This window comes from Amblyomma mixtum, chromosome 2 (genome assembly GCF_055824585.1).
Source record: "Amblyomma mixtum isolate Tamu chromosome 2, ASM5582458v1, whole genome shotgun sequence".
In the NCBI taxonomy this organism is placed as follows: Eukaryota; Metazoa; Arthropoda; class Arachnida; order Ixodida; family Ixodidae; genus Amblyomma; species Amblyomma mixtum.
The window spans coordinates 236535240-236679418 of record NC_143013.1 but is presented as its reverse complement, the minus strand read 5'-3'; the positions used below and the strand labels follow the sequence as shown (position 1 = coordinate 236679418).

At 46.9% G+C, this 144179-nt stretch overlaps 4 protein-coding genes and 1 pseudogene across 4 annotated transcripts; 3 read left to right on the top strand and 2 right to left on the bottom strand.

The window, feature by feature from the left end:
- The first annotated feature begins 13363 nt into the window (after positions 1 to 13363).
- LOC149363030 (techylectin-5A-like) lies at positions 13364 to 34242 on the top strand. Its single transcript, XM_089568418.1, has 6 exons — positions 13364 to 13466; positions 17533 to 17675; positions 18598 to 18703; positions 26170 to 26337; positions 29992 to 30264; positions 34043 to 34242. Exons 1-6 carry the CDS (start codon positions 13364 to 13366, stop codon positions 34240 to 34242), a joined length of 993 nt encoding a protein of 330 aa, XP_089424544.1.
- A 32830-nt stretch (positions 34243 to 67072) lies between these two features.
- On the top strand, positions 67073 to 68349 carry LOC149363029 (uncharacterized; annotated as a pseudogene).
- Positions 68350 to 73285: 4936 nt separating this feature from the next.
- On the top strand, positions 73286 to 75943 carry LOC149363028 (uncharacterized). The gene has a single exon (XM_089568417.1). The coding sequence runs from the start codon at positions 73286 to 73288 to the stop codon at positions 75941 to 75943; it is 2658 nt and encodes an 885-aa protein (XP_089424543.1).
- Positions 75944 to 79738: 3795 nt separating this feature from the next.
- Positions 79739 to 87384, bottom strand: LOC149363027 (techylectin-5A-like). The gene is made up of 5 exons (XM_089569865.1): positions 87231 to 87384; positions 85885 to 86027; positions 84940 to 85045; positions 83464 to 83631; positions 79739 to 80055 (listed from the first exon to the last, which is right to left on the bottom strand). Exons 1-5 carry the CDS (start codon positions 87382 to 87384, stop codon positions 79751 to 79753), a joined length of 876 nt encoding a protein of 291 aa, XP_089425991.1. The 3' UTR covers positions 79739 to 79750.
- A 12371-nt stretch (positions 87385 to 99755) lies between these two features.
- Positions 99756 to 127046, bottom strand: LOC149363026 (techylectin-5A-like). The gene is made up of 5 exons (XM_089568416.1): positions 126912 to 127046; positions 124909 to 125014; positions 121781 to 121948; positions 115051 to 115200; positions 99756 to 99844 (listed from the first exon to the last, which is right to left on the bottom strand). Exons 1-5 carry the CDS (start codon positions 126936 to 126938, stop codon positions 99756 to 99758), a joined length of 540 nt encoding a protein of 179 aa, XP_089424542.1. The 5' UTR covers positions 126939 to 127046.
- Between the last annotated feature and the right edge of the window lie 17133 nt (positions 127047 to 144179).

Genomic DNA, 144179 nt, shown 5'->3' with positions numbered 1-144179 from the left:
GTCTGTCACCAGTTCAGGACGCGATGTAACGCACGTAGTGACTTGATTTATATAGGCAGCGTAGGGAGACATGAGCTGCAGACGCCAGCAAGAGCCGTTGCCCTGTGTTGATATATTCAACAACAGTATAAAAATGCACTTGCCAAGTGACACTCTTGGTCCTTCTTCTTATCGTTGGACTTACTTAACAAACGCTCCCCGTGCATTTGATACCCAAGATGTCACTGGTGGTTGCATTCGGCTATGTAACAGCTCTTTTTCCCTTCGGGCATACGCAGGAAGCCGAGAAGGCTGATAACATAGCACCGCTGATACCAGACACCCACACGCTCTCGGAGGGCTTTGCGGTTTCGAGCGCACACACGTACTCCGACGTTCTCGACGCGCGCAAGCGCGGCGGTTGTCGGACACGTCACGTTGGCGACGCTGCGCCCGGCTGAAATTCGCCCCCATATGCTCCTTCCGCGTTGACGCGATACAGCGCTGAGCGACAAGCGGCGCGCATGCGCAGAAATCCATTCGACCGGCCTGCTGCCTCCGAGTAGCGGCTACGCGCTCCGCAGCCAACGCGCGCGGTGCATTCTGGGTTCGCGGCTTCGACGCGCCCGGCGCAGAATAGGCAAGTCGGATGTAGAATGGTGGCGAAGGCTGGGCCCAAACACAGTTTAGCGCGACTGCAGCACAGCCTCTTTGAGAGCAAAACACTCATGTAAAGAAATACATAAGTGCATATAAAATGCCATACAACAACCGAAAAATTAAATATTTGAATGCCACACCTCATTAAATAGGTAAATTATTTTAGCAAAATATTACGCCGAATTTTGGAATTTTTTGCAACGCTCTTTTTGCGCTGCCTGTTTATGAGTGTGCGGTGCATTTGCAGCGCGACTTTTGTAGGCATTGTTTCGGTACACGGCCAGTAGCGGAGCTTACGAAGCGATTCCTTATCGCCGGCGCTCTGCAACGGCGCGTCTGGGAAAGCGTGTAAATTCAGCTCGCCGGTCTCAAAATGGCCCCTTTGAGAAGTTTTTGTCGTCCTTGCTCGTCGCTTCTCTATCACCGTCAGGTCAGATTTAAAGCCGTAGCGAGGGGGAGGGAGAGGGGGGGCGGGGGCGGACTTATCAGCCCCCACCTGAAATTTTCTCGAACTGTCACGCACCGCTGACCACACCAACCACCGGCGCCCGAAGTCATTCTACATTCTACATTCTACATTCTACAGGTGCCCATGCACCTGGAGTTACGTAACGCAAGTATCAATTAGCATCATGATTAAAATTTCCATGCGAATACGAAAATTTTGAGGACATCTAAAACCGTCTCTTGATTGACCTTGCTTATTGAAAGCCCTGTCCACACGGAGTTTTCCAACATACAGTCTCGGATACTGGTTATTTCAACTTGTGGCATCATTCGTGGCTTTCGTTTCTCCTTCTCCTTCTTTTTGGCTAACTGCTTTTACTTTTTCTTTGAACGAAAAGAATACCCTTCTGTAATTACGGGTGCAGAATAATTGTCGTCGGGCAGGTAGTTATAAATTACATACTTTCGTATTTATTTCTGTATTGTTTATTCCTCTATTATCCTAACCATATGGTGCTGTCGCGACCGCAGCATATCCCAAGTACATATCGCGGCTTCTGCTCTCATAGTTTTGCTCTTGCATGGATCGCCTGTCTTTCCGTGTGCAAATTTTACTATCTGTAATTGTGCAAGATGTTTATTTGCCTTGTTTGACGCATTATATAGAGTGACTTTCGCTTAGATACGTAGATTTAATGGAGACATACGTGTATTTCAATATCTTGTTGTAAGGTTTTGTGTATACATACAGTGACATTGTTTCCACTGACACTTTTAAATTCTTTATCAAATTGTATCTTTGCATTTCTAATACCCTATTTTATCTTCGCACTTCTAATGCATATTTTGCAGGACTCATTTATACATGTGCTCGCTGTTGCCTCTAAAATTTTGGTGCAATTACTTGCAATACATGACCGGTGACAGCTGCCGCTGAGCAGTACACTGGAACGAAGGACTGCGTCGTTGTGATTTTTTGCTGGCCGTTGCATATGTACAAAAATGTAAAGGTTCTTGAACGACAAAGATACATTAAAATATTTGTTTTCTACTTGCTAATTTCATGGCCTTTAAGTTTTTCATATCAGCGGCATGGACTGCTTTGATGGTTTCGGACTGATATAGTTCTAGACTTCGTGTGATGTTTTCTTTACTTATTAAATACGCAAAAAATGGAAGCCTTGGTATCAGTTATGTCTGCCACGATTTTTAAGAAGTACGAATATTCTTTTATTAAAAAAAATAAATAGTTCACTTGCCTTGACCGTTAGTAGCTTTAACTGATACACAATGGCATTTTAATGGCAATGGAGTTATTGTTCTTACGTTTGATCCCTCTACAAATTCTATGAGGAAGTCACGCTGCAACATGAGCCACCCCCCGAACAAAGATTTGGCTACGTCACTGGTCAGATTTGCACCCCGCCGCACCGCTGCAGCGGTTTTATTGGTTCTGTCGTTTCCTTCGGTATACGGCTAGTGCGAAACCTTTTCGCGTCGTTGTGTCACGCCCGCGCAGTGTTGGTTTGAAGCCTCTAGCTCTTCATTTCAAGATGTGCTCTCAGCATGTGGAGAATTTTGCTCTGTGGCACACTGCGACAGCGTGGACTGTACCGTCGGTGTCTTACTACACCGCTTCCCACTGTACCTGGCTGCACTTTCAGAGGTGAGCTCTTGTCATTGTCGTCTGCTCTAGATGTGCTTCTGTCGGACTTTTGGCGTCTGTTTCGTAGTTGTAACCGTTTCATGCGTACTTGGCTTCATGTTATCGGGGATATTTAAGTAAATCGCAGGGCACGCACTTGCCGTCCTAAGGTGTGCGAAAAGGCCCACCATTTGTTTTATTCATAGTTAGTTTTGTGCAGCCGACTGTCACAAACGTAAACTTGATACCGAGGTTTCAGAAGCAACCACGTGCCTTCTGGTGACCGCAGGGCCTATTTAAAACCAAATGTGCTGCCTAACAGCTCTTAGCATGACATTAATGGGTTTCCCAAAACCGTGAAGCCAGTTTGAGGATCCCCTCGAAACCTAAAGTATCGAAACTCAACCACGTGCATGTGCGCCGCCTTGACGGTGCCTTAAATGAATTCGTTCAGCAGTAGTTATTGCCTTTCTACATGTACATGACCGTCAATGTAGTTTTAAACTCATTTCGCTGCTTCGCCGCCGGCACTCTTTGAGCATAAAAGCAGCTAGCTGCGTGGTATCAGGCGAGCGTAACCGCACTCTGAGGCGCTGATGCTTGACGCGAGCATTTCTGCCATAGTTAATATATAATGTACTGCATTTAGGTGAGAGAGAGAGAAAAACTTTATTATGGCAAGTGTGTTTAGACCCCCCTTGGGTCCCTGGACCACCGCACGGTCCCACTCTACGTCGGAACGTTCATGTGGTGTTTGTTCATGACGTCGGCACCCCGAAGCACCGCAGCAAGCTGCGATGGCGGGTCCGGAGACGAGAGCACGACCTCCCAGTCCTCCCAACTTGATAACGCGGGCTGTCCCTGCGGGGGAGGATCAGCAGGGCAGCCGAAAAGGATGTGGGAGAGTGTGGCGTGAGGGTCGCCGCACAGGGTGCATGCAGGGGAGGTGTGCATGCAGGGGAGGTGCCACAGTAGAGAGATAGCACGCCCCTATTACAGATGCATTTAGGTGAAACGAATCATGGCGCATTGACGCTTGGAGTATATGATATTCATTTGGGTGCAGTTGTATAACATGCACGCTGCATTATGACCAGGTGCAGAACGCGGATGCAGTTCTGCCGCAACCTCAGCCTGGAAAACACGCAGTGGCAGCTGCGAGACCTGAGGGTTTGTTCCAAGCGCTACGAACCGTCAGCGTATTTGCGGCCAAGATGGCTGCGTCACAATGTTGTGCCTACTCGATGAAGGACTAGACTGGCTGTATTGAATGTCCTTGCACTTCATTGTAAAGTGCACTTCATGTATCTTTTAGTTTGATTAGAATTGCTTCCAATTACTCCGGTTAGCGACAAGAAGCAGGTCTCTGGGTTGTGCGCAGGCCCTATGTATGGTGTAGGGCTCTAGTGTTGAGCAGGTTTGTTGATGCTAAAACTTGGTTTTAATATTGTCATGCAGGTGTAGCCATTGCTGATATAATCTTTCAGTTGAAGAAATGAAATGTGAAGAGTAGTGTTAGTGCTCTATGCCCCATGTGTATCTTGATGCGCCTATTTGATGCCATTTTTACCTCCATCGAAGTTGTCATAGCATGTTTTTTGTACATTTAAGTCTTCGAACTGGCAACATTTGTAGCACCTTAGGGCTTTTTCCTGTGTGCACTATTACCACTGACATGATTACCAAACTTAAACAGTGCTGCCTGTGACATGCGTTTTTGTTGGTGTGCTTTATCACTGTATTTGTTTGGTTGATGTATAAACCATCAATATGAGAACGATACTTGCCGTACACTCTGTTCGGGACTGTGCACATGGGCCAGTGTTTTGGGGATCATACCTGGCTATACTCAGAGACCAATGACATGTACGGGCACTTGCACCAGTATTTGCGCTGCGAATCATGCATGCCTAGCCTTTGTCTGGAACGGTTGCTGCCTTTCTACGCTGCCTTCTTTGACAGAAACTTTTATTGGGTTTCCAATTGCTCACAAATAAGGATATGACTAGCAGGAACTCGAGCACATTTGACTGGCAAAGGTTGGCGTGCGTTGAAAGGCAACAACCTCCAAGGGACGCGGTCTCGAAAATGCGGATTCTACAAAAAGACTGATTTATAATTCGCGCGAAAAGCATACGTATCCGTGACGTCATTCGTGACGTCATTCGTCATACGTAGTTGCCCCCCAAAATCCAGGGGCGCTGGGATGCCCATGAGCAGCCACTTTTTGACCAATTGGCGTCTATGGAGCTTTCGCTACCATGGCATATCTGCCTTGGAAACGGCACATGTTGCATTCCGACGCCAGCACCGTCAGAGCGCGCCGAAGCCACCGAACACGTCGGTGGTTAAGCGGTGTCGGAGTATAGAGGTACAGTGCTATAGTATATTGGGCATATTCTAGAGCACTGTAATAGACGGTCTCGCTTTGGCCAACGTGACGTGGCAGTGTCGCGCGCGCGTGCGTGCGTGCGTGCGCGAGTTACGTCGGAGTATAACAGAGCCCTTGACTCCGCTCACGTACTATCGCGATGAAAAGAAAACGCGAACAGCGGGAAGCGTGGCCTTCCACACAATCAGCGCAACTAAGCGCCGGCCCTTCAGTACGAGGATCCGTATCCAACTGCGATATGCCTTGGCTGTCGCTAGGCGAATCGCCGTTTTCAGTCGGCGCCGCCGTAACGCTAGAATCTTGTTCCGGCTGGCACTATCGCACCGCGTGTGTTTTCCTTGTGCCAGGCATGACTGGCACTCGGCCCAGCAAGTAAAATGCGGCACGATTTCATGCCGCAAGGATGATTGCGTGCAGAAGAGAACTGAAGCGTGAATCTCTTCCAGTCCATATCAAATTTATTGTCCTAAGAAAGATATGAAGCAGAATTCAAACGAAAGCGCAAGATGACACAGAATTTGAACTTATCATAAAGAAGGGTTGCTCGAAAAAAAAATACTGCGCAGTAGTAACTGGTACAGTCATAGAGTAACATAAAAGTAAAGAGCGGACACTCGGGCCCTTTCGCGGCCGAGTTCGGCGCTTCCCTGTTTCCGCCAGATGGCACTGAACGTGCAAATAAAAAAAAGAAAAAGAGTATGGTCTTGGCATGTCTTGGCTTCCTTCTGTGGAGTGACTGATGCGCTCATTGTCACCCTGACAGAATGCACGTAGTAGGTTCACTGCCGCTTGCCAAGCGCATACGATGCGTGGCATAACGCCTTTGCGGCTTGTGGGTGACGTGTTCGCCGCGGCGTCCAGGCAAGCGATCAAAGCCAAACGCTTTTGACGAGCGTTGCACGTCGAAACCTGGATAATCGTTGCGTGCTCCGTAATCGTCACGCTGGTGGCCGGCTGCTCAGCTGGGCAATGTGACACCGCCTCCTCCGCGAGAGTGGAGAACGCACAAGACGCAATGAAAGTAGAGCCTCCAAGATTCCTGTTGTCGCCTATCATCTCTGAGGCCAGTGCGTTTCCCCGGGTCCGCTAGGTGCGCTGTGCACAAAAGTCGGCCGCTGGGGCCTACGGGAGTGTCCGCTCTTTACTTCTATATTACTCTATGCTACAGTCTCATTCGGCAAGAATCCGCCTTAACATGGACGCGCACTGCTCTGTGGCTATAGCTCAGTGCCGCGATGCCTGACCCGCTAGGCGTGAACAGCAGCCCAAGGCAGTCATTGATCTTTTTATTTAAGTACAGTCGTGACAACCGTGGTAATCCAATTGAAATTTTCGAGGGAATTATGCCTGCTCCTTTCGCTGGCCACGGAAGTTAACGGATGGCGAGGTTCTCTAGAAAGGCTTCCACGTAACGTGTAGTATGAATTCGAGAAAGGTCATGTTGATAATAGAACAGCTCATTCTGGAATGGTCCATCCAAAACATCAGGCAGGACAACCTGCTCAATTACATTACAGTATTCTGCTGCAGTGAACCGTTCACACATTGTATAAGGGTACCCAACCCATCGGCTGGGATGGCTCCCGACACATTCACGGAAGAGCGCCCGCTGAGCCTTGCTCGCTTGAAGCAGGTGGGATCAAAGCTGCATCAAGTAAAAGAAACGTTAACACTGTGTTTACGCGTTTAAAAGTTGTACAATGCGCTTAGCCCCATCGCTGCTGCACCTTAGCCCTTTTCTTGCATATTTCGGCTAAATAGGCACCTGGCACTGAAACAGGGACAACGCTGTCACTCTAGCCTGGTTTTGTTTTGTTCGTTCGCTTAGAATGCACCTTGATCCGTTAATGCACAGCATGCAGCAGCCAAAAAGCAGTCAAGATAGCCGAGAACACTGATTTCAAACGCTAATTTGGTATATTATGTTCTTTAAATCTAGGAGGTCGCATCGTCAGGTAACATTCGTCGTGGGGTTATGCCTGTTAAGTTTTGTTACTACTCTTACCACAGTACCACTGTCGCGAATCGGGGTGACGCGTCTCCGACTGCTGGAGGGGAACGCTTTCGCGTGCAGGTTAGAAGAATAGAACAAACAAATCAAACAAAACAAAACGAAGCCGTGTTTATATTTTAAAGCAAAGTAGCCAATAAAAGAAGCGAAACGCCAAGGAAAACACACACTAGGCACGCGTAAAACACAACAGATTAAAAGGAGAGAGTTCACCGAGTACAAAGCGTCCCACGTGAAGCGGGAATGCCTTGCAGGTTGCGAGACGCGGGTTGTCGACTTGCGATGCGTCGCTGGCGTTGCGTCCAGAGAAGCGGTGGTAGAGCACGAGGAGGTGAGGAACGGAGACGGACACGGGAGACGCTGACGAACTTCTGTCAGTCGCCCCCAAGAACTGGGCAGCTGCAGCAGGAAAACCGTAGCCAGGCCCCGTCGACGGCGTCCCGATACACCGTAGGCCTATGCAGCCCATCCAAGGAAGCCGTGGCAGCAAAGTGGCGACCGCAGTAGGCCTGCATCGTTGATTTAAGGGAAGTTCACGGCAGCACAGACCCGAAGTCTGACGGCTGCCACCTCCACGCTTGAAAGTCAATGGCAGCTCAGATCCAGCGTCCGACAGCCGCCACTTCCACGCTTGAATGACTAGACTTGTGGTGCAGTCTCTTCCTCAACAGCTCGGTTTTCTGACACGTAGCTCTACGCTCCTCGTGCCTGCCTCGCGCACACCACTCGCACGCGTACACGCGCAACGCGGGTCTGGCACGCACGGCGCTCCGCTGTCCAACGCACCACTGCCGACACGCCGCGTTCCAAAAATCCGTCCACAGTGTGGTGTGCACATCACAACCACTAACTGAATAAATGCAGGGCCACATCTTATTAAAGAGCATGGAAATTTTAGAAAACTGGGGTGCAAACGTTTTCCACTGGTTGCCTTGACGCCACACTTTCAATCTATGGTGACCCGTCCTGGTGCTCTCATCTGTGAACATCACTGATGTCCAATAGGGGAGCTGGATGCCGCATCGGGCGCCCGAAAGTGAAGCCACCGGAAGTAAGCGGCCTTGTCCCGGAAGTCAGCCTTTGGCAGTGCATGAAATCTGACCTCAGCACGGTTTTTCAGTTCCAGTTTTGTTTTCCGACTTAGCATTTCATCTTTCCGTCGTTCTCGTCTTTTTACATGACAATGCCTACCTGTTGCGCCGTGAACTGAGCGAGGAGACCAGCGAAGTCTTCGGGAAGGACGTTTCAAAATTAAGGGTCCATTTCATCGCAATGGGACGACACTAGCAGACGACAGGACGTCGCTACACGCAGCAAGTATGGAGCCTCGTCTACTCGGCTCGGTGTCGTCTCGTTTGCCTAGATTCGCCAACTCTGCTCTTTACTGTGATGCTTGTTCACACGCTCAAGCCCAAGTTATGCTATCAATGGGGGATAAATATAAGAAAGAATAGGTTGAAACATTCCCCAGGCAGCGACCATTCTACCGAATTACGTTTAGACCGAACCGGAGCGAGGGCTAGGCTACTATCCTGTGAGGTGTCGACGGTGTTCGGTTGGTTCACATTAGCGCCTCCAAAAGGTATGGTACTGCTTTTTCGACGGAGCGTGTCATGTACTGTTTCGTATCAGAGCAAGTTGAGCCTGCATGGGCTTTAATCCGTGGTGCTTGGTGCAGTTGACTTCTAACAGCGCTTCTCACGCGCACTGCAGCATTCGTCTTTCTGGTCAGTCGTTCCTCTCGCACTGTGCTTTTTCTTTGCTGCACGAAAATTCGGCTTTAAGATGACCTAGCCTCATCGTCATTCCACTCGTTCTCCTTTACGCTCGGAAGACAAGAACCAGGCAAGAATATCGCGTTTAATGCACGTACCCCTTTGCCGAGGCAGGGTGATACCTGGCCTGCATGCCCGTTTTCTTCGCTTTCGCAGAAATTACAGGGTTCTGCACACAATGCTCACATTTCTCGCGTTCAGCTTGCCTGTTCCTTTAATATAACAGCAGACGTTACACGAGAACAACGCAAAAAACTGAGAACGAAAGTACGAAAGACGCGACTTTTTGCATTGAAATACACTGCAGACACCCGACTTCCGGGACAAGCCGTCCAACTTCCAGTGGCTTCACTCGCGCTCGTCTCGGAAAGCGGGAATGCGGCATCCAGCCACCTAGTGGAGATCAGTGGTGAACATCCCCTGGCCCCAATCCTCCACAGTGCAATCTTATGCGATTCTCCGAAATGAAGACAGGCGGCTTTGTGGTGATTCGAAAGCAAAGGGTTTCGATGGCTGTCTTGCGTTGAAGACCCGCTTTGTGGAGGTGCTGTCGAAAAACCTGAACATCAATGTTGAGCCCGTGCTTTTGATCAGATCGGCTGTTAAAAAAGGTTTGTCTACGGCGGCTGCAATAATCACAAAAACACGTGTTCTCGTCAAATCTTTGCGCCCGCCTTTCCAAGTTTCCTAGCTGCGACTGTCGTCGCCCTGTGGGTTTCGGTATGGCGTGTACTGATAAGGCTCGAAGCCCATCTCAGCGGTGGCTGCACGCAGCTGCGCTTCGGGCTCCGGATCAATGCCGTTTGAGCAGAAAGCAGGGGACACATGCGCGAAAACTTGGCCGGCGCGCCGCACCGATTGTTGCTTGCGAACTGCCGCCCCAGAGCAAGCAGGGACACACGGAGCGGTAAGCATCGCTGCGCCGCTCTACCCGAGCTCCGCCCACAAAAGGTGTCGCACTTCGCTAAAGTGCAGCGGTGACTGAGCGCTGCTTGGGATGGTGTACAAATATCACAAGAAAAGACAAGATCACCGTGCTAACAGAAAGCCTGCCAGCTATACTCGAGCAGCGACAAAGCATGCCTGCTTATGTTGGGAGCTTGCGGCAACGGCACCGCTCGCGGGCTCTCGGAGCGACGAGCTCTGCTGCTGCCTGGCTGCCGTGGTCGTCGTTAAGTTTATAGCTTGTTTCGCGTCGAAGCCGCAGCGGCCGGCGCTTCAGAAGTCGCCTGCGCTATTATAAAAGGCCTACTCTACACATTGCTTTACTGTCAGCAGCATCATCTCACAATAAAATAATAGTATGGTCAATTTTCGGGCGCCAGGTGAGCCGGACACCAACATCGGACCAGAGGCAGCTGCAAGGCGGTTTTGGCAAGAAATTTGCTCCTATCACAGTTGTTACTTTTTCCAGCAGCTCAGTATCGGTCAGCGATCCTCAAAAATGACACATTTTTCACATTTCTTGTCCCAATGGTTTATTATTTACGTCAAGAACACTCTTTAGCTCTTTTTTTTATGACGCCGCCAGACGTGATTCAGGCTGGCCGGCCGGCCTGCATGCTCGGCGTACTAGACGTTCGCACAAGGAAATAAAAAGCAGCCATTGTACGAGAGATAATGCTTCCTAGATTCGAGCAACGACAACATGCCTGTTCAAAAGTGGATCTTTCGGCAACGAAACCGCCTGCGGCAACGCCAGGCGACGAACTGCGCTCAGGTACCAGGCTGCCATAGTCGTCGCTAGGCCTAACTGATTTCGCATCGAAGCCACGGCTGACGGCGCTTCGGAAATCGCTTGCGCTATAAAAAAAGGCCTACTCTTCACATCGCTTTACTGCGAACTCGTCCCATAATAGAAGACATGTTCGATACTCCCAACGCCTCCAGCAACGGAGCTAGCAGGCGGCAGGCGAAGAGCACCAAATAGCAGCAGCATCAAAGCGGCTATGGGATGAAATTTGCTTTTATCGCATGCATCACTTTTACGAGCAACTCGGTAGTGGTCAATGATCGTCAGAAATGATGCATTTTTGACATGCATCTAGGGCTTGCTATGAACGTGAACAAATAATACCAGCGCGTTTTTCAGTCGCCGGCGGCCAGCATCAAGGCTGGCAGGCCGGCCCGGCGTGGCTCGGGCCCGAGCGCCCTGAGGAGAGCCCTGTACGTCATCACGAGGCTGCCGCTCTCCGCGCTCGCTTTGGCACCCGCTTCCCTTCGTTGCGTTTGCCGCGCGCGGCTCGTCGTTGACATCTAGCAAGTTGGACGCAGGCGACGAGCTGCGATCGGACGTTGCGACGGCGTTCGCAACGGCGCGCTGCAGTGAATGTCTCGACCACCGGAAGTAAACAAGCCGAGCGCCATGCTTGACGTATTCATGGGCGGAGCATCGCCCCGTCTTTTCTTTTTTTTTTCGGCGCCAGCACCGCGTGTATGAGTTGAGGGTAGTAGGTTTGGGAGAGGAGGAACATCATTTTTAATCGGCGATATCTTCGGTATTGATGAAGTTCGCTTAACTATTTTTGCGGTGCGGTGACAAGTGGTGGAATACCGATCTCTCGTGCGCTTTTGCTAACCTTGGCAAAGAGCTTTTCAGGGTCCCTTTGAGGCTCGTCAATAAATATGACGATTGGCTGTATAAAGTCTTAAATGTGTTCGCAGTGCAGGGTAAATCCTCCATAGTGCTAGTACTTCTACAGAGTAGTGCATGAAGGAGCGGAGAGAGGAAAAAATGGCAGCGTTTGTACTTAGTTGAACCACCATGCAAACCGGCGAAAGCACATTCAGCCTGATTCGCTCGTCGTCTGACCGTCTGGCGACGATATTAGTCTCAGGTTAAGGTCTGCTCATGGTTAAGGTGATGTAATTTTACCGTGTCGCAGGTGGAAGATGATGAAGACGACGATCTGTAATGCACAGCTCAAGGGCGTGTTGCCGTTTAGCACGAGGCGTGATCAGCTGCGGCGAGAGCATAGTGCTCTCGTGCTGTTGCCAGCGGAGCTTATTGGTGCGTGCAGCCGCGGGTTCCAAACCCAGTTGCGGCAATATTTTGTTTTTTTTTTTCATTTCATGAATGTCAATGTCAAGTCGAGGCTTCAGCGGTACATAGGCTTTTGGTGCGTTTGTTTTAAATATCTTTCGCTCTAAATGGGTAAAGTTCTTAACAAGGACGGGCTTGCATATCAAACGGGTGTATGCTATCAGGGGGCCTGCATTATCAGGCTTCTCATTTTCCGCTTAGACCCGAAGGATAAAATGCTTCCTCCTTGCAGCGAAGTGCAATCAACCAGTTGCGTCAAGGGTATGCAATGTAGCTAAAGCGTTTTTGGTTACTTGGCGCCATAGATCCAGGCGGAATATATGAAGCTGAAGATAGAGTTCCACTGAGGATGATGGTTATGACGCTCCTCTTGAATGTAGCTGCACAGGCGGCCGGCTCTTGCCGCGTACACGCTTCATGTTTCCTCGCGCTGCCTATTTAAACCCTTGCCATCACATGTGCCGGCTGAGGTGAACGTTTTCATGTCAGCTGCTAAGTGCGAGCAAAGTACAATACCGAGTCACCCCGGCGTCCTGCTTAAAAGGCGAGTGTCACGAATTTTATTCGTAATGATGTGCTCACAGACTTTGGAAGTGAAAGCGCCACTGAGTCAATTGCTCAGAAGTCGCAAACCATTTATATTTTAAAATTCTAAACGACTCTTAAGCTTTGGCCGATAGAATATTTCGCAGGATGACGACGAATTTGTTTTTGTTTTTTCTTCAGTTTAACGGCGAACATATTTAGCTGCTATACAACTTGCTTCCCTGTTTAAGTATTTACTAACCGTTAAAGCAGACTAACTTAAACAACATTATAGCCAAACAACTTTATTCAACAGATTTGCAACTGTGCGCACTAATACGGAATTGTTGCTTCCTTGTATAAGCTCCGCGGTGGCTTAGGGGCTATGGCATTCGAGTTCTAAGCCTCAGGCGAATGCGTCCGATCCCGCCACACGGAAGTCGCACGTCGACGGAGGTGAAGTGGGAAAGCCCTCGCGTGCTGCGCGAAGTCAGCGCACTTTGAATATCCGCGAGGGGACGAAATCAATTCGGAGCCCTCTTCTGCGGCTTCTTCCAACACACTGTGGTACTTTGGGAATGCCCTACTTAGCATTAAGGTGCTGCGTTTTCTTGCTTCCCTGGTATGTCTTTGAGATGCATGATCGCAAATAAGGTGAATACGGAAGATTTACTAGTAATATCGTTGTGCGTATACCAAAGCCTCTTCAGTCATCTAATCGAAAACTGGTCGAAAAGACAGGAGAACAAGAAAGCAAGGCGTTTAGGTAGAACTGAGGTCCCGCTTTATAGAGTTAGGCACGAGGTGCCGGACGAGACATGGCGACCATTTTCACTGTTCTCAACATTTCTCCACTTTCCTTGTCTTTACCAGGCACCGCCATATTATGTTCGGCAAGCTTCTCTGCGTAACATTCCTGGCCGGGTTCGCCTGCGCAACAAGCGCCGGCCCACCGCCGTTTGGTTTAGTTCGGTTGCTTATCGACAAATGTAAGTGTTTCTGTCCCGGGGTTCAGCAGATCTGTAAGGACGGACTATTGCCGATATCGCTTGAACAATGTTGCTGTGAATCTAGCCTCCATGTACTTATCTACGTTAAAATTAGGACTTCTGCAATACCTCTGACATATAGTGTTTATGACATATAATGTCTGTACTAAAAGATGTAAAAGTGACAAATACCAGGCATTTTATGTTTATTCTGAAAACGGGAAATGGGGTGGGCGCTTCATCAAGTCGAAAACTCATCCAGTGTGATGCAGGTGACTCTTCCCCTCTACCTCTGTATGCGTTCGGAGAGTGGGCGGGATGAGAACGGTCGTGGCAGCTGCCACGACGGAGAGAGTTCGAGAGGGTGCTAGGTGTCTAGGGCGAGCAAGAGAAAAGCACAATCTTACACAACTTCATTCTTTCCCACTCAACAATGGTTTGCTGAAGCGTAGATATTTTGACAATGAAGGCAGCATCTACAATGAGGCTCACAGAATTTCGTCCTCTCCTACTCGATGTACAAAGATCTATGAACGGAGAGAGACATATTCTCAAGAAGCGACAAGTTCCCTAGAAAAGAGACATTCACTCATATGGTGGACCATTAATAATGCACTCTCACCGGCACCGCTTACCTGAAGGCCGATTCATTGTGCTCAATTATATGTCTTTCTAAGAACGACAGCAAAACGTTCAAGAACGACAGCAAAATGATATTTTGCTATCAATCAGTTGATAGAGAAATGCGCAGAATATAACCAGCCCCTATATATAGCGTTTATTGATTACGAGAAAGCATTCGACTCAGTAGAAACCTCAGAAGTCATGTAGGCATAGCGAAATCAGGGTGTAAAGAGAGTTATGTGAAAATATTGGAAGATATTTATAACTATTGTAGAGCTGCCATAGTTCTCCATAAAGTCTGCACTAAAATTCCAACAAGGAAAGGTGTCAGGCAGGGAGACATGATCTCGCCTATGCTATTCACCGCCTGTTTACAGGAGGTATTAGGGGGCGTAAATGGGAACAGTTCGGGATAAGAGTTAATGGAAAATACCTAAGTAATATGCGATTCGCGGATGACATTGCCTTGCAATGTCACTCATGACATGAACTGCGGAGCATGATCAATGAATTAGACAGGCAGAGCAGAAACGTTGGGCTAAAATTAACATGGAGAAAACCAAAGTAATATTCAACAGTCTAGCAAGAGAGCAACAGTTCGCAATTACTGGCGCGGTGCTAGAAGTAGTATGGGAATATGTCTATTTAGGGCACGTAGGGACAGCTGATCCGGATCATGAGAGGGAAATAACTAGAAGAATAAGAATGGGGTGGAGCGCATATGGCAGGTTCTCTCAGATAATCAATAGCAGTTTACCAATATCCCTGAACAGAAAAGTACACAACAGCTTTATCTTCCCGGTACTCACCTATGGGGCAGAAAAGTTAAGGCCAACAAAGAGGGTTCAGCTTAAGTTGACAACGCAGCGATCTATGGAAAGAAAAATGCTAGGTGTAACGTTAAGAGATCGGAAGCGGGCGGAGTGAGTGAGAGAACAAAAACGGGTTAATGACATCCTAGTTTGAAGTTTGAAGTTTATTTCAGGTAGACGTGATACAAATGTACAGGTCTGTCTAAGAGGCTGACAAAAAGGCACAGATGCCTGACGAGTGTCAGCCTCTCAATACACACAGCACCTCAGCATACGGTGAAGGAAAAGAAAGGAAAATGTGGACATGAAAACGGTTGCAGGCACGGAATTATAGGTGCAAAACGAAAAAAAAAGTATGCAGCGATACAAAACGTGATGCAAAGGTAAGAAACTAGCACTCAAAAAGCAAGAAATCTACGAAGTCAAGTCTTTTCTACTATGACATTAAGTAGGCATTCAACTTCTTTTTGAATACCCCTATGGACGCTGATTGATTTACAATTGTCATGATGGCTGGCTGACGATTTAACAAATCGGGTATAACAAAGGATTGCTTTTGCATGCCATAATTTGTGCGTATTTTACATATGTTGTAAGCTGTGCACCTTGTGTTGTAGCTGTGAAATGAAATGAAGAGGAAGAAGTGGGCTTGGGCAGGGCATGTAATGCGAAGGCAAGATAACCGCTGGTCCTTAAGGGTAACGGAGGGTATACCAAGAGAAGGCAAGCGTAGCAGGGGGCGGCAGAAAGTTAGGTGGGTGGATGCGATTAAGAAATTTGCGGGAATATGGTGGCCGCGGCTGGCGAAGGACAGGATTAATTGGAGAGACATGGGAGAGGCCTTTGCCCTCCAGTGGGCGTAGTCAGGCTGATGATGATGATGATAAAGTAGTTTTCGTATTTTTCAACCGTTAAGACCTATATTTACCAAAATTAGATGAAACAAACCGGCACATATTTCTCTTGCTGCTAAGAAGCTTCCGTTTTATTTCATTTATTTTGGCGGCCCACTCCGAGCCTCCAAAAACTCGCAAAAGCTTCAACTGCATTGACCAACGTTCCTTCGAATACGCCGATGAATGGAGTGAAGCTTCAACCTGCACAGTCTCTGAATCGACACACGTAGCGCTTATGTGTAATAAAAGATTTAATCGAAATTCCGAAGAGCAAACCTCGCCTCTCGAGGAGTCCCAGAAAATAAGCCTTCTTACTGCAGACGCGTTGCATTCTTGGATGGGTCCCTTTCATCTGCGATTAGGTGAAGGACAAGATCGAGTACCTCATTCTCTTGGTATTATATGAATGAAAAACGAAAACAGGCGATCGTCACGACCTGTGAAAAGTTGATAGTGCACATGCGGCGTCCCTCCGTTTGTGACTGAATATCAATAATCAGAGGAATATACGAGGGGGTACCCAAAAGAAACCGGACTTATTTTTGTTTGAACTTATTTGTTCACATTTTAAGCACTGACCTTCAATCTCCTGCGAAGTATTCCCCACTTGCAATGATACGCTTGTCGAATCTTTCATTCCATTTTTCAAAACATTGTTTAAATTCATCTTTTGTGATGCTTGACAGTGCCTCCGTCGTTTTTTCCTTCACCTCAGTAACAACAGCGAAACGCTTTCCATTCACCTATTTTTTCATTCTAGGAAACAAAGAAAGTAGCACGGGGCAAGGTCGGGAGAGTATGAGGGTTGAGGAATAGGGGTCATGCCATTTTTGGTCCAAAATTGTCGTAGAGACAGGGCTGTGTGAGCAGGGGCATTGCCATGATGGAAAAACCAGTCACCCGACCGCCCCAAATCTGGCCGCTTCCACCGCACACTGTTGACCAATCTTTTCAAAACATCCAAGTAGAAAGCCTGGCTAACTGTCCGACCCTGCGGAACAAATTCTCAATGGACGACTCTTCTCACGTCGAAAAAACAAATCAGCATTGTTTTGAGGTTTGGTTTCACCTGACAAGCTTTCTTGAGGCGAGGTTAATTTGAAGTTTTCCATTGACATGATTGTTGCTTTGATTCAGGATTCGATTCAGGAACACTTGAGTTGTCCCCATAGCATCGTCCTTGTACGCCTTTCTTAATATTTCAAGAGTTTCCATTCAACTTTTTCCGAGCAAAAATCAGAATTCCACCGGCGCACGCTGTTCACGAAATTCAGCCATTGCAAAAACGACATTCACACAAAACAGTCGTCACTCTAAAACTCTGCCTAAACTAGTGTGACCTCCTTCAACGACGGCACTCGGCTTACTGACTCTGGAATGTTCATTCTATGGTCTCCTAGTGGCAAAACGTGGTACCACAGGAGCTTTGCCGACCAAAAAATTTAGTCCGGTTTCTTTTGGGTACCCTGTCGTATAGCTGCCCATCCCATCTGTGACGCACAAGAGTGCCGGAAATATTGTTTTAAATATAGGGCTGTTGATTGATGATATCTTTCCCTCTCCCCTAATAGTAATGGTTCTATCACTGACACAGCCTCTTCAGCTTGATGGGATATAAAACAAATTTAAAGCAAATCGGCCGAGAAGACAGCGAAACCAGTCGCAGACGGTGTTTCATGCGCCTCTCAGGTACTATAGAACAAAAAGAGAATTATGGTGGTTTCATTTTTGCAGTTGAGTTTAAGCCTCAGCATTGTGGCGACATCCTGCGAGCCGGAGGCGCCACGAGCGGAGTGTACACTTTGTTCCATCGTGCAGCTGGGCCCTGGGGACAGAGAGTGTACTGTGACATGGACACAGACGGAGGAGGCTGGACGGTGAGGATAGACGTTATGAGGAAGTTCTTTGGAGTCACGCAGTCCGCAGGCATCCTGTGTCTTGGAGCTTGCTGAAGCGAAGACGCTAAGTGAGAGCCTATAAATGATGGGCTGTTATGTCACTCTAACGTGTCCTCACATGCTACTCTGCTATTCAAGCTTACAGTGCTTACGCAACAGCTGTACCACTGCGGCTTATCTTAGAAAACCAAGTTTTAGCTTATTATGATGTAATGCATTTTATTTTGCCCGGTAGGCAATGGTAATAGCAAATATATATTGTACTAGTGCAGCGAGGAGAAACGACTTGGCTAAGATAATATTTTTCTAATAGACTTGGCGGAAAAAGGCTCCGGGGATCGAAGCATCGACACAGACTCAATGCGGACAACGATAACATGAGTTTGAACGGGACGCGATTTTGACGTTTAGTGTCTTCTTTACATGTAGCTGGTTCGTACACTGCCTTCTCAGCCACAGTGTTGGCACGCAGTCCGCACTGATAGAGCAAGGAAATCTGAGTTGCTATAAGGATACAGCGTCCTTAAGCGGCTCCGACTGTTCCGGCATAGAAGCAGTGTCTGAATGCAGGGCAAACAGAGCAGTGTGACAGTGCATGAGGGGCAACTCCCCGCAGGAATATTAAAGAGATTCAAGGGCTGCTGGCTACTCATGATAACAGGCAAATCTGTACATCGATGTGGGAAGACTTATCTGAGGCACAGAAGAAAAGCTACATACGGGAGGCAAATTTTTAATCCCCAAGAGTCTCGAGCAATGCATTGACGCTCGACCATATAGCTCCTCCGTTCAATCTTATCCCGGCGGTGCCAGAGGAAAGATGCTAACCCAAGAGCGTGAGCCGTTCTTACTTCTATTTCCAGTATGTGCCTAATAATAATCCCGCCCTCTTGTTTTTCAGGTCATCCAAAGAAGAGGGCAGTATGGAAACAACGTGTATTACTTTTACAGGAACTGGACCGAATACGCTCGAGGTTTCGGCGATCCGGCTCACGAATACTGGATTGGTAATCTCGTTTTGTAAATACGACGTTGCAGCATGCATAAAAAGGGAAAGGTAGTTGTGAGCTGCCGATCGCACCGCCATCACAAGACAGCGATGAGCAGTCGAGTTGCCGAGGCAGCTGAACTGGTACTGCGCTTGATAATCATACCCTTGGACAAGCGGAACCGGAAAGCCGGCAAAAAATCACAATAACGCAAAACTTTTTGCCTTTAAAACTACTTTTTCTTATTAAGGCCAAAAGTATCGCGGAAAAGGGGCGCGTATACAGGTCTAGCCATGTCTACGCTTCATGTTTACTTCGGGTGTGAGCTCCCTGAGCCGATCGATTTATTTTCATTTCATGCTTGGCCCGGCAGTTTCAGTGCGCGCCATGATGAAAGACACTCCTGGTAAAATGATGAAAAAACGTTGTTGGATTACAGCCTGTAGGTTTATGTCTAACCTAGTGCGCCTATAGCCTTTTTCCGTATTTTGAATTGCCACCGATTCGTGAATCCACCGTGCATTGAGTATGAATGATGTGCACTCAAGTCTGTGCCAACAAAATAATGAAATAAGGCACTGCATTTAATTTTCTACTCCAGAGCTCGCAGTTATAAATGACTTTATCTCTGCAGTCGGCTAGAGCAGATTGTATGGAAGAATACTGAGGTTATAAACAAGGCAATAGAGACATAAGGGCCACTTTATTCACGTGTGTAATGATATTCAGGGTGCACTATCTCAATTCTTTCAATTCAGAATTTTTAATGATGTAAAAACACGGCAGATTTGAGACTACAATCAACGTTTTTGCAAAAAGCTAAGCTTAAGAAGAAAACCATTTCTTTTTGGCATTCTGGCATAGGCTTTCCTCCAGTCCTGTCTCGATTTCTCTTTGCAACAACTTATTTCTGAACCTACGAGTCGTTGCGCCACTACAGCCAATATTCTCGATCTTATCCTGACAAATAATCCTTACCTCTGCTCCAAGACTGCGCACTTAGAAGGCTTTCCGACCATTCCATAATCATGGGAAACCTGAATATTGTGCCCCATAAAAAAGTAACTCGTACTAAACAAATAAGGTGCTACAACCGAGCAAACTTCGGTGAAATAAACGCTCAGGTGTCAGTGTTTGCTGATCATTTTTTTCATGATTTTTAGTCACGCTCTCTGGAATCGAACTGGAACCTGTTCAGCGTGAAACTTGCTACTCTCATTGACAGATTCATACCCGTCAGCAGTATCCCATGCACTAACACAGCGCCTTGGTTTAATAGGCATCTACGTCGCCTTAATAACAAAAAAAAGCGCCTTTACAGACAGGCCAACAAAAACAGACACTCCGAATCATGGCAACGGTACAAACTATGTGATAAGGAATATCAGTCTCAGTTGACATCTGCACGTAGGCACTTCTTCACACACGATCTACCGGCAATGCTAACAAACAATCCACGGAAGTTCTGGCAGATAATAAACCCCTCTTATCATCCCGACATTACTCTTACCAACGCGGATGGCAGCAGTGTTCCAGTGGCCGAATGCGCCGAACTTTTCAATAACGCATTCACATCCGTTTTTACCCGTGAAGATCTCCCTCTACCTCCTGTTTCTATCAGCACTTCTAATACGTCAATATCCGAAATATGTATCAGTGAGACCGGTATCTTATCCTTAATAGGGAGCTTAAAACAACATCAGCATCAGATCACCATGGCTTTATAATAACAAAGTACTCAAAAATTCATCTGATGGTATTCATCGCATCTTGTCCGCTATATTTTATTGCGAAAGCAATACTGCTCACAGTTTGAGCCCTTCAGCGTAGCGCGGCGGTGGACACGTTTGACCTTTAGCGTGACCTTAGACGAGACGTCATACTAGCTGCGAAAAACCAGGGCCCCAGCTCTGCTCGTCAGTGTGGAGCGGCGGTAGACACGGCGGGCGGTGAGCCTCTCGCTTCTTCCACTAGAGGCGCTGCAGTAGGACTGACGTCGTGGCCCAGTGGTTTGAGTCGTGACCCAGTGGTTTGAGCACCCGTCTCGGCTGCGGGAGGTGGTTGGTTGGAAATCCACCGCCGGACACCCACCGGTAAAAATGGGTACAGGCGTCCCCCGGCCTGGCGCTCGGCTTTCTTTAGGGGTGTACGCTTGGGAGAAGCTCCGTAAACACCGCTGTGCCCCCTGCGGGTCAAGCCCAGTTTCGAACAACCTCGCAGCCTGCTAAAGGTAGTAGGGTACCCTTCGGCCAACGCGGTTCGAACGCGAGCAAAGCCCTATACGCTGGCACTGGGCGCACGCACGCCCTAGCGCAACGGCCTTTCACTCTACGTGAGAAGAAAGCCCCTCCGCAGGGAAAACTCCCTGAGCGCCACGGTGTACACACACCATCCTGCAGTTCTACCCACAGAACGCCCAACTCGCACTGTTCAGCTGGCTCACCGCAGCAGCATCAGCTGCAGTCATAAAAAAAAAAAAACATGGGTGTGGCCGTGACAGTGGCGGGTTACTTTCAATTAGCCCGCGGAGCTTCTTTTTATGGTTAGAAGGTAATCGGATAATCGAAGAACTTCAGAATGGGTTCAGAAGGGGAAGGCGCTTAGATGATAGCCTGTTCGTGCTTACCCAATGCATAGAAATAGCTAAGGCGGAAAACAGACCTCTGTATTTAGCCTTTCTGGACATAAGCGATGCATACGATAACGTCAACAGGGAACTCCTGTGGAGCATATTGAAAAATTTGAGTATCGGTCATCAGGTGATTGATTTTCTACAGGAAATCTACCGAGATAATGAAGTTGAAATTACATGGGAAGGGAAAAAAGTACCACAACTGTGAGGGTGCAAAAAGGATTAAGGCAAGGTTGTACTCTATCACCGCTGCTGTTCATGCTTTCCGTGATAAATATGGAAAGAAGGCTAGAAGAAAGTAATCTAGGTTATAATCTGTCGTACAGATTAGGCGGAAATGTAGTTGAGCAGCGACTCCCGGGTTTAATGTATGCGTACGATATTGTACTGTTAGCAGATAGCCAGGAAGATTTACAAACTTTGGTTAATTGCTGTGGAGACGAAGGAGACGCTCTAGGATTCAGTTTTAGCGCAACTAAATCAGTTGTGAGGATTTTTAACGGTACAACTGATCAGGTGCTTACAATACAAGGCCACGAAATACCCAAAGCGGCCGAATACAAATACCTCGGGATATGGCTAAACGGAGGGCAGATATACACGGAAAAGCATGAACGGGCTCTCAGGGCAAAAGGACGATGAGACGCCGGGATAATGAAACATACGGCATTATGGGGGTACAGCAAATATGAAGTAGTAAAAGGTATTTAGAAAGGAATAATGGTGCCGGGACTTGCTTTCGGCAATGCGGTTCTGTGCTTAAGGGCAGAAGTTCAGTCGAGATTAGACGTAAATCAGAGAGCTGTTGGAATATTAGCACTAGGTGCCCACGGCGAAACCACAAACGAGGCAGTACAAGGGGATATAGGCTGGGCATCGTCCGAAGCACGGGAAGCTAAGAGTAAAATACTATATGAAGAACGCCTGAGGAAATTGGACGATAACAGGTGGACAGCTAAGGTATTTAAATACTTATACAGAAAGAGCGTTGACTCACAGTGGCGGAAAAGAACTACAAAACTAACCAGTAAGTATGCCCGTCATGAGGACGGAGAAAGAAAGAGCATTAAACGACAGGTTAAAAACGCGGAAGTTAGAAATTGGATTAATTCAATGGAAAAGAAACATTTAGTAGAACTATATCGATACTGGAAAAGGCAGATCAGGAAAGAATTTTTCTATGATAACTCAAGAGGCAGTGCCCTACATTTTGAAGCTAGGTCAGGGTGTCGTAGAACGCGCAGCTACAAAAAGAAATTTAACGAAGAAGATGACGCATGTGCAGTGTGTGGTAGATCTGTGGAAACAATTGAACACCTCATACTCAAATATGATGGTATCCATCAGTATGGCGATGCAGGCACAGTCACTCTTCCTGAGGCCCTAGGGTTTAAACATAACAATGGTCATGTAAATAATAAGGGAGTAATTACTCATTGACATCCACTCGAGCGCAGCCTTACGACTACAAAGGAAAGCTATACAGCTTTCTCAGAAACTTCGAAGTTAAAGAAAAATTCGTCCTGGTCCGGGAACCCCGGACCAGGACGAATTTTTCTTTAACTTCGAAGTTTCTGAGAAAGCTGTATAGCTTTCCTTTGTAGTCGTAAGGCTGCGCTCGAGTGGATGTCAATGAGTAATTACTCCCTTATTAAAAATCTACTCCACCATGGGGAATTCCCCTAACATTTGACCACAACTGGTCATGCAAATAAATCTGCATTGGAAGTTAGCAGAAAGCGATTGGAGGATTGGTGGCTGAAAAGCAGAGATGTGGCATAAGGTTCGAAATGTAGGATACCGTAGGTAAAGATGATGGCGAATCTTAATGAGAATTGACAACACAGTAAAAAAATATAACGAAAGAAAGAAAAGCTGAGCATGGTGGCAATTGCCACCACCCCTTTTCAAAGGGGGCGCTCCTCTCCATCCATCCATCCATCCATCCATCCATCCATCCATCCATCCATCCATCCATCCATCCATCCATCCATCCATCCATCCATCCATCCATCCATCCATCCGTCCATCCATCCATCCGTCCATCCGTCCGTCCGTCCATCCATCCATCCGTCCGTCCATCCATCCATCCGTCCGTCCGTCCGTCCGTCCGTCCGTCCGTCCGTCCATCCATCCATCCATCCATCCATCGATCTCGATCTCGACCTCGATCCGTCCGTCCGTCCGTCCGTCACACCGTCTCTGGAAGAGAAGGGCCCAACTCGTGCCGTCGGCGGAGAGCGGCGGTAGACACGGCGGTGAGTCTCTCGCTTCTCCCGCTAGGAGCGCTGCGGTCGCAGTGACGTCACACCACTTGTGTAAACAGAGCTCCAGCTCGTGCCCTAGGCGCAGAGCGGCGGTAGACACGGCGGATGCGGGCTGAAGACACGGATGAAGTTGCTTTCGCAATTTCCGGGCTTAACCAAGCTGAGCCTCTGCCAATTTTTTCACAATCTCTATCATCTGGCGTGATTCCGCTGGACTGGCGCCTAGCTAAAGTAGTGCCATTTTTCAAGTCTGGCAATCGTTCCTCGCCACTAAATTACCGACCCATTTCATTAACTAAACTAGCTCTGTTTGCAAACTTCATGAACACGTAATTCACTCGCAGGTAATTAACTATCTTGAGGAACATAATATTATCTTTAAATATCAACATGGGTTCCGTAAAGGCTACTCATGCGAAAAGCAACTTGCCGTATTCATTCAAGACATACATTCATCGATTGATGCTGGCAGTCAAGTAGATTCCACATTTCTTGATTTTTCTAAAGCTTTCGACAGGGTTCCTCACAACCGGTTATTAATGAAACTAGCACTGCTTAATATTCACCCTCTTGTCATTGCAGGGGTTAAAGATTTTCTTTTTTCCAGGTCTCAATTTGCAACTGTCAATAACCACAATTCGTCTTTCAGCCAAATACACTATGGCGTCCCACAAGGGAGTGTGCTTGGCCCCTTACTTTACCTAATATTTGTCTACAATTTACTGGATTAGATTTCTTCCCATATAAGACTTTTTGCTGATGATTGTGTAATTTATCGCAAAATTTATTCTAACACCGATTGCCAATCCCTTCAATCTGACCTGGATTCAGTAACAGCGTGGTGCTCAACCTAGCTTATGCAACTTATTCATTCAAAAAACAAAACTGATGTCTTTTACTAACCGAATGTCTCGAATTCAAACAGCATACTCCTTAAATATTAGCTCATCGAGCTAGTCACCACGTATAAGTACCTCGGACTTTACCTTCATTCAGACTTAACATGGAACCACCATTTTAATCTTATGCTTGGATCTGCTAATCGGTCTTTAGGTCTCTTAAAACATAACCTAAAGCATGCTCCTCCTCACCTCCGTGCCCATACCTATACCACTCTAATTCGACCTAAAATTGAATATGCCTCGGCTATTTGGGACCCTTACCAATCTGACCTAATAAATAACATTGAATCCCTGCAAAAACCGCGCAGTTCGTTTTATTTACTCCGATTATTCACGTAACACCAGCATCACAACCGTGAAGAAACGCGCAGGTCTCAATGATTTATGTCTCCGCCGCAAAGTTGCACGACTATCACTTTCTCATAAACTTTATCATCATCCATCACTTCATAACGACTTTTTTCTTTGCCGCCTTCGATTTTTGACCGCCGCAATCATCCCTTTAAAGTTAGGCGTTTCACGTGCAGAACATTTATCTATGCGCATTCATTCTTACCATGCAAAATATCTGAATGAAACACTCTGCCTTCACATTTCGCAACCACCACTGATCCTGATAAGTATTTTAATCTTATATCTTGAATAACTACTGCTTAACTCTTTGCGTACATTGTCATTTTATTTGTTCTTGGCTTCCATTTTTCCTGGGCATGTTACTAAAATGATTCTTGCATTAGTGTTCTGTTTGTATAATTTTAATACTGTAGTAAATTTCCCTCTTTGGCCCGCTGCCATACTTTTGATTCTTTTGCTTATTTATGCCATGCTAAGTCGTGTTTCATTTGTGGTTTTGTTGTTTTATATTTGTGCTTTTGTTTTATTTTGATAAAATGCCTGTACCCCCCCGCCCTTATGTAATACCATCTCGAGGGCCTTTAGGGGTATTTTGTATAAATAAATAAATAAATAAAACGATGTAAAATAACTAAAATTTTCGGGGTGAAATATTGAGCACATATTAGCGCATCTGCGTCTAAATGTTTATTTCTACACCAGCATGGAACTTAGAATGCGAAGTAAAAATGTTGCGTAATTTTGACGTACGAAAGTCATCTTGTGCGAAAAGTAGTTTGTTCGATTTATGTTACCCATAGGGATCTTAAGACCACGGCCTGAACTCCAGCTTCCTGTATTGCCAGGGACAAGTGGTGAAAAGAGGGGCATCAATTCAGGTGTCTGTGATTAGCTTAATCACAAATTGCCCCGCTGCATTCTCTGCCTGGTAAAACATAAACTTGGGACAAAACGGAGGCAGTTTTTCTTTTCGATCATTTATTGTGACTCTTCGATTACCTTGCTTCTATATTAGCACCCCAGTTATACCCAATAAATTGCACCGCTAAAGTGCTCAGTATATAACGCTCATCCTAAGATACCACTCTTTCCAAGGTTAAAATGTTGCGCTTTTGTCAAGATAACATTCGAATACTTAACCACACCTACCAGCATTATTACTTAGACGTTAATTTACTTGCTTTGTGTATCGTGCCCGCTTCTGATTGTTACATGCGAATTGAATGAATGGCCCTGTATATAGACGCCCCAGTTCAATAGAGTGACCTGGCTTAGTAACATCCATTTTGAGCGCAATTTCATCGACAGCTTTTTTGGGTTTCCATGCAGGAAATCGCGCACTGCACGCTCTTACATCTGGAAAAGAATCCATGGCGCTTCGTGTGATGCTGATCAATAGTACAAAAGACAGCCAAGCAGTGGATTACGAGAGTGTCAGCGTTGGCAGCGAGGAAGACCTGTTTGAAATGAAACTAGGTCAATTTCTCGGTCCCCAAGGTGAGATAGTTTTTGCTGTGTAAAAACGCAACTTCTTTCACTTTGCCACTCCAAAAGCATCCGTGGAGTGGTCAAGTGCGACAAAAAATCCTAAATAGATGCGGTTCAAGCCTTTTGGATAAGACAAGAAGCCACATATAGGATTGCAGTACTCGCCGTAAGCATAGCAAAACGGCCGACTATTACATTAAAACAGGGGTCCATTTAACGACAACATTTCCATCTAACTTTTCCAAAAAGATTTTGGCCGTACATCTGACACTACGAAAAAAAATGACGATGTCTAACTTGGCCACTATCACTGCAGCATGCGGCGCATTAAAAAAAAAATATTTTTTTTAATGCCCCCAACCCCGTCCGCTAAAGCGACTGCTGCAGCGACGTAATCCTCGCATTACTCATTATCTCCCTGTGATCTGGGATACAGGTCAGAGAAGATTACGCAACGGTCTCTTGACCGTGTATTAGTGAACTTCCACTTAGTGTGAGAATAGCAACAACTCCGTTGATTATATCTGGCGCTAATTTCGTACGCACCGAAACACAAGGATAAACTAAAGGTTTATAGTATACACCGTACGCGACACAAATTTTACACGCTTAACAATGCGCAGTATGCTCAAGGGATGACCAAACGGATACTCGTGTATAGCCCTTTAGCGGTGCACCAGGCGTCAGAAACTAGTCCTGCTCCCTCCCGTGGTTTTCGACTACAGCGCTCGTATTAGCCTGCGTTCTTTCCTAGCGCATGCTTTTCTTGTAGAATGCAAGAGTATGGCATGTTTCTGCTTTGCTTCCAGTGGAGGGCGACTCTCCGACACTCTACACTACACTTTGTACACGCACGCGCAAAAGAAACTCTCTCTGGCCACACTTCATAGTTTTGTGGAAAAAAGCGAGACATAACTAATATGTGCTGCTCGATTGGTTGATACCGACGAGTGAAGAACCCGAGCATAATTATAAAGATGTTTCAACCAATTCTGCTTAAGATGAAGTAAATAGAAATGTTTGGGGTATAGGTGGTAGATTTAACAATTGTAGATTGTGCCAAAGGAAGGTTTCTTATATAAACAAGGCTAAAATGCCCAGAGTGAGTCACCATGAGCATACCCTTCTAGATTGAAAATTATCACATCTCGGCACCAGCACGCGTATAGGGTGAGAAACATCAGTGATGTCGTTCGTTCCCTGCAGACGTTTGTGTTTTTTATTATGATCTTCCATTAACTAGTTCAGGTATAGCCATTTCTATTTTTACGAGATAAAACACAAAAATGCCTGCAGCCTGACAAAACAGTATGTTATGCCACTTGGGGTCGTCTTTTTAGGTTCTCACTAAGCCAGGGCAATAACTAAACAAAAAGAAAGGTCAGAAATCATTCCCCACATTTAATGCTGGATGTGGCGGAGAGAGTTTGGTTTTTCTTTCTGTTGTTCTCACCGCAAGATAGGAACAAGGAGCTCCAACATATATGTTCTTAATTCTTTTTTTATCAATATATTTATAAAATACTGGAGAGCTTTCCTGAGCTGCTCGTCTTCTAAATTTGTAGGATTTTTTTAAACACCTTTCATCTTCAGTTTCCTCCAGGAAAAATACAGTTACAAGTTGAGCACAGTGCGTTCTTTCACTTTTTTTAATCTCCCTGTTGTGTGCGATGCGACCTCTACCAATCCAGTACCACGAAAATCAAATTTGGTCACTTATAAGAACGCCTATATCTCACAGAGATTTAGAACGTAAAAATTTTTGAAAACGTAACGTCCTTTATTTATTTGGCAATTGGCGTCTAATTCATAACAAATACTCGTAGAGATCCTAAAAACCTTTTAAAGGACAACCACTCCAACAGGAATTACACATCAGTTGACAGGCAGTCGGCCTTTATTCTAACGTGGGCCAGAATTTTTCTACGGGCCTGCTGTTACTGTACGACGTAGATGAGAGATGAGATGTGGGACAAGGTAACCAGGCGACGCTATACGGCTCCTTTCCTCTGGCACGAGTATTTATTTAGTCCTGACTTGTGAACGATGCGAGAGCATTCTACATTTAATGATTACCAAATTGTGCAGTGTAAGCAACAACAAAAAAAGCTTCGAATTCAATAAGCGTTCAGAATTTTCAAATACACTGAATATTGCAAGAAGATCACCGCAGATTATTGTATATCCTCGTAAAATCTTATTTGCGCTGCTCAGCTATTGTGTTTCGAAATCTGTTCCAGAGCTTTAGTGCCTAAGAAACGCGCTTACATGTGGAGGCTTCGCTGACTGTTCAAAAGTATTTGTTTGAATTGTTTGTGAAGCACTTCATAACGAGCGCATCATGGCCCTACTAGTGTCTCCTTAATAAGCATGCTTATGGCGGAAAGAAAACACCGAGTAGTCAGTAAGTTTCTGCCGTCGGCTTTTTTTTTGCTTCGTCGAGTTGTGCACGCCCTCTTCAATAATTCGGGCAAGAGTGAAGAGCGACCCGATACAACTCTTAGGGCCTCCAGTAAGCTAACGAAAAACAACAGAGTAAAAAAACTGATAACTGCCGCAAAGAAAAGCCTTTTCTTGAGTCAGCAGTTTTCTGCACGACCTGTGTACTGCGAGTCTTTCTTCACGCGGCTACTGGGCCTAATTCTTTTCACTAAATCGATAAACACATAAGTACAAACGAGAAATACCACAGCTGGCTTAGATGCAAATAACCAAGATTTTTTCTGCGCGCATTTGCTGTCAAAAACGGTTTGGCTAAATGTTTACATTCAAACTTAAGAGCTGACCACTTAAACGAAGTTTAAACAGTCAGTTTCTATTCCATTGTTCTTGTTAACAAACAACTTTTGTTGCAAGCAAAAAACAGCAGGCTAAGAGAAATTTCTTCAGCAAGCTAATACATTCTGACTTTATTATTTGTATAACAGGACACATGGTTGCAGTGCTAGATGAAGGTTCTCGGCTCCGGATGAGAGCTTAGACGGACTGTCTCGGAATACGGACACATGGGCCATGGCGGCTGGTGGTGAAGCCCTGGCCTGCTGAGGCGGTCACGTGCGTTGCAAGAAACATCTGAGAGTCGTGTTGATGCGCTTGCACACCGCTGTTCGCTTAAACGCGCGCACAAACAAGCTGTAGAAGTTCTGAAGCTTGCAGCCGGGCATCAACACAGATGCACACACACACACGCACCCATAAGCGGTGAGAGCACCGGCATCGCTCTGGTTAGAGGAGCATAAACGCCCGATCGTGCGCATGCAAGAGATTGAGAATATTTGGTTTGTAATTAAACTTTCCTGGTGATGCTTTTCTATTTTCCTGGGTAATACTTTGATATCCTTAACTAAGCTTGTTTTCGCAGGGGGTGTGACAAAAACGGCGTGCGTAATTGAGACTTCTAGTTTTTGCTTTTGCTGATATATTGGTTTGGAACTGTGCTTTACATGCCTCTCGGAAAATTTTACTGCAATTCTTGGTTTTGATGACTTCCCTTTCCGTCTTCACCGCAACGTGGTGTGCTATTATGCATTGCCGCCTTTCAGTCGGATACTGCAATTAAGCTGCAAAACATGAATTTGACCATTAGCGTTGTACTCTACGCAATAAACATCAATAGGTGAGTTCAGAATTTTGACTCTTATTTTGCTTACGTCTCGTTTGCAGGATGGAACAGCATGGAACATTGCAATGGAATGAAGTTTTCCACGTTCGACCAGGACAACGATTCCGCTGTGAATAGCAGCTGTGCAACTTTATATAGAGGTGCATGGTGGTACCAGAATTGCTTTTCATCGAACCTCAATGGTCTTAACTTAAATGGTCACCACGATAGCGTCGCCGATGGCATTATATGGTCATGTAGGGGACATCCCGTCTACTATAACCATTATTCATATCCCAGTGTCCGTATGATGATCCGACCGAAGAGTTTTACACGTGTGTAAAACTCTTTTCAACCAACTCTCCCACATCGATGTTCAGATTTTCAAGTTCTCATGAATAGCCAGCAGCATTTGAATCTGTCTAATATTCCCGCGGTGAGTAGGGCCTCCTACACTGTCATCCTGCTTGGTTTGCCCTGCAGTCAGACATTCCTCTAAGCCGGAAATGCCGCAGCCGCACAAGCACGCAGTATCCTTATGGCCACTCGCATTTCCTACCGATTTATTCATTTATTTAAAATAATCTGAGATGCCCATTACTGAGATTGCAGAGGGGAGTGGTTATACAAATTAACAAAACATGGAAATATGAGCATAATTTTACAGAAGGTTGCTAGTTATACAATTTTAGCTAATGCATTCTTGAAATAAACGGTGATCATTAATCGGTGCCAGTGGTGCGGGAACGTTATTCCACTCATGGGATGTCCGGGGTAAAAATGAATAAAAGTAGGCTTTCGTTCTGCAGAATGCTATTCAAACCTTGTGGGCGAGATCCATCCGTGGTGACACGTACTGTGGGGGTGAGATAAGCTCTTCGCCAGGTAAGAATGGTGAAATGTTTATGAAGAAGGAAAGGCGAAGTATTTTTCGACCAGACGCAAGGGATGGCATTCCGAAACTAGCTTTCATGCTGGTTATGCTTGCAGTTCTTTTGTAGTTAGAGAGAATGAATCGAGCAGCTGTATTTTGGACCATCTGAAGTTAGTGCGTTCAGTTCTGGTGATAAAGATCCCATATTGATGATGCGCATTCGAGTTTAGGCACAATGAGTGTTTTGTACGGTAAAAGCTTCCGAGATGAAGGTGCTTTACCAGTGTTACGGCGCAAATATCCGAGAATTTTTTGGCGTTGTTAATGACATGTGTAACATGAACAGTCCAGGCAAGGTCATTGGTAATGCGAACAGGAAGTTATAAGTGTGTACCGTGTCTAGAGCGAAGCCATTAGAGAGAAGGTTCATTAGCCAAGATTTACACCAGGCTGAAATGGAGTCGAGTTCGGATTGAAGCATTAGTATGTCTCCATTGCATGTTATTTGCCTGAATATTACGCCGTCGCCGGCTAATTGGTGAGTGTGAGATGAAATGCAGGAGGGCAGGTCGTTAATGCAAGTAAGCAAAAGAAGCCGTCCGAGCACAGAGCCTTGCGGAACACCGGAGTGAGCGACACTCGGGTCCGAGGTAAGGTCATCAAGAGAAACGAACTGTTGACGGTTTGTAAGAAAAGCTTCAAGCCAGGCAAGAATCTTTCGGCCGAGGTTAAGTTGCTGCAATTTGTATAGTATGACACAATTTATCAAACTCTTTCACGAAATCTATGAACGCACAGTCAGCTAGTGAATTACGATCAAGAATAACACGCAACCTGTTAGTACAGTATACAAGTTGGGATTCACACGAATATGATTCGCAGAATCCGTGTTGAAATCGCGAGAAGAAAGAGTTCGATTCTAGGAAGTTAGCTAGGCGGAAAAGAGGATGTGTTCGAGGAGTTTACAGGGAACGCTGGTGAGAGAAATTGGCTGGTAGTTTAGCGGAGAATACTTGTTACCTGATTTATGGCGCGGAATCACGTTCCCGACCTTCCATACGGCAGGTAGCGAACACTGGTCAAGTGACTGCTGAAAAATTTTTGATAGCATGATGGAGGAATAAACACTTTTATTTCTTAGAAATTTAGCATTCATTATGCAGCAGCCTAGAGCAGCGGTTATTTTTAGTGCGTTGAACAGTTTTGCTACACCATCAAGGTCTATTGTGACAGCGTACACTGGCGTATTACCAAATGACACTGTGCTCTAAAACAAGATATTGGCGGTGATCGACAAATTACAACTGAAAACGTCGTTTAACACGGAAGGCTGCAGTTCGAGGGAAATGGTAGTTCCTGGACTGTCGAAAAGAGGCTTGCTATCGCGATCAGTCGGGTTAATGATGGGCCAAAACTTTCGCAGATCAGTGGATAGCATGGACGGAAGGGTAACATTTAAAAATGTGTTCTTCGCCTGTTCTAGCGCTGTTATGTATTCACATGACGTTGTTTTATAACACTTCCATAGGACATAGTTAGAATAATGTTTCACAAGTTTGTACATAAGCTTTTTTCTCTTTGACAACCGCTTGATATTAGTGTTGTACCAGGGAGCTGTGCTATTAGTGCGGACTGCGTGCCAACAATGGGGCTGAGAAGGCAGTGTATGAACCAGCTCCATGCAAAGAAGACACTAAACGTCATAATCCCGTCCCATTTAAACTGATGTTATAGTTGCCCTGATTGAGTACGTGTTGAGGCTTCGATCCCCGGAGACATTGTCGCCAAGTCTCTAAGGAAAGTATTGTTTTATCAAAGTTGTTTCTGCTCACTGCACTTGTACAACCTATATTTGGTACGGCCAATGCCTACCATGCAAAATAAAATCTATCTCTTTTTACAATAAGCTAAAATTCCGTTGTCTAACATAAGCCAGATTGGTACAGCTGTTGCGTTAACACCGTAAAAATTCAGGGGCACTTTGACTGTCTAAAGTGCGTAGAGGCGAAAGCGTTTTCCGCACTTTGACTGCTTCTGTGGCACTGGTGGCGTCACATGCAATTGAGCACTAATTACTAAGTGATGACAAATCACTAATTAATGGTTAATTATTGATTAGTACCTGTATACTAATTCAATGCTAATTAATGACGCTTAAGCTTCGCCTTTAGGAGTGGAACGCGACAGCGTGTTGTAGCGCCGCCAGGGAGTCCACGGAACGCCACCACCCGTTCGGCGCGATGCCTTGCCGTTTGAACGCAACGCTTTTTTAAGAAAAGAAATGGCGCAGTAATTCTCTGTCATCTCGGTGGACACCTGAACTGCACCGTAGAGGAAGGGAGGCGGGAGTGAAAGAAGATAGATAAAGAGGAGCCGTAATGAAGAAAATGAAAATTGTATTTGAGGAAAGGAAATTACGCAGTAACTGTCTCACATATCTCGGTGGACACCCGTCAAAATTCAGGGGGGCACTTTTTTTACCTAAACTGTCGTCACTGATGTGTGGTTAAGATGTTAAGCTTCGCCCCTAAGAGTGGAACGCGACAGCGTCTTGCAACGCTGCCAAGGAGTCCATAGAACGCCATCGCCCATTCGGTTCTACGCCTGGCTTGTCGGTAAATTGGTTTTTGAGGAAAGGAACTTATCTGTCTCTCATTTGTCGGTGGACACCTAAACCTCGCCGGAAGGGAATGGAGGAAGATGAGAGTGAGTGAAGACACCGTATTCACTAGACGCGCCTTTGTTCATTCCAAACCATCGAGCTGGCATGGCGGAGTGGATAGCATGCTCGTCTCGCACTCCGAAGACCGGGGTTCGATTCCCGAGCTCGACCAATTTCCTACTCGGTTTTATTTATTTATATGGCCTGACTAGAGAAGTTAATTAGGCTAATTGGGTAATTAAGCAATTAACTAAGCTCAGTCCCACTTGGAGCATCACCATATGATGCCTTCAATTGGATGCATGGTTACTAGCCAAAGTACAATTGGCCCCGTTTGAAATTGGCGCACTGTGACGTCACGACCGTTTCGACCAACTGAAAAGCGTGACATTCTTGTCGACAACTGCTGCTTACAACGATGAGACATTAAAGGCTTTCGCCTTAAAAAGTCTCTTGTGGCCACGAAAGCGAGGTGTCGTAACCTTAGGTCCAGGTAGAATAGCGCAGTAGCACGTGGAGGCACGTTAGAGTGACATAACGGCCCAGCCTCTAAAGGCTCTCAACGTTTTCGCTGCAGCAAGCGCGAAGACACAGGACGCCTGCGGACACCGCGGGTCCCAGAACTCCCTCATAACGGCTATCCTCACCGTCCAGCCTCCTCCGTCTGTGTCCATGTCACAGGACACTCTCTGTGCCCAGGGCCCAGCTGCACGATGGAACAAAGTGTACACTCCGCCCGTGGTTACTTCGGCTCGCAAGATGTCGGCGCAGTGCTGAGGCTTAAACTCAACGGCAACAACGAAACCGCCGCAATTTTCTTTCTCTTCGATATTACCTAAGAAGCGCATGAAACGCTGTGTGCGACTGGTTTCGCTGTCTTCTCGGCCGATTTGCTCTAAGTTTGTTTTATATTTCTTCAAGCAGAATAGGCTGTGTCAGTGTAAAACCATTTTTTGACTATGCTGGTGACCGTTTCTTTACTATGAGTGGTGAGGGAAAGATATCTATCATCAGCCCTTTATTTAACGCAATATGGCTATTAGGTCGTAAACGAAGGGACGCCGTACATCCACTGTCCGCTTTTCACAGGTCATGACGGTTACCTGTTTTCGTTTTCGCTCATATGCTACCAAGAGAATGAGGTACTCGACCTTTTCCTGCTACTAACGGCAGATGAAGGGGTCTCATCCAACAATTCAACGCGTCTGCAGTATGGCGGCTTATTTTATGGATTCCTTGTAATGAGAGGTTTGCTCTTCGGAACTTCGATTAAATCATTTCGATCACATGATCGCTACGTTTGTCGAATCAAAGCCCGCGCTGGGTGAAGCTTCACTGGTTTTATCGGCGTGTTCGAAAGAGCGTTTGTCAGCGTACCTGATGCTGTCGCGTGCTTTTCGATGTGCAGTCGCCAAAATGAAATGAAATGAAATGAAGCAGAAGCTTCCTAGAAATAATAGAAATATGTGCGGGTTTGTTTTGTCTCGTTTAGGTTAGTATAGTTCTTAACAGTGGAAAAATCAGGAAATTACTTGATCATCTCCAAAATACTGTTTTGCCGCCGTTCTTCAACCGTCTTACAGAGACACATATTTGAGAGCGATTAATCGGCCTTCACGTAAACAGCGCGGGTGAGAGTGCAATCTCAATGATTCAACATTTTAATGAATCTCCCTTGTCTAGGGAACTTTTCGCTTCTTCAGCATTTGGCCGTCTGCTGTGATAGATCCTTATACACTTAGTAGGAGAGGACGAAATTCTGTGAGCCTCCTTGTAGATGCTGTCTTCATTGCCAAAATCTCTACGCTGCAGCCATCCATTGTTGAGAGGGAAATGGGGAAGTTGCGTAAGATTGTGCTTTTCCCTCGCTCGCCCTAGACGCCTAGCATCCTCTTGAACTTTCTAAGTCACGGCCTACCATGACTCTTCTCGTCCCGCTCACTCTCGGAGCGCCAGCAGAGAAGAACGGGAAAAGTCACCAGCATCACCGTTGATGAGTTTTCTACTTGATGAAGTGCGCAATCCATGTCCCTTTTTCAATGTAAACACAAAATACAGTGTACTTGTCACTTTTTTATTTTTTCGTAGAGACACTCATGTTAACATTGTATGTCAGATACATTGCAGAAGTCCTAATTTTAGCGTGGATACACTCCTTGAAGCTGGCTTCAGAACATCAATGTTCAAACGATACCAGCAATACTCCGTCCTTACAGATCTCCTGAACCCCGAGTCAGAAACACTTACAATTGTCGATAAGCGCCTTAAGTAAATCAAATGACTGTGGCCAGGCGCCCGTTGCGTAGTCGAACGCGGCCAAGAAAATTATCACGCACGGAAGCAAGCCAAATATAGTATGGTGGTGCATGGTAAAGACACGGAAAGTGGAAAAATGTTGAGAACAGTAAAACAACCGCAATGTCTCGGTCCGGCTGATCGCTGCTTAATACTGTAAAACGGGAGCTCCGTTCTACCATAAGCGCCTTGCCTGCTTGTTCTCCCCTCTTTTCGGCCATTTTTCGATCAGATGACTGAAGAGACTGTGAGATACGCACAACGAAGTTGGTAGTAAATCTGCCGTATTCACCTTATTTGTGATCATGCATCTCAAGGGCATACCAGGGACGCAAGAAAATGCAGCACCTTGATGCTAAGTAGATCATTCCCAGATTCGCACAGTGCTTTGGAAGGAGCCGCAGTAGAGGGCTCCGGATTAATTTAGGCCCCACTTACCTTATTATTAATTTGCCACTTGACCTCCGTCGAAATTCGACATCCGAGGGCGGGGTCTGGTGCATTCGCCTGGGGCTTAGAACCCAAATGCCGTAACCCCTAAGCCACCGCGGAGCTTATGCAAGGAAGCAAATATTCTGTATACGTGCACACAGTTGCAAATATTAGGAATAAAGTTGTTTGGTTTGAATGTTGTTTAGCTTGGCCTGCTTTAAAGATTAGTTAATATTTAAACGGGGAAGTAAGTTATACGGCAGCTAAACATGTTCCGTGTTAGATCGAAGAAAAACAAAGACAAAATATTTTGCCTGTACAGCAGCATGTTTAGTGCCTTTAAGTTTTTTTGTTGGTTTTTTGCTAAGGCACTGTCCTGTGTATCAGTCAGCCTTGCTATGGCTAACGCAGAGCCTTAGCCTGGAAGAATGCCTAGTCACTCTTGCCTTCAGGGAGACACCTCGTGCGCAGCGTTCTCTGTGTTTGCAAACTGCTAAATATCGAGATATGTAGAGCAGAGCCTCTGTCCTTGGCTACGCTCACAATATCATCTAGTGATACACAGAGTTAACTATCACAAGCCTGTTTTGAAATTTTTAGCCTACATATGATTGAAGATATACTTATGTTCTGGCAGTATTCGCATCAGCATGAGATGACTGCGTAATGGTCACACATAATGGATTATATGGCATTTATTTCTGAAACCTTGATTTTCCAAGCGCACACGAATCCCTTGAAGCAAAAACCAGAGATGATAATTTGTAACAACCGCGGTCAACATGGCGAGCACATAACCTATAAGATAAAGGAAAATTATTTTTCTAAACATTCTTAGACATATATAGCGATGGCGAGAAAATGGTTGTAATTGAAGTTTATAGTGCTGCAGTAATAACCTCGCGAACCATGCGTAACCCCAGGATAAATTATTTTGGCAAATCCGCAAAGCAGCCAGGGCAAGTTTTACAGGGCCATGTCAATCCGCATGGCCCTGTGAAGCTTCTCTATACGCTTCCAATGGGTGCCAGTCATAGGCAACGAGATTGCGGACAGCCTCGCCCATAGAGCGCTGTTTGGGAACCCTTTGGGGAAAGTTCCTCAAGATGATAACAGACTCTTCAGAGAGACAGTGTTGAGTCACTTCACTTCTTAGTGGGGCTCACCCAACAAGTGATGTGTGACGAAGGGTCTCCAAAGATCCCAAGCAACTTTACTGTAGCGCATACGCATGGGCTGTGCTCGCACTCTGGCTTGGATGTATAAGAAAGCCCTGGCGTCGTCTCCAACATGTTCAACATGCAGTGTGTGCAGTGATATAGAACAGTACTGAATGTTCTGTACTCTTTAAATCTTTGAAAGGTGCGTGCTATTCGGTTCTCCCAAGAAGGCTGGACTCCCTCGCAGCTCCCTTCAAGACATTGTTTTCCCGCGCATGAACCAATTCTCTAGAAAAGAGGCCTCACGTTTTCTTTTGAAGTAGTTACTGGACACGGACCTAGTATCCATATGGTGACAGCAGGAGTGACTATTATTTGTGTTTCAGAATCAGTGCCGGATTACGTGATTTAGTTATTGTAGGTGTAGCTACGGTGGAGCAATTGCCGGCATAAACCGCATAAACCCCACCTGTGCCTTGCAGCATTTCAACTCAACTCAGCATAAAGCAGACAAAAGAGCATACAGCTATGAAGACGCTAATTATTGGCTTGCACCAACATTTGAAAGTAAAGTAAGAAAAAGCATTTCACCTATTTTAGGGCTTATATGTTCGCGCTCATCCAGTATACTCACAGAGGGATTCGTGATGGTAGATAGATGCTTTGTCTTTCAGGTTCCTGAATGGAGGAGAGGTTTTGAACAAGCTCAAAATGTTCATTCCAAAATAAGTTCGCTTGGAGCTCCAACCATATGTTCAAAGCTGTTTGGCGGATGATAGCCGTAGCTAGGTGTGTGTCATAAAAAATCAACGCTACAACACAAAGCAGAGATTTGGCCGGCTTACTGGCCGAAAAACTGGCTACCTTCACCGGGCTGGGAATTGATATGCCTTAACATCCAGGAAAGCCACTTGTCGCAGAGATACTTTTAAGACAGCATCACGAGCACTGCTGCATTTTTTTTGTCCAAGTGCAGCGTCAGGTTAATAAATCAACGCATACCATATATTTGTTTACGCGTTCTGAAATTTTCTTTTCACATCCTATAAATTTTGTCAAAAGGGCACTGCTGGCTTAGCGATTGCGACATTCTCTTGCTAAGAATACCTCGAATATTCATCAGTAAACTTCACCTAATAGCATACTCATCTACCTTATATCGTAGTCATCGTGCGAAATATTCGATCGCGCAAAGCTTAAGTGTGCTTTAAAATTTAAAAATAGGCTTGGTTTGCGACTGCTGAGCGATTGACGCAGTGGCGCTTTCGTTTCCGAACTCTGAGAGCACATCATTACGAATAAAAAGTCGAGACACTCACCTTTTACGCACTCACCTTTTAAATGGGCACTGCGAGGAAACATGAAACATGAACGCGTCAAGAGCTGGTCGCCTGTGCTGCTACACTCAAGGGGAGCGTGAAGACGGTCATTCTCAGTGGCACTCTTTCTCCATCTTCATATCTGCCGCCTCGATCTTCGTGTCAAGTAGCCAAAAAACGCTTTCGCTACACTGCTTACCCGTGGCGCAACTGGTGGTTGCACTTTGCAGGAACCAGTTTATTCTTGGTTCTATGCGGAAAACTGAGAATGCTGATAGTCCAGGCCCCCTGATATAATACACCCGCTTCTTTTGGGAGACCTTCCTTGTTAAGAACACTACACATTTAGAGCGAAAGATCTTCAAAACCAAAGCTACAAAAGCCTATGGATCTCTGAAGCCTCGACCTTGACATTGACCTTGAATAAATGAATAAAACAAAATATTGCTGCGACTGGCTTTTGATCCCTCGGCGGCACGCGCCGATAAGCTTTGCTGGCAACCGCACGAGAGCACTATGGTCTCGCCGCAGTCGATCACGCCTTGTGCTAAACGAGAACACGCCCTTGCGCTGTTCATAGCAGATCGTCGTATTCATCATTTTTCACCTGCGGCCCGGTGAAATCACATCAGATTAACCGTGAGTAAAGCTTAACCAGAGTCTCATATCGTCGCAAGATGCGCCGATGACAAAGCAAAGCGAAACCATGAGCCAAGCAGGCTAAATGTGCTTTGAGAGGTTTACTTGGTTTAACTACGTAGAAATGCTGCCATTTTTTTCATTACTCCGCTCCTACATGTGCTTCTGGGCAGTAGTTCAAGCACTATGAAGGACTGACCCTGCACTATGGACACATTCAAGACTCCATACAGCAAATATTCATATTTATTTGCTGTCACCATGCGTTACGTCAACTCCGTTCGAGTGTTTTTGCGATAGAATACGCTTTGTTCCCAGCAAAACCGTCCCAATAGGGAACAGCGTAGATGAAATTTCAGTCTAAATATAGCTCACAAATGTGCCAGGTTTCTTGCTCCGTAAATATTTGCCCTTTCAGTAGTGACCAAACAAGCAAATTTTCTTTTAAGTTAAACACATGATCCCTGATGATTACTGTGGCGTGTTTTTTTTGTTAATAAGTGCCAAGTGATCGCGCAGGAAACCTAGATGTAGTTCACGAGTGAAAAATACCTATATTTGTGGGACAAGAATTAGAGCAAAACAGACGCATTCATTCTTGCTGTATTCTGGCATTCTTGCTGTATGCCTTGCTGTATTCATGGCCTTCATGGAGGCTCTCGATATAGTGTAGGCTTCCTTTAGGTTCAGGAATACGAGTAAATTTCTGAAGAGCTCTTGCTCATGAATGAGCCGTTGAGTTTCTCGTGCTTTAGCATGCTTGTGGGGGCGAGGGGTGTATGAAAAATTGTTTCTTCGATTCCTTCGTCCGATGTACACAGTAATGACAGCGTGGAGGAGAGGTAATCGTGCTTCAACACTATTTGAAGATAAAAGACAAAATAATTTGCAAATATTTCCCGCGAGCAGCGCAGCTGCGCTTGAGTCCCATCGATTGCTTCTTCCATCGCCAGCGATTTTTTCGCTTGTGCATAACGCGTGTTACTGCTTACGTTAAAGGCCGATTCACACGACGGTCCGTTCGCCTGCGGCCCGCGCACTACGTGTTCATGCGTCAGCAAATTGAGAGGCCCGCTGACCAGACCGCGGGCCGACAGCGCGTTTCTCAATTCGCTGACGCATGAACACGAAGTGCGCGCGCCACGGGCGAACGGACCGTCGTGTGAATCGGCCTTAAGGGGCGCTAAGGCGGACGCAGCCGGGCGAGCGTTTTTTTTGTGTGGCTGTGTCTGTAGGAAGACTGTGCCCAGAGCTCTGGTTAGTACAGTGCATCCAATCGAAGGGTGTTATATTCTCGTCAATACTGAGCATGAGTTCGGCTTGTCAGCGTCAACGCCTACCTGGATACAAAGTTGGGTTATCTTGTAAACTCGACTAGTGAATAAGCGGGATATTTAAATAACACCTTTCTTCGGATTGTCGTTCTAGGCTACAAGTTAGGCTTATCTGGGTATTTGATTTTACAGGATAGCTCCGCGTTTGAGCCTTACAATTGAGGAAGCATTATTTTTGATCAATGCCTCATCTCCTATGAATGAGTCGGCTGCTTTAAATATCATGAGAGAGATTCATTGCCTGAATAATATTTTCTGCATAATTCGGACAGCGAGGACCTGTTGAAGGTGTAGTAGCCGTCCTAAGCGCCAGTGTAATCATTCGTTTCTTGGCGCCACAGGAACAAAAGTACAAGGAAAAGAAAATAAGAATTCATTTAAATTTTGTATAAGTACACATATCGATCGTTTAAAGGAAAAATCTAACAGAGCCAAAGCAGTCTTCGGGGTAGCAGCGCAGCAGATGGAGGCGAAAGAAAGGCCACAGGCCGAGCGCTTCAAGCCCGTCCTGTGGCGTTCTGTGGCGTTCTTGTGGCGCCCCCCGTTTCAAAGGGGGCGCTCCCAGGGGGCGCTCCACCCACCCACCCACCCACCCACCCACCCACCCACCATCCATCCATCCATCCATCCATCCATCCATCCATCCATCCATCCATCCATCCATCCATCCATCCATCCATCCATCCATCCATCCATCCATCCATCCATCCATCCATCCATCCATCCATCCATCCATCCATCCATCCATCCATCCATCCATCCATCCATCCATCCATCCATCCATCCATCCATCCATCCATCCATCCATCCATCCATCCATCCATCCATCCATCCATCCATCCATCCATCCATCCATCCATCCATCCATCCATCCATCCATCCATCCATCCATCCATCCATCCATCCATCCATCCATCCATCCATCCATCCATCCATCCATCCATCCATCCATCCATCCATCCATCCATCCATCCATCCATCCATCCATCCATCCATCCATCCATCCATCCATCCATCCATCCATCCATCCATCCATCCATCCATCCATCCATCCATCCATCCATCCATCCATCCATCCATCCATCCATCCATCCATCCATCCATCCATCCATCCATCCATCCATCCATCCATCCATCCATCCATCCATCCATCCATCCATCCATCCATCCATCCATCCATCCATCCATCCATCCATCCATCCATCCATCCATCCATCCATCCATCCATCCATCCATCCATCCATCCATCCATCCATCCATCCATCCATCCATCCATCCATCCATCCATCCATCCATCCATCCATCCATCCATCCATCCATCCATCCATCCATCCATCCATCCATCCATCCATCCATCCATCCATCCATCCATCCATCCATCCATCCATCCATCCATCCATCCATCCATCCATCCATCCATCCATCCATCCATCCATCCATCCATCCATCCATCCATCCATCCATCCATCCATCCATCCATCCATCCATCCATCCATCCATCCATCCATCCATCCATCCATCCATCCATCCATCCATCCATCCATCCATCCATCCATCCATCCATCCATCCATCCATCCATCCATCCATCCATCCATCCATCCATCCATCCATCCATCCATCCATCCATCCATCCATCCATCCATCCATCCATCCATCCATCCATCCATCCATCCATCCATCCATCCATCCATCCATCCATCCATCCATCCATCCATCCATCCATCCATCCATCCATCCATCCATCCATCCATCCATCCATCCATCCATCCATCCATCCATCCATCCATCCATCCATCCATCCATCCATCCATCCATCCATCCATCCATCCATCCATCCATCCATCCATCCATCCATCCATCCATCCATCCATCCATCCATCCATCCATCCATCCATCCATCCATCCATCCATCCATCCATCCATCCATCCATCCATCCATCCATCCATCCATCCATCCATCCATCCATCCATCCATCCATCCATCCATCCATCCATCCATCCATCCATCCATCCATCCATCCATCCATCCATCCATCCATCCATCCATCCATCCATCCATCCATCCATCCATCCATCCATCCATCCATCCATCCATCCATCCATCCATCCATCCATCCATCCATCCATCCATCCATCCATCCATCCATCCATCCATCCATCCATCCATCCATCCATCCATCCATCCATCCATCCATCCATCCATCCATCCATCCATCCATCCATCCATCCATCCATCCATCCATCCATCCATCCATCCATCCATCCATCCATCCATCCATCCATCCATCCATCCATCCATCCATCCATCCATCCATCCATCCATCCATCCATCCATCCATCCATCCATCCATCCATCCATCCATCCATCCATCCATCCATCCATCCATCCATCCATCCATCCATCCATCCATCCATCCATCCATCCATCCATCCATCCATCCATCCATCCATCCATCCATCCATCCATCCATCCATCCATCCATCCATCCATCCATCCATCCATCCATCCATCCATCCATCCATCCATCCATCCATCCATCCATCCATCCATCCATCCATCCATCCATCCATCCATCCATCCATCCATCCATCCATCCATCCATCCATCCATCCATCCATCCATCCATCCATCCATCCATCCATCCATCCATCCATCCATCCATCCATCCATCCATCCATCCATCCATCCATCCATCCATCCATCCATCCATCCATCCATCCATCCATCCATCCATCCATCCATCCATCCATCCATCCATCCATCCATCCATCCATCCATCCATCCATCCATCCATCCATCCATCCATCCATCCATCCATCCATCCATCCATCCATCCATCCATCCATCCATCCATCCATCCATCCATCCATCCATCCATCCATCCATCCATCCATCCATCCATCCATCCATCCATCCATCCATCCATCCATCCATCCATCCATCCATCCATCCATCCATCCATCCATCCATCCATCCATCCATCCATCCATCCATCCATCCATCCATCCATCCATCCATCCATCCATCCATCCATCCATCCATCCATCCATCCATCCATCCATCCATCCATCCATCCATCCATCCATCCATCCATCCATCCATCCATCCATCCATCCATCCATCCATCCATCCATCCATCCATCCATCCATCCATCCATCCATCCATCCATCCATCCATCCATCCATCCATCCATCCATCCATCCATCCATCCATCCATCCATCCATCCATCCATCCATCCATCCATCCATCCATCCATCCATCCATCCATCCATCCATCCATCCATCCATCCATCCATCCATCCATCCATCCATCCATCCATCCATCCATCCATCCATCCATCCATCCATCCATCCATCCATCCATCCATCCATCCATCCATCCATCCATCCATCCATCCATCCATCCATCCATCCATCCATCCATCCATCCATCCATCCATCCATCCATCCATCCATCCATCCATCCATCCATCCATCCATCCATCCATCCATCCATCCATCCATCCATCCATCCATCCATCCATCCATCCATCCATCCATCCATCCATCCATCCATCCATCCATCCATCCATCCATCCATCCATCCATCCATCCATCCATCCATCCATCCATCCATCCATCCATCCATCCATCCATCCATCCATCCATCCATCCATCCATCCATCCATCCATCCATCCATCCATCCATCCATCCATCCATCCATCCATCCATCCGTCCATCCATCCATCCATCCGTCCATCCCTCCGTCCGTCCGTCCATCCCTCCGTCCGTCCGTCCGTCCGTCCGTCCGTCCGTCCGTCCGTCCGTCCGTCCGTCCATCCACCCACCCACCCATCCACCCACCCATCCATCCATCCACCCACCCGTCCACCCGTCCACCCGTCCGTCCGTCCACCCGTCCGTCCGTCCGTCCATCCATCCATCCATCTATCCATCTATCCATCTTCCTGTGTTCTTTCTTTCGTCCCTGTCTGTTGCGCTGCTTGCCAAGTCGCTCGCTTAGCAATTGTGCGTTGCCAATGTAAATGCATAGCTCGAATTCATGTGGCACTCTCTGTAGATTAACGACGTCGAGCCCTAGTTTAATCGGCCATAATAGCTTTTCAACATAACGTTGAACGGTGATGCCAACTGGACATTAAAGTTTACAATTATGAACGCCTGCTCCATGTTTTCCAACTGCGGCCACGTCAGTTTAAGCCCATTTTCTTTCTTCTTGGAAACTGAAGTACGATGGCAAAAAAATACAGTTCTGCAATGAACGTCGATGCTTCAGTAACGAGCATTCGTGCTCACGCTGATGCCAAACGCTATCCGTTTCTATGAAAGACGGCTAATTTAGGCGACTTATGCTAAGTAGGGATATGGAGCCGCAGCGGTGGCTCAGTGGTTACGGCGCTCGGCAGGTGACCCGAAAGACGCGGATTAGATCCCGGCCGCTCTGCTCGAATTTCGGTGGAGGCGAAATTCGAGAGGCCCGTGTCCTGTGCGATACCAGTGCAAATTAAAGAACCCCAGGTGGTCGAAATTTATGGAGCCCTTCACTACCGCGTCCCTCATAGCCTGAGTTGCTACCGGGCGCTAAATTTACAAAAACCAAACAAAAAAACCCTACGTAGGGATAGAAAATAAACCTCGCGTAGCAGGCCAACGTTTGGCAGCTTTCATCGTCGCTATGCAGAGGGAAATACTACAGTACTACAGAAAACTCTAGTACTGCATGCAATAATTAGTCATTAGGGCAAATACTTTTTGCCGCATTTTACGCAAGATTCTGCAATTTTTCGTCGACTGGGTATCTCGTAAATATCGATAGCCTAAAAAGCCGACGCTACGTTGTGTCACCTAGTCGTGATGGCAGTCCAGGCAGTAAGGAACAAAGCGAAAAATACTAAAATAAAACTGTTTATTGGGGCTGACCTGCGCCCACAGTGTACTCAATGACTTTGGCGGTGGTGACAGCAACAAGCGTGCTCGCCGGTCGTCAAACAGAATGACTACAATTCTTGCCAGCGCTCAATTTAAAGCTGGCAAGGAACCTTCGAGATAACGAACCAAGAGCAACTACAACAATCTAGAAAAATGAGGAAGCCGTTATTCGTGGGCAGGAAAAAATGAGATAAGTTTCATCGGAGAAACGAAATGATAACCGCGCCTGCCGGCGGCTTTGAGCATGAACGAACAAACTGAAAAGATGCGCGGCAGTAGGGATAAAAAAAAAGCTAGGTCTGTAGTGAGCCAGAACTGCCCGAAACTCCGCTGAGAACTGTTGTTATGCTAGTAAAGATGCAATTGTAGAAGAACGGCTTTATGAAGGATCAACAAAAGGTCTTGAAAATTGATATTGGTAAAATATATTTTAGATCTTAGCAACCACGCCGCGGATGTATCAACGAAATAAAGTTCGGCGCTCAATGCGGCTGGCTGCGGGGTAGCTGTCAAGCTGAGCTTCAAAGAACAGCAGGGTGCTTGAAGCCTGCTTGCGAAAAGAAAGGCCGACAGTATCAACTGAACCTCACTAAATTTATTGCCGGAACACAGCCGAGTGAAGCTACCTTGATTCTCGCGTTTAAGCAGTAATCAGGCATTGAATGAGATGTCATAAGGTTTACAATAAATGGGATTGACGATGTGAAAAAAAAGTGAACATGTATTTGGTTACTTTGGCTTATCAGACCGCACAAAAGGGGTGCGCAATTAACTATAATTATAGCTATATATAACATCACTGAAGTGCACTTCACTAATATGGACAAGTCAGAATCTATAGTTTGCAAGCTTAGCAGATAGATAGATAGATAGAACTTTTATTCACGTCAATTGCCAGACAACATAAATCAGGCCTACCAAAGCCTCAAAGGGCTTGAGTGGCAGCGCCTGGCAGACAGCTAACATTGGCAAAACAAAGGAAAATAGAGACGTTGCAATGAACTTTGCAAAAAAAGAAAATGGTCACCAAACAGAATGAAACAAATATATAACTATTACAACATCAAGAAAGATTACAGTGATTTGAAATTAATACAGTAAATAGCTGAAATAACTACGGGGCAGGAAGCAACACGGAGACATACCGCAAAGTTTTTTTCAGGGTGTATTTAGTTTTCATGCGGAGTACAGTAGGAGGCAAGCTATTGAAACAGGCAGGTACATAGTAATGACGTGTGCGCTTACCGTACCGGGTTGAGGAGCGAGGAATGCAGTAGCGGTATTTTGGTCTTAAATCCCGAGCAGGGACATATGGAACGGTGAACTGACTGTACCAGAAGTGTTTTAGCACAATAGTTTCTGTTAATAAAGAGTTAAAACTTGGAAGCTTTAGTCTTCTAAAAATATCAATGTCATTACCAATGGACAGGTCGTAAGCAATATTCTTTAGAAGCAAACGCAAAAGCGAATTCACCCTATGTTGCCAGCGAACCGTGCAGTGACCATAAACAGTAATTCCGTACCTAAGTACACTATAGGCTAGAGCATGTACAACACATTTACGGACAGAAAAAGGCATAAAATATCTAATGTTATACAGGACACACGATACAGCACGAAGCCTTTGGCAAACAAAAGAAAGGTGCGATTTCCAAGAGAGATCACTGTCGAAGGTCAGGCCAAGATATTTGACCGAATGCGCATATTCAACTGGTACACAGTTGCAATTAAGACAAGAGGAAGTATGCAAATAAACAAGGTCAGTTAATTCAACTTGTTTTAATGGGTTATGAAAACAGATCAGTTTTGTTTTAGAAGTATTAACATTAATAAGATTAAACTTAAACCAGTTCATGGCTTTAATAGCAGCTATCTGTAATGCTGTAACAGCATCAGTGTATTTCTTTGCACATGCAACAATAACAGTGTCATCAGCATACTGAAACAGCAAAGATGGCACACTGTTAGCAAGGTCGTTAACGTATAGATTGAATAATAAAGGACTTAATATAGAACCTTGCGGGACTCCAGAGGCAATTGCCGTGAAATCGCTATGGAATCTTGAAATCGACACATATTGGCGCCTATCTTGTAAAAAGTTAGTAAGCAGTTCCAAAAACGAACCTCGAAATCCCAGCGCAGAAAGTTTATCAAGCAAAAGAACGTGGCAGATGCTATCAAAAGCCTTGCTTACGTCCAGAAAAAGAGAACATGCGACTTGATTCTTATCAAAAGCTGAATTTAGCACGTCAGAGAATTCTTCAAGAAGAACCGTTGTTCCTTTTCCTGCCATAAAGCCGTACTGACAAGGTGATAGAACACTGTGCGTATTCAAAAAATTCGTCATGGTGAGTAATAGATGCTTCTCAAAAATTTGGCCAATGCATGGTAGAATAGAGATAGGTCGGTAATTACTCATAATGTTTCTGGAGCCACCCTTGTACAAAGGTATAACTTTAGCAGTTTTCAATGAAGCAGGTATTATACCAGTAGAAATGATAGTGTTAAGGATAACTAGTAGAACACCTTTAATCACTTCAAAATTTCTGCACAATTCAGAAATCGTGAGGCCGTCATGACCAGGAGATTTGCTACGTTTAAGACTGAAAAGTATACACCTTAAATCACTTTCAGTAATATCAGGAAGGAAAGCAGATTCCATCACACTGAGAGGCATAGGACAGTCGGTAGGAGGGGTTCGAGATGCACCAGAGACCAGAGAAAAAAAATTGTTGAAGTCATTCGCAATGCTCTGTCCATCTTTATGAAAATGCGAGATGAAATATGTATCATTGTAGATAGCAGCGCTCCCTCCTTTCAGACTATTCACCAATGACCATGTTTTCTTGCTGTTAAAACGTGCGTCATTAAACTGAGACCTAAAGTGGTTGCGCTTGGCCAGACGGATCATGGCGTTGACACGGTTTCGTTCATGTTTAAACTGCAGTCGTAGCTGAGAACAGTTTGGGGCACGTCTTGATCGAGCCCAGAGCAGATCCTTCTCTTTAATGGCTGCCAATATTGCGGGAGACATCCACTTATTGTCTAAATTTCGTTGTTTAACATTCACCATGCGGGAAGATTCTGCTTTGTGTGAACGAAAAACATCGACGAACCGATCATATAGGTCCGCAGGGGACACACTGTGTATAAAAGAATCCCAATCATGCTTTGCTATTCTTTCGTCAAGACGCTTATAATCAAGTACTGAGACCTTTTGCTGGCTGTGCATAGATGCAGGATGGCTGGAACTATCTGTTAACGAGCAACAAATGAAATAGTGGTCTGCAAGCTTGACCTCAACCACAGCAGACCGCACCGACAGGTTTTGAGAACGCACGTTGATGTGGTCGATGCAAGACGCGACCAGCTGCCCAGCTAAGTATTCCTCACGTGTAGGGCTGTGGATTGTAGTCGCTAGCCCCCACTTTGATAAAGTGTCCAGATAATCTGCGACCGTTGACACAGTGGGGCGTAAAATATCGATATTCATATCACCGATAATGCACACGTGTTCTTCGCGGGAGAACGATGATAATGCAAAATCTAGCTCAGCTAAAAAGATTCGACCGTTACAACACGGAGGGCGGTAAATTGTGAGAAGAACCAGCGACAACCAAGGTGTACTTAGGCGGAGCGCAACTACTTCTGCTTGAGTGAAAGGAACACTAATTTCAGAAACGGACCAAGAATCCTTAACAAAAACTGCGATTCCTCCTCCCATTCTTTGTAAACGAGTGTAAGAATATAACTGGTAGCCTGGCAGCGAGAACTGTAGTAACACGTCTGACGAAGCGTTCACTTCCGTGAGAGCAATGACGTCAAAACTTAAGTGAAAAGGGTGAATTAACGCACAAAAATGGTCCCAGTGTTTCCGTATACTGCGAATATTAACATGAGTAAACTGAAATGAATTGCCTGTTTGATACTGAAAGAACTTCCGGACTTCAGAAAAATCGGAACACTTCACGAAACCTGTATCAGACATGGTTATGTTAGTTTCTCAAGATCCGAAAACTTGTTGATGCGAATGAGAGGTGCGCCTTCGGACCGCTTTGCAAGGACCTTCCCATTTTTGGTCCAGACGAACTCAAAACCCTTTTGTTTGCCCCGAGACCTTGCTAGTCGGAACAGCTCGCGATTAACCCGAGACAGGTTATCGTTAAAAAACAGCCGAGGAGACTGGTCGTCTTGCACCAAATCAGGAAGGCCCTTCCGAGCTCCGAGCCATTTCTGCTTAACAGAAACCGACTGAGTCTGTACTAGGATCGGTGGGATATAGTCGCCTCTGGACGGTAGCCGATGGACTGCTGAGATATCTGCTGGTTGAAAATCGGTAATGTTTAGTTTGCCTGCTAAGGTACTTAAGAAAGTGTGCAAGTTTTCATCAGATTTGACCGGAAGGCCGTGAATCTCGAAGTTACATCGTCTGCTGTATTGTTCGAGATCATTTATCTCTCCACTCATCCTGTCAATCACTTCTTTCTGGGAAACTACTGTTGAAGACAGTGATTGAACTTGTGACCGAAGATCTGCAAGCTCAGCCTGATTAGTGGTCACTCCAGCAAGCACAGAGTCATACCGTGACGAAAGGAAGTCAATAGCTGACTGTATGTCCTCGACTGCTGAAGCAACCTTTTCACTAGCTTCCTTGACCAACAACAGTTCTTCCATTTTCACCATCAGTGCTGATACAGTGGTAGTCAAAGTATCCAGCTTCACATTCAGAGCAGACAGTTGCTGCAAGAACGAACCACCATCGGGGTTGGATGCTACGTCAGGTTGCGCCACCGAATCATCCTTGCATGAAGGACACTTCCATGTTTCACGTGTTACCGTACTCATCTTCTTGTAGGCGTTATCAGTAACTGACGAGCAGTTTTTCCCCAAGTGAAATTCGCCCTCACAGGCACAGCAAGTCATAAATTTCCCATCTTTCGGTATGGCTTTTGAGCAAGAAGTACACAAAGAAGACATGGTGCAGTCAGCGGCAAAACACGAAAAGTGATGAATTACAACAGGTGTAACCAACACTCACCTGCCAAAAGCGAAGCAAACGTTTAGACCGGGACAAAGGTTTGCCGCTGACTGCAACGGTCCACGAAGTTGACGGTCTTTAAATAGTCGGTGATCGGCGCCAGGGGGACATCTTTGGCAGGTCCAGAGCGAATGAAGGCAAGGATGGCTTGCGATGTCGAAACAACAGCTTTCTTGAGCCGCATGCGCAGATCAGTCACCCGAAGCAGTTGCGAAGGTGATAGCCGTTGAAGATACGAGCCGCTTTCCGGCTGATACTGTCCCCTGGCTTGCAGAGCTCACCTGCCAAAAGCGAAGCAAACGTTTAGAACGGGACAAAGGTTTGCCGCTGACTGCAACGGTCCACGAAGTTGACGGTCTTTAAATAGTCGGTGATCGGCGCCAGGGGGACATCTTTGGCAGGTCCAGAGCGAATGAAGGCAAGGATGGCTTGCGATGTCGAAACAACAGCTTTCTTGAGCCGCATGCGCAGATCAGTCACCCGAAGCAGTTGCGAAGGTGATAGCCGTTGAAGATACGAGCCGCTTTCCGGCTGATACTGTCCCCTGGCTTGCAGAGCTCACCTGCCAAAAGCGAAGCAAACGTTTAGACCGGGACAAAGGTTTGCCGCTGACTGCCAAACCTGCGCAATGTGTGCAGCGCAGAGATATGCATCGACTCTGAGTATCAATCACGATATCTTCGAACGGATTCTCGAAGCCCTCCAGTCAGCACTAAATAATCCAAGAATGCGGTAGACTGTGTTAATCAGGCTTAATTTCAAAGATCTCTCATAAGAAGGCAGCTGAAGCCAGAGGAAATTGTGGAGGATGCTGCTGGAAAAGCAGCGGAGAGAAACTACTAGAATATTGTAACAAAAATCCGCGAATCTTAAATTTTTCTAATATATATTCATGAAAAATTCATGAATTCAAGAATGCTTCGTTCATGAATTAATAGATTGATGAAAAAAATCATAAAACACAACGTGTGTACGTGGACGTGGAAACGCGAAAATGGCATGGCCTTTACTCCCGGCCCAATGAAGTAATCATGAAAAGACTCTCATATTCTGCATCGACCATGACATGATCCAAGGTGTGAGGTTGATAGCCAAGGTGTAGTATAGTTACCATGAGACCGTCAGCCCTGTGTTCTCCCAGATGTTAAGAGAAATGGGGAAAAAGGGAGCATATTGAAGCACACGTAGCAGTCGTGATGACCTGCTTTTCTCTTGCGCTGCGGAGTTGGCGTTGTCGCAGTTTATGTTGTGCCTGCGCATTTGAACACAACCCATTGTGCTTCGTCGCATTCGCACATTAAAATGGTCCCACTCAAACAGTTAGTTCATGCGCACTGTAACGGCGGCCGGACAGCACTGAATACATGCATCATGTCATCGGTGCATATCAATATGCTACATACGCGAGTGACCACTTATTTAGGATGCGTAATAAATTATGAATAATTAGCAGACAAGGAGGAACGATCGGCAATAATGCCTTTCACGTCGTAGTAAAAGTCGGCTCAATTATCATTACATTCGAGACTGACTGATTGAGTGCTTAGACGAATAAAGGAGCCAGAGTGCGCAAAGCGCTACCGGGGAACAGCGTTAGCCTGTGCATGAAGTTCTAAGAAATTAGCTTTGCTGCTTTCGCGCACTTATCGTGAAAACATGCAGGCCTCCTTTCGAGCGACAGAAGTCAGCATCGGCAGAATAAACAGTCATTGCGGCTATGGTCGGCACGTTTACCGGAAACTGCTGGTGTTGCTGCCTTTCCTTATGACTGATCTGCTCCGAGGGCAAAGTACAGTACGGTCCACTGTTAAAGGGAACATGCGATCGCGTGGCCTCCGCGCTTCGCAGCGCACCGCCACCGAGAACTTGCGGGAATTGTCGGCACAAGACGCATGCGCAGTAAGCATGGTGGCTGATCTGTTCACGCATGCTCCTGGTGCCGTCTATTCTCGCCGCATCCAGGCGGCAAGGCTTCGTGAAGCGCGGAGGGAGCGCGATCGCGTATTCCCTTTAACAATGGACCGTACTGTACAAGCCGTAAATAAAAAAACGCTTTATAATACAGTGTCAGCTTTAGCGCGCCTAGGCCGACTTGGGCTTTCAAGCGCGCAACAAATGTAGGCAACTGCTCGTAACCTAACACAACTGCTCGGAATACACCTGAAACATGCTTCGTGCTTCGTCAAAGTGTTTTTATATCTTAGTGTTTTACCCCAACAATTTATATTTAGTTTACGAAATTATATTCAGCCTTGCATGCCATCTGATTGTAAGGATTCTTGCTCGCGTCCTTTGTACTTAGCACCTGCGTAACTAGATAGCAGCACTAATTTTATGTCTCTTATGTGCCAAAATTTTGGGTCGCTAAGGCATTTTTTGGGCACCCTGGTACTATAATAATCACTACTGTAATAATTAGCTCGGAAAGGCATTGATATATAATATTCCGGCATGTTAGTGAACTTTGCGCCTATTTTAAACGCGCCATTCATCCCTAAGCAGATCACGATTGTTGTTTTAGGAAAGCTATAATAAAGCCCTCTGCGCGGATATGTTGCTTGCGAAACGCTAACGCAATTTCCCCTAGGTTCGCTATCCCGGTAATTTTATACTAAAAGTCTATTTTTGCTCAAAGTGCTTCAAAATGTAGCACAAATATTTGCTTCAGTTGTTATACTGCAAAAACAGAGAATTTAAATAATTACATTTCCTTGACATGTTCATGTTCCCTAGCTAACACGTTATGTGAGATCACGCTACGGTGACTGCCAAGTTCCTTAATATCGGCCATTTCCAATCAATGCTCTTGGTGTAGTCAAGTCGTAACGCTGTGGCCACAACAGCAGCTGAACTCCAGTGCCGTTAAGGGTTGCAGACTGGCAAGCTTAGCAGGGTCTGCAGAAAGTCAATTGGGCGGATGAGATAAAGAAGCTTGCGGGGATAATGTGGCCACAGCTGGCTCAAGACAAGATTATTTAGGGAGGTATGGGAAAGGACATTGGCCTGCAGTGGATGTAGTCAGGCTGATGATTAAACCCAGTGCAGTGCTCGGCTGCGCAGAGAAATGTGCACATGACATCTCATGAAAGTACCTAATGAACCAGCCTTACTTTGAGCGATTACTATGGTAGGCTGAAGCTTTTAGGAAGGCGCTAAATGGAAACCCCTGAAAAGGAATTATCCACCAATAGTTTCTGAGCACTGATAAGAACAGTAAAATTGTTAGTCATGTGGAAATAGACGCCCGAATATTACCAAAGCGAAATTCGTGTGGCAGGTATCACTGGAACCCTGACTTAAAAACGGGCTACCCAGCCTCCGTGACGAATCCAGTTAGTCTGCTTTGTTCCCGGCAGAAATTGGATAGAAAAGCGCGGGAAACTGTGGGTTCGAACCCGGCCTCGGCAGTCGAATTTCGATGTAGGCGAAATTCTAGAGGCCCGTGTACTGTGCGATGTCCGTGCACGCTAAATATCCGAAGTGGTCGAGATTTCCGGAGCCCTTCACAACGGCGTCCCTCATAGCCTGAGTAGCTTTGGGACGTTAAACCCCATAAACCAAGCACCCTAACCCCTTCCCTCCAACAGGAGGTCGAACGAGCGGTTTCCGCACTGCAGCCCTTCATCGTTTTCCTCCGCTGGGTTCCTGGGCATTCAGGGATTGACGTCAATGAGCTGTCCCATCAGCACGCCGCGACCCACTTTTCCGGGCACAGTTGATCCCCTGGCGCAAGTCCTCGGAGGACGGTGGGAGACTCACCCTTCGCCGCACCATAAAAGAGGTCTAACCCGAGCTCCGCCTCGACAAACGACTTTACCCTATCCTTCAGCCATCACTCACGTTGCCGGAAGCTCGCATTTTTCTGCACATCCAAATGAATGCAGTCATCAGCCCGTCCCGCCTCTTTCTCCTTCGCTATCGATCGGACCCGTCGATCGGACCCTTCCGGTCCCAACTGCCGCCGCGGTGGCTTTGGGGTTATGGTGCTCGGCTGCTGACCCGAAAGACGGGGGTTCGATCCCGGCTGCGGCGGTGGAATTTTTATGGAGGCGAAATTCTATAGGCCCCTGTACTGTGCGATGTCAGTGCACGTTTAAGAACCCCAGGTGGTCGAAATTTCCGGAGTCCTTCACTACTGCGTCCCTCACGGCCTGAGTCGCTCCACCGAAACGGCATCGCAATCCGTTTATATATGCAATTTTTAGGCGAAGTCGATCATAAGGTTTTTACAGGTGGCGAGGAATTCTGTGTGCGAGTCTTGATCTGAGATGTGGGTCGACTAAGTAAAGAAGTTGGTAGTGATATGCCGGCAAACCCCAGAGCCGATAAGTTTCTTGGGAAAGAAATATTTCAACCATCAGATTTCCTGAAGAAAGCGGGAAATGTCTCCGATGTGGGTGACCTTTACGGACCGCTTTATTTATTTTTTTATTTTGCAGAATGCCACAGTGTGCTGGTATGCATTGAAATGTTATGCAGTGGCCTGCGGCAATAACCAAATGATGCAGATACCCCATGTCAGGGAAAGCGGGCTGATTACAGGTTTTCTTCAGCAGGTATGAGAAGATCAGCAGAGATGCTTAGGAGTAGGTAAAATACCCCAACGGCGGGGGGGATCAGTTCAGGATGTAGTAAACAGCTTCTTTAATGCCGTGAAGCTCAGCTGTTGTAGAGGATGTCTTCCGCTGCAGCCGGTAAGAAAGGACGTGGCTTGTTGAGGGCATATAAAAGCCACAGGAAGAAGCTCCTTCAGTAGTTGAACCGTTGGTGAATATGTGGGCATGCTGAATATATTCGTCGGTTAAGTAGGGGAGAGCAGCTTGCACAAGCGCTGCCAGTGATATGCGGCTCTTTGCGTTCACAGGCTGGAACAAACTTCACATTTAGAGGCGAAAGTGTCCAGGAGGGAAAGGTCAGAGTTAGTAGTTTCTGTGGATGATTAGTAGTAGGGAGGGCCAGGAGTTGCACAGCTTGGCCAAAGCCACAGTTAGAGTGAATTAGATGCACGTGATGTAGGTAGTGCTTCTTCCCTTGAAGGGCATGGTGCAGGTTGTTACGCACATTTTCCTGGGCGGCAATCACACCTAGCGGGAGACAGACTGCTTCCGCTACTGTTCCGATACAGAGGAACCCTTCTAGATTCGAAGGCACATCCGGAGGCAGTTGTTCTGCGCGGCCTCTAGAATTTTGATTTTTGTTGGAGATAATCTATGAAGGACCGGTAAACAGTAGCACATAAGCTTTTTCAAGCAGAACCGTCGATCTGCTGTTGATTTGATGCCACATCGTCTTCCCGCCATGAACCTGAAAACTTGCGATGCTGCAGTCATCCTCTCGGGGAGTTTCTTGATCTGAGGTGATCATGAGAGATTTCTGTATCACAAGGCGTAGGATTCGCTAAGCTGTTATAAAAGGCAGTGAGCGTTCACCTAACTGGAGGCGGATATAGAGTCAGTGTTTTTCTTGTGAAAGCTATGGCAACATTTTTTGCTGGCGACCTCCGGAATCCAGTTCATCGTAATGTACAGTAACGCTGCCTGAAGACGATGCTGGGTAATATAGCGCGAACATGACGCCTGCCAGATGCATATATTATCTGCATAAATCATTGTGAGTGCTGCTCACGGAAGGCCTCTTGTTATGTTCATCACGGTGATATTGCACAGCATAGGGCGGAGCACTGCTCCCTTTCCTTTCAGCTTGCCTACGAATACCGCACAGCCTTTGAAATTCCTGATCATTTTAAGGTTGCCCATCATTTATCGCCATAATACGTGTACGTCCTCTAAGGGAATAAGCCTCAGTCGATACCACTTCCTCATTCTGAGATTCTTTGCTTGCGGCGTCCTTGTATCCATCCCAGCTTGTAGCTTTTGTAAGGAATTCCTTAGGAGCCGTATGCGCGCGGGCAGCTGATATGAGGTCTGGGTAATGGTCACTTCCAAGTGTTTCCAATTCGGTGTACCAGCCAAAGCTGTGGGCAACTCAACTTGTTACAAAGGTAACGTCGATGCTGCTGGCAGTCATCAGGCCTCGGAGGTAGGTTATGCTGCCATCATTTAGCGGCCTAATCGAATCTGTTGAGAAAAGTTCTGCAAGCTTGGCACCTCGGGCATATGCAGTGAGCTGCCCCAAATTTCACTGTGAGGCATTGAAGTCTCCGCAGATAATAGGAGGATAGGGCGTCCTTGATATCTAGTTTTCAAGCTTGAAGCGTCGAATGGCGTGCCTGGCTAAGACACACTCCAACCAGAGTGCGCTTTTCTACCAATTACTGTTACGGCGCATGCGTATTCGTTGTCACTGCCAGGCGGGACATCAACCAAGGAGGCCGGGATATCATTGTGAAAGTCTATTACTAATTACCTGACGACGTATGGTCCTTGTCAGTGATGAAAAAAGCATCCGTGCAGTAGCAAATTGTCCTTCACGCGTGATTAAGAAATGACTGTGAAAGGGAAGTGGTACGCTGGCATGAGTAGCCGGAAATCGGAGAGTTTCGATCGTAAACCCCGAACATTTCATTGAAAAATATTGCATGTTCGAAAGATGTTGACGATGGTCAGCTGTTGTGAAGCTGTCTTTGCTGAAGCCATCTTATTGACGCCTGGTATTACGCAACTTCGGAGCGCAGGAGGCCTACACCAACGGCTCCATTGCAAAGAGATATTCTACTTATAGGAGACCCTGTGACGGGGGGGGGGGGGGGGGGGGGGGGTTAGTGCGGGTAAGACCCTAGATCACTGGAAACAGCATCGGAATCAGTAGGCATCTCACGTCTTGTTCAGTGGTTACGTTTTGCTGCGTTTCGCTTATTGCACTGCCGGGTTGCGGCGCCTTAGACTAAGAGCGAGGGAGGCTGTTTGTCACTCTTGTGCGCGGTGTTGCGGCAGCTTTCATGGAAGAGAAGCAACGTGTTTCCCGTTCTTCTTTTTGACATCAGCTGCGTGTATGTTGTCAGCTGTTTTTCCATGTTGCGTTGACTGATTTTGGGAGAGATGTGACGTGTTCATGTAAACCACGTCAGCGTTAGATGATGGAATAGGGCGCTTAGGTGGTGCCCTTGTGCTTGCTGCACCGTGCGAGCCAGTGCAGCAGCTTTTTTTTTCGAACACCCTCCATGTGGAGCAGGGTTTCGTCCAGCGCAGTTTGCGCATTTAGGTTGCGCTCTGAAGGCGCACTCTTTGTGGGAATGTGTGCCAGCACACTTTGCAGCGCACGGGGAGGGTAACATGTCTCATTATATGCGGCCGTGCCTCTGGCATTTGCAGCATTGCGTTACTGCTCCGACGTATTCAGTTGCGGGAAAATTCTGCACCCAAGCGTATATAGTTTGGGCAGCGGTGCATCTTTAGCTAATTCGAAAATAACAGACCCACAGAGCGCCTCTTTGACCATTGCCACCGTCCTCAGGATTGTACGTGGTTAGCCTCTTTGCTGAGAACACATCACGTAGGTACTCCTTCAGATCTACCTTTGAGCAGATGACTAACTGGCCCTGTAAGAGTATGAACCTCAGACCTCTACAGCTACTGCAGCTAGCTTAGATACTGTGAGAGGGTGGTTGGCAGCGGGGAGTGTCTATGCTGTAAACATCAAGCTCCCGTCGTTGCTAAGGCGATGGCTGAGAACTTCCTGTTAAAGGAACCCTAAAAAGCTCTTTGTCAAGGTTAGCAAAAGCGCACGAGAGATCGGTATTCCATCACTTGTCACCGCACCGCAAAAATAGTTAAACGAACTTCATCAATACCGAAGATATCGCCGATTAAAAATGATGTTCCTCCTCTCCCACACCTACTACCCTCCACTCATACACGTGGTGCTTGCGCCGAAAAAAAAAAGAAAAGACGGGGCGATGCTCCGCCCATGAATACGTCAAGCATGGCGCTCGGCTTGTTTACTTCCGGTGGTCGCAGACATTCACTGCAGCGCGCCGTTGCGAACGGCGTCGCAACGTCCGATCGCAGCTCGTCGCCTGCGTCCAACTTTCTAGATGTCAACTATGAGCCGCGCGCGGCAAACGCAACGACGGGAAGCGGGAGCCAAAGCCAGCGCGGAGAGCGGCAGCGTCGTGATGACGTACAGCGCGCTCCTCAGGGCGCTCGAGGCCGAGCCACGCCGGGCAGGCCTGCCAGCCGTGATGCTGGCCACTGGAGACTGAAAAACGCTCTAGTATTGTTTGTTCACGTTCATAGCAAGCCCTGGGATAAATGCATGTCAAAAATGCACCATTTCTGACGATCGTTGGCCAATACCGAGTTGCATGTAAAAGTGATTACTGCGATGCAAGCAAATTTCATCCCATAGCCGTTTTGATGCTGCTGCTGCTGCATTGTGCGCTGCGCCTCCCGCCTGCTAGCTCCGTTGCTGAAGGCGTCGTGGAAATCGAACATATCTTCTTTTATGGGACGAGTTCGCAGTAAAGCGATGTGCAGAGTAGGCCTTTTATTACAGCGCAGGCGACTTCCGAAGCACTGTCAGCCGCGGCTTCGATGCGAAACCAGTTAGGCCTAGCGACGACTAGGGCAGCCTGCGACCAGCGCGCAGTTCGTCTCCCGGCGTTGCCGCAGCGGTGTCGTTGCCGAAAGATCCACTTTGGAACAGGCCTGTTGTAGTTGCTCGAATCTAGGAAGCTTCATCATCTCTGGTAGAATGGCTGTTTTTTGCATTTCCTTGTGCGAACGTCAAGTACATTGAGCATGCCGGCCGGCCGACCAGCCTGGATCACGTCTGCCGGCGTCATAAAAAATGAGCTAAAGAGTGTTCTTGACCTAAATAATAAACCCTGGGACAAGAAATGTGAAAAATATGTCATTTTTTAGGGTCATATCGAAATATGTCATGTCGAAAACTGTGATACGAGCAAATTTCTTGCCACAACCGCCTTGCAGCTGCCGCTGGCCTGACGTTGGGGTATGGCTCGCCTGGCGCCCGCTAGCTCCGCTGCTGAAAACGCCACGGAAATTGACCGTACTATTATTTTATTGTGAGATGATGATGCTGGCAGTAAAGCGATGTGTAGAGCAGGTCTTTTATTATAGCGCAGACGACTTCTGAGGCGCTGGCCGCTGCGGCTTCGACGCGAAACAAGCTATAATCTTAGCGACGACCACGGCTGCCAGGCAGCAGCAGAGCTCGTCGCTCGGAGAGCCCGCGAGCGGTGCCGTTGCCGAAAGCTCCCAACATAAGCCGGCATGCTTTGTCTCTGCTCGAGTACAGCTGGCAGTCTTTCTGACAGCAAGGCGTTCTTTTCTTTTCTTGTGATATTTGTACATCATCCCAAGCAGCGCTCAGGCACTGTTGCACGGTGGCGAAGTGCGACACCTCCTGTGGGCGAAACTTGGGTAGAGCGGCGCAGCGATGCTTGCCGCTCCGTGTGTTCCTGCTTGCTGTGGGGCGGCAGTTCGCAAGCGACGATCGGTGCGGCGCGCCGGCCAAGTTTTCGCACACGGGTCCCCTGCTTGCTGCTCGAACGGCATGGATCCGGAGCTAGAAGCGCGACTGCGTGCAGCTACGTCTGAGATGGGCTTCGAGTACATGCCATACCGAGACCCAAAGGACGACGACAGTGACGAGAGCAGCAACTCGTAGGCGCAGGCTAGGAAACTCGCGAAGGCGGGCGCAAAGATTTGGCAAGAACATGTGCTTTAGTGAGCAGACGGATTTCCTTCTCCACCAGAAGAACTACGTTAGCCGCCGCGGTGGCTCAGTGGCTATGGTGCTCGGCTGCTGACCCAAAAGACGCGGGTTCGATCCCGGCCGCGGCGGCTAGAGTTTCTTTGGAGGAGAAATTCTAGAGGCCCGTGCACTGTGCGATGTCAGTGCACGTTAAAGAACCCAGGTGGTCGAAATTTCCGGAGCCCTTCACTACGGCGTCTCTCATGGCCTTAGTCGCTTTGGGACGTTAAACCCCATAAAACCAAACCAAACCAAGTACTACGTTACTTTCAAGAAATTCGCTGGATTCTTACCTCTGTATACGTGTGTCTAAAAAAATAATAAGCAATGAATAAAATAGTATTTCAAGGAGGATCAGTGCTTAGTTTCAAATGAATTATTGCAAAAATTGCGCGTGACGTCAGTGGGCAGAGCCATTGATAAGGGTCGCCGAGTCCATGGCCAAGGCTGCCCAGTATACGTCACATGGCAGGGGCGGCTAAAAACGCGCAGTGAGGTGTCGCCCTAACCGGCTGTGAGTTACAAAAATTGTTTGTAAATTATTGGTTCCACGCGCAGCTTTCTGAATTGGACTAGAATACTCGCAGAGACCACCTCTACAGAGTAGTTGCAATAAAATATGATTGTAGAAACTATTTCAGGGTCCCTTTAAGCCGACGCTACAACCGCCGAAGTCACGATATTGGGGTAGGCTTTCCGTAAGCAGTCGACTTCGATGGGCCTTATGAATACAGGAACGCCAGCACCGGTTTTTCCTCTCGGACACAACCATGAAGGATGCGTGGTCGATGTCCTCCGCATGGTAATGCGCGTCGCTCGCTTGTTGGACACGCAGTCACTTGCTCGCACGGTCCTGGTCTCTGGCCGCCACTACAGGGGCCGCTGAACTAGCCGTTGCCGCTGCTTCCCTCAGTTCCGCATGGAGTTGAGCCGGCAGTGATGCTCCATGTCGGCGTGGATAGCGCGCCGAGCGCCTAGGAAGTCAATAGAATTGCTTCTTCCGGCGGCCTTTCCCACCCACCGGCGGACCACATTGTAGAACAAGAAAAGGACAGTTGCCATGGGTATGGCCCTTAAGCAGGAGGAACGTTATGAGAGGATGACACAAGAAACCGCGTGCTTTCGCTTTATGATCGTTCGAAGCTTGGAATCGGCTGTCTTCGTTTCATCGAGAGTGGTATGTCGGGAAGCCCACTGAAAGAATTCCGCATCATGTCGATGCTAATCATCGTCGAGAAATTGACCGGTCTGTGCCATGAACGGCAGAGATGAAAGCAAACAGGACGATTTGTACTTTTTTCTTGACACTTTCAAATTCGATTTTCGAGTGATAATCGTCAATATTCGCTCGCCGCAGGACATTAGACAATTTTCGAAAATTTGTACATTTCTAATACTAATTTCGTGAATTTAAAATTGGCCAAATAACAAACGTATTCGTTTTGTATTATTTTTCATCTTATTAACACGCCTTTCGAGCTTTCACATTAATGGTCAGTAAGTTTCCTAATTTTCAAATTATTCATATGTATTACATTTCCACGTTCACCTGTTTTTTTATATATTAATAAGTTGGAAGTTTGTATTATTCAGTAGTGCTCCTACTTGTAAGCATGTTTCTCTAAAAATATTTAGAAAAGAAAAGTGATTCTTTAAAGCAGAAAGTAGCGTCTTTCTCTGAGGCATTAATGATTTCATCGTAACTCAGTGTGGATAACGACGAGCATTGAATGTGTCACGCTTTATTTTATGAAGCATGGATTATTTTCGTGCCTTCCAGAATTTTTAATACCTGTTTTCTTCCGTTTGATTGTGACAATTTGCTTTTGCTATATTTTTGTTACTTTTGTATCAGACAAATATAATTTGGCATTATTGTATAGTATTGAATCTTAAAGATTTCCTCCCTAATATACAATATACATGTAGTATCAGTCTTGTTATTTTAGGAAATTGTAGTTAACATAGTTCTAAGGCTAATAAGAAGGGCAAGTTGCTGGGCTAGTTGGTACTGTTGCATCGTGGTGGAGCAGCGCAAAGGACGGGACACACGAAACAAGGACGGACGTACACAGGCGCTACTTATGTCCCGTTGGTTCTTGTCTCCGTCGTTTGCGCTGCTCCACCACGATGCAACAGTACCAACTAGCCCAGCAACTTGCTCTTCTGAACTTCATATCTTGTTCATCGGGCTCTGTTAACTGTCTCCATTCTGACCCCAGCCTTCTGCAGCGCCTGTGTACGTCCCTCCTTGTTTCTTGAGTCCCGTCCTTTGCGCTGCTCCACCACGATGTAAGGCTAATATTGTAACGAAGACAGGACTGGCACAGCTCACAGTTTCAGCAAAGTTCAGCGCACAGCAGAGAACTCACAAGATGGCCGACTCACTCGCTGACCGAACCACACACACACTTCGTCTTCGTCCACCGACACACGCGCACTTCGGCTTCATCGTCGGCGCGCTCCCATGAGCACGCGCCATTACCCCCTCCATCAAAGCGGCGGCCCGCCGCCGGGAACGAACACGCAGGGCAAGGGTATTTTCGGTATAGAGGGCGGAGGACAGAGAACACGGAGAGCTGTTAAGCTGATAAAACGGTGGGTTGCAGCCTGTCACGGTAGGGCTTCATGCGCACCACGTGGACAGTCTCGGTCGGATGTCGCCGACGTGGCAAGGAGGTCGTGTCCCGCGGGACAACTTCGTAAGTGACGTCACTGACACGACGAACCACCTCGTACGGACCGAAGTAGCGTCGGAGTAGCTTTTCGGAGAGTCCGCGGCGGCGCACAGGCGTCCATACCCACACAGAATCGCCAGGGCTCGTACCGAACGTATCGGTGTCAGAGGTTGTAGCGACCGGCGTCGAGTTGTTGTTGATGTCGAATCCGGCACCTTGCGAGTTGGCGGCTTCTTCAGCCCGCTGGACGAATGTGTCAACGTCTGCATAGGTGCCGATGTATGCGTCGTTATCACCAGCGGGTAACATAGCATCAAGCATGGTAGTCACACGCTGTCCGTAGACCAACTGGAAAGGTGTAAGATGGGTAATCTCCTGTTCTGCCGTATTGTAGGCGAAGGTTGCATAAGGAAGAACTTCGTCCCACGTGCGATGCTCAACATGGACATACATAGCTAGCATATCTGCAAGCGTCCGGTTGAGGCTTCAAGTCGAACCGTTGGTTTGTGGATGATAGGCTGTTGTCTTGCTGTGGCTGGTGTGGGTGAGTTCGAAGAGAGATCGCATTAATGCCGCCGTAAAGGCGGTTCCACGGTCCGTGATGACGACTGATGGTGCACCGTGACGCAAGACGATGGACGTCATAAAAAACTGAGCCACTTCTGCAGCACTAGCGTGGGGAAGCGCCGGTGTCTCGGCGTATCGCGTTAAGTAGTCCGTCACCACAACAATCCATTTGTTCCCAGAGGAGGACAATGGGAATGGGCCCAGCAAGTCCATGCCCACTTGTTGGAAAGGGAGTAGGCGGTGGGATGGGCTGGAGAAGCCCTGCAGGTTTAACTGGTGGTGTCTTTCGTCGCTGGGAGTCACGGCAGTTCCTCACATATTCCTGGATTGATGAGAGCAGCTTTGGTCAGTAATACTTCGCACGAATCCGGGCAAACGTCCGGGTAACACCCAAATGGCCAGCCGATGGCTCGTCGTGGCAGGCGTGCAAGATTTCTGGACGGAGTTCGGATGGCACAACCAGACGAAACGTTTCCCTGTTATGCGCGACGTTCCTCTTGTAAAGTACGTCATCTCGGATAATGTAGGAACCGAAACCTCGAACGAAAATCCGTATTCCTGGAGCCGAAGGCTCCATGTCGCAAGCTGTCCCGAAGGGTATTTGAGGTTGGCTAGCCAGCATAATGAATGATGGTCACTTACAGCTCGAAACGGGCGACCGTAGAGATATGGTCGGAACTTGCTAATCGCCCACACTACCGCAAGGCATTCCTTCTCTGTGGTAGAGTAGGTTGCCTCTGCTTTCGAGAGGGAGCGGCTGGCGTACGCTGTTTCTCGTTGCCGTCCTGCCACTGAACGAGAATAGCGCCGAGGCCAACATTGCTGGCGTCAGTATGAACTTCAGTGGCAGCTCGTTCATCAAAATGGGCGAGTATTGGGACAGTTTGCAGGCGGCTGCGTAGCTCGTTGAAGGCAGCTTCCTGATCCTCGTGCCACACAAAAGAGACATTGTCTCTAGTAAGCATTGTAAGGGGCTCGGCAATTGTGGAAAAGTTTTCAACGAAACGTCTGTAGTAGGCACAGAGGCCCAGAAACCTACGAACGGACTTTTTGTCGGTTGGGTGCGGGAACTGTGCCACAGCGGCAGTCTTCGCCGGGTCAGGACGGACTCCGTCAGCGCTTATCACGTGACCAAGAAATCTGAGCTCTTGGAAACCGAAGTGGCAATTTTGTGGTTTTATCGTCAACTGTGCCGAACGGAGTGCTTGTAGCACCATTCGCAGCCGGTTGAGGTGTTCCTCGAAGCTAGGAGCAAAAATGACAACATCATCAAGGTACACTAGGCATGTCTGCCATTTCAGCCCCGAAAGAACGGTGTCCATCATTCGTTGGAAGGTTGCTGGCGCAGAAAAGAGTCCAAAAGGGTAGCACTTTGAATTCATAAAGGCCGTCAGGTGTCACGAAGGCTGTCTTCTCTCTGTCCCCTTTCGTCCGCTTCGATCTGCCAGTAACCATTCTTAAGGTGGAGTGAAGAAAAATATTTAGCATCACGCAGTCGATCCAAGGCGTCATCGATATGTGGAAGGGGGTAAACGTCACGTTTCGTGACACGATTTCACTTCCGATAATCGAAGCAGAATCGCAAGGTGTTATCTTTTTTCTTCACCAGTACCACAGGCGAAGCCCAGGGGCTCGTGAACGGCTGGACTACGTCGTCTGCAAGCATTTGTTCCACTTGGGATCGTACAGCCTCCCGTTCCATCTGCGGCAGTCTGTGCGGGTGTTGGGATATAGGGCTTGTCTCCTCGTTGACGATGATGCGTTGTTTGGCTACCGGGGTGCGCCCTACCTTTGATGTCGTGGTGAAGCACTCTGCGAAATCGTGAAGGAGCTCTAACAAGCGCTGCTTCTGACCCGCGGACAAGCCGTGATTAATGTCCACGGTAGACAGAACGGCTGCTGAATCGTGTCCGTCCGGCGACGGTATCTCTAGAGCACATATTTCAGCGGGCTCAACGAAGTCGGTAACGTATGCTACGGCCGTTCTTTTCGCAATGGGCTGGAACTCGGTTCCGAAGTTGGTGTGCAAGAGTGTCGCGGAGCGATCCCGTAAGCGAACAAGCCCTCTTGCAGCGCAGATGCCTTTCTCGAGTAGAAGGCTGACGTTTCTTTCTGCCATAACATCTCGATCATCGGGCGAGTCACTTTTCACGGGGGCCAGCCATCATGCTGCACCGCGGAGGCACCGTCAAGTCATCAGCACCAATCGCAGGGCGGGCATCCTGGAGTCGTCTGGGTCGGCTCTTTCAATTGCTTGCGTCGGCGAAAACGTCACGCGCGGCTCTTTTAAACTGATAACGGCGCCGTTAGCTTGTAAAAAATCCAGGCCGAGAATGACATCGCGCGAACAGTGAGGTCGGACAACAAAGTCACGAACGGAAAAAAATCCCTCGATTGTAACTCTCTCTGTACACCGGCCAACAGGGGTGATTAGGTTCCCACCAGCTGTACGAATCTGGGGCCCGGTCCACGCGGTTAAAACTTTCCCGAGTTCCTGTGCTAGCTCTTTGCTCATAACCTAATAGTCCGCTCCCGTATCAACCAACGCCGTAACCGCTAAATCGTCGATATCGACCGGTAAGTCCGAAGCTGCACATCCATTGTGATCGTCACGTGCCCTCGTTTGATAGCCGTATTCTGGTCGTGAACGCGATGGAGGATGTTCGGCTGTTCGCTCGTCAGCGGCCTTACCTCCGCAGGCCGCTGGGTCTAGTTTCTCCGGCGAGGTCTTGGTGAGCGGCTAAAACGGCTTATCGAAGGAAGGGGCCTCGGCGAACGATAGCGGGTAGAGGTCGGTGGGCGGTGGGCGGTAGTCAGGACGAGAGAAATCAGTGTGATCCCGGCGCGTTGACAGGTGCTCCTCAATTTCGCGGCGCCGTTCGCCATTGAGCGGACAGGGGAGTCGCGGATGAAATCCACGAATTTCAGCTCGGCGATAAGGGCACCACCACAAGATATGGCCAGCCTCACCGCAGTGGTAACAAAGGGTCCGCTGGCCAGGTGCCCGCCACACGTCCGTCTTCCGCAGCCTCGCTTCGGCCAACACAGGGACATGCGGGGGCCACGGCAGGAAAGCAGATGGGCTTGCGCTCCAAGAACAGCCCATCGACATCTCCGCCGGAATCCGTCAGGGCTGCCCCCTCAGCGGGCTCCTCTTCAACCTAGTCATCAACCCAGTGCTGCGGGAAGTACAAGGAGACGAGCAGCAGCACAACATTCTGGCCTACGCGGACGACCTCAACCCACTCGCCGACAACCCGGAAGACCTTCAAGCGCGAGTCGACAAAGTGGCAGCGCTCTCTTCCAGGTTGGGCCTAAAACTCAACCCTGCGAAGTGCAAGACGCTTCACCTCTCCGGCAAGACCCCCGTGGGAACGAGACTGACCGCCTTCAATATCGACGGCACCGACATCCCGACTATTAATGACTTTGAATCCCAATCTTTTCTAGGGCGCCCCGTCGGCTTCAGCGTGTTCCCGAACACGGCGACAATCGACCAGGCCATCGGCGTAGGCACCCGCCTGCTGACCTCAATGCTCGCCCCGTGGCAGAGGTTGGACGCTGTTAAAACATTTGTGTACCCAGCGCTCAACTTCTCCATGCGGTGCGGGCTGTTGGGGAAGGCAGAGTGGGAGCGCCTCGACGAAGCCCTGCGACCACTCATTAAACGCACTCTCTATCTTCCAGTGAGTGCGGCTAACGAGTACATCTACGGCAGCGCAGCAGCGGGCGCGGCGGAAATCCCCCTCGCAGCAGAGCTCAGCGATATCTGCCGCATCGACAGCGCCTTTTAATTACTCTCTTCTCACGACGCAGAGGTTCGAGACCTGGCGAAGCGAGCAGTCACCGAGGTCACGACCAAAAGACTAGGACGACAAGTGACCGAGGCGGACGTCGCAGCCTACCTCAGCGGGGAGACAGAGGGCGACTTCAGGGCGCGAGCCACGCAGCTGAAGTCCGTATGGACGGAGGCGCGCAAGGCATCCCGGCGACTCGAGGTTACGTGGGAGATGCGCGACGGTGCCCCCTACATCACCTGCGCCGACGTAACTTTGGCGCCGAAGCACCGAACGAAGGTTGTGAAGAAGCTGCGATCGATCGCGACGAGCGCACGAAATCACACTCTCCAACAAAAACCCAGCCAGGGAAAGTGGTGGAGTGCGTCGCCGCTGATCCGAGCAGCTCTCACTTCATGCGTTCGGGACGCTACCCGTTTCTGTGACTGGCGTTTCATCCACAGGGCGAGGCTGAACCTGCTGCCACTGAACGGGGCCAGGCCGTGCGTGCGTGCAGGAGACCAGCAGTGCAGAGTATGCGGACACGGCCAGGAAACCCCCCCCCCCCCTTTCTCTGCCACTGCATGCGTCAGAGCGCCGCCTAACAGACCCGGCACAACAAAATCGTGAACCGGCTGAAGATGGCCGCGAAGAAGCGATTCACCGTCACCCACGAGAACCAACCTGTGGGAACGACTAACCTCAAGCCGGACCTAGTTCTGGCGCGAGGAGAGTCGGCGATTGTCATTGACGTCACTTCCCCCTTTGACAATCGCAAAACTGCTTTCCATGCGGCACGGGAGAATAAAGTCGTCAAGTACGAGCCCGTTCGCCAGTACCTGCTGCGAAAATTCCAGCGGGTCAGCATCGAGGCAGTCGTTGTTGGAGCGCTCGGCTCTTGGGACCCCAACAACGACAAAATGATGAGGCGTCTTTGTAGCAATAGCTACTTGCGCCTCTTCAAGAAGCTGGTGGTGCGCGACACTATCGCAGCTTCTCGCGAAGTCTGTCCCACACACGTGGCTGCAGAATGAGGCCGTTGCCCTTCGGCGGACCTCGCAGTCACGTGTTGGAAGACTTCGAACACGCACAACAGCACACACATTCCACACACGCGGGCGAATAAAGCTTACAGACGCGACTTCCGATAAAAAGGAACGAACAATAATCAGATATGCTGAAATAAGAACTAGGAAATGTCCCGAAACATTTCTGAAAAATTTCTGTTCCAAACGTTAACTCACCCCTGATGCGCCGAAGATGCCTCATAACCTCAATCGTAGCGCCCTCCGCCAGGTCGATAGCCGATCGCTCCCCCGCTTCTAGCAGCCCCAAGCTAGTAATTCCCGTGAAGACGAAGCATAGTACGATGCCCTGAACCATTTTCCTACTCTTCATTTTGCTTCAGAAGCCAGTTCACAGCTACAAGAGACTATGAATCATGCACATAGAATGCACTAAGAAAGTGTACTTTACGCCATGCTTCTAAATATGCTGTTTTGTAAAAGGGAAGCAGGAATGAAGAAAGTAAGCAGGAAAAGAGGGAAAGGAGACGCGAAAATACCTTCATGGAAAGTTAATAAGCGCGGTACTTGCTGTGCAGACTTGTGTGATCTGGCAGCTTATCCACAGCTTATTCGAGCAATGCCCGCTACGAGTTAAAACGCTGAGAACCGCTGTGCTGGCCGATGCTTACGGTTTAAGTAGTCTCTTGCTCATGTACGGCGCAACACTAGGAGCACGAGGAGGTGCCTACGCGTCAGAGTAACTCGAACTATACGCGCAAAGCTGATGCAGAGCGCGAAGTTGTTCCTATCAATGTCCTTGGTCTCAGAAGGCCTTGAGCAGAAGGTACTGTGTACTGAAGCATATTTTGACAGCCGTTGTAGCCGCTAGGCTTCCCGTTGCAGAACGGTCTTATGGAAATAAAATTCCTTAATGAATCTTTATCACCTTCGTATAGAAGCACACTACACATTAGGTTTATCCCGTCCGGGTATAGATGTTTGTTTCAGTTTCTCTGGTTTCGTTCATTCGTTAGTGATTAGCAAGGAGAAGCACGGATAATCGCACTTGCGTTGGCTCGCTGCCGAAAGCCAGAGATTTACTTGCGCATGCTGGCGAGACTCCAAAACAAAGTCGTTGCACTCCCAACATCGTGTGCAGGGCACCTTCCGTCTTCGTTTTCATTCGACTAAGCAGTTTTTGTAGTTACCGATCAACAGTACGGAGTCGTGGTAGCGCGTGGCGCATGTCCTGAACTTAAGTGAAAAGAAGTAAAAGTTCGTACCAATCCACGCAGATTTCTTCTGTTATGACGTTTTCCATTCCTTAAGAACACTGCAGTTTCATCTCTTCGCTCTCCTCAGTAGCACAAGATTCCGTACGAAAAATGTCTAGGAAGCGTGCTTTCAATGCACTCGAAAAAACACATATACTGCATGAGTGGTATCCACATGCAGGAGAGGGCCTTCGTATTTCAAATGCATTGACGAAAATGTAGCGGAATTGACGTCAAAAATTAGGCTGAAAAAGTCGGACCACTAGCAACGTTGTCATGGTTGCTATGGAAACACGGGCCTCTAGCAACGGCGTACGGCGGCGTTGTTGCTATGGGCCCGAGTGTCCGAGTTTTTGTCGGTGGTGGTGGATGGGCTTTCGGCATGGTGTGTTCAGCCTTGCGTGTTCGGCCTTGCGTGTTGAAGTCTACATGCCCAGCGTCGGCACGTTACGCACGCATCTGGGATTGTTTACAGATGCGGCGAATAACCGCTCATTTGATATTTTGTTTGTAAAACTTTTACGCGGAGCGATCGATGCATTTAAATGAATCTCGCGAAAAGGTGGTACTCCGGAACCGCGCTTCGACACGCGAAGAAGCGTTGATTATTTCGATCAGCGAACTTTTGCACCCTGCCAAACAGCACAGAGACATGAAGCCTCTCTCGGCGATGCTGAGCTGCGTTTCAAAGACCACACGGCGTGCGTACGGTAGCCCCGAGGAGGACAGTGCGCTGCGCTAAGCTGCGCGCAATATCGTCTTTCTCGGCCTGGCGTCGAAAAATGTTAACCACACCTGCGCACTGGTCTGCGTCTAGGTGCCTGTTTGTGGGAGGGGAGGTGTAGGAGTGTTTCGGCGAACGGCGCCGTTTTGAGGTACCTTCTTTTACGAAGCGCTTGAACAACGTAGTGTCGGCGGGGTCCCTGTTCGTCATGCGCTGGCATCGGATCACAACGGCGCATTTCATACTAGCTGATCTTTTGCGGCCGATTTGTGCGTCGACATTTTACACTACCGACGAGCGTCACGTCTGATTTAGTAAAAAGTAACACATAGCGTCTTTTGCAGTGCCGGTATCCTATTGGTGCGGAAGTTTTGGTTGACATGGATAGATTTGCTCCCAAGTGAAGGTATGAAAACAATCAGTAAGCAACTCATGCGTTTGCTAAACCATATATAGACATTTAAAATTTGCGCTGAGTCCTACAGTCAAACTGCAACAGAATTTCTTTTGATATTTGCGTCTTCTGCAGCACATTTAAAAGAAGATCGTAATGAAAATCTAACTCGAAGACTTTCCAGCTCATCAAGTGAACTTATTTGCATAAAATCTCTGTGCATTATGTGCACATGGAACCATTGCAGAACACAGCACTATTTGAAGTCTTCTGTAACAAGGGACGTCTTGGGATAGCGCTGCGTAGCGTACATATGGGCTATTCGATTCATGCGTATTTATAATATGCAGTGCACATCCAATGTAGCTTATTTTTCCCCTAGTTCCAAGCATGGCCGCCTATTTTCTCCTGGCTATAGTCTAATGAGTGTGGCCAACATAATAGGGAAAGTTTTTGCCTTTCAATGCAATGGTTGTTTATTATCTTCAACTGTCAAAGAAATGAATTAAGATCACAAATTCCTATTGGACAAATACATTTATTAAGGCTCTCTCGACCAACATAAGGAGCCATTGGACGCATATGGAGTTTGTTGCTATGATATCAGTATGTCACTATAAACACTGGTACCCCATCCTGAAAGTGAAACAAATTTTAGGGGTAAAATATCCAAGTATGAATGTCGATTGCTGGCCGTCATCTTTCGATATTCTGTTCTGGCAGCAAAGTGTTCATAAGAGTGGCCTGCCGACATCGCATTATTTGAATAAAAAAACTTGCTACCATCTGCAAACACAGGATGCCGTGCTGCTAACGCAGTTTAGAACTCCGCACTGCGTATTTTTGGTGCAGAGAGGCCATAAATAAGGACTAAAGCTAAATATGCAGTGTACAGTCATCTTACTAAACCAAATGATAGTGCAGAGTGAAAATATGTGCAGAAAAAAAATGTCTCAAACGTTGTGTACATGAATTCATTACTCTACATGAAAATAAGGGGTGGAGGCACATCCTCCACTTTGACAAAATAAATCTTGCTGCCACCTACAAACACAGGATGCCCTGCTACTAAAGCAAAAGACAGAAACCAAGCCCATGTATACAGGGAAAGGGAACGAATTAGCACTGTGATAAAATATGCGAAAGTTTTCAGACATGAGCAAAGCAATAAAGTGCACGTGTCTGGTTATATTCAACTTAATTGCTCGAAATGCTGCACAAGACTGTTAACGAAAGGAAAATGCTTCTTCCCTGGCTGTAGTGGTGCAGAGGCTACAGCATTCAGCTGCTTAGCATGAGTTGCAATTGTTATCTCAGCTTTAGCATTCACATTTCACAAGCGACAAAAAGCAAAAATGTTCATGTGCTGAGTGACATTGTTAGAGACCCCAGGTGGGCGACATCAATCGGTGACAGGCGTTCAGTGTAGCATCTCTTATAGCTGCAACACAGCTTCAGGGCACGAACTCCAGGAAAAAAGAATATTCACTAATTATATCAGCTTACACAACTGTACATAGATTAAAAGAGTTTCTTGAAAACACAAAGTGAACAAGGGAGGCTGTAGCCTCAGGGTTCTTACCAGCATTTAGACAAGAGGACTTGTCTTTGCCCACACTAAGACGAGTAGTCCTGTCGAAACATTGGCATTCCCAAGAACCTTAAGGCTCTTTCCTCCCTTGTTGACTTTGTGATGATCACAGTCATGCCGTGTGCTAGCTGAAAAGAATGTACGAGTGTTCTTCAAGCATTCTCCAGCACAACACGCAAAGCACACATGCAAATATATGAAGAAAGCAATATATCGGGAATGTAATAGCAACATGTGCAAATTTGACAAGATATTCTTCTTCAGGTTTAAACGAAGAACCAGAATAATTTGAAGACAGACAAACATGAATTTATTTGAAAACAAAAACTTACTGTGGAGTCGGCCTGGAGATTTATGCAAAATACAATTATACAATTCTTTAACTGAGTAAGCTTCATGAAAACATTCGCTAAACAATTACTATCTAGATTTTGGTATGGTGCATGTACTCCTTGAGATGCCCCTATCAGCCCAGCCTCAGGGTCCTTCAGCCCAGGGCCCCTACCTTCATCCGTCCGGGTCGGTCGTCCATCATCGACCTGGCCTTGCTGTCGGATGCCTGCCACTACTCCTAGGATACAGCTCCGGACTCCATGGGCTCGGACCACTTTCCCATCTTTCTAAACCCTTCCTCCCGAAGGCGTAAGGCGTAAGAGGAAAAAAGTGCATAAAATCACTAAGTGGCCCTTGTTCAGGGATCTTGCAAAGGACATCACCCATGCTGAGGATTTCCTGAGCCTGCTGTGCAAGTGTGCACAAAGTGCTAGTGTGTCCTGCTCTACCCAAGTGCAGGCCCCTGTCCCCGATATTCGCCTGCTGTGCCTCCGAGCTGCCAGAAGACGAGCCGAGCGGAAGGCGGAGAGCACGTCGCTGCGGGAGGACTGGACGGCCTACCGGCGGATTGATGCTGTCTGCCGTCGCCAGGCGAACCGCCGTGCTCGAGAGGGTTGGGCTGGCGTCTGCCAACCCATCCGCTCGGCATGGCAGTCTGCGACGGCCTGGCGGCTCCTACGGTCCCTGCTCCAGGCGCGGCCAATCGACACCCAGTCCTTGGTGCCGCCATTGCCCGCGGGGTGTCTTACCAGGCACTGGCGGAGCAGCTGGCCGACCACCTCACCAAGGCAGCCCACCCGGGTCCAGGCCCCCCACTGGGACCTCCTTCCCAGCGTCTAATCCCATGTCCTCCTGTCGTTGCAGGTTCTGTTGGCGCGACCTCCCTCTGCAGTGACCCGATCACCCCACACGAGCTCCACAGGGCACTCCATCGGTCCAAAACGAAGAGCGCTCCTGGGGCGGACGGGCTCACATTGCAGATGATGCGGAACCTGGATGGCCCGGAAAAGGACCACCTGCTGACCGTGTTTAACGACATCTGGTCGAGCGGCATCCTCCCGGAGAGTTGGACCACGGTCATCGTGGTCCCTATCCTCAAACCCCGCAAGCCCTCCAGGGAGCTGTCCTCCTACAGACCTGTCTCGTTGACCTCAGCTGCTTGCAAGAGCATGGAGTCGGTGGCACTCCAGCGCCTCACCTGGATCGCTGAGGCCTCCAACTTCCTCCCTGAGAACCAGACAGGTTTTCGCAGGCGCCGCTGTACCGTAGACTCCATCGCGGACGTGGTGTCATCCCTCGAGGAAGCGAAGTCCCAAGGAGACGTTGGCATCCTTGTCCTCCTGGACGTCCAGTCGGCCTTCGACGGTCTGCCCCACAGCACCATCGAGATGGCCTTGGACGAGCTGGGGGTGACAGGTAACCTCCGACGGTTTATAACCTCCTTCCTGTCCAACCGTTCTATGCAGGTTCAGGTTGGCCGCACCCTGAGCAGTCCTCGCCCCATCACCACCGGGGTCCCTCAGGGTTCTGTCCTCAGCCCTTTCCTCTTCAATCTGGTCATGGCAGGCCTCCCTCGCTCCATCCAGCGGGACCGCCGCCATAGAGTTCATTGCTCTGTATACGCGGACGATGTCGCCCTCTGGGTCCGAGCTCCAAGGAGGCAGATCACCTCTGCCAGACAAGCCCTCCAGCGTGCCCTCAACGAGGTGCAGCAGTTCCTGGCGACCAAGCGGCTGTCTCTCTCAGCCACGAAATCGGAGGCTTTCTTTATCCATCCGAGGGGAGCACGAGCCACGGCTCGGATTGCTACCCTCAAGATTGACGGCACTAACCTCCCTTGGAAACCGCAGGTAAAGTACCTTGGTCTCACCATCGACCACCGGCTCTCCTGTATTCCTGCTGACAAGGTCCTCCTCTCCCACATGGACCGAGTTGGCCGAGCAGTCCTTTCCATCCTCGCCCGAGGCAACGGCTGCACCCCCAGCTGGGCCATCCGACTTTTCGAGGCAGCGGCGACATCAGCCATCCTCTACGCCCTCCCCCTAGTCACGCTCCGGAGCACCCGCCTTAATCGCATGGAACTCTCTCGCAGGAAATGGATCCGCCGTTTCCTGGGGGTTCCACCGCGATCGCAGGTCCCGGCCACGCTGGCAGAGGCGGACGTCTTCCCGCTGGACCTCTTGCTCCTGCAGATGGGCCTGACCCACACGGAGCGGCTCGCCCACGTTCGTGATGGCGGGGCCCTCCGTGCTCGCCTGCAGGCCAACGCCAACTCCAGGACGGGGAAGCTCCACGCTCTCTACGTGGAGACACTTGGCCCTCCCCAGGGCCTCCCAGTTCTCCCCGTCCCCCTCCCAACCCGACCTCCTCTGCAGTTCACCCTGGGCCTTGACGGAGTGACCAAGCGTCCCTCCCCTGCTGCAGCACTCCGCCAGACCACTGCTGCATTCCTGGAAGAGTGCAAAGGGACCACCCTCCTTTTCACCGATGGCTCGGTCTTGCCAGCCACAGGGCAAGCAGCGGCTGCTCTGGCAGTGCCCCAACTGCTGCAGACCCGGTCCTGCAGACTCTCCTTCCCGGGCAGCTCCACGGCAGCTGAGCTGGCGGGTCTCCACCTGGCAGCGGACTTCATCGGGTCCACCACACCATCTCGCCCTGTCGCTGTCCTGTGTGACTCCCGGCCTGCCCTCCAGCTCCTGAGCAGGCCCCACATCTCGCAGACATTGACGAGTGTCCTGCGTGCCCACCTGCACGCCCTTCAGGATGCTGGCTACCAGGTGTCCGTTCATTGGGTCCCTGGCCACACCGGCATCCAGGGCAACGAGGACGCTGACTCCCTCGCCAAGGCGGCCCACAACGATGGGTCGCCAGTGACCACCAAAGTGGCCCCGCGTCACTTTGCCCGGCAGCTATTGAGGCGGGCGGTAAGGACAAAGCACCCTGACAGGCGTATCTCTGCGTTCAGGCCCTTCTACCGGCTCCCAGACAAGGTCCCCCGCAGGGAACGTGCCCTCCTGCTGCGACTTCGGATCGGATGCTCATGGACGCCGACACGCAAGTTCGTAGTTGGAATGGCCTCCTCCCCTGCCTGTCCATCGTGCGGGGATACAGGCACGCTGGGTCACCTGTTGGGTGCATGTCCTACTTTTGCTCTGCCTCGTAGCCGTCTCTTTGCAGGCTACCGTGCCCTCGGCCTACCAGCAGACACGGAGGACCAGCTGCTGTTCCCGGCCCGGAACCTCCTATCCGCCTGCCGGCTCCTGCTAGTCTACCTCAAGGAGACCGGCCTTGACATCCTCCTCTAGCCCGAGGAGCCTGGACGTACAGCCCGAGGCCTGCCGCCTCCTGGACTTGCAGCCCCCGGACCTGGACATTTCTAGACCTCCGGCTCCTCCCAGCCACATGATCTTGGAGTCTGCCTTCCCCCCTGCCCGATGCTTGCACACCATCCCAGTGCATCGTGGCTTCCCCCCCCCTCATCCCGGTGTTTCCACACTATCCCAGTGCACCGAGGGTTCCCCTCCGCGAGCTGTTGTTGCGGCGGCGGCGCTACTTCAAAATCCCACCCCCTGCGAGGACACGGACCGCTCCCGTCGCGGCGAGGACCATCCCCCCTCCCTTCTCCCCTCCCTACATCCCCCTTACCCCTTTCCCTGGTCCCCAAGAGTGATGCCACCCACTGGCCAACATACTTCGGGACCAGTATCCCCTCCCAAGAATATCCCAAAGTAATCAAGTCAAGTCAAGTCAAGCCACTGCTCAATCAATATCTAGCGCTAGCAAAGTAGGACGTTATACGAGGTATGAGGACGTTATACGAGGTATGATGCAAGTATTTGCATCGCGATGCTCCCTGCTGCATTGTCATCACAAAGATTTCTTACTAATAACCTTCTCAATGCTCCGCTTAATGACACACTGGGACCATTCATGCTGCACTTCAGTTCGATGTCACGCTTGTCTCTCACCAAGAGCGTAAGGATTGCACCACACGTAAGTCGGACTAGATTCGACAACGCCGAGGTTGCACGGTCTCAGCCCACTTCCTTCGACGGAGCTTACTTTTCAACAAAGTGCGGAAGTGAACGCTAGGCTGCAAGTTTTGCTTTGCGTAAGCAGATGAATTGCTGAAATGCTCACTTCAGAAACCGAAACTCGTGTACGCGACTTGCAGCGTGAAACACTGAAGCTGGCTTACGACACTTCACTGCCATGTCACGGCCGCCTCAAAAGCACTCTGATGACGCAGCGAATGTAACTACGCACTGCACTTGCAGAAGTTTCTCTTTCGAGCGACACGGCGCTACCCGAGCAGCGCGCGACCCCGGCCCCGAAACTAGGGTGACTAGAGGGCTTCTAGTCACCATACCGAAACTTGGCGGAGAAGGAAGAAAGCAAGGAGAGAGAAACAACGGAGGAGGAAAAGCGTGCCAACTTCCGGTTGCGAGGCGGCTTCACAAAAAGTGACGTCAGCGCCTCTCCTTAGTTCTTTCCTTCCTCCATGGGTATCCATGAGCTTCTGTAGTATGACCGCGAGATTAGCCTATAAGCGGCGGCACTGCTGCTCTGCTAGTGTGGATCGGTAGCTGGCGGCACTCGCGAAAACTAACGCGGCGCCGGTTAGCTTCCACGTTTACGGTGAGTTCTTGGCCGAAGTAATCTAGCCATCTGTAGTAATCAGTTGGTGGTTTACCGCCTTTTTTTTAATTTTAAGCTGTGAGCATCTGTGATCCTGGAAAGCCGGCGTCACCAGAGCCGAAGACTGCCCCGGCTACATCGTGTCGTCAGTGCCTGAAAAGTCTCAGGGACACCACCGGCGGAGACCTTGCGTAGGTTGAGAGAGCAGAAGTATTCCACTTCTCGCGGAGAACACTAGGAGCGCTGTGAGTGAGTGTGACGTCATCATTCGTCTTTGAGAAAGCAGTGCCAAAGGTTTTCATTGCGCACGGGACCTCTAGGAGCAGTGAGGAGTGATGTCGCATTGTAGATGGTTAGTGCAAGCGCTAGTGTTGTCTAGCGTTTGTGTTGTTTTCTCTCCCTTCGGCCCTCTCGTCCAGCGCTACTACTATGTTCTCTCTCTCTAAACACCAAGTGGCCCCGCTTTCTTCCTTAAATGGGGATTATGTATAGGACGGGCGCTATCAGATTCATTTTGTTTAAATTGAGAATATTCTTCTATCGGATATTGTTATAATTTTCTAAAACGCTAAAATATCAGCTTCAGATAAACTTGTATTTGCTGTACCAAAATAGCGAAAGGGCCGCCTACAATTAGGAATTGAGCTCCATTGGCACATCAGGCCCAATAACGGATCACTTGAACAGTCTGCGTTTTCGACTCTATATATGTACTCAGGTTAGACGCTTCACCTCTGTAGTGGGTGCGTCTAACAGAAGAAATTATGGACACTACGCAAACGTGTGGGTGTGATGGTTCAACTTGTTTTTACATATCTCTGGTGCGGTGTTCTCTGAATTTTACCTTGTCGTGGTTCTCAAACCATCCCAAGCAATCAGTCATGTACTTTCGTATTCATGACCCAGCAAAAGCGGCCTTTCAACTCTTAAGCTGTGTTTTGTTACAGTGAAGGACAAATGCAGAGAGAGCAGTTATTCGGAGTGTTCCTGAACCTTAAAAGAAGCCGAATCCGATATTGTGAATTGCTAAGAATTACGGATCTTGTGAAATACTTTAACTGAGCCCTAGCCTGGATTAGTCGGTTTTTTCTTGATGATTTATTCTAGTTGTGTTATTTCCTGAACATTGATTACAATCTGTACTGCACGAGTTGAAATTTTGAGGGCACTGCCTTCTGTACAACGAGGTTCACGAGCCACGGCTTAACAGAGAAGCAACACAGTGTACATCGACCGAGAACGCTGCCGTTATTGTGGTACAAACAAAAAAGAAGAGAAACGCCCACTCCTCCGCGAGTTTAACAAAAGAAGAGCGCCAAGCACGGCACTCGGGAATAACAGCGAAGGCATATAGATGCTGAGAGCAACTGCCCTGCAAACACTTGCATAACAATAATTCCGGTAGCCGCTTGCTCCCCCCAACGTCCTCCCAGAACAAGCCACCGTGCCTCTCCTTTAGTCTGCTTATAAAGTCAAGGTCACACCCCCTTCGGCCAGAAATAATTTCACTCGTGCTCTACTTACTCAGCAGTATAAATATGTGAGGTCATTAGTGACCTAATATGCGTAATAAACACTAAGTCGTTTCATCATCATTTTATTCAGAAGTAACGCTTGCACAACACTCCATAGGACTTATGGAGACAGCATATTGCCAAACTGACCGTTCACAAGCCAGAAAACAAATTTGCTAAGATCTCATCGCTCATAATCAAGCTCGAAAATTGGATTTTATTGCTTGGCGAAAGTAAGCACTCTATGGATTTATCTGAATGATGCAGTAAAAACAAAGATCAGCTTTAATATGGCAGCACGCTACAAGTAAAGAAAACCGAATTTTTGACGCTCGCACTTGGGCCTTTGAAAAAGGAGCAATTTATAAGTAAACACACAAAAAAAGCCAACGCGATAAAAATTGGCCAGTACCATGCAACAACATCAAAAGTATTAGGAATATCAAATTCACTTTGACTGCAATCTGGACATTATGTCGAAACCTTAACTTTGCACAAATTGCAAGCGGTCAAGATGTCAGGAAAAACAAAACACGCAGCATTAAACTCCGACAATTTATAGTATGCTGCACTGGCGCCATATCGTGTCAGTGCGAACGCAATATGCATAAAGGTGTCGATTGTTCTCTTGTCACATTATATTTTGCATAAAGTATCGAGGCGGGCATAGCCTCGATACCGGCCACGATGAATATGTCCACGCGAAACTGTTTACTGAATAATGTATTCCAGCCTGCCTTGGGTGGACACGGCTCGGCAGTAGTGGAAACGTTACCCTTCGCTGAGACTTGTCCAATATAGCATGACGCTATACGCCATATATGAAGCTCTGGATAATGTGTAATGAGATAGCCTATACAGGAGTTCGCTATCGACTTCATAAATGCTGCTTCTCAGACCGCTAATTTTATGCGCCTATGCGTCAGACGGAATGCCCCAGCTGGGTAGTGTCCTTGCACACTAAGTGTAAATCTTCGGCAAGAACGGCCGATTCTTCCCGAAACCCGCCGGCCGGATCATCATGCGCACCCATGGGTAGGAGTAGTGAGCACCGAGGTCATCTGTCCCAGGCACAAGCCACTCAATTCCATCGCCATTCGATAGGTGGTGGCCGTTCAGATTGAGGCCGTTCAAGTTTGCATCGTAACAGTCGCTGTACCACCAGGCTCCTTTGAATTTCTCAGCGCAGTTGTTGGGAGACGTGTCCAGGTCTTTGTCGAAGGTTGAGAACTTAGAGAGGCTCGCAGAGCTCATGGCGTCGTAGCCTGAAAAAGAGGGAAAAAAAGATGAAATATTCCTCTTGCGGCCGCTCAGCGATGCTGCAGTGCACATATCGGCTGTGATAAGATTGTCTTCCTGTCACCTCTTCCTTAATTGTCTCCCTTGAAATCAACAGCGTTTGTTTTTATCTTTATTATTACAGTTTATTACTAAAAACCTAGCACTCCTCCAGGTACTTTTCATGACCCTGTTCCGAGCGGATGGGCTTTGCTTGCCGTGCCAGTTTGAAAATCACTGCGTAGGCGTAGTCTGGAACTGAACCACCGAGCAAAATTCTGGCCAATGCGTTATGCTGAACAAAGGGAGAATATTATTGCCGGCAGCGCAGCCGCGGTCACTTTCCGGCGGTGCCGGATATCGTCTAATGCTCGAGCTTCACTCTCTCACAGACTGCAAAGGAACTTTGTTTCATGCTTCGTGACTCTGTTTCGTGCGTTCAACAGCGCGCGGTACGCGCCGTGCTAACTAGCGCTCGCTTCACGTCCCCACGACGCAGCGTAGCTCAACCGAAAATAAAATGTACTACCACTTGTCCACTTGTACTACCTGCAAACAGCAAGTTGCTTCTGTCCACATCAGTCCCATGGTTTTTTTCACTTCCTCAGATGATGGGGTGATTGCCCAGCGGCGTTTTCTTTGCATTCAAGACTATGCTTTGTTTGCCTTGAATAAAAAACTTTTCCAAACATCGTTCATTTTACACCCCGAAAATGTAAATGGCCACATAAATGAGACACAAAAAACGCATTGCCAATAAATGCAAGTCATAGCACCAGATAGCACGCTTTCCCTACTAACCGGAAGCGAGATCACTTTGAACCGCTTCGATTGACACCCTTTCCTTTTTTCTATTTTTCCTTTTCTTTCCCCTCTTTTCCACCCTCTTCCTTCACCCTCATCTTGAGTGGCACGCCAGTTTAAAAACCTGGCGCACTTAACCTGTAATATTCAAAATCTCTCTCACTTTCACTCCCGGCATGCATAGTTGCTATATATTTAAAGCATCCCAGTATGAACGTTTTACTTTTTGTAACGTGATTTTTTTACTGCGAAGCAGATTTCATACGAAATGGCTCTCGAATATCGCCTTAACCCAATCATACGTCATGTGGTCTATGCAGACGCCTGGGTTACGTAGTATAGTGAAAAGTTATATTTACTTCATACCCAATTTGTGCAAACCCGCGCTTCAAGTCACGCAAACCGAAAACATGAGTAGCTAGTAACATTTTTGCTAACGTCCTTACCATATCATCCTGCAGAAGGTACATAAACCAGCACCATTGCGCAATCGCCGTAATTTAAGAGCGCATGTTTGTGTATTGAATTTTTTGTTTTTGCTCATTTATTTCGTTTATACACCGTTATTTCGTGACCGACGTGTTTGTCCAGGATAAGGTATGGACGATTCGAAGCCGTCGATAACTTCACAAAGAAACATTGTTTGCAGTGTAGTTAAATGGACCGGTTTCTTTTGTCTCTCATTGCGTGGACACTGTTTTATTTTAATTTACACACATGTCCACTCAGTCACAACAAGAGATTACCTTCATAAAATGTTTATTTATCCTGACCTGATCCTCAGTAGTACTAATCTTTAAATATAACACACTTTGCAATTTAGACTAGAACTGCTTTTCGCTACCCCATGTACAGGGCAACTGACAGGCACACTGAGGACAACGTAGAAATTTCAACGAAGTCTTTGAAAGCAAAATACGAGAGACGATACCTGGAAAAAGAACAATCTGCCCAGTCTAATCATTAGAAGCAATTCTTTTGTTGTGACAGTTTTTTGGACACAATATGCTGCTTGTCTAACGGATTTTGCCTCGTTGTCTTTGTTTCGAATGCAGAGAAAGGAACGTGTTGTATGCCGGAGTATACAGTTACCAATGGCAAAATGTCGAAATAATCATTCATGTGCAAACCGTTGTTATTTTATGTCTACAACATCATGAGAGCTCGTATATTGTCAGGATATCGCGAGCGGCTGGATGTTTGGTTGGCGCCGAAATTATAATTAATCGGGCCAACCTGTCCACCACTGCACTCTCCGTAAGTTTGGAGGGGGAGGAGCGACAAACTTCTCCATCCCGCGTGCAAAAGAGGTTCGACTGCTGACCGGCGATAGGGGCCACGCCTGATTAGCCGTTGACCGGAGGCATGAGGCGTACGCAAGTTTCTTAATAAGCAAGTACCTTTACTTGGGCAAAGAACAACAAGAAGTTACAACACCAAGCTCAACAAAGGAGAGTGCGTGCACAGGCTCGAAGCGAAGTACACACACAAAATGAGAACACAAACAACTATTGACAAGAAGAGGAAAACATAAGGGCGAGAACTATACAACAATGTTACACGATTAAAGCAATGTACAAAAGAATAGGACGAGAACAGCGACAGGACAAAAAAAAAGAGTTATAGCGAGTGGGGAGAAACGGTGGCTTAGCTGCGGTGTGGCAAGGTGCGGTCGCAGGGAGCGTCGGGCTGCAGAGGCGCGCGGGGATGATGGGGGGTTGCGGATACGGGCGAACTTGGGCCACGCGTCTTCCACGCGTCTTCGGGGCCGCCATCGCGGCGCTCTACGCGTCAGGCACCCGCCTTAGCTCGCTTGCCGACCACTTCCCTGGCTGGCTGACCCCACACACGTCCGCACGCACCGAAATCTCCAAGTCAACTGCAGGGCTCGCGGTTTTCCCGCCACCGCGTTCTCGTGACACACAACAAAAAAAACAAACAAACTAATCCTCAAGGCCCAGTGCGCCAACGATTTCCAGATGTTGAAAACGGGGGGGGGGGGGGGGGGGGACATGAGGAGATTGAGAAGGGACGCGAGGGAAAGCTACGGTCCTAACGAGGAGCGATGCTAATTTGCAATCGCTCGCTTCCCGGCGATAATCCTGGGGAGGGGGCGAAGTAGCCTTGACCCTCCAGTGCGCGAGCGGTCAACTGCCCCCACGAGGGGTGCAAAATCGTTGCCGCTGCATTGCGACCTTTTCTGAAAAACTGAGGCGCCTTGCCTAACTCGGTCGGAAAAGCAAAAAGAAATACAAGGCATGCACGCACTCTGTGACATAAATAGTCCAAATGTCACTTACCCTAAGCTAAGTACTGACGGTTGCACGCTGCGTGCGCACTGATTTACTTAACCGTCACTTGGTGAACTACATCACCTCCAGCACATGAACTACCTGACTCGCATGCATGTTTACAGCTTCAAAATCATGATCTAAAGGTGTTATCAATATATTCAAAGCATTACTTTACACTCAAAATAATGAGGCGTGTAGGGAAATACTTTCCCAATTTTTAGACGTTGTTTTTGGTCGTAATGTTTTCGCGCAACATATCAGTTATATCAGTAAAGATTCGCCAGAAGCAAAACGTACCACGGGGGCCCAAGAACTTCCCAACACGGATCTTGAAATGGTTTTGTGGGTCCTCAACCCGGACGCTTTCATAGTTGACGGAGATGCCACTGTCGGATGTGTTTCCCAAAACAATCCGAAGGGACATCATCAGGTCACCATTGGTCAACGTGTGCAGTGCATGGTTCCCTGGGATTAAACGTTGCATTTGCCGGTTTATTTAATGTTGTCATGCAATATTGCGAGGCAGAAGACAAAAAGAATTTCTTGTTGCATCTTTTTATTGCTGTTAAATTGTTTTCTCAATCAGTGTACACCAGTTGCATGGTGCCAAGATAAATGCCGCAGAAACCATGACGACGTGTCACAGGTTTCTGCAGCCACAGAGTAGCAGTTTGACTCATGCAAGCTTTTTATACTTATTAAGGTAACAGAACTGTGCCACAAATTTTGCCTTTAATTATTATTGCCTGATGTACCGCTATGGTGGAGGAATTGCAGATATTTCTAACGCAAGGCTAATGCTACCTGTATCCTAAACCTGAAGTTAATCTTTACGTGCTATAACCAACCACTTGCAGTGTAGTCGAGAGAGTTTCTGAGTTTCTTCCCAATTACCATTCGTCAACACACAGTCGTAACGTATGTTTAGTTTCACTGCCGTTAAATTTCCCCTGAACGAATGGATGACCTCCAGATACCTCTGAAAGCACAAAATATATGAAGTACTAATCATCTCCTATCCCCTGAATTATATTACTGGATTCAAAACTTGCCCCTCTCATGTGTTTCGAATAGTGGAAAGGACATCACTGCACAAAAATCCAATCACTCAGCAAGCTCAAAGGCTCCAATACTTGAACGGAAAAGTCTGCTCTCTTAAGTGTATTGGGCATCATTACATGATATTCACTTCAGGATTGTAAGCATACAATACATTTTTACTTTTATTCGAATGATTTCATATTCGCAAGAATACAAATCTTCAGCAGCGACTGACGCTATATACTTTGCTTAATTGGACACTATCTACGGATTTAACCGAACGTTTAACCGAATATAGCCTGATTTAACTGAATTTAGCCGAACCAACCTGTGCACCATAACTAAGCGTCCATTACGATGGAACAATATATGGAGCACTCGCTGAAAATACATGTCGAAATATAAACTTCAGGACAAAACAACCAACGTGAGATAACACTGAATATGGTCTCCAGACATAGCTTGGTAGGTGGTTGCGTAGAGATTAACCACATTCATCGCCTACCCGCAATGAACTATGTGTTTAATGCGACAGAAATTTGTTCCATGCCAAGCTAGAGTCGCTGAATATTTGTTGCTGTCCCGCTCACTGGTAACAGCTGCATAAAGTCAGCAATGCGGCGCGTACTCCACCTCTGCGTCGCCATGCCGCAGTTCCGTACAGCAGGGCAGCGCTGTGAACCTTTCTTCTATGATAGAAATTGACGTATGCCATTTACAAAGTGTGCTTACCAATCCAGTATTCTTTGGCAGGATCGCCAAACCCCTTAGCATATTCGGTCCAGTTCCGGTAAAAGTAGAAAGCGTTGTTTCCGTATTGGCCTCTCTTCTGGATCACCTGTGTAGGCAATAAAATGAACTCTTCCATGAGACTTGTAACCTTCAATTGTTCGTCTTTGTTTATGTTTTGCATGAACACAAGTATAAGATCGCATTGCTGCTTAAGAACTGTCACCTCAAGGTGCGCCGCATGCTCAACCACTTATACGAAAATTTTACTTTACAGATATGCTTTACAGATAGCTTTGGCTTCATTCTAAAACGATAGCTTTCACGGTCCGCATCCACTGTACAGCCTCTCCATCCAGTGGGGTTGCGTCAAAGGAAACATACTTCCCCAATTCGCCACAAAACCAGCGCAATGATTCGTTCCCACTACAGAAGTGACGCCTAAAAAGCTCCTCAGGCATGCTATACGCGTCGTCGTGTTTCATCATGAACGGCACGGCATAGTTTTGGGGCGCGTGCATGCACCATGCTTGTGTTTCCGCAAATCCAGTATGATGTTCTTCACGGCCTAGGTCACCGGGAGCAGCCATCGGCGGTAGCAAACACACAAATCCTTGCTACCACTGGTCGCTGGTGATTTAGTCGGCACAGAAAGTTCATTGTAATTATATAATTCATCAGTTTAAAAGGAAAATAAAGGAAGACACCGACTGGTAAACGCAAAGACGGACACCCTCGCTCGATTTTGAGTTCATCTTCAGGACTGGGTATTGGCTTATCTTAAAGGAACAAATGTAACGCCTGCGAAAAATGCGATTCAAAGCTTGCTTACTAGATATGCGGATTGAGGAAACAGGTTCTTTGCATCTTTATAAGTCCGAAGGTCTTGACCTTAACGAAAGAAATATGGGAGACATATTTGAAACTATAGGAACCGCAGGGCCTCACTGTCCAACCCCCGCCGTCCGTCTCCATGTCGCAGTAGACGTTCTGTCCAGAGGCGCCGGCCGTCTTGTGGAACACGGTGTATATGCCGCTTGTCCTCTGACCAGCCTCCAGCAGATCAGCGCAGTCTCGAGGATGGAGAATGTCTGCGCGATCAAAGTAATTGTGCACGCTGGAAACCGTTAGAATCAGGTAGAGGTAGCAATAAAGGTCATAAGCGCAGGAGAGCAAGAGTATTATCTTTCTGTAACAAGGTACCCATGTGGGCTAGTTGGTGTACATAATACATAACTTCACCAGCGAAAGAACGAGACACGAGGAGAAGAAGAACACAGGACAACGCTGGACTAACAACTGAAGTTTAATCGAGAAACGGACAACCTAGGTCACCAGAAGACGCATGCGTACCAGACACACCAAACAAAACAAACAGATACATAAGTGGCAGATCACCGTGGAGTGGATACGCGCTCCAACACCGGCAAACAACAAAATACAGATAATATGTCTATCAATCTTGCACGCGCACACTTCTTAGGAAATTAACTTCCTTGCTAGTGAGATGCAAGGACGGTGCACTGATGCATGTGCCACTGCCTTGCAGCCTAATGTGAAAGGCCTCAAGGATGTTAATTCTTAGGAAGTTAATTTCCTAAGAAGTGTGCGCGTGCAAGATTGATAGACATATGATCTGTATTTTGTTGTTTGCCAGTGTTGGAGCGTGTATCCACTCCTCGGTGATCTGCCACTTATGTATCTGTTTGTTTTGTTTGGTGTGTCTGGTACACATGCGTCTTCTGGTGACCTAGGTTGGCCGTTTCTCGATTAAACTCCAGTTGTTAGACCAGCGTTGTCCTGTGTTCTTCTTCTCCTCGTGTCTCGTTCTTTCGCTGGTGAAGTTATGTATATTATCTTTCTGTGCGCAATTATTATCGCATGGCAGTTAGCGGTGATTTCCTGCACTGCCAGCTAAGTGATTCTATTCACTTGCTCGCTGAGTAAATCCGAACAGTGCTTCTACAACTGAAGTTTTCATTGTGTAATGCAAATGGTCGACGTGCATTATTTATGTTACCCGTCTGGTTGCTACACATTTCAAAGCCATCATCGCCAGACATCCTAAACAAGAATCGACCACTCATGCTCAGTGCTACTCACAGCAAGCTGGCGAAGGGACATTTCAATTACATTTGAACTAGAATGGCAGCTCTCTTCTTAGTTTCTTTTTCGTGATTATTAAGCAACATCTCCAGGTTTGTCATGAGGGTTCCAATTATGCACCCTGATATTCTTCTCTGAATCCGAGCATCCTGGCGAGGCTTACTTAGCGAGAAATGAAGATGACTCACCCCTGATGCGATGGAGAGCCTTTGAAACTTCTTTCGCAGCGTCCTCCGCCAAGTCGATCGCCGATCGTTCCCCCGCTTCTGGCAGCACCCGACTAGTCCCAGCGATGAAGACGTAGAATAGCACGATGCCCTGAACTATGGTGCAAGTCCTCATTTTGCTTCAGATGTCGGTGAGTTCTGGGCTGCGAAAGAAAATGAAGGGTGTAGAAGGCTCACAGTCTGCTCTAGGGAATTGCACTTTTCACCGGACTTTCGAAATCTGCTGTTTTGTAAAATACAAGCACTAACAAGTACTCACTGTGCAGACCTGAGTGATCTGGCAGCTTTGATGTCTTCGAGCAAAGGTTGCTACAAACCATGAAGCGCTAAGAGCCGCGGTGGTCCATGCTTACGGCTTAAGTAGTCGCTTGCCCAAGTAGCGCGCAACCTTCGGGGCAGGAGGAAGTGCCTACGCGTCACAGTAACTCGATCTCTAAGCGCACTGCTGAAGCAGTGCGCGAAGGCGTTCGTACCAATGTCGTTGCCCTCACAAGGCCTTGAGCACACGGTGCCATGCGCTGACGTATATTTTGACAGACGTTGAAGCTACTAGGCTTCCCATTGCCGGCTGGTCGTTTAGGAAATAAAGCACCTATTATTATTATTATTTTTTCTTATTTACAAGATACTGCCGGCCTCATTTTGAGGCCTTAGGCAGGAGTGGGCATATCATTAATACATCAAGGTAGCGAACATAACAAAAAAAAACATCACAAGAATTTAAGTGAGAAGAGACGAAATCCAGCAGTAGTAATAGTAACGAAAAGTAAAGCGCGACAAAAACAACAAGGCGCGTACACAGCAGCACGACACAACCACGCATGCTCAATCACTTGAGCAAGAAACGAAATGTACAAACAATGAAAACAATCATGCATATGAAGCACTCAAGGCATTGCGCATAACGACCGATGGTAATTCTATTTTGCCTCAATACTGTTAAGCATGCTGCAGAATGACTGGACCGTCGGGCATTCCACTGTACTCGAGGTGAGCGCATTCCACTCACTTACTGTCCGTGGAAAAAACGAGTTTTTAAACACGTTAGTCCTGCAAAAAAATTCTTTTAATTTTTTCGAATGATTACATCGTGTTTGACGCTTAGAAACTAAATTAATGTACACATCCGTATCTCTTCCCAGCATATCATGATGTAGTAGGTACATATATTTAAGTCTGTCCCTATACCGTCTCAATTTTTATGGCTCTAAGTTTCCGTTGTTTAGAAGAACCGCCGGAGATACTTGCCAGCTATAACAGTTGAATATAAATCTAACCGATTTTCTTTGAATGCTTTCTAACTGTGTTATGTTTTTCTGGGTATACGGGTCCCATACTACTGAGGCGTACTCAAGAATTGGTCTAATGTACGTTTTGTACGCTAAAAGACGGATTTCCTGTGTTGACTGTCGAAGCGACCTCCTCAAGTAACCAAGCTTGCGCATTGCTTTTTTTGAAATATATGACATATGCTCGTTCCATCTGAGGTCAGATGTAATTACGAGACCCAAGTATTTGTAGCTGCTGACCGTAGACAGAATATTACCGCCGATTCTGTAAGAAAAATTTAAAGGGTTTCGTTTTCACGTGATTGACATAGCGACCGTTTTCTTTGCATTCATAGTCATTTGCCATGTGGCGCACCATGCTTCTACGTTGGCTAATGAAGCTTAATATCCTTCGTATATAGAAACACGCAACACACTACCTTAGTGTCGTCCTGGTATAGATGTTTGCTTCAGTTTCTCTGGCTGAGTTCATTCGTTCGCGATTAGCCAGGAGCAGCACGGATCATCTTACTCGCGTGGGCTCGCTGAAGCAAGCAAGAGATATACTTGCGCACGCCAGTGGGCAGGACTCCGAAGCAAGCTCGTTGGAATCGCGCCATCGCGTGCAGAACACCTTCCGCCTTCACGTTTATTTGACGAGGCAGTTTGAGCAGTTCCTGGTCGACAGTACGGAGTCGCGGTAGCGCGTGACATATAACCCGAAACTAAGTGAAAACAACTGAAAGTTCCGATGAATCCACGCAGATTTCTGTTCCCATTATCTTTTTTTTCCCACTTATGGGTAGCACAGAATTCCGAACAAAAAATCTGTACTATGCATGCATTCATGAGATTCGAAACACTGCTTGTACTTAGCGGTACCTATGAGCTTATAAAGTATGGCCGCGTGATTGACCTACAGGTGGCGCTAATGTCGCTCAGTTTGTCGCTCAGTGAACACCTCATACTCAAATGTGATGGTATCCATCCGGATGTCGATGCAGGCACAGTCACTCTTCCGGAGGCCCTAGGGTTTAAAGATAATAATGGCCTTGTAAATAAATCTGCAGTAGAAGTTAGCAAACAGCGATAGGAGGATTGGTGGCTGAAAAGCAGCGATGTGGCATAAGGTTAGAATTGTAGGAAACCGTAGGTAAAGAAGATGGCGAATCTTAATGAGAATTGACAACACAGTTGAACAAAAATAAAGAAAAGCTGATCATGGTGGCAATTGGCACCACCCCGTTTCAAAGGGGGCGCTCCTATCCATCCATTCATCCATAGTAGGGTGCCTTGATGTACGTCCTCTCTCCGTAGAGCGGGAGCGCATCGAGGCGCCCTATGCGTTAGTGTCCTCAGGCAGTTGGCGGCCACACTGCCAGCACTCAAGGCAACGTACGCGGGGAAGGTTACCTTCCATCTTTACAGCAGTTTTTCAGCCGAACATATGGAGCTGTCTGTACTTTATACGTTTTCAGTGTAGACTGGGTAATTTTCATTTTATTAATTTTTATTCTTCTCTTTGTATTGAGTCAGTAGCATACCGCATAAACACATTTCAATTTCGCGCAAAAAAAGCCTGCATTTAGCACCCACTGCACAAAAGAACCGACGATTGTTGGAAAAGAGGGCAATGCCTCTCAGCCATACTGCCGCTGCTTTGTTTTTTGCTTGCGTGGTTTTGCAAACCATCTGCCTTTTAATGCAGGAACGCATTTAGTGGCTACATTGGCGCCTCTCACTGTCCGCAAATTCTTTCCGTCCAGATTCCTTCAGTCTACCTACTCAGTGATGGAACGATAAACTCGGAGAGTAAATTGTGTCTCGCTGCTAAAGTGCTCGCTTATTCGCCGTAAAGTTTGGTGCAGAGAATGCCTACGACAGTATTTTTCTTTGAATGCTATGTTTGTATAATCTACTTCTCCTGTTTGATCAGAATTAATAGAAATTTGCGTCGTCTGCAGCATTTGCGGCCGAAAAGAAGTTGCTATGGCATGGATGGATGGCCGGATGGATGTATAGGAGCGCCCCCTTTGAAACGGTGTGGTGGCAATTGCCACCATGCTCAGCTTTTCTTTATTTATTTATTTATTTATTTATTTATTTATTTATTTATTTATTTATTTAGTGTGTTGTCAATTCTCCTTGAGATTCGCCATCATCCTTACCTACGGTTTCCTACAATTATAACCTTATGCCACATCTCTGCTTTTCAGTCACCAATCCTGCAATCGCTTTTTGCTAACTTCCACTGCATATTTATTTACATGACCATTGTTATCTTCAAACCCTAGGGCCTCAGGAAGAGTGACTGTGCCTGAATCGACATCCTGATGGATACCATCACATTTGAGTATGAGGTGTTCAATTGTTTCCACAGATCTACCACACACTACACATGTGTCATCTTCTTCGTTGAATTTCTTTTTGTAGCTGCGCGTTCTAAGACACCCTGACGCCGCTTCAAATGTAGGGCACTGCCGCTTGAGTTATCATAGAAAAATTCTTTCCTGATCTGCCTTTTCCAGTATCGATATACATGCAGTTCTACACGATATTTCTTTTCCATTGAATTCATCAAATTTTTAACTTCCGCGTTTTTAACCTGCCGTTTAATGCTCTTTCTTTCTCCGTCCTCATGACCGGCATACTTACTGGTTAGTTTTCTAGTTCTTTTCCGCCACTGTGAGTCAACGCTCTTTCTGTATAAATATTTAAATACCTTAGCTGCCCGCCAGTTATCGTCCAATTTCCTCAGGCGTTCTTCCTATAGTATTTTACTCTTAGCTTCCCGTGCTTCGAACGATGCCCCGCCCATATCCCCATGTACTGGCTCGTTTGTGGTTTTGCCGTGGGCACCTAGTGCTAATCTTCCAACAGCTCTCTGATTTACGTCTAATCTCGACTGAACTTCTGCCCTTAAGCACAGAACCGCATTGCCGAAAGTAAGTCCCGGCAAAATTATTTCCTTTCCAAATACATCTTAATACTTCATATTTGTTGTACCCCCATAATGCCGTATGTTTGATTATCAAGGTGTCTCTTCGTCATTTTGCCCTAAGAGCCTGTTCATGCTTTTCCGTGTATATCTGCCCTTCGTTTAGCCATCCTGAGGTATTTGTATTCGACCACTTTGGATATTTCGTGGCCTTGTATTGTAAGCACCTGATTAGTTGTATCGTTATAAATGATCACACCCGATTTAGTTGCGGTAAAACTGAATTCTAGAGCGTCTGCTTCGTCTCCGCATCAATTAACCAAAGTTTGTAAATCTTCCTGGCTATCTGCTAACAGTACAATATCGTCCGCGTACATTAAACCCGGGAGTCGCTGCTCAACTACATTTCCGCGTAATCTGTACGACAGATTATAACCTAGATTACTTTCTTCTAGCCTTCTTTCCATATTTATCACGTAAAGCATGAACAGCAGCAGTGATAGAGGACAACCTTGCCTTAATCATTTGTGCACCCCCGCAGTTGTGGTACTTTTTTTCCCTTCCCATGTAATTTCAACTTCATTATCTCGGTAGATTTCCTGTAGAAAATCAATTACCTCATGACCAATACCTAAATCTTTTAATATGCTCCGCAGGAGTTCCCTGTTCACGTTATCATATGCACCGCTTATGTCCAAAAAGGCTAAATACAGAGGTCTGTTTTCCGCCTTAGCTATTTCTATGCATTGGGTAAGCACGAACAGGCTAAGCGCCTACCCCTTCTGAACCCATTCTGAAGTTCTCCGAGTATCTGATTGCCTTCTACCCATGACTGCATTTTTAATTTCACCGCCTGCATTGCCAGCCTGTACATAACAGATGTTATGGTACTTGGACGGAAGGATTTTATGTTCATCTTATCTCCTTTCCCTTTATAAATCAAATTTATTTTACTTTGTCTCCAGCTGTGCGGAATTTGATTATAGATAATACTAGCGGCGCCATCTAGTGCCTTTCCAAAGAACGATTGTTTTACCATCAAAACTGAGAGGTGAAGAGGACTGAGCGGCTGAATTGAAGATGCTTTATCGATGCTTTTGCTCAGTGCAGCTAAAGTAGTCACATGGACCGACTGTTCACTCCCTGACTGTTGAACCATGATTTGACAAAATGGCATCGACATCGGCGGAACTTACAAAGGTGCCGCTGTCGATCACCGAGAAAGCGATCGTATTTGGAAGTGAGAGGCGACATCTTTTAACTATAGAAGGAGACCAATAGCGCGATCGCCTAAGGAAGCGCCAGGACAGATATTTGACCACCTAAGACCAGCATGAATTTGGATTCGTACTTCAGTTATCGCATGCTGTTCGCCATGCTGGGCGACAGCTAAAAACACACGCATTAAAAAAAATGTACTACCTATGGCTCCGAAAATTCCTGAACTCTCACTGCTCGGCTTGTCACTTCCGCGTCGTCCTGCTTGGCAGTGGCCTCGTTCGAGTTTTACGCCTAATAAGTAGGCACAAGTTATAGTTACTGCATGTGAGGGCAACAAATAATCTTTTAGTGCACGGCAATGCGTTCAGCTTCCTGCTCATTTTCGCTGTAAATTCGAATTTTCACTGGTTGTCATGATGAACCTTTTTATGATGGTCCAACGAAGCAAGCAAGTTTCATACAATGGGAACTGACGCTGAAGCCTTTCATGGGCTCAGAACGTGGCTGCGCGCTTCTGTGAGAGCATTGCTAATGGGATAGACTGCTGCACTGGACAGCCAGCAAGCGCCTGTTAAACGTGCCACCTTGCTACCACGTTCTCAAAAGCGAGCCACAGTAAACATTGGAGAGCTATGTAGGTCTCGGGATATACATGTTGTGAATATTGCTAATCTTTACATGTTTATACTTTATAAACAGGTACCTATGTCGGTGCGGTCTCCCATGAGATTATCCAGCCCGACGGACATTATGGACGTGATAAAGCGCAGCTAAGAAAGGAATGATTGATTAAAGTCAAGTAATCAACTTTGTAAATTTTCATTTTAATGCAGAATATTATATTTCGAAATTGAAAGCTGTCAACATAGAAAGCAGATTACTTTCTAAATTTCCTGAACTGATATAACAGGCAAAAATATCGGTCATTAACATTTTCTTTTGAGAGCTCAATAAGTTTGCGTTCTCGCGTTGCATGTTATAAACTTGCTTCGCTGCGCCTGGTCTCCTAGCCAAAATTACGTCAGCTTCTTCTACATCGTAAAATACACAGATTAGACGCGTCTGTATCTGCTGCATTAGAAATTCGAACAACCCGGTTTTCGCAAAGCGGAACCCCGGAAAGTAAACTCAGCTAGCTTTGAAATGTATTTCCCACTCTCGATACCTCCAATCGCAATGCCAATTTAATGTAGTTAGCTCACCTTCAATGTCTCTTTCTTACGACACAGATATGATCTTCGGCACAAGGAAGTTATATGCACATGTGCACGCCGGTGTCGGCTACAAATTCCAACAGGGTCCGGTATTGGGGCCTATGGGTCCAGATTCGAGCGTCTGGTGGTCTGCTGGGGTCGTAAGCGTGAATGCCGAGGTGTCGCTTGCGTGCCTTCCGAAGACCGGGGCAAGTTAGCATAGAGTGAACTAACGTCGCCTCTGTAGCAGAAGCTGAGCAGAAGGGGCAGTTCATAAGCGGGGTCTGCGATGTCCACCAGGCCCTGACGGCAGGTGTCAGCGCAGCATCCAACCAGATTCTCCTCAGCGCCACCTCCTCACGGCGAGTTAATTCCCCGGGAAGGTTGGATCCACGCGGTAGTATTAAAGCACGCGTTAAGCGGCGAAATTTTTTTTCGGCTTTACGGAGTCTCCTGCGGATGATTTCAGTATAGGAGGCGTGTATGGCTTGTAGGGCACTTGCAGTGGGTGGAATGCACTGACCGCTTCCCTAAGATGATGGGTATTGCGTCGAGCTGACAGAACTCGGACTGGGCACGGATACGATTTCACGATGCTGCACACATCGACTACATTGCCTAGGGGATAGGCTACGCGCCGTAGGGCCCCTACTGCTTGTATAGACTGTATATAGAAGAAGACAATTCGGTGGAGTACAGAGGAAGTCACTTAAAGTGGACAAGCTGTCACGAATGGCAATGAGCTGTTCTATAACAGAGGTAAGCGGCCCCTCTGTGATGTAGGAACCTGTCTGACGGGCATTAGGTACAGCTGGACAAAGAAGACTGGTATGCAGCACATGTTCTTTTGAGCTTGCGTCCACAAATGCTTGAAATGTGCCTATGGAGTTTGCTGGGAGAGGAGGCTCTGTTTATCCCATTAAACGATGAGCGTTGCGCGTGACACGTATGGGTCGGTTGTCGGTGACGTGCGGATGCTGCCAAGGAGGAGGCTCCAAAGGCGTTGCTTGAAAAAGCGGATAAGTAGGATCAAAGTAATTTGTGAGGACAGATGCCGCAGGGGTTGCACATAATTTCAGGCTGCGCGCATTAAGTCTCTGCTTCCCGAGCTCGTCAGTGGTATTCAGCTGAGCTTCCGCTTGTAGTGTGTGAATGGGGGTCAAGCGAGGAAGGTCCGAGATAGCTCGCATGGCCTTCTCTGTTCACTGTTTCCAGTCGGTCCCAATGTCCTAGGTTAAGGCGTTGGAACTGCGTTTGGCAAACGAGCCGAGGCTGCAACACAGAACGGACTAACGTTCGAGCCGTATTAAAGCATGCACCACTTGTTTTCTGGGCAATTCGGCGAAATAGGTGCAGCGTACTGGCGACCTTCTGTCGGGCAGATCGAACCCAGCGTGCTGCAGAACCAGAGCAGTCCACGGTGCAGTGTTTGTACACTTTTAACAAGGTTTCCGCGTGTGGCCTGTTATCGCCATATATATTTTTAACAAAAGTGATTAGGGGTATTCCAGAGCTCTTCTGCTTGTTTTAATTTACACACTGTGAGTAGGTTTGAAAGAAGCTAGCACTCATTCAATTAAAGCAGAGCATACGGATATTTCGTTTCCTTTGTATTTGCTGCGCCGATAAATGGTAAACTAGTAGTAGTATAATCAATTTTTACGTGAAATGCAATTGATCAGAAAGGGGAAGAAAAACGTCCACAACTACGACCTGCGCACGAGTCTGGATCTCACGGAAGGCATCTGGTGCTTTTTCTGCTACTTCCTAGTCAATTGTCTTTGAAGTAAAAACTTATTTCACTACTCATCTCCCATTTATCAATTTCAAGAATAAAAATAAAAGGACTTTCTCCCATGTTTTCCTTGTTTCCAATGACTGTTATCTTCTTTCATAAGTAATCTTACGAGCCCTTCAATTTCCTTCCAGTCAATAGGTGTAGAAATGTCAGTTGTGTCAATGGCGCACATATTTTGCCACGACACGCAACGGATGACACCGCCTGAGTCTTACATTAAGGCATTCATGTCATAATAGCATATGAGCAGCACATCGCAGTGTAGATCTTGCTTCTCGCATCATGATTCTTACTGAGTCATGAGCCTAATGTAGTCATCATCCCACTACCCCTGCCCCATATGGCGGGTAAATTAGTGGCTGCTTGAGCAAACGATCGCTTAGCTCTCATCACTCAGGCCGCTATCGAGCATCGACAACTATGCCGCGATTTCAATTGTCGCCGCTTGAGACAGCAGAGGTTCCTGATGAATCTAGGGCAATGGGTGCTGACGCGGAATTCACGAGTTTTATGGCAGGGTAGTATAGAATGCATTTAAACCGGATGAGGTGAAAGACCCGGCTTTGCAAAGCAGTTGCGGTACAGCTAACGCAATGCAAGCAACCGAATTCTGTCCAGAACTCTGCGCTGTACGGCATCTTACTGACCAATGTTTATATTTAGTGCGTAAAAATTAGCTCAGTTAGTAAATTATGCGCAGTAAACTCCCAATGAGTTAGAGAATTTAGGAGCAAGAATCGGCGCGAATTTCATGATACTCACTTTGGTTGTGATGCGTTGCAGATATTCGGTGCTTGGAGTTCTTGAGATTTTTAGCGACCCTCTATCTCCTTCGAAGAGGAGCACGTATCGTGGTGGAAACAATATTGATCACAGGCTTTGCTAAAATAAGACGCTAGTTTGAAACGGCGAGAGTGTGAGCGAGGAGCTCCTGCGTTAGACTCAAGCGCAGCCTCGACACGCCAATCGTGAGCGACAGCCTTCTAGTGAGGCCTTTTAACGCTAATGTCGTCTTTTATGCTACTCACAAAGAAAACGCCTGCTGAACATTTCAAACGTGGCTATGCTTATAGCTGCCCACAGCTATGAGAAGGAACAGCCTAACCCTTCGAGTTGAGAGGGGGAAAGCAGCGCCCACAAAGTACGGTGATGACTCGGAAAAGCTGATATCAGCTCACTCTCTTGGTTTCCTGATCTTTGGCTTCAGCATTTCTTTTTATCCGCTTCCTCGTGCATCTAATCAGCTTACGCATCAAATCAGGGTAATGTGAACCATGCCACGAACAGACTAGAGCCCACTTTGGCGCCAAAGGAGGTAACTTGAAGCTGTCCAAAGGCATCACAGACGTTTTAAGAGCGTGCACACCGGACCATTGGGCCATCAGCTATCTCTGCTTTATAAACGAACTCTAGGCACTACGTCAGGCCTTAAAGAGGAAAGAGAACAAAAAAAAAACGCGACACGAGCTTCGACCAAAACCGAAACTTTGGAACAGACACCGAAGCAAGAGGACTCGGTTATACGGTCAGCGTTTACATTTTGACCTCGTGATAACGCCTATCTTGTTTAGTGCGGCCTTTTCCACCACAGCTGAGCGGTGCGGAAATGTGGTATAAGATTCTACAGGCCTCATGGCACTCTTGTAGCTGATTATATTTCCTCAAGCTTTCAGCGAAACGCGCCGCTTGGGCTTCGGTGTCCGACGTGCAGATGATGAAAGCGTGGCCCACCCTGCCTATTCCAATGGACAATGCACTTAGGAAGCAATCATGAAGACCCCCGAAAGAAATCAACCCCCCGTCACCAGTAAAACGAAGGAAGACCAAATCTGTGTTAGACCTAGGCTAAGGTTTAAGCAACTGTAGCAATGGCAGCTTACCTCTTCTCCAAGTTCTGCACCCGCCGCTATCTTCAGTGCTTACACCTCAATCTTTCACTCACAGTAAAAATTTTATAAACTCAGTCAATCGAACGGCTTAACAATGATTACGGGACTCGCATATTTACAATCATGAGTTTCTTTTCCATTTTGCCCTATGCATCGAGGAGTTTTCTTTAAATTCAATTCAGACGCTTTGGCATTTGAACCTAGTAGAGGTCATGATCACTTCATCTGAAAGTGTCTTCATTCTGGCTGTTGTGCAACCCAGTATGCTTTTACATACTTTGGTCAACTGATGTCCCGACAGAAACAAATTTTTCATACTTTGGAACAGTGCACTGGCATGCTTGCGTTCGTTTTGTGCTGCCATTCCCAACAATACTGGATTAAACCATTTTTGAGGGGGACACCGCGTACGAACGCAGTTTTTTCTTATCATGGAAGATTTCACTATACCAATCAATATGTCTGCAGGTCACCCGACGGCAGAATTGTATTTTTTTCTATTAATGTTTTTGCTGCTATCAAAACCATTCCCCATTGCTTTTCTCTGGCAATCTTAAGGGTTTGATGAGATCGATGGAAACACTTTAAAAGCAAGATTTTTCTGAATATCTGAGGAGTAGACTATTACCATCAATTGTTCTATAACATTGTCTTACAATTGTGCAATTTTAGGAATTTTCGCCCGAAAATGTTGGTCATGCATGCCACTCCTTTTCATTTATTTAGCAGCCATTCAGCATTATTGAGCGTTAGTCCACAAAACCTAAAATGCTTGCATTTGGGATGTGTCTCCAATAAACTCAAGTAAAACAAGCCCTTTTCAGGGTGTACGGCATTTAAACCTCTAGTGGCGCTGATTAAAACATAAGCGAGCAACATGCCGGAAATATTTTCTGCTGCCGCTATTTCAACGCGGCTATAACTATATGAGATAGTCAGCGACCTAATATGTATAACTAATCAAGAGCAGAGTCCTTGCTTCATCTATTTATTCAGCAGTAACGGCTGTACAGCACAGTATAGGACTGATGAAAGCAGCCCATTGCAACTTGGGGTCCACAAGTTTACGTGCAAATATGGTTGATTGCCATTGCTCACTATTTGGGTGACAAATAAGATTATTGCACACTAAAAAATCTGACTTAGGCTGTATTTTAACGATACAGTAAGAAAAAACAAAACCAATCAGAGTGTGGCAACATATGACGAAACAAAAGCACTGCAGAACAACCGTTCACGCTCGCACTTACAACTTCCACCACGGACGATGCATTAACGCATTAGTCGGATTAACGCAAGATGTAGTAATAACCCACACGAAGAAAACAAAAAAAAATAATATGCAAAAAGGCCGCACCGATTAAGAAAAATGTAACCTCCTTGGTCTCGGCTGAACATTACAAGCAAATATTTAGATTCCCACAGGGAGCCAGCAGCCAACAAATAAGGAGGAACATAATAAAAGTCAGCACACAACGCGTATGAGTCATAATATGCAGCATTAGTGAGACTTACGGTACGTACAGCCGGGGACAGAAGTCTGTGTACCCAGCGTTCGTCAAACGAAGCCGATAGCTCTATTATTGGCCGGCGGCAGGAGGCCACATTTGTGGAGATGAAAGAACGAACTTTTGATTTTCACCTCCACTAGTGTGGTCCCCAGCCGCCGGCTATGAGCAGAGCTATCGGCTTCGCTTGAGGAACACATGGTCCACAGAGATTTGCCCCCGCCTGTACATAAGGCAGCAATGTGTACCGCGGGGTCGAATATTTTCTTGGCTCGTAATATTTGTAGTGAGAAGCATTTGCAAGGGTGAATATGTTCATGTGGGCTGGGTGCTCGATGAATGACGTAGCGCAGTCCGCTTTGGGCGGACGGAGCTGTAACAGCGCTACCCTTGCTGAAGCTCATCCAGCAGAGTCTAGCTCTATGCGACGTAAGTGAACCGCTATGGATATTGTACCATGAGATGGCCTATGCAGCAGTTCCCTATCGACTTCATATTTGCTGCTTCGTAGACATTTCGAACCAAACGCGCCGATGCCTCAGATGGCGCATCTCAGGAGCCCAACATCCCCACTCCCCGCCCCCCCCCCCCCCCGCCCCCCTCCGAAGCGTCAGTCTTCAGCGAGAGTGCCGATTGTTGCCGAGCCCCGACAGCAGGATCATCATGCGGACTCACAGGTAGGAATAGTGTGCACCGAGTTCATTGTTCCGAGGCACCGCCCATTCGATGACGTCGCCGTTAGTTAGGTGATGCCCGTTCATGCTTAAGCCGGTCATGTTTTGTATCGCAACAGTCGCTGTACCACCAGGTGTCGTGCTCGCTCTCGAAGGTGGAGAATTTCGAGGGGCTCTCGGAACTTACGGCTTCCTATTCTACAAGAGAAAACAAAACACCAAGAGATCCCATCTATACCAGCTGAGCCGATTTGTTTACCTTAACTGTCCTGAAGGGAAATTACACTAAAGGTGCGTAACGCGATATTTTTTACAGGTTTCGTGCCATAGAAAGCAATGTACAAAATATCGCGAGTAATGTTACACAACAATTTAAACATTCTCGTAGAGACGTAGGAACGGCATGTCCACAAAATGGCGGCGTAAATGAACACTTCAATTTAAAAAAATATTCGTGACGTTATCACAGTACACACCACTAATATACATAACCTAAAACATTGTAAGGAAGGCTATGTGTTGCACCAATGTTTACCGACAGACCAGCGATATAAAGATAGGAGGACCTTTAACAGAGCGGTTAATTCGGCGTCTGCTATATGGACAAAAAAAGTCTCCTGTTGCGAGAACAAATAGAGTTCTCCATAAAGTCTATGTACTTTATGGACAAAAGCCTATGGGCAGTCAAACAATCTCTAAACTTTGTTAAGGGATGTCCAAAGTACTTCGTTTCATTCTTCGTGACTCGTCACTTGCGCTTGCTTCGATGTCGACACGGCGCAATGGAGCACAGAAGAGTACAGGCAGAAGGTGAGATGTACTCATGTTGTCCCACCTTTACTTCACTTCACTTCACTTTAATACCTTAAAGACCCTCATTAGAGGGTATTACATAAGGGGTGGGGCACACAGAAATGAAAAACAGAATGACTAACAGATAAGTTGAAAGTTATACAAATATAAGATTATCACTGAGCAAGTACACGCGTGATTTCTTCGATGAACAATGATTGGCATGTGATAGCAGCAAGTTCCCGGGGAAGGCCGTTCCAGTCGTTCGCGGTCCGGGGGAATAATGATGAAGAAAATGTAGTGGTGCGGGCGCGAGGTCGTGACACTTGCTGCTGATGGCCGGTGCGGAGGGAGATGCGTGGTGGTGGTGCGCAGATGTAGGGTTCCTGTCGTAGCTCAGAGTAAAAAAAGACTTGTGAAACAAACATAAACTAGCAATGTAGCGGCGATGAGCAAGGGTAGGTAGGCTGGACTGTGATTTGAGGGATGATATGCTGATATCAAAAGAATACGATGAATGAATGAATCTAGTTGCTCGGTTTTGAACTGCTTCAATTGAATTACAGAGATATGCTTGCTTTGGAGACCAGATGGGAGATGCGTATTCTAATTTTGATCTGACTAATGATTTGTATGCGAGGAGCTTGACATGCTGAGGTGCAGAGCGTAGGTGTCGCTTTAAGAATCCTAGTGTTCTGTTGGCGGATGATATGATGTTTGAAATATGCGTATTCCATGTAAGATCATGACAAATATGAACACCAAGGTATTTTTATGATTGGACAAGATCGAGAGGAACGTTTGATATGCTGTATTGGAACAGAAGAGGGTAACGGCGACGATGGAACGACATATATTTGCATTTACTTGTGTTAAGTGTCATTAGCCATTCACTGCACCAGTCTTGCACATGAATTAAATTATTTTGAAGGGATTGTTGGTCGAAGGTGTTAGTGACTGTTCTGTAAATAACACAATCATCAGCAAACATCCGAATATGGCAATCTAATTTCTCAGGTAGGTCGTTAATATAAATTAGAAACAAGAGTGGCCCAAGGACGGATCCTTGGGGCACGCCTGAGGAGACTGGTAGGAGGTCAGACATTTGGTTATTGACAACGACTGATTGGAAGCGGTGAGTTAAGAATTCTTTTATCCATCCTAGTATGTCGGGATGCAAGTTTAGGCGAGAGAGTTTTAGAAATAAGTGGTTATGAGGTACCTTGTCAAATGCTTTAGCGAAGTCGAGAAACATTGCGTCAGTTTGGAGGTTAGCATCAAGGTTGGCATGCAAGTCATGAACGAAAAGTGCTAGTTGACTTTCACATGAGTATCCTTTGCGAAATCCGTGCTGCGATGAGTGAAAAAAATTATTTGAGTCCAGAAAGTGCATTGTTAAAGAATAAATGACGTGTTCCATGAGTTTACATGGTATGCTGGTGAGTGATATGGGTCGGTAATTAAGTGGTGAATCTTTGTTACCAGACTTGTGGACCGGAACGACCTTCCCCACTTTCCAGTCATGGGGTATGACACCTGTAGAAAGAGACTGTGAGAACAGCAGGCATAAAAATTTGGCAGAAGTATGGTTAACGTTTTTTAGTACCTTAGTGTTGATTTCGTCAAAGCCGGCAGATGATGACAGTTTTAGTTTATCTATGAGACATGATATGCCGGCCTCAGAGAAAGTAACGGCTGGCATTAAACTTCTTTGGTCATTTGCTGTCTTGAGGGGGGGGGGGGGGGGGGGGCGGTTCCTGTTCGTGAGTGAATACAGATGCGAAAGCAGAATTAAATATGTTAGCACACTCGACATCGGAAAAAGCACACCCGGAATCATCAGTTAAGGTAATAGTGCGTATAGATTGCGGATTTAAAAGCTGCCAGAATTTAGTCGGGTTATCTTTAAGTATGTTGGGTAGGTCAGTATGATAAAATGAGCGTTTAGCGTTTTTTACTGTGACCAGGTATGTCTTTTCGGCAGCGTAATATTTTTCCCATGCGTAGTCATTTCCAGTCTGTTTAGCACTGCGGAACAAGCGTTTCTTTTTGTTTTCTAGTCTTCCTAGAGCCTTGGTAAACCATGGTTTCTGTTTGGTTGCGCGGAAGCTGCATTTGGGAACATATTTGTTAGTGAGTTCGTTGATTTTATGAATAAACATCGACCAATTTTCGTGGATGGTTTGTTCCGGGAAAAAGTGCTGAAAAGATGGGAAATAAGCTTCCAACGCCCGGTTTATAGCCTCATAGTTACCTTTGTTATAAAGGGTGATTGTTTTTTTGGAAGTTTCTTTTATTGTTGGAGTGAAGGTAAAAGACGCATGGATGACTTTATGATCACTAATTTCCCGGAGATAAGTAATGGAGTTGAGGCATTCGGGGTGGCTAGATAGTATAAGGTCAAGAATGTTTGCGGTGTCGCCGGCGATGCCTGTAGGCTGGGTTACTAATTGAGTAAGATTAAAATTTAAGCACACATCCACAAACTCCTGTGATTCATGCTGTCTAAAAATAGGCTGATAAGGGTTATTCCAATCTATGTCAGGATAGCTAAAATCTCCAAAAAGGAGCACGTGTGCATTAGGGTGTTTTGTTGTAAGTTGGTTCAGAATGTTGTGCAGCTTTCGAGGGAATTCGGGGTTATTGTGGGGGGGCCTATAGCAAACACCAATTAGTATAGACACTGGCGTGGCGCGACAAAGCAGCCATAATATTTCGAGGTCAGATTGGATGTTAATGTGGGAACACTGTAGATGATTGCTGGTAGCGATAAGGACGCCTCCTCCTCGGGGGCCTTTGCGATCGGCACGGAAAAGGTTAAAATTAGGCAAGTTGCACAGAACTTCAGTGTCGCCCACATTATCGGTCAGCCAAGTCTCTGTCAGCACAAGCAGGTTAGAGCCTGTTGAAGATACAAGGCTGGATACACTATCGCACTTTGAAAGCAGACTGCGTATATTAGTATAGATAACCGAAAAAGAAATATTCTGTCGAGGGGAGGTATGGCGAGGATTAGATAAGTGACGACTGTGCGGTGAGCACAGTCGTCACAGTCGTCACTACATGAAAGTAGTACTTTCTCACTTTCTGAGCACAGTCGTCACTACATGAAAGTAGTACTTTCTCAGATGAAAGGGTGATTTCTCGGCGGTGTTTTCTCAACAATCATAGACTCATATTTTGTAACTCTAGAGGAATTATTGTTCGTAACATATTTGCAGTGCCTGCACCGTCCACCGGCGCTGTAATGCAGTGACGCTCAGTTCGGCGCTCACCGCTGGTGCTGTGGTGCCAAATGCGCATTTATGCAGAAAATAAAAAAGACGAGCACTGCCAGCCCTGGACGTAAGTCGGGCACCGGCAGTTTGGTCCTAGAAGTGTGATGTGTTGCACACCTAGTTTTGGCACTCCGCTGCAACCACGGTGTTTCCCAACAATACTATCCACAAAACATTATTAACATTGCTAATTAAGCGCTGTCCTTTGCCCCCTTTTCAAACCTCTAACCGACTTCGAAGAGCCAGGCTCGTTATAAGTGCTAGTTCTGACTCGAGATATGTTCTGCTTCTGTTTTCTGACGCTATATGACCCGTCTTTATCAAGATTAAAAGCCATCAGCGAAGGGAATCAGCTCGATCCATCGATTACCATGTCGGACTCACTATCTTCCTTCACATCAAGGTTAGTAGAATGTAACGAGAATCAGTAAAGTACCAATAGTCCTACATTTTGCCAGATGACTGCCCAACAGTTTCTTATTGACATTTCTTGACATGTTATTTTTAAAGATGATTGCATGCCTATTGCCACCCCTTACCTTCTTTTTCGCTTTCTTCTAATTCCTATTGTAAAATACTTCAAATACTAGCATGTTTGCTGGCATGAACGACTGTTGCTGTACTTGTTTTCTTTTTGTTGCAGTTCTGAATCTTCAAGGTATTCTTTGGTAACCTGCCTACTAGTAGTTATGGTACACTTATGCAAGAGTTCTCATTTTTGTTCATCTGCTTGTAATTTATCTCTATTGTATTGAATTCTATATAGTACTGATTGCCCACCTGCTACGGTCTCTTACTGAGACTGGTAGAATTGTAAATAAATAAATAAATGAATAAACAACGGCTTATCTCCGTATCTGCGTCAACCATGCGCTTTAGCCGCCTCGTCCTAAAAAATGGTAGCGTTCTAACCGTTAAACCTAGTCAGACATGCGGAAAGACTTGAGCCAACATCGCCTCAAGGACAACGGCATGCAAGATCTTGTCGTCAGCCTCCATCGGCCGCTGCGCGCGGGGAGTGATGGTGGTGCCTGTTCCGCGCGCTGACCAAGCAGCTGCCCAAGGCCTCCGTCGCTGGCGCTCCATCAAAAGTTGAGGCTTCACGAACAGCCCGAGTTTTCCAGCTTTCGCCAGTGAAGTGGCGCCTTCGCGCTAAAACGAAACTTCTCCCAGTCGCTGATCCGAGCGGCTGGTCATGCCTCACGAACGTCGGTGGCCGTTCCCGGCGACATTTGAATGAGTCGTCGTATTGTGCGGAACCGCCTGAAAATTCCGCGAGCTCGATGTGAGCGAAAACTGCGTTAGATACTGATACCGAGGGAAGCAGTGAGAACGCCTCTTTTTGCGTGCAATAACAAACAAAGTTTTTCCGTGCGTCCAAAGCGGATTATAGCAGTTAGCGTGTCACATCGACAGCGCTGCGAACGATGAGGGAGTCTGGAGAACTTTCAAAATCTGAAGCTCTATGCCTCCGTCTTGCATATTCCATCGAATTTCCTCGCTACGATGCATCGACCCCTGGCTAGTAACGCAAGTTCGCCGTCTCCAGAGAGGAGATCCTCATTCCTCTGTCGCTGCTCTGAAGTGTGATGTGCTGTGATGATTGCTTCAGTTCTTCAGTATTTGTTGTTATTTAGTTGTTCCGTATTATAACTGCTTTTTCGTTCGTTTTCCGAAATTGAAAGATGACCAGCGCGACGCGGTATGTGAGTAAATGCGAAAGTGTGTTTTTGTCCCCGGGTAAGGCTGGATGAAACACGAGGGGGGACTTTTCAGGTCAACTTTTGGAAACAAAACTCTCAACATACTCGAGTAAATACCGTAGTTAACATTGACTTTGCGTCCTTACACCAGAAAAATAGATATGATGCAAAGTTATGCCAGTTGTGTTCTTCCATACTTTGCTTTTGCATCACGTTCTACTTTGAACATAAGAACATATTCTTGTCGTTCATTTTTTTCCGAGCTTTTTTTCTTTTGCCTTTCAGGTACGTCCAGTCGGAAGGACTTCAATTGTTTGATGTTTTCCATCTTAGAACAGAACAGTGGCACTGGCGATGACAGCAAATGAACGGCGATGTTTCGAGGTTACTGGCTGTATTACAGCTTTTAAAAGCCCAGCCTGATTGGGCTCAACTTGAACGGCTACTACGAAGACGACTCAGCCCGCTTCAAACGGTGATTACAAGAATTCCGTATTGGCTATTTAACTGGCACTCCCATCCGTGCATTCTCATGGCAGTAATCTAAGATCGCTTCTTGACTTCTTGCCGCAGTGGTTATCGCATTCGACCCCAGCCGCGGTGGTCGCATTTCGATATCGGCAAAATTTTAGAGACCCGTGTACCGCAGATAGCCAAAATTTCAGGAGTCCTCCCCTAAGGTGTCCCTCACAGACTAAGTCAGTGCACGTTAAAGAACCCCAGGTGGTCGAAATTTCCGGAGCCCTTCACTACGGAGTCCCTCACAGCCTAAGTTGGTTTGGGACGTTAAACCCCAATAAACCAACTAAACCAACTAAGTTTCCTTTGGATATTCAACCTCAAAAAACCAAACCATCTTCTCAACTAAACTTTCAGGCTGGAGTGGACGAAAGCTGGTAGTAAGTGCTGCATGCCGCACCCTTGCCATGTGTAGTGTAATGTTCGTAAGAATACCTTCTCCTCAGGATAAAGCATGATAACAGCATGAATATTGGGTCACTGACCAGGCAGACAGAAAAACTGGGTCACCGACATATCTACACTTTACCATGAGACCTTTCAAAATAAAATATTAAAAGTAAGTTTTAGCGATGTATTGCCATCTTTTAATGACGCGCTGGACATTACTGTATGTAGATAACTACAAAGTATTCTCATACGACCGGTAAATAAACATTCGTTCTCAGGTCATGGTCTGAGGAAAAAGTTTTCGCATGAAACGACACTTTAGCATTTAGAAAAAAGCAAGCAGAGTGAATTGCGTGTAGTGTGTCTTTCTAAGTTTGTACTTTGTGTAAGCCCTTTTACAGCGAACGCTGCATATATAGCCGTCTAGAAAGGCGGATAAGGAATCTATTTTGTTTAGGTAGGTTGATAGAATGAAAATGGAGAACATGTGTACTCATCATAAGAATTCCCAGTGATGAACGGAAATGATGTAGTAACTTTCACGTTTCTCCGTGGACACCTCAACCGCGCCTTGTGAGAAGGGTAGAAGGAGAGAGTGAAAGAAGGAGAAAGAGGCACCGTTGTGGAGTCTTCCTGGAAGGTGATCAGAATGGCATGGTAACTGCCGCGCAAGGCCTACCGACTCTGCTCACTCGGTAGAGCTGCCGTTTCGAGGAGGAGGAGGCTATGAGGATATCAAGAAGGCAGCATGTAGTATACTTCCCACATTCTTAACAGGAAGAGATTTTATTGCAAAATAAAGTACCAACGCAAGTGGCAATCTAATGACCAAGACATGTTGTGCCTTCTGCACTCTCACACAAGGGCACCTATAGCAGACAGGATAATTGTCACAATCTGAATGCATTTAAGGGCTAAGAAGAGAAGGCACATCGCCTCAACAAGAGATACATTCGGCGCATGTCACTGTGACCTCTATATCTTACGAAGAGGGAATGCGACGGTGAGTAGAAAACGGCAATACTGTCACTGCCTCATCAACTGTCTTGAGGGTAAAATCATGGCTTCGGAGTAAAGACTGAAGGCCGGATCATCATATGCACGCTTGGATTTGAATAGTATACAAGGTCATAGTGATGATCCTTCGGGGACCATTCAATTCCCTCGCCGTAGCATTTGTGGTGACCCTTCAGGTTGAGGCCGTTGAGATTCGTGGGAGAACAGGAGGAGCCGTGCCACCAGGCACCTCGAAAAATACTCGCACAGTTCCCGTCAACCAGCCCGTGGTCTTTGCCAAAGGCAGAGAAACTATTTCAGTTTGAGGACGTCATGCCATCCCAGCCTGCAAAGAAACAGAAGAAAAAGCGAAACTAAATCAAAAAGCAAGCTTCGGCTGTTCTTAATGTTATCGGGGAAAAACATCGTAGAAAAGACACGAACGAAGATAAGAACATGACGATACGAACGCTGCGTTGTTATTCCTGTTGCAACATTACTCCCGCATATCATGCCGCACAATTCATACAAGGCGTACACCCCTAACGAAAGCCGAGCGCCCGGCCGGGGGACGCTTGTACCCATTTTTACCGGTGGGTGCCCGGCGGTGGGTTTCGAACCAACCACCTCCCGCAGCCGAGACGGGTCGCCAGTTTAGATACCCTTGAAAGACAGTCTAACTAGCATGAAATCACAGCACCAAATATGGCGGGGAGTCGCTTCACAGCGAGGGGCAATGGCCGCCGTTACTTTTGATTAGGCGATCTTAGCGGGCTTGTTGATTTTGGCGGTAGGCAGAGCACTGGCAAACTCGCCGTGGGTATAGAACTACTGGCCTGCAGTGTGTTGTCAGAACAGAGTAGATGTTCGTGCTCGAATATTTTTTTTATTTATGTACCTGCATGACTCACTTCTCTCTTTCTGAATTGAGGACCGGCTCAAATTTGTGGACACAGCATAGAGGTTAGTGCTGGCTTTCCTTCAACTGTTTTTTAACTTTAGCGTGCAACGAACCTGGTGGGCCACATGGCGTAGGTTCGTAGCTGCTACACTTTTCGCGTACATGGTTTGTTTCGTGTGCTTTCAGTTTTGTGCCTTGTGTGGGTTCAGAAGGAACCGCTAGTCTTCTCTGGATGCCATTTTCAGATTCAACCACATTGACTATATTGGTTCTTTGAGAAAAAAAAACAATTAAGGCGTACCATTATGAGATAACCACCATGCATGATGAGAAATGCTATTTTAAAGTCGATGTCAGTTGTTTCAAACTTTACTCCATGTAACAAATGTGCCTTGTATCCTACATCGTACGACAGCTCCAAAGTTGGTGCCGAGTTAATATATCCTCCAACAAAAGTTTGATTCTCAGCTGCAAGCTGAAATGAGTATATTACATAAGGAAAAATTCTTTTTTGAGATTTCTGAAATTTCGGGATATATGGGTTATCGCCAGAATACAATGTGAAAGGCGCACTTTGATGGTGCCGCAGCTAGGCTGTAATGAAGAACTCGTGCACACTGACTAAAAAGGATGCGCCTAGCGTTTAGCCCTTTATAATGCCACTAAAGTTGTAATGTTCCCTAATTTTTGTTTATCCAAACGGAAAATAGGTACAGTTGTCACCATAAGTACACGGAGCACCCGACTGCCTTCCAAATGCAGTGATAGCTTACCTACCGGAAATTAAGAAACAATGTTTCTGCATAAGATACCGCAAGGGCTTCCTTACCGCCATGTACGTTCTATGTAGACCAATTTCAGTTAGGCAACGCGTGAAAAATGTTTGAAGGCAATAGCCTGTTTCATTTATTTTTGTCCGCACCTGTACCGCCATGCCATTTGTTTAAAAAATGGTGGCGCTCATTTTGCTTTGGTCAGCCCAATTGCAGCCCCTCAAGGACTGATAAAATTGCGTGACAGTGATCCCACAGGAAAGTTTTCGATACTGAAACGGTCAAAACCTTAGCATTAGTAACAGTGTGTGCGCATCAGTTTTATTCTCTTATATGGTACAGTATCGAGTGGAATTCATCGCCATTTGAGCAAATCATGCAGTGTATCATGGATGAGAAAAATTGGCAGTCGCTTAGGAGTGGTCAAGTCGGGATATACAAGCGAAAAGGTTCAGTTACGCTTGGTTTGACGTCATGGCTGTCGCAGTTCGCGCACGATGCACTGGGAGCACCACGATAACGGTGGAGGCGTTCGGTCCACACACTGCCTGTACGGAGGCGGCGGAGGATACGCGCGTGTAGTGATACGGCGCTGTCATAGAAGATTGCTTTAGAGACATGTACTGTGGTATCCAATCCTTTCAGGTGTACGCCAAGATACGAGAGACAGGAATTTCCTTTCCTTAAAACCAATTTTCATTTCGTTTCATTTTCCTTAAGGCCTTACGGCGCGGTTCGGGTATCCACTGGATGAAGCGCATATGTAAGTTCACGCCGAATGTAGATAATGCCTTTACTGTTCCCTCGGTGCGTGGGAGATGCAAACGCCTCGTAGCCTGACAATCGCAATATCTTTGGTAAATTCGGCTCACAAATGACAAGGATGGGAAAATTGGTTACGTAAACATATTGCCGCAAATCTTAAATTCGGGACTTGAGCCCGCGAGCATTACATTGAAAAATAGAGGCTTGCTTCAGCTTCTTTTCAAATGTCAATTCTGGGAGAGCCATTGTTCCTGCTAGTGTAGAGCCGCTAGAACTGTAGTTAGAGCGTCGAGTACTTGAAGCGCATTCTGTACTGCTGGCGTGCGCTGGCCTGCCAGCACAGCGCGGATGGCACTCAAGACAGACTTCAGCATTGCTATAACCTGCACTTTTGGCCATGGCCGAGATCTTGACCCTTCTCCGGTTCAATGGTAGGGGCAGAACTTGGAGATGTCACTGACTTTCCTGGCCCAGTGGACGTGCAAGGTTTCGGGAGCGATGGCCAGGTCTGAGGCAATTGATAACGCCAGCAACAAGTCTGGCGTTATCAATTGTCGGGCTCAGTTGATTTGGTACGGCAGGTAGAGGAGGAGGACAAGATGCAGCAGAGCAAGAGGCCTCCTTACCAGAAGTAATTGCTTTATTAGAAGTCCTTCGATGACGCGAACAACGTCGTCTCACCTTAGTAGCGGCCTCTCTGTGTGTGGAATGGTCTCGCACTTTTTGCTTCAACACAGCTCGATCGTTATTTATGCGAGGGCAGTCTTTCGAGGAGGAATGGTGAGGGCCACGGCAGTTGGCAGACTTCAGTGTAGTCGCGCGGCAAACGTCGCCGCTATGTGCCTCGGAGCATCTAGGGCACATGATGGAGTCCTTGCATACGCCATTCAAGTGTCCGATTCTCATGCACGCTCTGCATTATAGTGGCTTCGGCACGAAAGGTCGAACCGGGAGACGAAAATGCCCAACTTTCACAAACGACGGCATGCAGTCGCCCTTGAATGTCAGCTTGATGCACTGAGATCTTCCAAGGCCCTGAACTTCCAATATTGATATGCTGTTGGACGCTGGCTTGATTAAAATAGGCAAATCGGTGTCAGCGATGGAAATGTCGACGTTGAAAATGACGCCTGCTGTAGTGGCGCTGTCTAGGAGGACATGGGAGCGCACGCTGATGTCGGCAAGTTTGTTAACGCCGGCCAAACTTTGCGGGGCGCTCCGTTCCGTGACATCAATCGCGATGATGTTTTTGTAGGGGTTTTTGTAGGGGCTGACAGAAAGTTAGGTGGCCGGATGAGATTAAGAAGTTTGCCGGGGATAGGGGGGGCCACAGCTGGTACAGGACAGGGTTAATTGGAGATATATGGGCGAGGCCTTTGTCCCGCAATTCGCCTAGTCAGGCTGATGATCAAACAAATGTCACTTAATTTTGTCTATTCAGGGCAGTCGCAAGCCCAGCTGCTTTGTGGTCAGTTCAGTCAGCGTTTAAATTACGACTAAGTGGCACCGTTTCAGGAGTGAGTAATACGGGCTGCTTTCATATTTTGAAGTAGGGTAAAAGTTGAAGATATTTTTTTATCAGGGCATTCTACTCAAAGCTACGCTGGCGGCCCCATGCAAGGAATTCTGAAGGCCGAAACAAGACGAGGCTTGTTTATAACAGTACTCAGTCATTGCGCGCAAAACTGCGTCTTTGGATTTAACCGTGACGCCATCTAAACATAGCTCAATAACTACAATTACAGTCACATTCCAATTGCCATATGAAATATGTTGCTATTGAATGCTCTTGAATAAAAGAGATTGTGCATGTGCGCTGTTTGTCTTTCGTATCGGACATTCTCTCCCTTTTTTTCTGCAATTGCGCCAAGTGATCCTCATAATAATGTAATTTCACTGGCGGTATAACCTTCGAGAGCGCAAGCAATGTTTCCAGCGCTTTCGCCCTTCCTTGTGCATTTGCTGACTAGTTTGAGCTGTTAGCGCGCTCAAAGCCAATGTAATGGCTTGTAGAGAGTAATGCTGCTGTGACGAAAAAGTGGCCTTTGCTGTATATCCTTAGCTTGTGTGGAACAAAATCAAGCCGCACTGAGCACAGTTACGGCTTCATGGCAATTTTTTTCAGCAATGAAATTCAATTATCTCTAAAAAATTCTTTGGTGCTAAATGAAAAGCAGATCGGTGCACTATCGCTATTATGTATTTATGAATACTGACCTAACCAGTGCGCGCACAGCTTTCTTAAATCATAGAGACCTTCCAAGCAATACCCTATCTGCGCTTTGACAGAGTGCTGAGTAATTCGTTTGAACAATATTTCGAACGTTGAAGGCAATAATAAGCACTTATTTCAGTTTTTTTCTCCTTGCGAGCTATTTCAGCCGACGTTATCAGACAATGGGTAATAAGCAATTTAATTTTTTTTAATATATAGAACGCGCACTCGCCACTTAACGCATTTCACGACAGCGAGATTCCACGCAAAAGATTTTCACATACAAATGTTCGGAGCGAGACATCATTCATGTGCAAGATGTTTACCACGGTGCCACTAGGAAGATTACATGAATCTTCAAGAGCAACAAGCTCTCTATGCAAGACTCCCCATAGAGAATTGGAAATTCAGTCTAAGCTTTGTCGCAGCATTCCTTATCAAGCAAAAGCCAAATCGAAAGCAGCACTTCCATATTTTTTTTTTATTTTATGTACACATGTTGTAGAGTACTTAGCCAAAGCCGCTAGCGTCAGATGAGTTGCGACGAGCGTCCAAAGGGTACCTGCTCTCTTCACTACACTTGTCAGTTCTCCATCTAGAGTCCATCACCCGAGGCCGGTGTTTTTCCGCGCACGGTTAACCTCATCTAGAGATTTTAGATACCATTCTAGATATTATAGAAGATTTATGAAAAGATTCGGTAAGCCATGTGATGACACATACTAGTCTCTGTCGAGATACGACGCCGTGACAGCAGGGGAGCACTGCACATTCTACGGCGCAATGAAGCCCAGGATAGCTCTCTTTGGTACGAAAACAAAAATGAAGCTGCGCACCTGGCGTGGAATTGCTCGCTTAAAGTGCTTACAGATCAAGACTCACGTGTTGCAGCTAATATGCAGTGGAAATTTGTTTACACCTGTATGCGGACGTGAGCAATGGCTGTTATGTATTCACTAAAATGTCAGCGAATGTTTTCGGTTTACGGCAAGGGTGGCTCAAGAAACTGCACTGGACTCCTCGGCGCTACGGGTGTACGCTGCGGGATGCTACCGCAGCATAATACTCACTGTTCGGTGCTGCTTTTACCTTTTCGTCGAGTTTTTGAGTAACGGGAGCAACCCAGGCATGCAAAGAGCCTGCATTACGAGTCGGCCGTATTGGGCTAAGAGCAGGGCTGGGGTGATTGGTTTGGTCTACAGGAACGCTCACTTTTCCGACATTCGGCCAGTTGGTGTGCTCGTTCCTTTGAATATGGATTGGATTCACGGAAAGTGCTTTATTTTGAAGACGAAAGCACAAGGTTGATGTGGGGGAAATGAGGTTAGAATGTTAGTCACAGTTCGAGATCCGAGCCAGTGTACTGTCCATTCTGTTATGCCTGGACGGATCCATTCCAAGGGGCTATAGTCGGCACCGCTATCACTAATTGATCAGTCGATTTTGGCTCCCATATGCTGAAAATAAGAGCTGCGTTTGTATGCGTGTGCAGCGTGGTACGGCACTCTGTTTGCTGGACAGACTTCATGGTCATTCTTTGATTTGAAACGCAGTACCTGAATTTAATGTCTTCCTCAGCGTCTTCCAAAGCACTGCGGTCCCCTTTTGCGCAGTGTAGTCCAACGAATCCCTGAAATATTCTGCAATGGCTGCCAGATTTCCTGAACTCCCACTGCTCCGTTTGTAGCTTTTACGTAGTTTTGCAAAGGAGTGGGTTCGTTCGAGCTATGCGCCTAATAAATAGGAACGCGTTATAATTTCTGCATGTGAAGACTACAAATAAGCTTGTGGGGCACTGAAGTTTGTTCAGCTTCCAGCAGATTTTTCTGTAACATCGAATTTGCACTGGTGCTCGCGGTGAAACAGATTATGGTGGTCCAACGAAGCAAGTTTCACACACTGGGAACAGACGCTGACGCCTTTCATGGGCTCTGAATGTGGCTGTGCGCTTCTGTGAGAGCATTGCTAATGGGAGTGACTGCAACATAGAAAGGCAAGCAAACGACCGCCTGTTAAAAGTGCCACCAGGCTACTGGTGTGCAGGTAGTTGAGTTTGTCTGGCCAGTTTCAACAACTTTTGTCCATTAAAACTGACGCGATATACAGAAGTGATGGGTTCAAATCATACCGTTGTCATGTGTTTGTCTTTTCTTGTACTTTTTAATTGAGTATGTTTCAGTTCATAGATGTTTACACTACTAACTATCCGTCGATCAACGCTAAAATTAAGAAAGACACCCCCTATTCTTTGTTTTGGTGCCTCTTGGCTCGCTTCATGAAGGAGTTGCACATTTGCGTAGCCTTGTGTGCTGTGTCCTGTGGATGCCACCTTGTCATAATTATACACTATATTATTCACTGACTTCCAGTTATTATTCAACGAAGAATTCATGCAAGATGAAGTCCTCAAAGAGGAACGTAGGGGTACCACAGCGACTGAAAATATAGTAAAAGGCAAGGCACGTAGTAACCAGTGAAATCTGTTAATGAATAACTAATGCCACGAAAGTCACCAAACAAAACAATACAGGAAACGACCGGAACCGTTTCGCTGCAATTCCCGAAGCGTACCATTGTCTCTCATTTTATAAGAAACTGGGTTTAAATGGCCATGTCTTTAGTTAACAGAGGAGAATAGGTAGGTAGTAACACTGGTTATTGACGCAAAAGCGTTGAACTTTACAATACTTTCAGGAAACGGCGAGCTATTTCTGGGGTAAGAGTGCGTATTCATTGTTGGTTCTGAATGTCGCAAGAAGGTGCGTCAGGCTCGTGTTGTAAAGGTCTTAAATACACCAGTTTCAGTTTATTAAGCCGTATTTAGGCTCACTATTCATTTACAATTCTTGAGGGCCGTACAGCCATGAGCACGGCCGGATAGGAGTAATTGAATAACCCCATCCAGCACCCCCGATAGCCCCACTCGATGCCGGATAGGTTGTCTTCGAAGTGTCCGTTTAGGTTCAAGCCATTCAAGTTAGCCTCGTAACATTTCCTGTACCACCAGCCAGCTCGGAACTTGACTGCACATTCGATGTCTTTGTCGCCGTCATTGTCTTTGTCGAAGGTAGAAAACATCATGCCATTGCTGTAGCTTAAGCTGTCCCAACCTGTAACGGAATGAAGGAACGAAAAATCAAAAGCTATATCAATGGTATTTTCGAAGCCTTGTATGCATGAAAGTCATTATTACCAAAATTTCATTTTGTACATAAATGCCCCTTTATTTATATGGGGTTCTCTTTTCATACTTTCACGATATTAAACGTGGTTTAAGACGACGAGGAAGGTGGCGCGCAGCACAGATCAAGGACATCATGACACGTTTATCTTTTGACGTTTTTATTCTTTATTTACTTACTTGTGAGACCTCATATTTCCCACATTTCTCCTCAGCTTTAGTCTTGTTTGGGGGAGCTTAAAGTCCCAAAGCAATTCAGGCTATGAGGAACATCGCAATGGAGGGCTTCTGATAATCCTGACTAGCTGGGGCTCTTTAACCTGCACTGACTTCGTACAGCGCACAGGCATCTAGAATTTCGCCTCCTCCATTGAAATTAGACTGCCCGCGGCCGGTACCGAACCTGGGTCTTTTGAGGCAGCAGCCTAGCGCCATAAGTACTGAACCATCTCTGCGGAACGTGTTTATCTTTACAGGAAACAATAACCTATCAGAATTCTTTGCGCTGACAATAAATGTAGTGGGCAATTCTTTGCATTTAAGGACGTCAGGGCTTAACGGTTTGCGTACTCCGCACTTGAAGTTTACAAAGGCGAGGTCGTAAAATTGTTTCATCCTTTTCTTTCGAGCCGCTAAATTGCCGCTAATCTTTATTTCACTATGTGAAAACGTCCTGTTGTCGTCGGCGGAAGTAAAAGCTCCAGTCATGCAGGATCAGTAGACGTAGTAGAATTAGGAAAGCAAACGGGATCAAGGGGTGGACGAACATTCACCCATAGAATTACGAACTGAAGCAGGGAAGCAGGTTTTATTAAGATTATCTAAGTACAAGCTAGTCATGAGACATTCTGAATCAAATGGAACCCGCCATACACTCATCCAGGCTTGAGAAGCAAACGAGAGGCTTTTCATACTTTCTAATTTCTTTGACATATTTCACTTATGCTCAGGTTAATCAAGGCGTCATTTTTGTCACACGAAAATATCTGTGCACCGGAAATATTTTTGATGCATGGGAAAAAAATGGTGGGCCATGTTCGTGCCTACACGACTGCGGCAGCCTCAAAATAGGACACATTCAGATTATTAAATTTTGGGAAATGCGCCCGATAACTTCATAATTTTTTTGGTTACCTTGATGCAAAGGAGCTAAAGGGAAAATAAAAGCTTCTCGTACTGTGCAAAAAAATTCGTTGCTCAAAAAGTTAGAGACTAATGACGCTTGCCCCCTTTTTTTTAGAATGATTTTGTGGATACGCCTCCTTGAGTACTCCTTGCAAAAACATATGAATGACAAATTATAAAGACTTGTACTTCCGACCCTTCAGCAGGACTCTCACTGAGTGCAAGCGCAGTGAGAGACCACAACGTTGGCTTGGAGCACCACAGAGCCATTACCGCGCCTTCTTGCCAGCTCCTGCAGCGTGTATTTCAATAAGAGCGAGGAGGGAGCGGCACCACAGAAGGGCGCATATGCTCAACTTCAAAAATAAGAGTCTCCCTTACAAGGCAGATTCTGCCCTTTAAGCATAATTAATCTCATTTAACAGTCCTATGCAACATAATGGCTTCCATATTTTTGCGAAAACCCCCTCAGTACTCAATATGCGCCTAAATATGCCGCAAGTTTATATTTTCCGATTTAAATCCGTCCCTCCCAGCACGAAACATGTTCATCGATTTCATGGTGATACTGTCAACTCACAGACAACCACTCCTCTGCTTCGACGCCGATATCAGCGGCACATCTATCTTCAGGGTTCATAATATACACCGATGCATCACACACAACATTGCAGCGAGTTACCGCAGTTTACAGTCCCTAACATCATCATCTTAACTCCCGAGCTACATATAGCTCGTATACTTGCTCCCTCCTTGCCTTGGAGCTTCAAGCGATACACAACGCCATTGCTTCCCTTCCACCCGTACCCACTTTCGATATTGTTCACATTTACACAGACTCCCTTGCCGCCGTTAATCAGCTTAAGGCTGTCCGGCGCACATTCCAAGTTACACAATCCATTCATCAACTTTGCAGAAAATACCCCTGTCCTATGCGAATACACTGGATTCGCGGCCATGCCCAGGATGTCCATACTATTCATGTGGATCAAATGACACACCTTGACACATCAGACATCTCGCCACCTTCCCCTCTCCCCCCCCCCCCCCCCCTCCGTTCCTGTCCAATGTTTCCCAGAAACAGGCTTTGCGTCAGCGAACACGCGCTCTACTTCCTCCGTGTTCGTATAACCTCTCGCCCGTAGTCTCACTCGGGAGTGCGAGGTATCTGTGCGCCGGATTCGGGCAGGAGCGGCTCTGGCTCCTTCCGAGCGTCATCGGGGGCGTGACCAACGTTTCGAAGCGACTGACAGGTGTCCCCATTGTGGTGCTGCGCCAGACCAGTGTGACGAAAAACACTTGCTGTGGACTTGCCCGGCTACAGCCGTCGTGAGACGACGCTTCCTAAGGAAGGTAGGCCTGCGATGGGACGTTGCAGGCGACTATCGCAAGTGGACTCATGATGACCACTTTGTCGAGATTTTTTGCCACTCTTTAAGTGAGGCTTGTTGACACTCCTTCTTACAACTTTCTCTCCCTTTTCCATTACGCCTAATGGCAAACATCTGGAATAAAAAAATGTTAATGTCTATTTTAAGAACATTTCCTTTACTAACGAAATTGAAATTCCTTTTAATATGGAAATAATTAAACATTCTTCATCTATGTAAAAATAATCAAAATTCGTGTGAGGTTGTTGAGTTTGGAGGTTTAAAGACTTTGAATTACTGAATTATCTAAATTTCATGAGGACACGTAAAACGCTTGTTTTGCAGAATTTTTTCGTTACACTCTGTCAGCTGCCATTTAAGTACATCTTAAATATCATAGTTTCATTGTGGCTTTGCTGCAGATGAATTTGATATGCTTCGACAAGGATAAGTTAGAAGTAAAAATAAGACCTAAGTACTTATATTCCATCAACCATACTAGTGAAAAGCTATTAGATGAATACGTGAAAACAGAGGGCTAAGAGCTGCCAGAAAATGTCATGACTACCAATTTGAGAAAATTAATGCTCTTTTGCCAGTCATTACACCGTTTAAAAAATGTATTAAGCGATTCGTTAAGACGATAATGATCCTCGGCAGATTTAATGATGTTATACAGAACACAGTCGTCGGCATACATGCGAATTTTTAGAGTGATATTATCCTTCAGCTCATTAATGTAAAGTAAAAATAGTAAGTGTGCTAAGACGGAGCCTTGAGGCGCACCGGACGAGACCGGGGCCACATGGTTCATGTCCTGAGGCATTTAGCAAGGCAATGTCGTCAGCGAATTGCAAATTACTTTGGTATTCTCCATGAACTCTTATCCCCAACTCTTCCCACTTCAGGCCCCGGTATACCTCCTGTAAACAGGCGGTGAATAGCATTGGCGAGATCGTGTCTCCCTGCCTGACAACTTTCCTTATTGGAATCTTATTGCTGACTTCATGGGGGACTATGGTAGCTGTGCAATCGTTATATATTGCCACGCGCCTAACGCGCCGCGCGGCCTCCGCGCTGAGTCGAAGACGACGACGAAGCGGCGGTGGGCTCTCGAGGCGCGCTTGTTCTGTTCGGTGTCCTGGAACCTGCTGCTGTAATTAAAAGAAGGCTCCCAGTCTTGGGTTCTTCCCGACGCCTATCTCCACGGCCCCTCTGGTCGTGACACTGGTGGAGGTGCGGCCGATGCTCCCTACTCCTGAGGACGACTCGACGCGCCTTGTCACCAGTGTCACGACCAGAGGGGCCGTGGAGATAGGCGTCGGGAAGAACCCAAGACTGGGAGCCTTCTTTTAATTACAGCAGCAGGTTCCAGGACAATATATATATATATATATTCCAATATTTTCACATAACACTCTTCTATACCCTAATTCCGCAATGCCTGCATAACAGCTGAGGTTTCCACTGAGTCAAATGCTTTCTCGTAATCAATAAAGGTTATATATAAATGTTGGTTATATTCTCCGCATTTCTCTATCATCTGATTGATAGCGTGTGTTAGCAAGAAGTGGCCGGATTCTTTCGAATAAAGAAACAGGTTTATTTTAAGACTTAAGGATACAAGAATGAGATAACTGGATTATTGATACGTAGGAGGTTCGGCGGATCTGCAGAGTTGGGGAGGGCCTCGTCGACGCGTCTCGTATCGTCCGCGCCTCTCGGTCATCTCTCCCTTCCCAAGCTGCAGCGGTGGGGCTAGCCCGAGGAACGGCGGCCCCTCAGAACTGGCCAATCAAAAGGCAGCACTCGACGGCAGTCCGAAAGGACCAACCAGCGACCGCGCGGGCCAACCGCTTCAAATTTTGCCGCGCGCGGTGGCGTCCGGGAAAGGAGGAAATGGCGCCTCGCTGTCTGGCCTCTTGCGACAAGTCCAGGCGTGTTGCTTGCAGATGCTTCTCCTTAGAACTCGGCTGCCGTACGGCGCAGCATCGTGGCTTGTCAAGGGACGCTCGTAGGAGAAAGTTAGAGGCATGAAATTCGAATCGGGGGGGTTTTCCAGGCATGACAGCGTGTAAGTTGTGGGAGTGCTAACACGTGAATATGGTTTATTGTCGAGTATCCTTTACGAAAGCCTGCCTGATCATTTGGTTTATTGAAGTCTAAAGTTGTCCTGATTCTATGAGTGATTACCTGAGTGAATACCTTGTAGGCAGCGGAAAGTCAGCTGATCGGTACGTAATTTTTCACGTCCTTGGCGTCTCCTTTCTTATGGATTAAAATAATGTTAGCGTTCTTCCAAGCTCCTGGCACACTCCAGGTCTCAAGGAATTGCGTATACGGGGTGGCTAGTTTTTTCTAGCACAATCTCTCCTCTGTCCTTCAACAAATCTGCTGTTATCTGATCCTCACCAGCTGCTTTCCCTCTTTGCATTGCTTCTAAAGCTTCTTTACTGCCTCCTTCGTTACTGGCGGGATGTCTTATTTCTGTGCTCGACTGCCTCTCTCAGTAACGTGATGATTACATTCGCTACTGTATAGATTTGTGTAAAACTCTTCGGCTACTTTAACTATCTTATCCATATTGCTAATGACAGTGCCCTCTTTGTCTCTTAGCGTATACATCTTGCTTTCACTTCTGCCTAGTTTTCTCTTCACAGCTTTCACGTTACCTCCGTTCTTTAGAGCATGCTCGATTTTCTCCGTGATGAACTTCCTGATGTCGGCTTCCTTGGGCTTATTTATTAACTTCGACAGCTCTGCTACTTCTATTTTTTTTTGTGGAGTTAGACATCCTCATGCTTTGGTGTTTCTTAATCAGAACTTTAGTCTCCTGAGATAGCTTGCCGGTATCCTGTCGAACCATCTTACCACCTACTTTTGCGGCACACTCCGTAACGATAGCTCCGAGATTATCGTTCATTGTTTCAACATTACAGACGTCTTCTTGAGTTAAACCGGAAAATCTGTTCTGCAGCGAAATCCTGAATTCCTCTACTTTCCCTCTTGTCGCTGTCTCGTTAATAGCTTTCCGCTTTACTAGCTTACTCCGTTCCCTCTTCAAGTCTAAGCTAATACGAGACCTTACCATTATTCTGTGGTCTCTACAACGGACCTTTCCGAGGACCTCCACGCCCTCTACGATGCTAGGGTGAGCGCACAGTATGAAGTCCATTTCGTTTTTAGTGCCACCACTGGGGCTCTTTCACGTCCACTTCCTGTTTGCTCATTTGCGGAAGAAGGCATTCATGATCCGTAAATTATTTCTATCTGCGAACTCTGCTAGCAACTCTCGCCTGCTATTCCTAGAACCTATGCCGTAGTCTCCTACCGCATGGTCTCCGGCCTTCTTCTTGCCTACATTCTTGCCTTCGCATTGAAGTCGCCCATCAGTACAGTGTACTGTGATTTTACTTTGGCCACTGCCGATTCCACGTCTTCATAAAAGCTTTCAACGATCTGGGCATCCTGGGTTGATGTAGGCGAGTAGGCCCGCGCAACCTTCAGCTTGTACCTCTTATTATCCATGACTGCGAAATTATGTATCTGGATTCGCCTCAGTAACGCATTTTATATCTCGGTAGGGAATCGCATGCGCTCCTGGTTGTATACTGAGTACATATTATCCATGTGTTTTTCAATAAACTTTCACTCGTTAGTAGCGCTTCTCCTCCTTCGTCTCTTGTCACGGCGCTGTGTTTGTAGTTAAACATTTTACTAGTTAGCTCGACTGCCCGTTTTACTTCCTAACTACTTCACATTCTAGTTCTGTAAACAAATTTTAGCTCTAAATTTTCTTTTTGATATGTGAACAGCATTTTTTTTTAAAACGCAAAAGTTATTTTTAAAAGAGTGTCTAATACCTCCAAAGTTGTTCAGCGGACGTGGAGGAAAATATTTTCTCAGACGAGGCCTTTCATTCCCAAGCAACCCATATGTCCAGCATTACAGCAGCACGCAACTTTTACTTTCATCCTAACCCCCCGAAGTCAAGCAGATAAATGAGAGCTTTACCTCTTGGTCCGAGGAACTTGCCAATACGGATCTTGAACTGCTGATCTTCGCTCTCAACCCGCACACTGGCATAATCGACCGTGGCGCTGTCCTGTGTCGTGTTGCTCAAGACCACGCGGAGGGACATAGTTTCGCTGCCGGAGGTGAGTACATGCAGGGCTCGGTTACCTGCGTTGTAGCGTCAGCGAGTGTGAGCACCCGAAGGAGGTGTACCTTAGCGTCATAAATGGATAAAAGATTTGCTTCCGAAGAATCGCTTCGGCTCTGGAGCTTCCGACACATCACTAACAAATTATGTACTCAGTCTACCCAAATCTCAGGTCAATTGACTCCCACCAAGAATTCCCCGCCATCTGGAATCACTCTATCACCGACGCCATATTTTTTGGGCAAAGGGACCTTTAACGTTATCGCGTTAACAGCGGTACAGTGAAGAAAACAGTAGCTCAAGGTAACTACAAGAGAAAAATTGAATGAAAGAGTGGATAAAGTAGATAAATGCTGGAAGCAGTTTGAAAGCGGCTCGAAAGGTGAAACTTGCAAATACTGTGAACTGAAATAAAAGCACTATGCGTCCTGTACCGAATGGCGAAGAGAAAATCGTAAATGCAGAGAAACGCTCAGTGTTAGAATTTTGCGTCGGCGAGACGAATACGTTAAGTTCATCGTCAATGTTAGCAATGCTAACATTGGTGCTAGCTCGTAGAAAGCCTCTTGCGACGCATTCCTTAGAATTGACTTTCAAAAAAATGAGAGATGCGCAGACCCTACGCGCACTCTTTATTACGTTCAATAAAGAACACGATGAGCGCGTCGTAGCATAGTTTACATACCTTTTCAATTTTACAATCTAATTTCCATCTGCTGACAACGCTAAGCCTCTGCGGACGACAAATAGCAGATACAACGACCTATAATGTTCGTTTTTGCCAACATTTGAGCAGTTGGGACCTGCTAAAGGCAAGCGGCGAAAAAGAAAATTAAAAAATACGTATTCTGGTTGCCAGTTAGTGCGCACGGTGGACTGGTTACAGATACGAAAAGAACACAACATTTAGGTATTCGTTCTTCGCCGTGGTGAAGGGATTTTTTTTCATATCCTCCGGTGTTACCATATCCTATTATGCACAGGGTGCCTATGTTGTCTATTGTTGCACAATTTTCGCAAGTAATAAGCCTAAATATTTATAGCAGTACCGTGAAAATGTTATTAGCAGAAATATTTGGTTTGACTCCCGTAATTAACTGGCAAGCTGTTCGAAAAAAAAATTAACGAAGACACTTAGGATATTCTAAAGTGTGCTTGGCGAAAGCCTCGTCCGTTCTGCCTTCCTTGCTTTCGCATCTGGTGACAAGTTCAGTAGTCGCAAGCGCATTCGCTCCTTGTTCTTCTGGCGTTTGGTGTTAGGGGAATCCGGCGTCCGCTGCCGCTTCCCCGAACCGCTTGGCGGGAAATCACTGGGCCGCTTCGGAGCCATGTGTCTCACTCACTCGACTGCAACGAGACGTCTGGCGGAGGAGCGGCGGATAGCTACCACCGCCGACGCGCGCGCGTTTGTTCTACCGCTACTGTGTGACGTCACGGTTGCTATGCACAGCTGCGCCCCCCACCGGCGCACCGGTTGCTAAGGAGGAGGCGCTGCGCGGAGGAGAGGCCACAATTGGCATGATTCCAGCGCACGGACGGACACTGCGAGTATGAGCCATAAAAGGTTTTCGAATTAAAACGCCAAAAGTGTCCTATCAGCTTGCCAAGCAAGCAGAGCCTAGTGGCCTCACATACACAATAACTTGCGCAATTTGACACTCAGCAAAGTGCACCGCAACATCGTTAATCCAGGTTGCCGCTTGCACGGGAATGGTTAAAAATCGGCACGCTAAGCCGATCTCGTAGACGCGTCGCAGGCCCGAGTAGTCTCTTGTTTCATTTAGGTACACCAAAAGTGTATAGCCGGTACTCTCTTCTGTGCCGGTGAGGCTCTGCACAATTTCTATCTATAATAATTGTTCATGCAAAATATGCTGCCTTATACAGGCGACGGTATAAAAATGACATTTATATTTTCTCGTTATATTAAAGGAAATACGCTACGCTCTTCAATTGTGAAATTTCTTCGAAGATAGGTCTTGCCACATTCTAACAAATTTGATCTAGGCCAGAATGCCTGATATTGCCACAAGACCAGCTAATCTAATGGCGCCGCCGTGCGGTCGAACTGTGTTAGTTGGCGCATAGAAATACTCGCTGGCGTAGGCGCTTACAATAAGTTTATACGCCGCTAGCTAAGCCCATGCGAGGTACTCCGCAAACTGATTGATGTACGCTATGCGTTCCTTCCGCAAGGAACTGTGCTCACTTAACGGCAGCCAGGGCTCTAAATCGTACATGTTGCCACAATCAAACTTTGCCACGACAGTTACAGTGTCTCCGGTAGACATCCGACGCAAGAGACACTTTCTGGGCTTGTAAAACGATTTTCTGCGCTTGTAAAATGATGAAACCTTACACACCACTACATTTCCAGGCCGTTTTAGTAAACGTGTTGCGCAAATCAAGATTATTCTATCACCTGCTGATGACCAGATTCCTGATGGTAATTGTTGGTTGTTGAGAGGGGAGTGTCCACCTCCGTAGTCATCGTCGTACACTGCTCTCACATTTCACATTTTGAATTAGTTTCAGATTTGTCTTAGGAAATGCAGATCCCATAATAATTTGCAATTACGTTTCTTCTGTGAATTACTGCAATAACTCATATCGCGTAAACATTTTAGTAAGTTATGCGTCAGCAATGGCGCGAAAATGTGACTCGCGATTCAACAAACAGTTCGTCCTTGTGCTAGAATCAGGTACAAGCAAAATTATTCCAGCTTTGTCAAAGTAATCCTGAACTCCATTGAATAGTAGTTAAAGACCGTCGTATTCAAAGCTCTGTGAAAGCTTTTACTGGAGGCGATATGAACGACGCCGCAAGAAAATCCTTTTACACTTCACTTAAATGTCCGTACAGCCTGTCAGTCCTAGCGTTATAGTGTCCGCATTGTGCTGTATGATGCTTTAGCATGTTGATTTTTGCATGATGCTTTCAAAACTTCCCTTATACCAGACTGCCTTCTAAGTAGCTTACCTATCCAGAATTCTTTAGAAGGGTCACCAAAGCCGTGCGCGTACTCCTCCCAATTTCGCTTAAAGTAAAGCACGCTGTTGCCGAACTGCCCCCGCCTTTGGACGACCTGCGAAACAAAGTGCAAGATCAACGCCGGAAGAAAAAAAGAATAGAACTCAAATAGAAGCCGATTTCTTTCTTTTACATCGGTTCTATTCGCTTCTTTTACAGGTTCGATTCGCACAGCCTCGCTTTCCGAGCTTCACTGAACACAGGAGTATAAAGTACAGGTGCAGTCAAAAGTAAATGGAAGGCGCGACAGCGTGGCAAACCATGTCACAGCGCTTTCAAACGCCGGCTCTGGAAACTGATTAGCTCGGTCGCCAGGAAGCCGCGCGCGCTATCAGCAGACCCTTGTCTCGAGCGTACGGCCATCACTTTCGGCGGCTCGAACGGATGCGTGTTGCTTTTGAAATGTGACACCACGGATTTCACGGGCGCTGCCTGCCGCTAAATGCGTCATCATCACTAAGCAATCAAAACACGCCGATGATAGCAGCGTCCGCTCGCCGCCACAAGGAGCACGGGCCACCTGCTGACTATTTTCAAACAGCGCAAATCGCTCTTCAAACTAATCGCTTTCAGCGCCCGTGAAATCCGTGGTGTCACATTTTAAAAGCAACAAGCATCCGTTCGAGCCGCCGAAAGTGATGGGCGTACGCTCGATACAAGGGTCTGCTGATAGCGAGCGCGGCTTCCTAGCGACCGAGCTAAGCAGTTTCCAGAGCCGGCGTTAGAAAGCGCTGCGACATGGTTTGCCACGCTGTCGAGCCTTCCATTTACTTTTAACTGCACCTGTACATTGCATCTTCACAATTTGTTTGCACAAAAAAAGCTATCTGCAAAAGTTAGGTGACACAGGAGGCACTATTGGTGCACGTACTACTTCATGTTGGCGACATATGAGATGCAGTGCATCAGGTTTGATAGCGCTCTGCTTGAAGTGCTGTGTTCATCTGCTGCATTCCAAAATTTCAAATTTTGGAGTTAATGTCTGAAGCCAACCTTCGAATGTCAGGAATGCCGTAGTGGAGGGCTCCGGAAATAAACCTCTTGGGGTTCTTGCACACGTTCTGACATCGCGTAGCACACGGACAACTTTGTATTTCCACTCCACAAATACAGGCACTGCAGCCGGAACCTAACCCGCGGTCTTTATGCCCGACCCCTACCACCAAAGCTACTGAACCACTGCGGCGAGTTGACCGTGAAAGAACCAGATCTGGTGCGCTAGATTAGCACTGGGCTTCAAGCACAGCACTGTTATATCTGATACACTGCACGCGCTACTCCATGTCGCCGAAGTATTAGATGCACTGTATAAGATATTCCAATGTTCTATTTAAACCCCAGCGCTCATCTAGCACACGTACAGCATCTTTTAAACGCGGCACAGCTGCTTGTTTCAAGGTCAACCCGCCGCGGTGGCTCAGTGGTTTGCGTTAGGGGTCTGACGTAAAGGTTGTGAGTACGATTCCTGCCGCGATGCCCGTATTTACAGGGAGGCAATATACAAAGTTGCCTGTGTGCTGCGCGATGTCAGAGGACGTGAAAGAACCCCAGGCGGTTTATTGGCGGAGCCCTCTACTACGGTGTCCCTTATATCCCATTGGTCGCTTTCTGACATAAAATTCCACAATTTTCAATTTACAATTTTTCTTTTACAGTCGGCGTAAAAAGCTCAAAGGAATTCCGGCCCTCGTGATTCCTCAGAAGTTAAACCGTTTAGAATGCGAAGAAATGAATGCTCTGGCTGGCTGAAGCAATATATGGTTCAGCGATTTCTCGGTACAATCGATTTCCTGTTGTCACGCCGCACTTTGAAGTGCAAAAACACTACGCACTGTTCTGTACATCGTTCGGGATTTATGCCGCTCATACTCTCGTACTCTACATTCTGCAAATACAGAGAGGGGAGGCTTTCGCAGGCGGTATAGCGTGACTGTGTCCTTTAAGGCACTCACCGTCCAGCCTCCACCGTCAGTATCCATGTCACAGTACACATTCTGACCAGAAGGTCCTGCTGCCTCATGGAACAAGTTGTATACACCGCTAGTGGTCTGACCGGCTCTCAGGAGATCATGGCAGTGTCGGGGAAACATTATGCCTGTAAAGATGTCGTAAATCAACACCGCTAACACATAACAACACAAACGACGTGCTGCGAATTCATGCAACAGGGGTATTAGCGTATATTAGGTTTCCAGGAAGTTTTTTCAGATCACAACCGTCTCGAAACAGTATGCATCATAAATTAACAGGTTTTTGGTGCTTTTCTTCTGAGTTTACCTCCTGAGTTTCTCCTGAGTTTACCTCTGAATACTATTCAGAGGTAAAAGTTGCCGCCAATCTAGACTGCGGTAGACAAAACCAAGGGCATGTTCGCCGCAGTGCTCGAGTCTAAGCTCAATTTACCCAGCTTGATCGCTTTTTTCTTTCGATGCCGGTCTGACTCATATATCTCTACATGAAAATTCCGCTTATTATCCTGCTTTTCTAGCTCCATCCGCCATTCTGTTCGTTGCCAGCGCCATCTCCTCTAAAGATAATCCCTCTCAGTAACATACCTGAAGCCAAGTACGTCAAGATAAAAGCTTCTATTTTCGATGATTGCCACCATGTTCCAAGTGGCGGTGAAAACTCAGAATCACCTCTGGTATTTCGCGTGTTCGGCACATACAACTCCCTTTCTCGAAAATCGTTTGCATGAGCGCACGAAGAACATTACAGGTCAAACATTTTAGCTAGGAAGAAAATTCTGTTATGGTAACCGACATGCTCCGATAGAACCTCTCGAGAGGCTATAGTTTTCTCAAAGTTACAAATTTAAAAAATCTCCAACGAGTAAAGGAGTGTTCGCTCCTGACGGCCGACAGATATCGCTAGTTTCTGAACGTCCAGGAAAACTTGGCATAAATTACTCTTCAGCTCAGTCTGTGATGCGGTTTCATTACTGACGTAAGTTTCCTACATCAAAACCACTCCTAGAATATAGCTCCTGTTGGCCCCATCGCACACAGTGTGACCCCGCAGCTTTCCTCGCTTCCTACCGGTCTTCGACCACTACGGTGCATTGTTTCAACATTTTTAACAAGGTTTTCGCGTACGGCCTCTTATCGTCATATCGAATTTCACACAAAAGTAATTAGGGGTATTCCAGAGCTACTGTGCTTTTATAGTTTCTACACACTGTCAGTAGGTTTGAAAGAAGCTAGCAGTCATTCAATTCAAGCAGCGCATAACAATATTTTGTTTCGTTTTTGTTTCCGGTGCCGATAAATGGTAAATCAGTATAACCAATTTTTACGTGAAATGCAATTGGTCAGAAAGTGGAAGAAGAAAACGTCAACAACTACGACCTCCGCATGAGTTCGGATCGCACTGAAGGTATCTGGTGCTTTTTCCGCTACTTTCTAGTCAACTGTGTTTGAGGTAAAAACTTATTGCACTACTGATCTCCCATTTATCAATTTCAAAAATAAAAATAAAAGTACATTCCCCAATGTTTTCCATGTTTCCAATGACTGTTTGATTCTTTCATAAGTAATCTTACGAGCCCTTCATTTTCCTTCCATAGAATAGGTGGAGAAATGTCATTGTGTCAACGGCGCATTGATTTTGCCCGGACGCGCAATGGATGACACCGCCTAAGTCATACATTAAGCATTCATGTCTTAATACCATATGAGGAACATAACGCAGTGAGATCTTGCTTCTCGTATCATGATTCTTACTGAGTCGTGAGCCTAATTTCTAGTCATGCAGTCATCTTCCCACTGCCCCTGCCCCGCATGACGGAAAGCATGGTGGCTGTTTCAGCAAACGATCGCTGAGCTCTCATCACTCAGACAACTATCGCACATTGACAACTATGCCGCGTTTTCATTTGGCGCCGCTTGAGAGAGCAGAGGTGCTTGATGAATCTACGGCAATGGGTGGTGATAAGGAATTCGAGAGTTGGATGGCCGGTAGCATAGACTGCACTTAAACCGGGTGAAGTGAAAGGGCCAGCTTTGCAAAGCAGTTACGGTACAGCTAACGCAATGCAAGCAACCGAATTCTGTCTAGAGCTCTGCCCTGTACGGCATCTTACTAACCCATGTTTATATTTAATACGCAAAATAAGCTAATTTAGTAAATTCTGCTCGAATTTTGGAACAAGAATCAGCGCGAATTTCATGATACTCACTTTGGTTGTGACGCGTTGCCGATATTCTGTGCTTGGAGTTATTTAGATTTTTGGCGACCGTCTATCTCCTTCGTAGAGCAGCATGCAGTGGGGTGGAAACTATGCTGATCACAGGCTTTGCCAAAATAAGGCGCTAGTTTGGAACAGCGGGAGTGTAAGCGAAGAGTTCCTGCGTTAGACTCAAGCGCAGCCTCAACACGCCAATCGTGAGCGACAACCTCCTAGCGAGACCTTTTAACGCTAATGTCGTCTTTTATGCTACTCAGAAAGAAAACACTCACTGAACGTTTCAAACGGGGTTATGCTTATAGCTGCGCACAGCTATGAGAAGGAACAGTCTAACCCTTCGAGTATAGAGGGGGAAAGCTGCGCCCCCAAAGTACGGTGATGACGCGGCAGAGCTGATATCAACTGTCTTAGTTTCCTGATCATCGGCTTCAGCATTTCTCTTTATCCGCTCGCTCGTGCATCTCATCAGCTTACGCATCAAGTCAGGGTAATGTGAACCTTGCCACGAACAGACTAGAGCTCACTTTGGTGCCAAAGGAGGTAACTTGAAGCTGTCCAAAGGCATCACAGACGTTTTAAGAGCGTGCACACAGGACCGCTGGGACATAAGCTATCTCTGCTTCGTAAGCGAACTCTAGGCACTACGTCAGGCCTCCAAGAGGAAAGAGAACAAAAAATAAACGCGACACGAGCTTGGACCAAAACCGAAACTTTGGAACAGAGACCGAAGCAAGAGAACTCGGTTATATGGTCAGCCATTACCTTTTGACCTCGTGATAAGGCCTATCTTGTTTAGTGTGGCCTTTTCCACCACAGCTGAGCGGTGCGTAAATGTGCTATAAGATTCTACACGCCTCATTGCAGTCTTGTAGCTGATTATATTTCCTCAAGCTTTCAGCGAAACGCGCCGCTTGGGCGTCGGTGTCCGACGTGCACATAATGAAAGCGTGGCCCAAAATGTAGCCCACCCTGCCTTCAACAATGGACAATGCACTTAGCAAGTAATCATGGAGAACCTCGAAAAAATCAACCCCCCAGCACCAGTGCAGCGAAGGAAGACAATTTCTGTGCTAAACCTAGGCTAATGTTTAAGCAACTGTTTAAGCAACTAAGGCAGTTTATCACATCTCCATGTTCTGTACTAACTACTACCTTCATTGCTTACACCGCAATCTTCCACTCATTATAAAAATTTCATAAACTCAATCTATCGAATGGCCTAAGAACCATTACGGGATTCGCATATTTGTAGTCATGAGTTTTCCATTTTGCCCTGTGCATTGACGCGTTTTTTTTTTAATTCAATTCAGGCGCTTTGGCATTTAAACATAGCAGACCTCTTGAGCGCTTCATATGAAAGTTTCCTCATTCTGACTGTTGTGCAGCATACAATGCTTCTACATATTTTAATCCACTGATCATCCAAGAATAAGAACTTTTCCATGCTTGGGAAAATGCATTGACATACTTGCGTTCGTTTTGTGCTGCATGTGGTGTTTGTTGTCGTCTACAATCACATTTTTTTTAGCAGTCATCCAGTAGAACTGAGCGTAAGTCCTCTAAACCGAAAATGGTTTCCCTTCCGATGAGTCTCAAGTAAACGCAAGGAAAACAAGGCCTTTTCAGAATATACGGTATTTAAACCTCCAATTGCACTTATTAAAGCAAATGCGAATAACATGCCGGAAATATTTTCTGCAGTCCCTATATCAACAAGGCTATAGCTATATGCCATCTGCAGCGACCTAAAATGTATAATTAATCAGGAACAGAGTCCTCGCTTAATAGTTTCATTCAGTAGTAACGCCTGCACAGCACAGGATAGGACTGATGAAAGTAGAACATCCCAACTCCTGGTCCACAAGCTTGCATGTAAATCACGTTTATAGGCATTACTGAATATTACGGTGACAAGTAGAGTTTTTGGACTACTAAAATACGCGGACTAAGGTTGTATTTATTTTAGCGATAAGAAATAAAAAAAAAACAATAAAATCTTTGTCGACTGCCAATGACAAAACAAAAGCATCGCAGGACAACCGTTCACGGTCCTACTTGAATCTTTCACTACGGCGTAATTAACGCAAAATGTACTAATTACTAACCCACATGATGAAAACAAAGCAAAAAATGTGCAACAACGCCACACAGGTTAAGAAAAATAGATCTTCCTAGGTGTTAGCTGAACATTATCAGGAAGTGTTTAGATTGCCACAGGGAGCCTGCAGCCAACATATTAGGAGGAACATAATATCAGTCAGCATTCAACGCGTATCAGTCATAATATCGTCACCTAGTGATGACTGCAGTGCGGACAGCAGGAAGAGAGCGAAAATGGCTTCTAAGCAAAACTCTTTACTTGGCCTGACTTGCGCCCGCAAAGAATTGAATGAGTCGGCGGCGGCGTAGCAACGAGCGTGCTCGGTGGTTGTCGAACCGAATCCCTGCCGCTGTCGGCCATGCCCAATTTAACGCTGACTTAGAAGGGTCAGGGTTCGAGCTAGTGGGTAGTCAACATGAAGATCCATAGCGCACACAGTTGAAGGGACATGAACTTCACAAGATAATCGTCGTTAGTCATCTATACCTGTTCATTACGTCATCTTTATAAGGTTGTCCGCGCCAAATAAAGATCGTTCAGTGGAAGTTTACCGCTTGTGTTGTGTCCCTTCAATTGTGTGCGCTATGGATCTTCATGTTAACGCTGACAGCGAACTTTCGAGACAAAGTGTGCAAAGTTACAAGAATATTATGGAACAACGTAGAATAGTCTCCGACTGACTCCCATCAATCGAGATAAATGGGGTCGAGTCTTGCATCACACAGAAAGCGATAAAGCGGCGTGCCGGCAGCTTTGAACAATGAACGAACAAAGAAACACTACAAATATTACTGGCATTACTCCCCTCTTAAAGAAACACCCGATTCTTTAAAACACAAGGCAACTACACACAAATAAAACGGATTATGCAAAAATAAACGCCGAGTGTGGAAACACAGCGTGCTTTAGCGCGCATAATAGGGCTTTCGACGCACGACGTGGACAACTTCTGGTCGCACGTGGCGTCGCTGTGATGCAGTCATTTTGTCAGGGACGACTTCATAGTCCAGTTCACCTAGGCGACCTTGTACGGGCCTAAATAGCGCCGAAAAGTTTTTCACTCAATCCGCAGCGGCGAATGGGCGTCCAAACCCAGACTCGGTCTCCTGGTTTGTATTCAGCGTGGCTTCTTCGTAGGTTGTAGCGTACAGCGTCGGTCCGCTGCTAGTCTTTGATCCGTAATCGGGCAAGTCTTCGAGCTTCTGCACATTGAAGGTAGGCGGCGAGGTCGACGTTATCTTCTTTGGTAACGTTGGGCAGCATGGCGTCTAATATGGTCGCGGCCTCCCTGCCACAGACGAGCCTAAAAGGCGTCATTTGAGTGGTCTCCTGCACTGCAGTATTGTAGGCTGAGACGATGTAAGGCAGGATGGCGTCCCAGGTGTTGTGTTCGGCGTCGACATACATGGCGAGCATATCAGCGACGGTTTTGTTCAGGCGCTCCGTCAGTCCGTTGGTCTGCGGGTGGCATGCAGTTGTCCTTCGGTGGCTGGCTTTCCAGTAAGGCAGGATGGCTTGCGTCAGTTCCGCCGTGAATGCTGTTCGTCTACCCGTGAAGAGCACATCGGGGCCGCCGTGTAGCAAAAAGGTGAACTCCACAAAAAATTTTTCAACTTCTGCCGCTGTTCCGTTCGGTAGTACTTTTGCATCGGCGTAGCGGGTCAGTTAGTCGGTCGCTATGATGATCCACTTGTTTCCAGACGTTGACTCTGCGAAAGAGCCGAGCAAGTACATGCCGATCTGCTGAAAGGGCCCTGAGGGGGTTAATGGGCTTCAGAAATCCTGGTGGGCGGGTGGGAGGGGTCTTTTGTCGTTAACAATTTCGGCAGGTTTTCACATAATGTGCGATATCGGCAGACCGTCGGGGCCAGCAATGCTAGTCTTGAATGCGGTGGAGGGTACGCGAAAACCCGAGATGTCCAGCTGTCGGCTCGTCGTGGGAAGCCTAAAGAACTTCTTCGCGCAGACTTGTAGGTACAACAAGGAGGTAGGCTGTTTTGTTCGCTGCAAAGTTCTTCACGAGGACATCATTTTGTACACAGAACGAAGACAGTCCTCGCTTGAAGGAGGTGGGGCCCGAAGAAACCTTGCCTTTCAAGTACTCAATGAGGCGTTTTAGGTCGGGGTCCGAGCGTTGCTGTTGTGCAAAAGAGCTGGAGCTGATAGGTCCCAGGAAGGCGTCCTCATCGTCGTCCGGCGGTGGTGGGTCTACAGTGGCTCGTGACAGGCAATAGACGTCAGAGTGCTTGCATCCGGACTTGTAAACGACAGTGAAATCAAACTCCTGGAGGCGCAGGCTCCATCGGGCAAGGCGGCCGGAGATTTCTTTGAAACTGGCAAGCCAGCACAGTGCGTGGTGATCGCTGACCACTTTGAACGGTTGTCCGTACAGGTCGGGGAGGGATTTCGACGTAGCCCAGATGATCGCAAGGCTCTACTTTTCAGTTGTCGAATAGTTAGCGTCGACTTTGGACAGGGAGAGGCTAGCGTATGGGATTACCTTTTCCAGTTCGTCAGTTTTCTGAATGAGGACAGCGCCTAGGCCTACACTGCTTGCGTCGGTATGAATTTCAGTCTCGGCGCGTTTTCATCGAAGTGCGCGAGGATCGGTGGGGACTGTAAACGACGCTGAAGTTCCATGAAGGCTTCTACTTGCAACGCTTTCCATTTAAATGGCACGTCTGCCTTTGCCAGGTGGGCCAGAGGCTCGGCGATTGCCGAAAAGATTTTGACAAATCGTGGGTAATACGTGCAGAGTCCGAGGAATCTGCGCACGCCTTTCTTATCGGCCGGCGGTGGCAATAGTGCGACGCAGCTGTTTTCTGCGTGCCTGGGCGTGCTCCCTCCTTCATAACGATGTGGCCTAGACACAGCGGCTTTTCATAGGCAAAGTGGCACTTCTCTGCTTTCAAGGTTAGACCAGACGACTTTATTGCGTCTAGTACTGTTCAAAGTCTTTTTAAGCGCTCTTCAACGTTCGAGGCGAAAACAACGACGTCACCTCAGACAGATTTGCCACTCCAAATCTGCCAGCACTGTATTTATTACTCGCTGAAACGTCGCTGGTGCAGAACAGAGACGAAGTGGCATCACCTTGAACTGGAAGAGGCCATCCGTATGATGAATTCGGTCTTCTCGCGATCTCTTCATCGACCTCAGTTTATCAGCAGCCGCTCTTGGGGTCCTTCGGTGAGAAATACTTGGCATTGCAGAGCCGGTCCAGTGTGTCGTCGATGCGAGGGAGGGGGTAGACGTCCCTCTTTGTGATGTTGCTCAAGCGGCGGTAATCAATACAGAGCCGAAGTGCGCCGTCTTTCTTTCGCACTAGAAGAATCGGTGCCGCACAGAGGCTTTTTGAAGGCTGGATGACGTCGTCGCGAAGCATTTCTTCCATTTGGTCCCGGATGGCTTGTCATTCTCGCGGGTACACACGCTAGGGGATTTGGCAGAGAGGGCGGACGTGCTGGTCGGTTGTAATGCGATGCTTGGCAATCGGCGTTTATCGGACCTTCGGCGATGACGAGAATCACTCGCTGTAGCTACGAAGCAGATTACGCAGCTGATCTTCTCTGTTCCGGGCCAGGGCACGGTTGATGTCAAAAGTGGGCGAGTTCTCCTGGTCAGGCGAATCTTCGGCGGATGGATCGGAGAGGGCGAAGAAGTCTCCTACGTTGCATATTTCGTCGAACAAGGGAATCATCGTTCCTTGGTTAACGTGCCGGTTTTGTTCGCTAAAGTTAGTCAGCAGTACTTCGGCTTGGCCATTGCGGAAATGCGCGACGCCTCTTGCGATACCGATTCCTTGGTCTAGAAGCAACTGCATGTTCCCCTCGATGATGGCTTCAGTGTTAGTGGCTTCCATGGCGTCTGAGGTGACGATGACTATTGAGCGGGGTGGGACGCTGAATTGTTCGTCCAGGACACTCAGGGCAACGTAATGTTCCGCAGTTCTGATTGAAGGGATGGCCTCGTCCGTGGGAAGTGTGATCAAACGCGTTTTCGATGAATAATGTAGTCCAATCTGCCTTGGGCGGACGTAGCTGTGCAAGCGGTACCCTTGCTGAAGTTCATCCAGCAGAGTCTAGCTCTATCCGATGTACGTGAACTGCTATGGATATAAAAATAAATCCAACGGTATAGCCTAAAAATGCAACCCTGGGATTTCTGCGACCAACGCGTCAATCGGTATTAATTGCCGTTGAATGCAGATCCGGGACTGCAGACGTGTCACAGGTTCCCAGGATTTAGGTTTCCTGAACAGTTTGGTGAGGGAAAAAAAATTCGAAGCATTCATCAACGCCTGCACCAAATCGGTGTCATTGTGCAACTAATCAGTTTCTTGAGTCAACCGGGGAAGCAAGCAACAGTGTTTATTGAAAGATTGCTGAGCAAAGCAGCTATCGGTAAAAGAATCTAATAAAATGAAAAGCATACACGAAAGAAAGTTCATCCAAAGCGAGCAAGCTGTGTACTTCTAGCGAAAGCTGCACTTGATACTGAGGCTCCATCCCACATCAGAGAGCAAAACCTGAGCGTTTAGCAGTGCCGTCACATTGGAATCACGTGTGTGTGTGCGTGTGTGCGTGTGTGCGTGCGTGTGTGTGTGTGTGTGCGTGCGTGTGTGTGTGTGTGTGTGTGTGTGTGCGCGCGTGCGTGCGTGCGTGCGTGCGTGTGTGCGTGTGTGTGTTTGTGTGTGTGTGTGTGTGTGTGTGTGTGTGTGTGTGTGTGTGTGTGTGTGTGTGTGTGTGTGTGTGTGTGTGTGTGTGTGTGTGTGTGTGTGTGTGTGTGTGTGTGTGTGTGTGTGTGTGTGTGTGTGTGTGTGTGTGTGTGTGTGTGTGTGTGTGTGTGTGTAATTTGCCATGCCTGCGGCGCACGTGGCTATGCTGTTTACGTGACGCAACCGTGACTGCACCTCGCGTGCTTGGGCGACGGGTGCACTCTTTCCTTCTCCTCCTTTTTCACCCTCGCAGCGGCTGTCCATGCCTCGCGTTCTGGCGCAGTTCACTTCAGCGACGGAGAATAAGCAGACTTACAGCAGAGATGTACCGCCCTGGGCTGCTTCTCTTGCGTGCGCCTTTCATATGTCTAGATGAGCGAACTTGAGCTTTCGTGATCATGGTATAAAAGTCGTCTCTGGTGAATGAACTTCAGCGTCAAAAGCGAACAGTAGGACATTGCCAGAAAATCGCTATATCATTAAAACCAAAGCTTTCGAAGCTCACCACTTCGGCGAACAATTGTCATCAGGAAGGTGACGATGAGTTCTCAAAATAGTGTCATATGGCATAGCTTGCTGACTTTTCAATTTAATTTCGGTGGGATAGCAGACACTAGGACGCATGGCTGACCGCCTCAGCCAGAAGGCCATACTACAGGATCCTTAACACCTTACCTAAAGACGTCTGCATGCTAGTATAGCTACGTACATCTCGCACCTGCTGGTTTTGGTTTGGCTTGGCCGCGAAATTTTAATCTCTTGCACCGATGTGCCGAGTTGAATCTCATTAGGTCTCGACGTCTATAAACAGGCTTACAAGAGTGGAAGACTCAGAAAGAAAATGTACACTATCAATAACCAGCAGGCGCAAAAAGTTAGGAGCAGCGACTGCATGTCACGGGCGAGGGCGCCGATAGAAAATTGGAAAGGGAGAAAACTCTGCGTGGAGTGGGTTGTGTAGTGTTTTGTTGTCTTTTTTGTATTTCGTTTATATCACTAAATGTTTTTGCTGAGGCATTAACTAGTACTTATTTGATAAGTCACCATCATCATTATTTGCCCGACTGCATCCACTGCTTCAAAAACACCTCTTTCATATCCCTCCAATTATCCTTGTCTTGTACGCCTCAGGACGCCTTATCTTCGCAAACTTCCTAATCTCATCCATCCAACTAACTTTCTGCCGCCCTCTGATACGCTTGCCTTCTCTTAGAATCCCTCTGTAACCTGCAACTACCATCGATTAGCTCTCTTACGAATTACATACCCTGGCCGTGTCCATTCCTTCTTCTTGATTTCATCTAGGATGTCGTTAACTCACGTTTCGTCCTTGACCTACTCTGGTCTCATCCTGTCTCTTAATATTAAACCCGTAATATTCCTTCCCATAACTAACTGCGTTGTCCACTTCAACCCTCCAGCTCCAATTCTTTTCGTTACCGTCCAAGTTTCTGCCCCGAAAGTTAGTACTGGTAGACCTGTTATATAGTTTCCTTGTCAGAGACATTGCTAAACTGCTCTTTATTACCTGAGAGTGCCTGCAAATACACACTACCTCATTCGTATTCTTCTAGTATTTCATTCTCGACGTCCACATCTGCGGTGATAACCTGCACTTCCGATGCTTTGTTGCCTCTCGTGAACTACTGTTCCCTCCCGAGGCAGTTCAACATTCCTTTAGATTTCTGAATGGTACTTCTTTGACTCACCATTCTGCTCCACCGGTCAAGGTCCTCCACCATGCGTTTTAATTTGTCCTCCTGAGTTGCTTAGTAAGGCGATGTCATCAGGAAACCACACGTTGGTAAGATATTCTCCATCAACTTTTATCCCAAGCCTTCCCGATCAAGTTGTCTGACTACTCCCTGTAACCAAGGGGTGCATAGTACCGGACAGAAAATGCCTCCTTGCCGGACGCCCTTCCTTATCAGTATTTTGTGTGTTTTCTTGTGAAGAACTATTGTCACTTTGCACGTTTCTTTGTGAAAGACTGTGGTCGCTGTGAAGCCGCTGTAGATATTTTCCAGGATCCGTTCATTTGCCTCTACTGCGCTGTCGTTACGCAATATCTGCATGGCTGCTACAGTTATGACGGAGTCAGATGTTTCTAATGTATTCGATGATAAGTAAGTTATCACTGCTTTAAATTCTGTGAACACATTCCTCAACCTTCTCGATCATCGCCTTCTGCTTAGTCACCACCAAATGGCCAAGTTTTCAAGAGTCTGAGCCCTTGCTGGGAATGGGAACGAGCCCTCGGTGATATTACTATCAGCGAACAGTGATAGCATTTCTAGTTATACTATGAACGCTCCGAAAGAAACAGTATAACAAATGAATAAGCACGAAAGTCGGCGGCCATCCAAATAAATTGCGTGATTATCGGGATATTGCCAGTGTAATGTTTCCAAAGCCGAACTCAAAATTTGACTAACTCGTTTTCTAGGCCCTTATGTATTCTGTAGTGTAGTCTAGTCTTATGGGGTTTTAATGTCCCAAAGCGACTCAGGCTATGAGGGACGCCGGGGTGAAGGGCTCGAAAATTGCGACCACATGGGGTTCTTCAACGTGCCTTGTGCATCCTCTATTCAAGCTGAATGTCTACTTCAAGAGAGAGAGACAATTTAGTGACTTTAGAAATGTTGCCTTCACTATTCGATCAATGGAATGGAGAGTTCACTAAATCTTTGCGCAGTTAATGACAGCAGCCTGCAGCCAATTTTACAGCAATGACAGTCATGTTGTGCAGGTGGAATACTTCCTTCATTGCTTCGGCTTTAAAGTTCCAATGCACACGTTTCCTCATGCAGTGTGAAATCACGCCTGTACTGGGTATCAAAAACAAACATTCACATGCACCTTACACCGTCGAGAAATGGCCAAACATTGTTTCTTGGTAGGTCAATAACCTAAGCAGCTAATCGTGCTAGGCCGAATGGCTGCTCATAGTCGGTCACGCACCATCCTAGGCGCAAGAAGGGCAACGCATTGGGCACATGCATCGGCTTCGCTCTGGATGTCGACTACAGTGGCGTTAGAGTGCAGGCGCAACGTTGGTTCTCCCTCATAGCGAAACCACTTACAACTAAACGCTGTACACAATTCAGTAACTGCTCTCACTGTCTGTTTCCGTAAACAATTTGGCAAAATGCTTCAAGAAAGCTTAACTGGAGTCTCCACAGAAGCCCTGGAATTGAATTCTTTTAATACTTTGCCTCGACATGCTAGCTGAACTCTCGAATCTTTTCCCTGTGAGTAGAAAAGCTTGAGGAAAGAGGTGCGAGTAGTAACAGGTAATTATTCTAAGCAGGCATGTCATACATGCTATGCCCCCACTGCGGCCATTTGGATACTTACATGTGACGCAACGAAAGGAGTGCATAAAGGTTTCTTTTGCAACAACCTTTTTGGTGTTGTTTTAGGCGCACGTATAAGATAAAACACTGGGCAGCATGCACGCTGTTCTGCAGTAGGCTAATCTGGGCGCAGCACGGACTAGACAGCAATTTTCAACTGAGTCACCCAAGCTACGAATGCATTCGCTAATGCATTCGGTGTATTTCTTACTGAGCAAGTACATCCTGTTCAAGCAAAATCCATGCCGCTAAACAGTTTTCGTTCTGGGTTCTCCGTGAGCAAACGACGGCCGGTGGTTAGCAAAGTCGGTGACGCCTCTATTGTACACGTCGGCCAGGGGTCTTTTAGCGTTGAACGGCAGGTTTAAGCAAATTGCTTGTTCCCACGCTTGGGCTAGGCTATACAACTGAGTTAGGCTCGACAAGAGCCATGCACTAGAGTACGCAAAATAACCCTCACTATTTCGAACTGACCTCCACAAACACCTTGGTGCCCTCGGGATGATGCTTGCAAGATGAACATTTAGGGTTTGCTTGAAGTCCTTGACTTTATAGAACCTCTGTAAGTGGGCCTGAGCGTGCAGTAGTGAACAAAAAGACAGAGAATTTCAGTTTTCCAAATTTAATTTTTTTAACGCACTAAAATTTGAGCACGAAGTTAGCGCGACGACAACCTGAGATTTTTTGCATAATAGAAACCAAAGTTTATCGTCACATTAAATGCCAATTTGTTCCCACGGCAAACTTATTGAATAACTTCTTTCTGCACTGCGTGCAGGTATCGACTGTTATTTTTTTTCTATTACAAAATGAGGCAACAATGTCAATAACGCCTTCTCACATAATTTAATGTGTCAATATTCGACACACAAACTTTTTCCGACGATCACTGCTTGGCTCCGTTGAAGCATAGAGTCCAGGAAGCTCTCAGTGCACGTTTAGTCCACGTTTCTCTACTTTAGCAGCAGCTTCTAGAGTTGCCGCTGCTAGCTTTATTTGTGCCTCGGACAATGCGCGATGCTTATCTGAACACATTTTATTGAAATAATCTCGGTAGGACAGCTTGGCCGCTCCATAAGTCCCGCCATCCTCTTCTTCATTCATTTTTTTTTCCAAGGGTATAAGAGTGCTTCCAGTCGTATTTATGTTGAAACACATATTCACATCCCATATAACTGCCTGCCTGTGAATGAATAACTTTTCAAGTATGCTCTGATCAACCTTTTCCCTCATGATACCTTGAATTCAGTTAAGAAGACAAACACCACGAGCGTAGAATCAGCCCCATACCATTGCGTCCTGTGTGGCTCAATATGTGTGGGTCCACACCCAAACTTTGTCTCCGGGATGGTATTCGACGTGCCGATGACGGAGGTTGTAGCGGCGCGCATCCGTGCTCTGCTGCCGCTGAATGTGAATACGGGCAAGTTGACGTGCTTCCTCGGCGCGCTGAGCGAACTGCTCGGCGTCTGGCGTGAGTGGGTGGTCATCAGTGCAGCATGGAAGCATTGCATCCAGCATCGTCTGAAAGTCACTTACGTAGACCAGACGAAATGGTGTAAATTCAGAACTAGCAAAGAGGGCTTACATATCCGTGATATTTTGGATTTACACGAGAAAATTGAAAAGAACGTATGTTTTTGCTCACTGCTGTATTTATTCAGGTATGCGGTAGAAATGAGACAGACGGAGGTAAATAATAAGCACACTACAACAACCCGATAAAAAAATGGACGGGAAACATAAGCTCCACCTCAAGGCTATAATGAGATATCGTTAATCGGTTAAACCTCATATATGCGGAATTCTTCATTCTCAACTTCACATTCACAGATTCCTGGGAGTGCTCATACCATTCTTGGCACAGTGGTGCAAAAGTTAAGGGAGGCGTCATTGCCCTGTGATGGCTGATGCTGCCACCCTGGTGACATCTTGCGATCAATCACTATTTTAACTGAAGCCTTGCCGCGAGCGGGTTGTTGTGACGCCGAAAGGTAGCGTGACCTACGATGCCACCTGGACTATTTCTTCGAAGATTTTCCGCTCACAACGCTTGCGGTCTGCACAGGGCCAGCTTTAACGCTATCAAGTTAATAATCACAAGCACTGAGAAAGGAATCAACAACAGGATAACAAAAGCCAGAAGTGCAACTGAAGCTCCAGCATCAGCTCATGCGTGTGAAAGGAGGGGTTCACAGCACTACAGAAAAGAAGAGACGTGAAGTCGTCAACATACCTAAAGATCTTGATAACATACTTCCTCGTTGTACTTAACAAAAATGACGGATCCTTCATGGATGACACTTTGAATGTCCTCACACTTTTTCGTGAATATTTTAAGGCTCTGGAAGTAACGTCTGAACTACCTGAAAAAGTAATTAAATTCTTTGGCACCAACCTCGCACTGCATTATGATCAGACGTGTTGGGTGTTCAAATCTCGTGACGAAAAATCGTTGTCGCCATTTAATTCAGCGCACTCTAAACTTGTGAAAAGATGTATTGCTCAACTTTCATTTAATAACACCCTCAAGAAATCTTGCCCGCATCTCATGCATGAAGGTTTCTTACAGCAGTGTAAGCGGCTGGGAAACGCTGGAGACCCTTCCCACGTTGTTGAGTTTGTTGCGGAAGGCGTTCTGAAGAAGGTATGCCAGAAAAAAAAACGGAGTTAATCAAGAGGCTCCGTGTAAGAAAGAAAAAGTTGCTACATTCCTATATATTCATAAGTTGTCCCATATCTCAAAAAAAAAACTGTCGCAATGATCGGGAGCTAGAATGTTTTTTCAGCCCCAAATAAGCTCAGTCCACTCTGCACCAAAACTGTGAAGGAAGTCAAAAGGCGGCGGCTGTGCAGAGAAACATTGCGAAAAATTTCTTTGTTGCATTGAAAACCTTGTATATCAGGCACTTCTTTCCCGTGAGAAGCAATATGTACGACAAACGGGCCGAGGCTTGAATGACCGGCTTCGTGAGCAGGCGCGTGATGTGAAGAAAATGTGTGAAAAAGGTCTGTCAGCGCATTATTGCATTTGTCAGGCATGCCCATTTTCCAAAATTGTGTGGTTTTAAAAGTGCGCAAAAATATAAAAAATGAAATAATTGAGGCTGAATGGATGTAATGTTTGAAAAATGACTGCGTAAGTAGCCCTTCTGTTGCCAAAGACGCTTGCGTATCTAGGTGATATGCTCTGCTAGTGCAATGCATTCAAGGTGCAACTGTGATACGACAGTAAAAAAACCACCCTTCTTTTGTCGAATAAATCATTGTTGGAAATTAGGGCTACGTGTGTGCGTCTTTCTCCGTCCTTGTCATTTTTGCGCCACTTTTTTTTCCCTTTATGATTTACTTCTCTGCTGCTAGGCCAATGATATGGCGATAACTCAGCGTGTTCGAACGATGTTGTTTGAGGCGTGGAGATAAGCTGATTAAAATAACGTGCCTGCTGTAATTGTGGTATGAAAAAATTCAGGGGGCACTTTGACTGTCTAAAGTGCGTAGAGGCGAAAGCGTTTTCCGCACCACTTTCGCTCTTCTGTGGCACTGGTGGCGTCACATATAATTGAGTACTAATTACTAAGTGATGACAACTCATTAATTAATGGTTAATTACTGATTAATACCTGAATACTGATTAACTGATAATTAATGACGCTTAAGCTTCACCTTTAGGAGTGGGACGCGACAGCGTGTTGTAGCGCTGGCAGGGAGTCCACGGAACGCCAGCACCCGATCGGCGCGATGCCTTGCCCTTTGAACGCAACGCTTTTTGAGGAAAGTAAATGGCGCAGTAATTCTCTGTCATCTTGGTGGACACCTGAACCGCACCGTACAGGAACGGAGGAAAGTGCGAGTGAAAGAAGAAAGAGAAAGAGGGTCCGTAATGAAGAAACTGTAAATTGTATTTGAGGAAAGGAAATTACGCAGTAACTGTCTCACATATCTCGGTGGACACCCGTCAAAATTCAGGGGGCACTTTTTTCACCTAAAGTGCGGTCACTAATGTGTGGTTAAGATGTTAAGCTACGCCTCTAAGAGTGGAACGCGACACCATCTTGCAACGCTGCCAGGGAATACACAGACGCCATCGCCCATTCGGTTCTACGCCTCGCTCATGGGTAAATTGGTTTTTGAGGAAAGAAAATGTATCTGTCTCTCATTTGTCGGTGGACACCTAAACCTCGCCGGAAGGGAAGGGAGGAGGATGGGAGTGAGCGAAGACACCGTATTCACTAGACGCGCCTTTGTACATACCAAACCATCGAGCTGGCATGGCGGAGTGGATAGCATGCTCGTCTCGCACTCCGAAGACCGGGGTTCGATTCCTGAGCTCGATCAATTTCCTACTCGGTTTTATTTGTTTATATGGCCTGACTAGAAACGTTAATTGGGCTAATTGGATAATTAAGCCATTAATTAAATTCAGTCGCACTTACTTGGAGCATCAGTATACGATCCCTTGAATTGGTTGCATGGTTACTAGCCAAAGTACAATTGGCACGTTTGAAATTCGCGCACTGTGACGTCATGACAGTTTCGACCAGTTGAAAAGCGTGACATTTCTGTCGACAGCTCCTGCTTACAACGATGAGACATTAAAGGCTTCCGCCTTAATATTAAACATCTCCCCACTTGGTGGAGCGATCAGGATTCTCTACTGTGCGTTCTCTCCGACTCCTCCTCTCCCCCACTTTTCTTCATGTGTTGCGTGTAAGCGATTACAACCGGAAGGTATTTCGTGTTGCGCTTCCTGGGTTTCTCGTTGCGTCCGCGAGTGAAATATACTTGGCTTTATTTTGTTGTTTCAGTGCATGTAGTCAGAGCTCCATGTCTACGGCTATGCTTCAGCAAGTATTTGCA

Coding starts and splice junctions, on each gene's coding strand:
- LOC149363027 (XM_089569865.1), bottom strand. CDS start 87,384: ATGAGGACTTGCACCATAGTTCAGGGCATCGTGCTATTCTACGTCTTC. Junction 83,632..84,939: donor TGCCAAAGAATACTGGATTG/GTAAGCACACTT, acceptor GTTTAATCCCAG/GGAACCATGCACTGCACACG. Junction 80,056..83,463: donor GAAGTTCTTGGGCCCCCGTG/GTACGTTTTGCT, acceptor CCTCTTTTTCAG/GCTACGACGCCATGAGCTCT.
- LOC149363026 (XM_089568416.1), bottom strand. CDS start 126,938: ATGGATACTGACGGTGGAGGCTGGACG. Junction 125,015..126,911: donor CTGACGGTGGAGGCTGGACG/GTGAGTGCCTTA, acceptor TTTGTTTCGCAG/GTCGTCCAAAGGCGGGGGCA. Junction 115,201..121,780: donor CAAGTTCCTCGGACCAAGAG/GTAAAGCTCTCA, acceptor ATTCCGTTACAG/GTTGGGACAGCTTAAGCTAC.
- LOC149363028 (XM_089568417.1), top strand. CDS start 73,286: ATGGCAGTCTGCGACGGCCTGGCGGCTCCTACGGTCCCTGCTCCAGGC.
- LOC149363030 (XM_089568418.1), top strand. CDS start 13,364: ATGTTCGGCAAGCTTCTCTGCGTAACATTCCTGGCCGGGTTCGCCTGC. Junction 18,704..26,169: donor GGCTCACGAATACTGGATTG/GTAATCTCGTTT, acceptor GTTTCCATGCAG/GAAATCGCGCACTGCACGCT. Junction 26,338..29,991: donor TCAATTTCTCGGTCCCCAAG/GTGAGATAGTTT, acceptor TCTCGTTTGCAG/GATGGAACAGCATGGAACAT.